This window comes from Neoarius graeffei, chromosome 20 (assembly GCF_027579695.1).
Source record: "Neoarius graeffei isolate fNeoGra1 chromosome 20, fNeoGra1.pri, whole genome shotgun sequence".
NCBI lineage: Eukaryota > Metazoa > Chordata > Actinopteri > Siluriformes > Ariidae > Neoarius > Neoarius graeffei.
In genome coordinates, this window is record NC_083588.1 from 44,495,570 (window position 1) to 44,639,748 (window position 144,179).

General features: G+C 40.0%; 4 protein-coding genes across 10 annotated transcripts; all 4 read left to right on the plus strand.

Annotated features, from left to right (window-relative positions):
* The first annotated feature begins 2,042 nt into the window (after positions 1-2,042).
* On the plus strand, positions 2,043-32,003 carry hoxb3a (homeobox B3a). 6 transcript variants are annotated; one of them, XM_060901770.1, is made up of 5 exons: positions 2,043-2,154; positions 9,696-9,904; positions 22,831-22,894; positions 28,571-29,168; positions 29,752-32,003. In XM_060901770.1, exons 4-5 carry the CDS (start codon positions 28,679-28,681, stop codon positions 30,510-30,512), a joined length of 1,251 nt encoding a protein of 416 aa, XP_060757753.1. In that variant the 5' UTR covers positions 2,043-2,154; positions 9,696-9,904; positions 22,831-22,894; positions 28,571-28,678; the 3' UTR covers positions 30,513-32,003. The 6 variants fall into 6 exon arrangements, with proteins under 6 accessions (XP_060757753.1, XP_060757750.1, XP_060757754.1 ...); XM_060901767.1 differs by lacking the exons at positions 2,043-2,154; positions 9,696-9,904 and adding an exon at positions 17,975-18,732; XM_060901771.1 differs by lacking the exons at positions 2,043-2,154; positions 9,696-9,904 and adding an exon at positions 21,244-21,746.
* Positions 5,136-7,997, plus strand: hoxb4a (homeobox B4a). Its single transcript, XM_060901773.1, has 2 exons — positions 5,136-5,664; positions 6,574-7,997. Exons 1-2 carry the CDS (start codon positions 5,241-5,243, stop codon positions 6,888-6,890), a joined length of 741 nt encoding a protein of 246 aa, XP_060757756.1. The 5' UTR covers positions 5,136-5,240; the 3' UTR covers positions 6,891-7,997.
* Positions 32,004-33,735: 1,732 nt separating the features above from the next.
* hoxb2a (homeobox B2a) lies at positions 33,736-36,959 on the plus strand. Its single transcript, XM_060901779.1, has 2 exons — positions 33,736-34,919; positions 35,717-36,959. Exons 1-2 carry the CDS (start codon positions 34,418-34,420, stop codon positions 36,463-36,465), a joined length of 1,251 nt encoding a protein of 416 aa, XP_060757762.1. The 5' UTR covers positions 33,736-34,417; the 3' UTR covers positions 36,466-36,959.
* hoxb1a (homeobox B1a) lies at positions 36,634-58,882 on the plus strand. 2 transcript variants are annotated; one of them, XM_060901780.1, is made up of 6 exons: positions 36,634-36,718; positions 38,451-38,504; positions 50,730-50,807; positions 53,880-53,990; positions 56,738-57,587; positions 58,217-58,882. In XM_060901780.1, the coding sequence occupies exons 5-6, from the start codon at positions 56,966-56,968 to the stop codon at positions 58,531-58,533; spliced, it is 939 nt and encodes a 312-aa protein (XP_060757763.1). In that variant the 5' UTR covers positions 36,634-36,718; positions 38,451-38,504; positions 50,730-50,807; positions 53,880-53,990; positions 56,738-56,965; the 3' UTR covers positions 58,534-58,882. The 2 variants fall into 2 exon arrangements, with proteins under 2 accessions (XP_060757763.1, XP_060757764.1); XM_060901781.1 differs by lacking the exons at positions 36,634-36,718; positions 38,451-38,504; positions 50,730-50,807 and having other exon boundaries at positions 53,870-53,990.
* Positions 58,883-144,179: the final 85,297 nt, after the last annotated feature.

A 144,179-nucleotide genomic window follows, 5' to 3' on the forward strand; every position in this document is an offset into this window, starting at 1 on the left:
TCTTTGTTTCATGTGCAAAAAATGGGAGAAATGATAACAGGAGCAGCGCGGATTCAGAGCCTGACATGAGTTTTGTAACAAAGCGAACTCCCCAGACAAAAGCAAGAAAGAGCAAAACGAAAAAAGTTATATATAATAATAATTTAAAAAATTAAAATAAACCCTGTTCGCTTCTTCTTCTTCTTCTTCTTCTTCTTCTTCTTATTATTATTATTATTATTATTATTGGTGGTGATGTTATTGATGATTATGATGATAAAAATAATGCATAATATTATTTGAGTATGTCTGTAAAATAACAAAGTTTCACGCTAGAAACAACTTACAGTTATTAAATTAATGAAGGGCTCATATATTTTAAGTAGGAATCAAACGCGAAAATATTGTCCACTTGCATACAATTTCTTAAACGTCGTTGTTCCCACTTAGGATTCGTGTAAATAAAAATATTTGAAAAGGCGGAGAAACAACAGTATCACATATAGTCTGAATTCATATGCCATCAATATGGTAGGCCTAAAGCGAAAAAAAATTATAATCCCAGAACAATTATACACTTGAGTTCAAACTGAAAGCAACGGATATACAGAACCAATTCGAATAGCAACGCAGCTATAGCCTATTTGAATCGTCAAAGTAGTTTTGGCCAAATGTAAACGCACAAAAGAATCGCTAATCGAAACATAGCGAGCGTGTGAGAGTGTTATCTTGATGTATCATTAATAACTGAACCATTTTCAAATGAGCGACGGGAAGAATTAAAAAATTGAACATGGAAAATATATAATTTAGTAAATACGTAATACTGTTATTGCTATAAATATACCGACAAACTAGGCTATCCAATGATAACAGTTTTAAACGACCCGCTGTTTTGAAAAATACAGTGCATAAGTGGTGAATAATTGTATTAGAATACGCGTCCCCTTTGGAGTTCACGCAGAGTTCATCGAATTAATTTCCATTCCACCGTAGCATGTGCCGTTGCCTGGCAGAGATGTGGCGTGCATTGTGATTTTTCTGAGTTTATACCATTATTCATGATCATTTCTGACATTCTCAAGGCTTTTGCTTTTTTTACGGAGCATAAGTGTAATGTTTACATGATCCCTAAAGATAAGACGACCCACGATATTTTAGAATCCCATTTCTTGTTACTAAATGGTTTGCTTTTGAGTTGTCACAATGATTAAAATATCTTATTTCATTACAGCATAATGCGTTACATGGTGGGATATGTGTTCAAATGGACACTACTAGAATGCTTTGTTTGACAGTTGTGCTTTGTTTGTTAAGATCGAGGATACTTGGTTTTTAGAAATTAAAAAAAAAATCTCTGTGGTTGAACTGATTTGTAGATTTCAAAAGGCATTTAGAATGACACCCCCCACCACCACTCACCCCAAGTCATTTTTCTTCAAAGTACTGACCTGGGCACAATTCAATATGAGCACGCAAACTGTGCATGCATTACTATAGAACTTGCAAGTGGGAGAGACCCAGAGAAGGGGTGAACCGCAGGTCAGCGCGTCTAACAAATATTAAAATGTACTGGGACTTGTGACACGCCTCGCTGTTTAACAAAGACTGCCAAAGTGCGAGATTAATACGAAAACCTGAGAGTCCACAACAAAATGCCTTAAAGCGTCCAATGATATTGTAGTCTAATGCTCACGACGGAGCAAGTCTAACATGCATTTTATTTTTAGCACTTCTGAGAGGCAGCAGGCTACATTGTGAGAGGAAACCCCCTTCTTCTCGCCAAGAAAGGTTAAAGAGACAACGGGAACCGGACTGAGCGAGCCTTTTAGCGTATTATTATTATTATTATTATTATTATTATTATTATTATTATTATTATTATTGTTTTTTATGGGTCAGGTCTTGCGTTGTTTACAATTTTCGTGATCGAATCGCGGAAACGAGTGGGAGTTGCACGGACAAAGGTATCACGGCGAGGTCACGGGCTAAACCTGTGGCGTTAGAAAAAAGAGGGCGGGGGTGGCGGTGGGGCTCGCGGTACCGTCGTGACAGAAAGAAAGGCTTCGGAATAGCGACGGGGTCCCGTCCTGTTTGCGTCCAGCATATGGAGAAGGCGACATTTTGTGGACAGCGACCTCGGAGAAACGAGACACGACGTGCGAAGGCAAAAAAGTAAGTAAAGAAATTGGCCCTTCATTTACATATTGCCGCGCTCTCTTCTGCAGGTGTTTTGCCTGAGCGGACCACGTGTTTTAGTGCAGTGTGCCGAGCATGCCCCCCCCCCCCTTTCATAACGGAGTTATGAGTTTGATTTTCAGTTCTACAAAGTCGGGTAGCTGAGCGTGTGGGTTTTATATGGTGAATATTTATACCTTGGCTGAAGTCACTGATTCTGTGTTTCGAACGCCTGTGGGTGTACGCATTAACCCTATAATGAGGCAGATGGCTCGAGGTCCCAAAGCCTTTTAGAGGGAGATGGAGATGGGGTGAAGGCGAGGTCGGGGACTTCGGGAGGTGAAAGGGTTGAAGTAGACAGAAAGGACGAACTTTCTCCTTTTTCCCCCCATAATGGTATCCTAAATTTATCCATATAGCTTATTGTTATTGTAATTAACACATTGCTTTCGTACAACAAAAAATGCCTGCACAATAAAGGAAAATCTTGTTAAAAAATCTTACTCAAAAGCTAATATTAGCCCCAATGCTGGCCTTGCCATTTTAAAAATACAATAAAACTAACCTGAGCATGAAATTATGAGATTCAGATTAGAGGAAAAAGAGATGACCAAGAGAGAGAGGCTCTTTTTTAATTGCCAATCAGTAATAGCCAAAAGATGCGGATGCTGTAGAATAAGTATGAGATAGCTGCATTTTTTTGTATAACAAATACACAGTTGCAAGCACATACATGATAATAAATTTTAGTTTTAATGAATGAACGAATATTTCGATTTTTAAACATTTGACTTTATTTTAAGGAATTTACCCAACAATAAATTTAACTTTCACAATTTAAATTAAGAACGAAATTAGAATAGGTTAAGGTTAAGTTGAAAATGATGTCTATATATATAGGCATATTTATGGTTTCAGGTGTATTTTATTGTTAATAGTCTAAGTACCAAAATTATAACACTCTGTCATTTATGCCACGATGCACTGTATACTTTTAGCACGCGTTTCCAGAACTTTATAATATTAACAGAACACACACACACACACACACACACACACACACACACACACACATATATATATATATATATATATATATATATATATATATATATATATATATATATATATATATATATGAGAGAGAGAGAGAGAGAGAGAGAGAGAGAGAGAGAGAGAGAGAGTTGAGTTAAGACAGACAATAAGACAAAATTTTAGCAGTAAAATAAATTTTTTGCTCGGGTGTTTTTGTTTCCCTTTAAGTTCACAGTTCACAGCCTGTAAGCTAAACAGGGCTGACCTAAAACAAGAATTGGTGTTTTATTTTTCTGATTGCCTTTCATATTTACACTTTTTCCGGTCCGTGTATTGTGTTTTAGTTCCAATCTGCGGCATCCGATTGAAAAAATATATATATTTTTAGCACACAATGGCTGCAACTTGGGCATTGGATTTTATATATATATATATATATATATATATATATATATATATATATATATATATATATATATATATATATACGTGTGTACACACGTGTGTGTGTGTGTGTGTGTGTGTGTGTGTGTGTGTGTGTGTACGTATGCATGTATAAAATACAAGCCTATCGGTTGAAATGGTGCATATATACGTTCAAATTAATCCAAATGAACAATATACAGCGCTAATTCAACTCCAGGAGTTAATGAAAGGCTGGAAATTTACAGTGATTTGTTTGCTCCTGTATTTATTTTGCCAGATGTTCAGAGACTTGTAGCGTTGTTCTTCATTAACTGTACCATTAACGAGTAGCCTAAAAGTCTTGTTTTGTTTTTCTGTCGCATTAGCATTGTGTGTAAAGAAAGGGCCATTCTTAGTTATTCCTATTCCTTTAGTCGATCAATGATACAATAAAGGCAGATTACTCCAGGTGTAACACCTTGACATGGAGGAGGAGCAGTCAAGGTGAGTAACTCCATTCGATATCTGTCAAGAGGACACCTGTCATCTATATATACCCTGTAGATCCGGATTTGTGTGAACAGACACACAGTCACAAATTCGTATCTAGGGGAGTATGTAGTTGATATATAGACCGCAATGCAACATCGACGGAAAAAGAAGACATCAGTGTATAGCTTTAGGGTTTTTTCTTTTCTTTTTTTATTTAAAACAATACAAGTCTATCCGCACAAGGATGTCGTCAACGAAAATTTCAGTTTTTGTTTTATTTGAAGCACTTTTCAGTTTCGTGGAGTTGAAGACCAGTGATAATCACTCTGACATGTTCCTAGAAGCGTAAGAATCAAGGCAACGGCAAAGTATAAGCAATAGCAACGGTTAATGGTCAATTATGCTTGGGGTGTAACTCAAAATGCAGAATAAACGCGCTCTTTGTATGGGGAATGACTGCAGAGTGTGCTTCAATGCAAAAGACCTGAGTTTTGATTTAGGAGGCTTTGTAACCTGAATTAGTTGATGAATTTTCTATCGATCCTAAACAAGCCCAGATTTATCTCTGACACACAGATCACGCCACCTCCATTCTATCACCATTATTAGCAAGTGCATTTAAGAGCTTCGTCAGAGGGAGCAGTCTGCCCTTTCACTTGGTCTCGCTTTTCATGAGTACTGGAGAAAAATAAAGGAGTATTCAAGTTCAAAACATCTGAAGCACATTTTGGAGAGGAGTATGCATGTTCTCATTAAACTGAGGTACTCAAGACGAAAGAGAGGGGGAGTCGCTTAGTCTCGGAGGTCTCTGCTTATGTAAAAGTCCAGGCTGGCTTTATCGGCATGTCAGCTTTCGCTAATGAGTGTTTTGTTTCAACTGCCATTTTGTTAAACTGAAACCAACGCGTTAAAGTATGAAACGTGGTCGTACTGTCCCAAACTGTGCGTTGATATTGAGCACAATTTAAACTGCTTTTTTCCTCGTTTCCTAATCCGGGAATTGGAAGGATGCACGCCATTGGCTACTGCTGTCACGTGGACTCTTAACTTTGTTCACTTGACAGAAAGTAGGAGGGTTTTAGGAAACAGGAAAACGAGTAAAGGGATAGATATAAATTTTAGTATATTTTGTGTGCAATTCAAAGAAATTAATGGCCATGAGTTCCTATTTGATCAACTCCAACTATGTGGACCCCAAGTTTCCACCGTGTGAGGAGTACTCCCAAAGCGACTACCTACCCAGCCACTCTCCGGACTACTATAGCGCCCAGAGGCAAGAGCCATCGTTCCAGCATGAGTCGATCTACCATCAGCGGTCGGGCTGCGCCGATCCACCCTACTCGTCGTGTCAGGGTCCAGGGCAGCCCGCTGTGGTGATGTCTCCTCGGGGTCACGTACTAAACTCAGCTACACTCTCGACCCCTCTCCCAGAACCAAGCCACCACTGCGACTCGGTAACTCCAAGCCCTCCGCCTGCTTGCGGTCAGACCCCCATTAACCAAAGCACTCCTTCGGCTACTTCTCGAAAGGATCCCGTGGTGTACCCCTGGATGAAAAAAGTCCACGTAAATATCGGTAAGTGCAACTTAACTTCTTCGTCTCCGCGCGCAAACATTTCACACACTCTAGAACTCCTAATGTCGAGTGTTAAATCTATTGGTCCCCTTGTGAAGTAGCCTTTGGTCGAGATTTACGATCGGCTGTTTGCAGGGCAATATAATTACACCCCCCATAAATTTTTATTGCACTTCTTCTCAAAGTACCTTTAAAGTCTGTGCGACCTGCTCGTTCTAATTTCATCCCGGGAAGGTTTTATGAGTCCTCTAGTAACCCATAAGTTACAGTTTATGTTTTGGTAATTTGATTTTAAGTGGCTTAATGTAAAAACGCATATTTTGCTCTGTCACCTCTATATTATCCGTGAAAAGCTTTATGACAGATAAGATATTGACATTTATAAAGACACTAATGGCAAAGAAAACAAACCTGTTTAGGCCTAAACTATTATTCTGTAGTAATTACCAAGTTTTTCAAACCTATCACAGAGTGTACTGAAATAAGGCGATTGAGCCCTCAGTGTACTTGTTTAAAATTACCATCCAATACTAACTGAGTTAAGACATTAATGCAGTATTGTTGTTAAAACAGACTGCTGACATGGATGTTAATACGCTTTTCCACATGGAAAATAGGATATTTAATAGGTTGTGGATAAAGTTGACTTCTCTTAATTTTTGACTGTGCAAACATTAATTAGCTTTGACCTCACAGCATAGGCAATAATTGTCATTGTTTTTGGCTTTTTATATTTGGGAATTACATAAATCTCACACTGAATTACGCATTCAGATTGGTAACGTGTACAGGGTATACTTTTTTACGCGGGTAATAGTTTCTTCTGCGTATAATGAATGTGATTTAGTTGCGTGTCTTAAGTAACATATTGTGTGACATTTGTTAACGTGTCGCTCTGTTTTCCCGCAGTGAGCCCGAACTATTCGGGGGGAGAACCCAAGCGCTCGCGCACGGCTTACACACGACAGCAAGTTCTTGAGCTGGAGAAAGAGTTCCACTACAATCGCTACCTAACTCGCCGGCGAAGGGTGGAAATTGCTCATACCCTTTGCCTCTCCGAACGACAGATAAAGATCTGGTTTCAAAACCGGCGTATGAAGTGGAAGAAAGACCATAAGCTGCCCAACACGAAGATCCGCTCCAGCAGCTCAGCCAACTCGAGTTTAAACGGCGGCCCCTTGTGCAGTAATCAGAACCGTGCTAGCGGACCTCCACAGACTCTATAGCTTGCTTGAGCTCATCAGAAAGACACACATTTTAAGACCTCAGTTTTAGGAGTGAGGCCCTAGCAATTCTCAACCCTCTCATCGCTTGTAAACGACATGGATATAACACGAGGTTGGGTAATGATAAGGTGCACAGGGAAAAATATTTTAAAACACAAATGGGGTGAAGACTCGAACTCAAACACTTCCACATTTGTGCTCACTTCCAGTTCAGTTCTATCCTGTGCCCTTCTTGGTTCCTGCTCCCTCGACCCCTCCATAACAACAGAAGGCAGCAGACAGTTTTCAGATTTGGTGAAGATGGATCCCTGCTTCATCTTTAATCATGCCAAACTCAGTCCCATTTGTCATGTTTACTCTGTGGCACAAAGGATGAACCGTAGGCCTGCCCATTACCTCGACGTCTAGAATTGTGCCTAATAAATGAGTCTCCTTGTTTTGTCAAGAGCCATTTTCAAAACCCCCTTTCTTTGCTGGCTTGTAGCCTACAAAAGTAGCCGAACATTGTTCTCTTAATATGAAGCTATTCTTTCTCTCTAACGTTACTCTTACATTTAATACTTTGTTTTGCCAGTGGGGTTGATTAAGATTGTATGAGATCTAGATGTCCTTCCTTGGATATACGAGAGCCTTACTGGTCACGTTTGTGTCTAGTTATTTAGCGCATTTCAAATTTAAAACAGGGAAATCAGACGGTGTGTACGAAAATATTTGATTTAGGTATTATTCATATTCAGTTGAAAGTAAGAACAGTTGAATCAAACTGGGCATATAGATAACCAAAACAATACAATGCAAAACTATTTAAAATGAGCACTGCTAAATACTATTTGAATTACCTCAGTTGATAGTTTTTTATATATATGTATATGTTTTTGTTGTCTAGTTTTATGAAGTGACAAGTTTGAAGTCATTTGGTCAGAATGCAATTTTCTGCAAAAATATCAGCATTTATTTGTACGTTGCAATGTAATTTAAATATTCGTGTCGCCAGGGCTGTGTAGAGAAAATGCGTATATTGCATGAATGAATGAGCTACACTATTTTTCGTTTTTTCTATTACCTCGTCTTTAAGTTTCTGTTTTTATTCTACGTCAAATAAACATATGCACATATGTCTTTCTTTCTTTCTTTCTTTCTTTCTTTCTTTCTTTCTTTCTTTCTTTCTTTCTTTCTTTCTTTCTTTCTTTCTTTCTTTCTTTCCTTTTGATGTGTTCTGATGTGTTTTATCGTTTATAAGATTATTTTTTACATTCCAAAGAACGGTCTTCCTGGTGATGATGTATTTTCCTTTTTCACATTCCTATGTCTCTTCTTTTCTGCTTAGGCCTTTCACTGTACACCTTTGTTATTTGTAAATAGCCATAGAAATTTAATAAATAAAAAAATAATAATCACTGTATTTTTCTCGTGTCCTGTCCTCTTGTGGAGTTTGATAGCAGATGTGTTACGTGGAGGCGGTGATTGCCATTAATCGTAATATCAGCTGATAAATAACAAACATTTTTCATTCAATGTGGGTCAATTACAGCCAATATTTGTAAAACCATTGGCAGTGTCCTGTCCTAAATATCACTGTATAATTGATATTGTCGGTCTCCGAGTAATCCTAATACATTAGGCATTGTAATCTAGTTCTAAATCACAAAACACGTCCCTTCAGTTTTCTCGTTAATTTAATGTTGCACACCCATCTGCTCCTCGAAGCAGAACAGGATCACTGAAATGTGTTGCTCCGTTTGAAAATAAGGCAGGAAGGTTCGTAGGGTTTTTAAAGGATTTAATGAGTATAATTTTTGCACAGAGGTGTTGGGTGTTTTGCCAGCGCAAGCTGTGTTTTTATTGCAAAGGAGCGGGCCAGTGCCATAGCTCAAACGCTGACAACCAAATAGATAATCAAGAAGACAAATGGCTTCTTTAGGATTGCACAGCCTTCGTATTAATTTTCATTTTCTTTTCTTACAGTAGGTATCGAAAATATAGAGCCGGAGAAAATAGCATTCCGTAAGCCGGAGTTGAACAAAGTGTGGCCTTAAATTGGCCTGCTAGCATTTTGTGCCATCCAGAAAATTTTCTATTACTTGCTTGTTGACATCAGCGTGTCCTCTCGCCACATATCCCGCTTCAGCCATTTGTCTGATTTTCACCCTTTATTTGTGAAATGTTCTCTTTAAATTACTAACCCCATAAACTTCAGCCTGCTCAAATGTAAGCAGTCAATGAAAAGCACAATATATATTTAATGTACGTACCATGTGCAGGTTATTTACATTATAAAAACTGAAGTTTGTTAGGATTACTTTTTTATTTAATTAATTAATCAACCCCCCCCCCCCCCCCCCCCCCCCCCCCCGGGCTAAAAATAACACCGAATATAGAAAAAAAAAACCCTAAACTCTAACATCACGTATAGCTAAAGCGATAAACATATATGAAGCCTACATCACGATTTAAATTAAAGATGTTATGCCTGAATATGATGTTAAAATTACAGAATGAATAGTCTGCATACACCTCCAGCACATTTCCCCACAGAAAAGCCTGTTTAGAACGGAATATATTCGTGTGTGGTATCTAATATAATGTCACCTTGGAATTCTATTCTCGTGCGAGAGCCTGCCATAATTTAGAGAAAAGGCCTAGGCCATGGAGGTCTGAATAGGGTGAGCAGATTTCTTTTAAGGGTTTCAAAAGTTCATCGCCATTATTTGTAGACAGATGCCCGAAGAAAAATGTGAGAATTATACAAAAAAATCATTAATCACAGCTTCTCTTTAAACAAGTCCTCTCTCTATTGTTATTCAGCAGCACAACTGCACAGACCTTCTGCTAGGAGGGCAGTAAGATCTTGGAGGACACTTGAAGACACCCCCTCCTTTCCCCACCACCAATTTACCAAGTCATGCCACAAGAAAACTTTTTTTTTTGGCAAAGAATGCCGCATGAACAAGATTATTGAAGAAATGATTGCACAAGTGAATATCTTCACCGGACAAGAGATGACAGCAATTAAGGTAAAAGGCTTTATTTTGTTTGCAAGTTTTATTGCCTTATGTCTCTGTCCTCACAGTCGGATAGCATCAGCACAAATGTTGTAGTGTCGTTCCTGACTGCTTTGATAGGAAACGTGACTTGTGGGAAGCATCCGTTGTGACTTTGTGGTTACGTTGTGTTTTTATGTTTCACTGAAGGATGGTCCAAATGTTTTTGTCCTGACACCTTTGTAATGAGACCAAGAATTGTCTTTATGTTACTGTCCCTGAAAGGGTGAAAGGGTGAGATTTGCTTCGAGACAGAAGAGACAGAGGAGATTGGGGAGGGGGGGGGTGGGGGGGTGGTGAGGGTGGAGGTAGAGTGTGGGTTAATATTAAAGAATTCAAATATGCATGTGGGGTCAACGATTGGTATATATTGGAGCTTCAGATTTGCTTCAGATTTGTTTTCTTTGTTTCAAAAGATGTTGGTAATGTGTTGGTTATTCAATCGCTCGCATAAACTCTGGTTTATGGCTGTTTATTTCTTTTGCAAGTCATATTGCTTTTTGCACTACGTTGCAGTTCTGTTCTACCAAAGCGCTTGGGTGGCACACAGGTGCAAAAACGGCCGGCTTCTAGAATGAATTGTTTAATGCTCTATTGGCCAGAAAAGAATTAAAAGGACGGTAGAGAATGTTTCGAAAGCAGAAACAATTTGCCTAAAACAAACGGCATGTAGCAAATTGCTTCAATGCTTTTGCTTGTCGCTGTGTGCTTAGATGAGCACCACTGCATCTGATAACACACTCACCACCATTTAACCCCTGCGAATCAATCGCTACCGTATATTGAAAAAGGTCGGCAGTTCTGGCTCACGGCATTTACATCCCCTGTGGACCTGCGTGGCATGAAGCGTGGTCAACAGAAACAAATTGTAAAAATATAGGAATTCGTATCGGGATAAGGAATGAGGGGAAAAAAATCAATTCTTGGGCACAATGACTGCGATGGGTTCAAACAGAGGACACGTTTTTCTGACCGATTAGGTCTGTTGCGAAGACACAGACTGACCCTTTGAAACCCTTGACCCGGCACAGGCTGGACTGCGCTCTGTGTTCCATGGCCAGCAAAGGCCCAGGGCGAGTTTGTCATAACAGCGCGGTCGGGGCACTGTAACCTGAGGGCAATATGCTATCTCTTTCCTCAGACAGTCGTGTAAACCAACGGGGCCCTTAAAACAACAGGAGTCGCGGCCTTGCCAAGACCTTTTCTTCCACGTGTCTTTCTTGTTTCGGGTTTCAAACCCCTTAGACTACACGTTCACCACATATATCATGCTTTGCAGGACGCTCTTCTCAACATCTCCCAACTAGCTCCCCAGGTCCTTAGTGAAGCCGTATATTTCGGAAATAGTTTATGTGCAAGAGAAATCAAGAGGACCCTTTACCACCAAAATATAACGGCTTTTTCGTGTGACAACTCTTCATATTGTATCATCCATACCCCTCCCTCTGGTTCTTCTGATATTGGTCTATACTCCCATCCGTAAAGCCCTCCAAGATTTGTTGGAAGGTTGAGCCACTTGGCCCTGTAGCACTGTTGTGGTGGTGTGGTGCCTGCTTTAACTCACGCCACTAATTGCGAAACAAATAGCCTTCGCGCATTGCTGAATTATTATTCTGAAAAGCCGCAGAGCGGAGGTCAGCACTGCGTAGTCACAGAGATATATAGCCCGCGCGCGCCAGCTTTGTGTCCTGTACAGACAGTCTCTCTCTCTCTCTCTCTCTCTCTCTCTTTGTGTGTGTGTGTGTGTGTGTGTGTGTGTGTGTGTGTGTGTGTGTGTGTGTGTGTGTGTGTGTGTGGACACATATTAAGAAAGGCAAATCGCCATTGTTAACAGTTCCAGCAAAATGATTACCCTTTTACCTGCTTTTGTAATCTCAGATAGCAGCAATATGACTGTAACATTTATCCTCTGTAAACAAAGCTTACAAGGTCTATTTAGAAAATATGTATATTTTTTTATTTTGAGAGTCACAGCTCAATACTCAATTACTTTCCTTTAACCTTCTATCTTCCCAACTGGGTGCTCGTCTTTTGATATTAATATTTAACTAACTCAGTGGTTGCTGTGATAGAGATACCATTATGGCCACAGACAGCCAAGACTAATGAGTGTGCTCACTGAAGAGGAATATTCTGGATTTCGAGGAACCTTTACATTTAATCCAAAGTTTTTGAAAACATAGCCACGTAAATATATGAATGATATATGAATGTACAGATAATAAAAATTAGGTATAAAATGAGAAGAGAGTTTTGTCTACTAACCTAATTTGAGTGCAAATTACTTAAACTAACAATGTGTTTAATAATAATAATAATAATAATAATAATAATAATAATAATAATAATAACCTCGCAGCCTAACCTCAGCTCATTGCATTTATCAATGCTACTGGTTGTGGTCTGAATTATACAATGAACCTGTTCGTTAAAACAAATTTTACCTGACTTTAAGACGCAATTTTTCACCGTTTGCTGAAACAAATGTTAAATAAATGAAGATTTTCGCCATTCGCTGATATCCCGCGGTGTTGCGCACAGAAAGGCGTTTTAATGGGGTTGACAGATTTACGGTACACAATAAAAGAAGGGTTACGGTGCGCCGTAAATCAATCTGCTCTCTACAAACCTAACCTTTATAGACATTTTCTGTTTACATATGAACAGTTCAGCTTTATTTGACATTTAAATTCTTAGTATAATAATAATAATAATAATAATAATAATAATAATAATAATAATAATAATAGTTTCCTCTTCTGCTTCTGCTTCTTCTTGGCACGTTGTACCTAGTCATAAATTCAGGTCATTTTATATTTTCTACGTCTAATCAGATCGACAAGTCAGTTGGACGTGAATTAACTCAATATGTATTTGTATTTGAATTATTTCCTCATTTACTCTGTCCTACGAAGGTATGACAATAAAATCTCATTCGTTTCACTATTAGAAGAATACACTTGCCTTTTAAAATTTCTCAGCATATAAAAAGAAACAGTTCCTTACAAAATCCACGAAATCATATATATATATATATATATATATATATATATATATATATCAGTGCCAGCGTTTTGAGTCATTCAGTTGCTCCTTTAGATTATTTGAGGCGGGATTTCCACCTTTGGTGGACTATAATTAATAATCAGTAGTGTTTACGTTACACATTCTGGCATTCGCATATCTTAAGCTCTCATATTTTTAACAAATGTTCCTGAACCACGGTTTTAGTTACACATGGCACATTCTTGTTGGATTTGCATTTCTTATCAAATTGTATTAGCTAATTGAGTGTGAGATAGCTCACTTTCCCTCAAAGGAGTACACGCGGCACGTTCCGCACTTTGCATTTCTTTTATCAATGCTCTGAGCTGTTTTGACTGCTTGTAGTGAAAGGAAAAGTGTAAGTGGTTTGACGGTAGACTTTTCGATGCACACAGCAATTATTGCTATTGTTTGACCTTCAAGAGTCTCCGAACGACTAAAGCCTCATGTCTATTGTTTCGGTGTAGCTCTAAGGAGAATAAGTGCCATTGTTTCCTCGAGCTGAGCGCCTCTTTGAGGCATGCTACCTGTCTTTAATTCGCATAAATGTTATAGCTAAACATACGAGTATTTAAAATAAATTTTAATATTAAATATGGCCTTGCAAACCACAAATTTACCCAACGACACATGGATTTGTATTCTAAAGTCGTTTCCATATCAATTATCACATAACACTGGATTGCTGTCTTAAATTTTATAGCATGGTCGTAATAGTGAGAACTGGGAATGTGATATCAGTTGTAATTCCAACAATCATTCGTCAGAGGGCTTGTTATCATAAATATTTTCTTGGGAGACACATCTAAGATTGTATATATTTTATCATTTTGTGCAGAATATAGTTTCTCTATAGACATATTATTCTGGCAACAAAAAGGGAGGACATTGAATTTTACAAGTTTAAAAGAAACAAAAATGCACACATTCGTATGACAAATCATGAGAAAATCTAACATAACATCTTCATAGTTGTCAAGAGGAGATAAAAACCTAAAAAAATAAAAAGACTACAAATGTATCGTGATAAACACACAAGTCGAAGATGAAAGACGATTATATAATTTCAGGTTTCACGTTACATCCGTCTTTCTCTCATATTTAGTAGGCTGTATCACATTTACTTACCGTCTAATCTTTGAAACATAAGAAATGTGTATATAACATTGATATTTTTCTGTGCCAGAAACAAAAGCAACTTAGAGTATAGCTGTGGAGTGTTGGGTCATAGTGGTCCCGCAAGCGTGAAAGCCGAGGTACCCCATCCCCCCTCCTGGTCACGTGATTCATTAAATAATTAATGCAGTGGTTGCAGAATAGATATGTATTCCTCAGGAATATCGCAGACATGGTCTCCTAGTGTCTGACGTGAAATTCAACTGCCCTTTTAAAAACAAGCCCTATAGCAGAGCGAAAAAAAACGAAGGTAGAGACCCTCACGGAGGCTGCAATAAAACAAATTTGGACGGGGAGCATCTCACCGTCTGGAGCTTGTGAGTATACCATAAATCGGGGAACCACGCGAGTACCACCGCCGCCATTCTTCCAGGCTTGCCCATCTCCCTGCATTTATTTGATTTTTTTTTTTTTGGTGTTGTGGTAAATATCATCCAGAAATACTCATCCTGATCATTACTTGTCATCCTGCATGTCTCAAAAGCCCATTCCATCGTTCGAATTTTACTGACAAGAAGATGTCACTGCATCGCACTGTACACAGTTCATATCAAAGTTTATATATATATATATATATATATATATATATATATATATATATATATATATATATATATATATATATATATATATATATATATATATTTGTGGCTTCTTGTTCTTTGGCTTACTGTTACCATAACCCTTTCTCTAGATCTGCATGTCCCACTCTCTCTCTCTCCCTCTCTCCCTCTCTCTCTCCCTCTCCCTCTCCCATATTTTCAGCCAGCTACTTTGCTTGATTTATAGTGAGGTGTGTGTCAGCGGCAGCGGGGCTGCCATTGTGTATTTGTGAGAGAGTTACGTTGTTTATGGCGGTCTTCGCAATAAATCATCTCTCTTGGAATATGATGGGCGAGCGGTGATACGCGGAAGTGAAAACAACATTCAAGGATTCACGTTTAGCTGACTAGTTTTTCGTTTTCAAACGGTATTATGCAGTTCTAGCTTTGCCCGTATCATGCATGCTAAGGTGATTACGGCGGGCGAGATACGGCAATGGATCAGGGTTAATATGAAAGTTATGTAGCTCTAGGTCTTGAGTTATTGCATATGCGTACCAATTAAGGGAAGATGTGTTTAAATTTGGCAGTGCGGGAACCACCTCGTAGGTATGTAAATCTCATAAAAGCCCTCGCGACCGCCTGCAAATTTATAGCCAGAGGTCTTACACTTGGGCTTCAGTCGGCTTTCGCCAGAACATTAAAACTTAACTTGGATACAGACTTAGTACAGGTGACCTGTAACGGTTTGAGTGGGAAAAAAACACCCAAAAACCCAGGCCACAGAATAGGATAAGGTCACCCACAAACTAGCTAATAATTCCGAATTACATACATATGTGTAACCTGTAATCTTTTCAGTAAATGCTTCCTCTTCATCATATCCATTGAAGCATAAAAATATGACACTGGGACGTGCTTTAGTCACCATTGTGTGAGTAAGCACAAGATGAAAGAATAGTATCTTCTACAGTGGTTATCGTGCTGAAAAAAATAGAGTAGGTCTGTAGCTAGCATACACAGATGAGGGGGTTTGTTTATACTACCCATAACATCGTTTATGACGTGTCCCTTTTCGTTGAGAGTGTAATATTTGTGCGGTGCACGTGTAATATTTGTACTGAGGTGCAGGTCTTCAAACAAAACGAGTCATTTTATTAAAAAAAATTTTATTCATATTTTATCAATGATAAATATATAATATAATGTAATGCAAACTTCACACGTTTATACAACACTTTGCACATACGAGTATCATAAATATATACTGTTGGTAACAGTCTACCAGCAAAATTAACAATAATTCATCTATTCATGTGTCATAATCACCTCATCCTAATCAGGGTGGATCCGGAGCTTTGTTGTTAATACACAGTGATTAGGTGTCCATTCGAACACATTGGTAATAATAATAATAATAATAATAATAATAATAATAATAATAGAAGCAATGTAGCAATACTTAATTGCTATTATTGTTACCTGTGCTTGTCTGTTTGTTTCTCCACTTCATCCTGGTCGTAGATACCTTTTATAGCAAAATTAGAAGAGTATGTGGCTGTTATCAAATATTAATGAGTGCAGTTGCATTGGGTGAACACTTTCATATTTTTAATTCCGGTAGCATTTCTTGTTGCCGGGCCGAATGTCAAAAATAATTTCCAATCTCATTTTGGAGGATGCTTATGGGGCCCTTCGGACATCTTTCTTTCAGGAGCTCAACAAGCACATCTTGTCTCTGATGTCCTTTGTAACAAACGAGTAGTTGAGTTCAGGATTCAAAATAACGTTGAGTATGGAGCAGCTATATTTATGCAAATATCCTATATCTAAATAACATATATATTACTATAAAGCTATGATAGATTATTATTATTATTATTATTATTATTATTATTATTATTATTATTGGTATTGTTGTTGATGATATTCTATGGTTTTGCTTTGATCACGGACAAACAGGTCCCCCCCCCCCCAAGGTTAAAAAACCCCCACAAAAAACAAGTAAACAAAGCTTCAGGAATTATTACTGTGAAAACCTAAACCAAACGAAAGCATTTGGCTACTCTGTGATTATAAGTGCATATGCATATTTACAAAGTTGCCATACTGGGGATAAGATTCTCGAGACCTCAAACAAGAAGAGTAAGAAAACATTTAGGTTACAATTTATCAAAACAAGAACAGCTGTTTGGTTGTTATTAATTGCAATGGAATAATACGTTGTGATATAAAATTATTTTGGCTAAACCTAGTCCTATGTATAGCCAGTTAAGTGTCAAAAAAATGTGACAACAAATATGTACCCGAATATATATATATATATATATATATATATATATATATATATATATATATAGTTATTTTGTGTATTTTTCCTCGAGACATCTTTGTCCATGTATTTCTCTGAAATTAGTCTATGGGAAAATGTTCAAACAACGTGCAAAAAAAAAAAAAAATCTACTATGCAATAAAAACGAGCACATTTAGTGAAATAGAGACGCTTTTGGCTTATATGTGCTTTTAAAGCAGGTATTTACTTAGCATAGTGGTAATAGCCAATCATCGTTTTATTTTCTAATATTTTTTGTTTGGAAAGAAGAGATTTTTTTATTAACTTTGTGGTAAATCTAATACTATCAAACTTTCTGAGTTTTGACTCATTTGAGCATTTTCAGGTGTTTCCCTGACCTCGTTTGAAAATAAATCAATATCAAATCTCGCGCCAATTCATAAAGGTCTGAGCAGAGGAGCAATTAAAAACGCATGAGGAATGACATGAAGTGAAGAAATGAAAGAAATGAGCGAAAGATATCCAGAGCCAGTGCGGAGGGTTTTCACAAAGTTCTAGCTTGGGGTCAGAGAGCTAAGAAAACATTACCTGGAATGTTCGGAGGAATTAATACTTTTTATTTGCGTCTCCATAGAATAGGATAGGCACGTTTACTGTCCTCACACTTTTAAGGAGATAGGTGAGCTTTCTTCTTTGTTTCCTTTCTCACATTCAATTATTCGTGTGTGTGTGTGTGTGTGTGTGTGTGTGTGTGTGTGTGTGTGTGTGTGTGTGTGTGTGTGTGTGTGTGTGAGAGAGAGAGAGAGAGAGAGAGAGAGAGAGAGAGAGATATTTCACATGGGTGTTTTTTTCTATTCTCTCTGGGTATTGTACAACCCAGTACACAAAGCATTCAAGGAACAAGGCCAAGTGCATTTGCTTACCTTCTGAATATTTTACATGTCATTTGATACAATTTGTAAAAATGCTAAATTTAAAAACTTACAAAACGCAGTAAACAAACCAGTGTTTGCCAAGTATTAGCATATCTCAAAAGACAATTGTCCTATTTCTTAACATGCAGTTAGAACTCAGCTTCTATCAGAATGTCGGTTGTCTTCGGAAAATCGACCAGCAATGAGACTTGTGCTCGCCTTGTTGAAGCCCCCAGGTTGCAATGACCATATGTCCCGTGTGTTGGCCCAGGAGCCGTGCAGTTCCCTATTGGGCAGAGGATGTCTTCTCCACCCTATGTGTTCTGTCAGTCCACTGGTTCACTAGTTCACCGTGTCAATCCACGCTGCTTCGCGCAGGCAGCGAGAAGCAGAAAGGCATCTAGACGGTAGAGGTGGAAGCTTTCGCCTGCTGGTTACTGCTGACTCTGACGAGCCACACGCCGAGAAGTGGAGTCCGAAATTCTGCAGATTGTGGAAAAACGGTGCACTAAAGACCATTCATTTAAGGACGTCTAAGTAGCTTGCGCGTTCTAGTAACGTCTCTGGCCAAACACGCGCGATTTCCCCCTATACAAATTGTCGAATTTATATACATTTCTTTTTTTAATTACTTGTTTTAAAATATTTGATCGTAAGACCTTTAGTACACCAAGAAGTCTAAGTTTTCGTTCTCGTCGTCCTAAACCCTCAGAAACTGTTGCGGAAAAATACATTCCGTGACTTGTTCGTCTGTTCCATGGGCGTCTTGAACAAATATTCCAAAACCAGGGCCATTTTCGTTGAAGAGACTGAAGGAATGCTGGAAGTCAGGTAAGGTCTGCAAGCTCCAACTGACACCACATGCCTGGATTCTTCCTAGTGTCCTGAGCTCCTCTGCCGACAAGTCATTAATTATCCGTTGTGTGTCTCAGGCTGGAGCCATCCCTGGGTGTGCCCAGGCTAGAAAACCTTTTGTTTTCAAACAACTGACGATAGATGCCTTCAAATAGGTAACTGAACAGGGCTTAAGGTTGCCGTTCCGTACTCTAAACGTCTTATTTGCCCTTACTTGTATCTAGCCTTTCAATTAAGTTTCCCTAGGCTTTACACCACCTTATAAAAGTTTCGAAGAAGAGGCATGCTTTAGTGATTTATGACCCGAAGAAAGGACTGCTTACTCAAGCAGCTCCCAGTTTAGATTCATGCTCCAGCCCTTATTTATGGTACAGGAATCCAAAAATGCACACCTTATGATCACTATTTGTTCTCTTTTTTGAAATTAGGATTCTACATTGCTATATGTGAAACAACTGGCGTCCCTGAAACTTCCAGCAGCCTGACTTAACGAAGCAGTGTCTAATAATTCAAGTATGGCCTCTAGGTGGATGATTATAGTGAAACCTAAGGTCTCCTTTTAATTTTCCCACACCTTATATGTGAACGTGGGTTTTATAAGGAAATAAAATGATATGTCTTTGAGTTGTCTTGACATCAAGTGCTCATCAGTAGGATTGTAAGGTTGTGTATTTCATGCTTTCACAGTTGTCCATAATGTCGTAGCGTTCTTTCTGAGGACATGACAGTACCCCTCTCGAATTCCTGGACACATGTTGCTCCTTCATATAGCTGAATACAAGGAATTTGATACAAAGAGTTTATTAGCAATTTGTACCATTTTTAGTCTTTAACGTGCAGAACATTTCTTTGGGTATCTAAAACATTATGGTGTTTTAATCCAGTCAGAGTGGAAAGCCTACTTCAACTTACTTTAACTGTGGAATTATTTATTTAGTTCAGTACTAATCAGGTTTATGGAATAAGTACATCAAGTCGTATGCCTCCTATACACATTCAACTTAATTTTGATTGACTTCCTCATCATTTTCACTTTTAATAACGTTATTCTGGGGGAAACATGCTAGATATTTTAGGTTATCTTTACACCCCAAACTCCACGCAATGTTCTGCTAATCAGAGTTGGCGAGACAGGAAAATTATATTGTGATCTAACGGTTTATGCTTTGTAAATAACGTGTACAGTAAAACCGCAAAACTGTATGTCCCTATGATTTAATTGATTTTACCATAAATCACTGACAGAGGACCAGAAACAGAGAGAATGTTAGGTTAGTGCAATATCTGTCATGTTTCGTAATGCCACAAATTTATACTTGGTGTAGCAAAGAAGTAGTAGATACTTTTTCCCCCACAATTCTGACTGCTTACGGGAAGCAGTTTTTGTTTGCAGTGGCACAAAATCTTGATGTTCATTCAACAGCTGCCACTTGCATGTTTATTCAAATATATAGTTGAGTTTATTTAACATGGGCAAATTAATTTCAGTGCCTTTCATTGCCTTATTTTACTCTCAATAATTTAAGGTGGTATTGGAGAAAAGCTAGGTGTCAATACGACAACTAGCACATGAAGAAGTCTTGGCCTCCTGAGTCGTTTGTCATATTTCGTGGACCTGGCACTTTTTGAGCCCAGAGGCCATGAGACTCCGTTGACCCAGATTCCTCCAATCGTCCTCTTTGTGCTTTTCTATTGAGACCAAGTTAAATATTAGCCATCATGAGCCTTGTTGGTCTTTAAAAATTAACTTCTTCCACAAAAAAGCCATGGATTTTAGTGGTATCGCAAACTAAGTAAAGCACTTGTAAACGAGGTTATCATAGGCCATCTCTATACTAATTATATTCCAAACATGAATATGTACCATAGGCCTACATACAGGGTATTTATAATATGTAGTATATAATATCAAAATTAAGTTAATGTAATACGAGGAAGTGAAACTTCTCTATGAAGAAATATGTTATATAAGTTAAATTATAATTATAAAAAACCCATAGCATATCTAACGAATACTCATGTTTATAGCTTACGTTTCTTGAAGTTCCGTGGGGATCGAGTCGAGCATTTTGGGAAGGTCAGTGCTCGAATGGGAGTTAATTATAATTCGGGCATGTATACTATATGAGGATATACGTGGGTGTCAGAAACCAAGCCCACTGCTCACTCACTCTCCGAGCACTTGCCGAAACCTCCATTAACGTTTAAGATTGGACGTTTGCAAGTTTGGAGTGTTGAAAGCTCCATGTCATCCGTCAGAATGCAAAAGAAAAGAAGATATATAGCGACCATTTTTTCAGCTTAAACCAAAGTTGTCACATTTGGTTAAACGAATTAGACAAATGGACTCTAGAGTACATAGCTTATATATTTTTTTCAGCTTTGCTGTATTTTTTTTTTCCAGTTTTGCTATGTTTAAGTGTGTTGTAGGCAAGTCTGGGTAAGCTAAAGTCATATGAGAGAGAGAGAGAGAGAGAGAGAGAGAGAGAGAGAGAGAGAGAGAGAGAGAGAGAGATTGCCAATAAAGTTGGACATTTAAATGTTTACTACGTGAGCTGCTCTGAGAGTGTATTATGTCTGTAATATGGGGTTTCAACAAAGCATTGGTTTTATTGAAAATCTGTGTCTGGTGAAGAGACCTCAGCTCCCAAAAGCCAGGGCATCCACTTAATATGCATTTTGATAAATTATGCAGGAGTCCTTTGTTGCAAAGGCTGCAGAAATGAATCAAAGGCGAGCCCCGCAGTTGTTACCGTCCGTTTTTTCGATACCCTTCGCAATAATCGAAACCTTCTGGAGGCTTTCATTCTGTAGATTTGAGTCTGGTTCTGTTTCGAGTAAAATATCGTTGATGTCTTGCTTCTTTCCTGGCCAATTCCCCCACTAAAAATTGGCTCATCAGCTCTTCTGGCTGGAAGCTGCCTCCTCCCTTTGTTCTGAGCGCAGCAGCGTTCGTGCTTGCGGGGGAAGGATCACCCTTCACTTTCTAGGTAACTTTAGGTTAGTCCAGCAAGACTGCGAGTTGTTGGCGTGTTAGCGGGGACAAAAACCACCCAAAACTGCCCGTTTAGTGTTTGAAAGGGCGCCGGGGATGGACGCGAGCCAACGGCGTGCGTGAGTGCGGGGATGCAATAAATAACTTTATAGCGCTATAGGCCGCAGAGTCGGGGAGGTCGGGGGAATCCTCGTTTTGATTTATGTGTTTGGGGTAGCTGTCAGGAGCCGGCGAACGGGAGCGTCCAACGTTTTTATTCCACTTTTAATAAGCGCTACTATGCAGACAAGCAAGGCCATTTCATTCCATTTCTACTTAGGCCCTCGCCTAATGTATATCAATTTTCGATTCTCTAAGGCTCTCGTTTGGATTAGAAACTGGTTTAAGGGAGGATTTTTGACCAGAATGGTGGGGCTCATGTTTTATGGTCGTCGAAAAACGCTTGATGTTTTTTTTTGTTTGTTTGTTTCTTGCACTACTGCTACAAATTATTATTATTATTATTATTATTATTATTATTATTATTATTATTATTATTATTATTATTATTGCTGCTGCTACTGCTGCTGCTGCTGTTGCTGTTGCTGTTGTGGTTGTTGTCTTTGTGACTAACAGAACAATTTGACATGTTAGACTGGTTGTTCGTTAGCCTAATATTCAGAGCATATTTTGTTTAGCGTTATTTTAAAGAAGATATGCATATACACATATGTAATTTAGAAGTAAATGCCATTAAATTAATATCTGTTTCTTTCATAATTGCTATTTCTATTTCTTAAGTTTTGTTTTGATGATTAAGGACAGACTCTGAAAAGAAATTATGACAGCCTATACAAAATAAGAACGCAGTTATAAATGACAAAATATGGTTCCTTGTTGATGCAATGTTTATATTTGTCCGCGATGGCCTTGAAATATATCCACACATAATTTGAAGTTAACGGTACAGTAACGGCAGCTCTTAAATTGCTTCAAAGGACTATGTATGTACGGTTTGAAAATATTTTTTGGCGACCGTTTTGATGGCATCTTTTGTGTTTTTTTCCCTTTTTTCTTTTTTCCCTTTTTTAAATCTTTAGTTCCTTCGAGTTATCTGGAGGCTGTATCCTTGCATAAAATCTAGACGTGACAGACGTTATCTCGGTAAGTGATCCAGTTTTTTTTAAACTGTAACATGTGACCGTAATTCATTTCTTTCCGATTACATGCTTGACGAAACACATTCCCGCTTATGCCCGAGTCATTGCATTGATAGTCTATTATGGGAATTATTGATTTGAATTTTGTAACCAATATGAACTGATTTGAAATAATGCTGACCAGGAAATAAACAAGAATTATGCCTGCTTTTACTTATGTACATTTTTGTCTTAAATCTGTTTTATTTTAATTGCACGAAGACCAAAAGAGGACTAGCATTTAAATAGCGCACGCAACCTTTACAATATACACTAAGCTTTCTACGATATTAAATGGAGGCACTCATAATGAAGTTGCGACTACATCTCCTCAATCTTTATGATCTGTATAGAACGATTAATCAATGTAAATCCGTTGTGTGCTTGTCCTTAGTGCTGCTGCTGCAATGGCCATATGGCTAAAGACATTTACTTTTCTGGTGTGTAACTTTGGTGTATATATATAATTGCTTATAGCATTCCACTAATACTAAGAAAAAGCTTTGAAATAAATAGCATGAACGCCTATAACTAAAATGTAGACGAGGGTTATATCCCTATAAACTGAGTAAATTTGAGGATTCAAAAGCCAAATAGTCGCGTAGCAAAAGGTGGATAATCAAGACTTGGCACAATCAGTCACTCCACGTTGTAATAACATTCTTGTCCTGTTTTCTTACGTGTAAATAAACACACAAAGACAACAATATCAACCACAGCTCAGTAATTATTTTTCCATTTGCTGAGGCTCCAATGACATGGAAATTTACAATACCATAAAACAGGATTTTATTTCACTCAAGGTTACCCCCCCCCCCCCCCCCCCCCCGATTATGCCATATTATGCAGGCATGCACACACACACACACACACACACACACACACACACACACACATACATATATATATATATATATATATATATATATATATATATATATATATATATATATATATATATATATATATATATATATATATATATATGGAATTCATTAAAAGTTTCGTTCTTTAAATATCAATAGTTTATAACCAAATGACATCATTCCAGGTTACATAACAAACACTGCATCTAAAAACATGCTACAGATATCTTAATCTTTTCGTTAGTTTTTGAATATGCATTTTAGACCTGTTTAGACATGAAGAGATTAATTCAGTTGTGTTTTTGTATTCCATTATATATATATATATATATATATATATATATATATATATATATATATATATATAAAACAAAAAAAAAAACCCAACCCTCAAATTTCAAACAAAACCACTTAAACAGACCTTCCAGTAACTGGGAAAACATCTGGCCTGGAATAATTCGCACAAACCACACTATGTAACGACATATTACCCTAGAATTTTTTAAAAACTTTTTTTAATTTAAAAATAGTGTTGTTAGAAATATTTTTTTCTTTCCTTTCTTCAGCCCAGGTCTTGGTTAATTATTGATCTTTTGAGTGGATCCCTGTCACACATTTAGTGGTAGTTGCAAAGTTGGGAACAATGCCGTTAACGAAAAGAGTTGCAGACACCTACATTTTTGCCTCCTGCCTTCCTCCCACATCGTTGCTGATGTTCTCTATTCAAGTACCTATTTGCAAATCACCTTTTAACAATTGACTGTTTACAGCTGTCGGCGAGTGGTAGAAGTCATAAATCTTAGCCATGGGGGTGTCCAGAATAATAAAAATACGGAGAGAGAGAGAGAGAGAGAGAGAGAGAGAGAGAGAGAGAGAGAGAGAGAGAGATTTTAAAACATTATGCTTCCATTTTCCTCTCTGACTTTTCGCCATTTTTGCCTTGCATATTCCCCTTGTTGATTTACTAAAAGAATCTTCCAAGTCCACTTAGGGTATATAAAAATGAGTCAAGCAGTACTGGTGCATATTATCATGTGCTCCTTAGCCGAGTTACAATTGTGTGATCAGGACTCGTCGGGTGCAGTTAAATACGTAAAAAACAAATCATCTAGCATCTATTTGGATGCTTTGTTTTCACACTCCTCCCTTGCGTACAAGTCCGCCTGCTGTCTGTTCTCTTGTTCTCCTACCCCCTCCCAACCTGTTTTCATATTTTGCGCATAAGTTGTACAAGTTGGTTGTGTTGAAAAATATATGGTACAAAACAGTCAGAATTCGGGTTCTGTCCAAATCTAACAGGAGACCAACACTGCAAAAGCTCGGTCTTGTCATTTATTATGCACCGATGGATTAAGTAAGGAAAACAAATGACTTTTGTCCCTCATGTCCTTTTTTTTTATATTAACTAACTACACATGATCATAGCCGGCTATCTCAACTAGTGAGAAGTGGGATGAAAAGAGGTGGATTTCCGCTTGTAGGTCCTCCTGTCCTACTCGCCTGCAATTAGCATAATTTTTCACTGGTGACGCTGTTTGATGGGGATTAACACTCGCGCCTGGCACATTCAAAGCCACCCCCGTTATTTCCAAACAGCCGGAGAGGCCTGTGATGACAATACAATAACCCACCAAATGGGGAGTAAAGGGCGAAAATAACACGCACAAATGCCAGCACCCGAAAATCAGCGGGGAAATGTGGCGGCGGGGAGTCGAGAGCCCCGTTCGGATCATGATGTTCGGTTTTGCACGGTGAGTGAGGGGAGAGAGGGTAAAGGAAGCGAAATCTGAGGCCATTGTTATCAGCGAGCAGGGCGTACCAGTCGACAGGGCGGCCAGGAGCAGCGCTGCCTGTCCATTTGCCGTTCTCCTCGCATACCTCAGACCTTTCATGCTTAAACCGTCTTCCCCCTTAAGCCAGTCGAGGGGATCAAACCAGGAGCGCCCGCACTGTGGCGCGGGCCAGCAGTGCTCGCCATACCCGCCCGTATGACTCTCGCTTACTGGTTGAAAATATTAAAACGAGGACGAGCTTTCGGCTTTTCCCTCTTTGATTGCAGACTGACCGAATGTGAAAAAAACATGGTGCCTGCTCGAACGTCGCTCGTCAGAGGCTAAGGTAAGATGGTTTGAAATAGGCTATCAGTTTGTGAATGGCGGTATGTGTGTCCTAGTGATTTATGACCATACGACTGCAAACGCGGTTCAAGAAGAGTTCACAACGCTTTAAGCTTCCAGGCAGCAGTCCTCTCTTTTACCCCTCTAGATCGTTTCATAGCCTAACAAATTCATTTTTTTCCAGGCTCATATTTTGTTCAGTATCAGCGAATTACTCGGTGCTGTATATTGACCCACTGCCTTTGGTGCAAATGTACGTGTTTGATTTCAATGCATTTTGGAAGAGATATGCTATATGCGATTAAATGTTGCATAGCTAAGCGACAATCGCAAAGTGTCGCCAGTTTCCGAGATTTCAATAAACAGTCTCGAGTGACACTGGTGCTATTTTATTTGGTATAGAAATGGTTTATTCCCGACCCCTTTTCTGCATCAATGTAGACTCTGGGAAAACTAATATTGAGGCTCTTTCTGCATTATATTCTTATTGGTTTACATACAAAGAAACACTGTTCTGTTATTGTATTATTTCGATATACTCTGTATAGAAATTTCCGTGTTCGATAGCTAAGGGGCGCCCAAGCGATGTTCACCCTTGTTGTTTTGTTGACGTTTCACGGGTTAGCCCCTTTCTTCCAACCACATCCTCTCTTGACTCCATAATCGTGTTAAGGCTGAATCTAGAGAAAAGTTGGTTATTGTGTTACCGTAACAAGACGGCCAGGACATTACGTGTTCCATTAAATGGAACTACGATATGATTTGATATTTACGGGCCTGGTACTTTTTCCCCTCCCTCTCCCTGTCCGTCTCTCTCTCTCTCTCTCTCTCTCTCTCTCTCTTCCTTGAACAATTCCATGGATTCCGTCCGTCCTCATCGAAGATGAATGAGCTACATTTGTGACGTGTTGAGAGTTGATGTCCAAAAGCTGTAGTTCAGGTTCTCAGTTATATAAACACTGATCCAAATCTTGCCTCGTTTTATATGTAACATTTCACCGTTGAAAATATTGCAATACCATTGTGGCTACTTAAATTCGTTTCACAGACAGCCACAACTGCATGTTCTTAGATTTTTTTCGTTTTCAGGAAGCTATTTTGGCCTGTTACATTGGTTGTAGATAATTCAGAATAGTATTAAATTAAATTCAAATAGTTAATAACAGTATATTTGACAAATAATAGATCGTGTCTTCAATATTAATTTTCATTATTATTTGCATTGAATTTAAGCAATTCGTCTTCTGTTTTTAAAACATGGAAGATGGCTATCCTATGCAATTAGCTAATATAACATAAGGATATATGGTTACTGTAATTATTTAGGGTAAACAACATATAATCCTGGCAACGTGGATTTAAATATAAATCTATGTGAGGTTTTAAATAATATTAATGATTTTGTTTAATTTTAAGGTAAGTGACACTGATGTTACATGTATTAATTATTAACACAAACCCTATATAAATTACTGGACAACAATTTAATTTTTAAATATCTTATGATTGTCTCTTAACTAGTAACTTTAAATGAATGGCAGGGACTTGTAAGTGTTTGATCGAATACCTTCTCCTTGTCCTTTCAACCACCCCAACACCAGGAGAGGAGGTCTTTGACCATTTCCGGGATTAGATTAGTCTATTTTGGTTCAGCGAGCATCATGAATCATATTTAGAGAGGGCTTCCGGGGACGTCTTTCCACGCCATGTTTAAGGAGTCCACTCCTTCACAATGCCGGTTTTTCAGGGTTTTAATGTTGACCAAATACATTTGTGTGTAACTCGAGAAAGCCCTCTGGAAATGGCTTCTATGCATGAGACATATTCATTGATTTGTCTGGGCTGTTAAACATTTTGTATAACCCAGGTCTTTTATGAGCCTTTATGCTTTTCTAGAAGGAAGAAAACGTTTCTGTTTTGGTTAGCCTCGGTTAGCCTTTAAAACAAACAAGCAACAACAACAACAACAACAACAACAACAACAACAACAACAAAACAAACCAACAAATAAGACCCAAACTATATTAAGTACCAGGTCAACTGAAATAAATAAATAAATAAATAAATAAATAACTAGCCAGCCAACCAATCCCAATGTTTTATTAAATGTGTGCTTTACTGTTGGGTTATTGAACTCAGAGTAACTAAGAGCATGATAAAAAAACAGAGTATTTGAATTATCACTTTATTAACTAGTCAAAAACAAAATATAGGCCTATCAGGTGACCTTTAGAAATGAATTGTACAGTCGTTATTACTTGTCAGATCCATTTATGGAAACAAAAAAGAAACAGTGAGATATATATTTTATTAACAACAACAATATGACAATTATTATTATTATATTATTACATATGTTTTCAATGTTGACAATCTTTCACGTTAAAAGATGGATAAGTAATTTAACCGTTTGATCAGAAAATTAGTTGACACATCAAAAGCCAAAATATACTTCAAAATATCTGAACAGTTGTTTTCTTGTTGATAAGGGCATGCAAAAAAGAGACATGTAGAGAAAGATTGCAGGCCAGTGTTGGCCGACGTAGCATCTGCAAGCCGCATTGTGGGAAGGAGCTATTCATGTCATGGCGCTTTTCAGCGCAGTAAGATGGATTTACCTTGCACCCCTCTTATTATGTGCCTCTTATAACCTTTCAGGTCAGCTTCCAAGAGGCCGTTGGAAAAAGACCGTCACGTGACATCGGGTGCCAATGTTCTTCCAGAAGGTCGTCAGGACCCTGGTAGCCGGTAACGTGAATTTTGGAAATGCAGAAAACCACCTACTACGACAACTCAACACTATTCGGAGGTTACTCGTATCAGGGGGCCAATGGCTTCAGTTATGAGGCCCAGCCTGCGGCTTTCCCGAGCTCGGCACACCTCGATGGTGATTATCAGAGGTCTGCCTGCTCACTGCAGTCGCTAGGCACCAGCGCACCCACACAATCACAGCACGCCAAGACAAAAGAGCTCAATGGCAGCTGTATGCGTCCAAGTCTTCCATCTGAACACCACCAACCTCCCCAGGTTTCTCCTCCTCAAAATCCTGTGAACCCAACTGGATCTAGTGCCTCCCAGCAGCCAGGTGGTAGTGGCAGTGGTGGGGCTGGCGGAGGAGGTACCACCAAATCCTCCACCAAATCGTCCACACTTGCCCAAAATCCAACCATCACCAAGCAAATCTTCCCCTGGATGAAAGAGTCACGTCAGAACACCAAGCAAAAAAACAGCTCCCCCAGCGCAAGCTCAGCTAATGGTGTGTGTGCCAACCGCTCCTTACACTTTAATGATTACTCCCTTCCCAACCCCACCTGCTCCTCTCGCCTGGGACAGATGTTGACCAGCATATAGGTGTTATGTCAAAGCAGCATTAGCCTGGGGGGAGGGGTTATGGGCTGAGAAGGGGGTAATAAAATATCAATAATTTTGCAAATGTTTTGCTATATAAATGTTTATATAACATTGTTTATATAACATGTTGAAAAAGATTTTTAAAATGTAGATAATTATTAGTGTTATTTATCAGGCCCTGTAGTGCACAGATTACGGAAAATGTATTTTGCACAAGTTCTTCACAAGGCAAGCGTGACGGACTGCACCACAGTCACCAAATATGATCTAGCTTACTGCACGGTACGACTGGCCGTGGGCTTTTGGTCATAATACAATTTACATATACCCGGTCAGTGTTAGGACACGCATCTATTAATAAATGCCATTTATGAAGTGTTGACAACCAGTATCAAGGGGTAAATTTTTTCGTGGCCTGTTTTATTAAGGGGAACGATGCATTCAATTGCCGCTTGTAGTAATTATGTTTTATTTCATTCCCAACCCAGCGGAGAGCAGTGGCGGCGAGAAAAGCCCTCCGGGTTCCGCAGCTTCCAAAAGAGCGCGCACAGCCTACACGAGCGCACAGCTTGTGGAACTTGAGAAGGAGTTCCATTTCAATCGGTACCTGTGTCGGCCTCGACGCGTAGAGATGGCTAATCTTCTCAACCTTAGCGAAAGGCAGATCAAGATCTGGTTCCAAAACCGGCGCATGAAGTATAAGAAGGATCAAAAGTCGAAAGGCATGGGCTCCTCCTCAGGGGGGCCATCCCCAACCGGAAGCCCACCGCTGCCAATGCAGTCCTCAGCCGGTTTTATGAACTCCATGCACTCAATGGGGAGCTATGATGCACCGTCACCGCCATCTTTCAACAAGCCTCATCAAAACGCGTATGCCATGTCATCATCCTATCAAAATTCCATGAAAGGTTGTCCCTCGCAACAGAAATATGGCAACACAGGACCAGATTATGACCCACATGGGCTACAGGGTAGCAGTGGCAACTATGGGACCCCTAATATGCAGGGTAGCCCCGTGTACGTAGGAGGGAACTATGTGGATGCCATGCCGGCCACTGGGCCCTCTATGTACAGCCTCAACCACCTGCCACACCACCAACCTGCCAGCATGGACTACAACGGTGCCACACAGATGTCGGCTAACCAGCACCATGGACCGTGCGATACACACCCGACATACACAGATCTGTCAGCGCACCATCCTTCTCAGGGTAGAATTCAAGAAGCACCCAAGTTGACACATCTGTAACAGGTTTGGGAAAAAAAACAGAAATTAAAATAGAAGAAGAAAACAAACAAGCAAACACGAACCCAGGGGACGATGCAATGGGGTTGAAAAAGATGATCCAGTGGTTTCTTGCCATTTCAGTCACAGCAGTTGGTGTTGATGTTGTCCTTACATTCGCCCGTGATCACCTTCATTTGTTCAGACATCTTACAATCAGTTCTGTATGCATAGCTCTGAAAGCCCTACTAAAAACAAAAATTATGAATAGTGGGTAAGTGTGGATAGTGTATGCCAATTAATAGATAATTTTTCTGTATGACCTTGTGTGACTCCCTTTTACGGCATCCTTGGCATGTGTGTATTATGTCAGCCTACCGCCGGGTTCTTTACTGTAAAAACTGCTTGAGGGTGGAGCGTAGAAAACTCTTGAAACCGGCGTTAGGAAACCACTGGATTGTTTTTGTTCGCTTCCCTTTTTCCACATCCCTCTTTTTGTTTAACCGATTCGCTAAACTGTCATTTCCCCCCCCAATCATCTGCCTCAAGCCATCAACATGAAAGCGTGTACGTAATAACTTTACGTATAATAATGCTTCAATATACACTTTTTTTCGGATTGATAAGTTAAATATTGTTTTCGCACTCAGCCGCATAGGGCCTCCTCCCGTAAACCGACGATAATTGGGCAATACTTATCAAATTGATACAGGGTAAAGAAAGGCCATTTGAGAATTTAGTCAATACAATATGCTCCTACATTTCTCAAAATGGTTGTGCCCCTCCCTCGTCCTCGTCCATTCCTTGCTTTCCTCTCTCTCTCTCTCTCTCTCTCTCTCTCTCTTTCTCCATTGAGTTTGCTTGCATTAGCCTTCACTAATGAGAAAGGCAGACATTTTCTCATGTCTTGACTTAACGTGGAAACAGGGTATAAATGAACAAAATGCATGTCCGAGATACCAAGCAGTGGTGTAGACGTTTCTGTTTACGCCTAATGCTGTCTCGGCTGGGCATCATTGTTGCACTTAGAGTTTACATTTTGATGGGTAAGGAAAAAAGTAAATCTTATTTTGAAGCGAAAGACCTTCAATCAGCGTCTTTCGGTATGTGTTCAAACGAACATTCATAAATATATATTTATTTGTTATAGCCAGTTTAAATACTTTCTTTTTTATTATTTATCCCTCATGTATTTATATCGAGAAAGTGTACTTTTTTAGTATTTACCTGTTATAAGGAAAAGACATTGTGTTCTTGTCATTGTAACTAATTTTGGTTATTGTATTTTTAGAGACACCTAGGTTTACGTTACCCTTGTACATAAACGACTTGACTTGTACAGGGTGCGAGGCAAGGGAATCAAACTGTTTCAGCATAGTCGGAAATTAGACAGTATAGCGAAACTTTTTTTCTTTTTTAAGAAGAAACCTTCATTTGTTCTTTGTAGTTACATTGATTTTCTTGTTAAGAGTTGGCTGTTGAACAATTCTTTAATAAAATATTATGTTAATCATTTTCATTCTAGTCCTGCACTTCATTAGTATAGTGATCTGTCCCCCCCCCGCCGCGTGTAACACACACACACACACACACACACACACACACACACACACACACACACACACACACACAAACAAAGGTGTGTGTCTCCTCGTGGCTTCTAAAAGTATCCACCAGGCCGTGTCACGTGAGCAGAGGTCAACCCAGTCCTTACTCTCGGTTTATTTTCTGAGTTTAAAAGGAACGAGTTTCTCTGTGAATTATAAAGTACATAAAAAGAAGTAGGATAAAGAAAACCTGGATTAAAAAAAATATTTATTGAACATTAACAGAAACAGAATTAAATTAAGTCAGAACTTACAAATGGGCAAATATTGCTTTTGCTTAATCATTATTAAATCAGGAAAGCATTGCAATGCATAACAACAAGGTCAGTCTAAAAACGGATTCACAAAATTAAAATAATGGGTATACAAGAAATAAATCCCATTAAAAATGACTAGTCTACTGGGTGATCGCATAAATATGTCCCTTGCAATGAAGCTTACATTCTGTATTAAGTTCCTGTTTAAAAGAAGGTATAGTGGTTATTTACTGTTTATAGTTAAAATCACTTTATTACACCTTGTAAGATAAAGACGGAAAGATCACGCTAAATGAGACCAAATACTCACTAAGATAGATAGATAGATAGATAGATAGATAGATAGATAGATAGATAGATAGATAGATAGATAGATAGATAGATAGATAGATAGATAGATAGATATTATGAGACCTCAGTGAAATTGTAACCTTTAAAACATTGTCCAAATTATCCTTTTGGAAGAAAACGCACAAATAATGGTTTTCGTAAATTAGATCCTTTTTCTGTTTAAAAAATTAAAAGACACCTCGATATAATCTGCAGTAAACTCCATTCTGGTATCGTGGACCTCTTGAACTGACCCGCTCTATGTATTCACTGCCCACAGCATGCTTTGTATCCCCCTTTAATACTCAAACACCCACACACATTTTACGTTTTCCTCTGCTTCCTCCCAACAAAGAAGGATAACAGCGAAAAGCCAGACAACTGCATGCAATTCGAGACATTTTCAGACCTCTGGATAAACATGCGAGCTCTTTGGCGTCCCTGATTTTATTACCGGAAACAATTCTATACGTAAGCCGTCCATAAATCGATGAATTAATTTTTAGGTGAATTAATTTAGACATAAATTGCGAAAGTCTACACGGGAATAGAGGCGCTTTCTTTGTTGTAGCCGTGGAGGGAAGAGGCGAATTCTTGAGGGTGGTTCCTGTCAAGCGCTTTGCCGGCGAAAAGATTGATCACCCCTGCTTCTTCAGTGCTATGGAATATATCTAGCCCATGTGTTATTATTTTTTTTAAACATTATTGTTCTTAATTTCATGAACAAAATTGTTTTATCGAACCATTCTTCCAGTCTGAAAAAATTTTACAAATGTTTCTATTTTAAGTAAAACGTACCTATTGTTTTTTTTCCCCCCTCACGCGTGATGGTTTGACAAAGAATTGACATTTCATAAGCGACCTCTCAGTGAACCTATGGAGGCCTATGTTGTAATTTGCCCTATTATATGTTGCATATGCTTTAAAGTTTTTTTTTTTTTACAGAACGACTGTAATCTTGTCACAAAACAAAATCTGTGCAATCTAGCAATATCATCAAAATAATTGCATGCGTGTTTTTTTTTATTTATTTTAACCGAAATTTAGCTGCAAACTTACATGCACAAAGGTCCCCAGTTTTAGAAGTCTCATAGTAGATCGAAAGCTGTAAATTAATCAACCACACTGGCTACAGCAGTCTCATTCACGACGTTCTCTTTAGTGATGTCCAAGCCCTAAAATCTCTCCGATGTATCCCTGTTTGTTTAAACTCCACACGATAATACACACACATACACATATATATTGACAACATATCGTTACATTTCTTGTCTGTTAATCTTGTCAAAACTTTTATGATTAATGAGCCCTGCTAAAATACGCAGTTAACCATATTGTGGATGTGCGTTTAACAGGCATTTAAGGCCTCAGGCTCATATCACCCAAAGCTCTTTATTCATATGACCATTGTCTAAATGGAGACTGTACTTATCCACCCACACCTAAAAGCACTCAAGCACATGGCAAACGGACAGATTTTGATTATATACTCTGTTAACGCGCGAATTCTGTGATCTTGAATATTTGATCAATATAGAAAATAATGCTTTCTTTTGCCACCAGGCCCCGTATTTCCATTGGTTGCGACTAGTCATGTGACCAGGAATTGGCTGCAAATTCGCCCATAGTCCTCAGTTTAGTAGACCCTGGTCCCCATACGCTAGTAATATCACCAATTATTAAAGCCCGCAAAAACAGTCGTGGTGGGAGCGCAAAATAAAACCGCGCCTTTTGGATGTTATTTTTGTGCATTTTTTATGTCGCTGGCCGCCCATTTTGCTTAGGCAAAGCGATGAATTTTGAATTTGAGAGGGAGATTGGGTTCATCAACAGCCAGCCTTCCCTTGCTGAGTGCCTGACGTCTTTCCCCGCTGTCCTGGAGTCATTTCAAACTTCATCAATCAAGGACTCGACAGTAATTCCACCTCCTTTCGAGCACACTATCCCCAGCCTGAGCCCTTGCACAGGCAACCAGGCGCGACCGAGGAGCCATAAGCGAACCGCCTCTAATGGCCTCCAGCTCCGGACGCAAACCACACTACCAACGCAGCAGAAGCAGGGCCCGGCTCCAGCCACGGCTGGCGGCCCCCTTGCCCACGAGTTCCCATGGATGAAGGAAAAGAAGTCGTCGAAGAAATGCCCAAAGCCTGGAGCAGCACCCACTGCAGCCACTGCAGCTGCCTCTCCCTCTCCAGCATCCTCTGGTTTCACCACCGCAGGACTCGAGTCCCCCACAGGTCAGTGCACCATCTTTTCTTTTCTTTTCTTTTCTTTTCTTTTCTTTTCTTTTCTTTTCTTTTCTTTTCTTTTCTCTTTTTATGTGAAGATAGGACTGTTTGTTGAACCTACATGGAACAACTTGATGACAATCCTATTCGATAAACATGAATTATAGACCGTATCCTGCTTACAGACATATTATTTTTTCAGATATTACTATCAATCAAAATATTTGATGCATATTAAAGCAGTATATGCGCTAGATTTAATGACACGGATTAACATGCTCCCTTGCTTGAGCCACATTAATCAGAGTGCTAATACTTTATCTATTGGCAAATCCCTGCGAACTGCATAGTCGTTTTCTTTTTTACATCGTTATGAAAGCTGCGATTATAGTGTAGTCCATAGTGTCTATAGATTATTATTATTATTATTATTATTATTATTATTATTATTATTATTATCAACACCCATCCCCCAATTCTTGGTGTTAAATCTGGAAACATTGTGTTTATAAAACGTCCTTTAGAGTTGTCCGCAGCTGAGAGCAGCGCAGTCTTTAAGACATTTATTCATAACCATGTCTCATGGCTTGGGGTAGCCATTTTGGTTATAGCTATCAGTATGCAACACGAAAGCAATGGAACAAAAATAAGGCGCTTGCTTGCGTAACGCATGCACATTGGCATATCCGGTGGTCATGAAGGAATATCTGTCACTGAAATTAAAACTGAAAGAGGACAAATACACTTCTTAAAGAATGTTTCTATGAAATGATGAATATTGAGTGCATGTATTTCTCTCTTCCCAGAAGTGCAAGTCGGGTTGGACAATGGCAACGGTTCTCGGCGTCTGAGGACAGCCTACACCAACACACAGCTACTCGAACTGGAGAAGGAGTTCCATTTCAACAAATATCTCTGTCGACCCAGAAGGGTCGAAATTGCAGCCCTTTTGGATCTAACCGAGCGCCAGGTCAAAGTCTGGTTCCAAAATCGGCGCATGAAGCACAAGCGACAAACCACGCACCACCGAGACGGACAAGAAGGCGAGTCGAGCGGTTTCGAGCCACTCGAAGGCTCAGATGCAGCCTCACCTTTCCCGAACCCGCCACCGGAGCCGTCCGGTCCGACAACATCCAGTTCTAGTTCGGCTAGTGCATCCGAGAGTGAGCCGTGCCTTTCGGCTTCCTGCTACAGCAACAGTGCTGACAATACCCAGCCCACGCCTGAGGAAAGCCAGCCAGTACAGACAGAGTCGGCAGATGGTCCTGAAACAGCCGTTCACTCGCCCCCGTACCCGACACCCACTACCGATAACCCCGGTACAATGCCGGAGTCGCGTGAGGAATTGTCAGAGAACGCCTTCACACAGCCGCAGGACGCCAACTCACTAGCGGATCTCAATTTCTTTTCCGCCGACTCCTGCCTACAGATTTCGGACGCTTTATCGCCCAGTCTACAAAGTTCTCTGGATAGCCCCGTGGACTTCTCCGAAGAGGATTTTGACTTGTTTACAAGTACTCTTTGTACAATAGATTTACAACATTTACAGTTTTGACAGACTTAAAACAACAATCGAAATGCATCGCACATCACACTAGCCTATTATAAATGCTTTTAACCACAACATTTTCGGAAGAGAAAAGGAGAATATTTTTAGGTTATATTCACACACACACACACACACACACACACACACACACACACACACACACAGCTGCGAGACAGAGCTGTAGAGAATAATAAATCATTACAGTATTACGATGTTGTTTAAGCGAATCCACACCGGGATTGCTAATGTCCAGTTTCAGGTATTTTCTCTTTTGTTTATCTGGAATTTACTTCATCCTGAATTATGGATAAATATGCGGGGACTTTTTTTTTTCCTTTTTCCAGTGAAACTCAATCGTTGAATTCTCAGGAAAGTCAAACATAATGTTAGCTGAATTGATTTTAGAATTTTTTTTCCAGAGACGGGCGTTGTGCCTGCTGATGAATTTTAGAACTAGTTTATTTATTGAGATTCTTTAATAGTAAATTACAAATTATTTATTGTACATTATTTTCATAGTTGAAAATAAAACATTTATAAGTGTCATAGGTGTGAATGATTTACAAGGGTCTAGTATAAATTGTCGCAATGCTCTGATTTTCATAATTCCAAAAAAAAATCATCAAAATTTTATCTTAATGATTTAGGACACTAACTAAATAATATATATAAAACAATCACACATAATCATCATCATCATCATCATCATCATCATCATCATCAATAATAATAATAATAATAATAATAATAATAATAATAATAATGTTTTAGAATCCAAAACAGTGTGGATCTTTTCTTTTCTGTTCTTTTCTTTGTCAGTTTATTCAGACTCTGGATTGTGTAAGTTTGCTGGGAGACTCTGTTCTGCCTGTATGAGCTGAGCTGCTCAAAATGGCGTTGTGAGCACAATGAAGGATATGAACAATAAAGGGGCGGCCATTATTGAACGCTTTCGTTCATGCAGAGCGAAAGAATTGGTCAGTCCTCAGTTGTGAGTCACGAATTTAAGTGAACATTTTAACACAAACGACGGTCTTGTCAAATCATACTGATTCTTTATGACATTATAATCAATACTAGACACCTTATGCAATAGTTGGACCTGTTCCAATTCAACATATTGTTATACAACGAGTAAGCTATACTGATATCATACGAACAATGATATAGAGCAATAATAATAATAATAATAATAATAATAATAATAATAATAATGTATTTTCATAGTCTAATTGTCTTTGAATGTTTTGCTGTATTGTGCAGCATAAGTGGACTAAATTTGTTCAAAAACATAATCAATTAAAACAACCCATAAAAGTCGGTATTTATTGAATGGATCAACACCATATGAAACTAAAAGGTGCAAGTTTATGTTTGGGTGTTTGTGCAGGAGTGGTCTGTAAAATATTGAATTCAGGATATCAGCAATATGGCCATTCCACACTTGGGAAGCTTGTGTGTGTGTGTGTGTGTGTGTGTGTGTGTGTGTGTGTGTGTGTGTGTGTGTGTGTGAAACATCATCAATACAGATCTTGTACATTTGTCTTATATGTACGACTAAAAACAAATGAAGGGACAAATTGTTGCCAGATAAAACAATGAGATATTAAGAGAATATGAAATAAATGTCTCTTGTGTTTCAAATGGTTTGATGAAGAAGAGGAGATTAACAGACAAATACATCAACAAAGGTAGACAGAGACAGACAGACCTACAGGAAAAACTGACAGACAGACAGACAGACAGGCAGAGAGAGTGATAGATAGATAGATAGATAGATAGATAGATAGATAGATAGATAGATAGATAGATAGATGTTAACAGGACATGTTTTATTCCACTTACATGATCATTTGCGTTATATTGCTATGACGTTTATAGCTGTCTGAACTTTGTTAGGTGTGCTGCCAATTTTCCCAGGTTTGTGAGTGGCAGGCATTTTCTGTTGCACTTTCCCATAATCTGTTTAAACTTGTTTATTTATTTTCAAGTGGACAGGTTTTCACAGTGCTTCCTCTTCTGGAAAGAGTCTAAGCTAAGTAGAGGTGAGTGGGAAGAAGATTTCCTCATTAAGGGAAAATAATTTGCAGTGCAAAATTACACACAATTGATAAAATATGCATATTTTTTATGGGAAATATTCAAGATATTCTATTATTTTAAAAGAAAATGGTCAATACTAATACCAGTGTTTAAACATTTCCATCGACATAATACCTTTGATTGAATCTATATATCTTATGAAATGTTAATATGATTGATGGTCAATTATTAAAAATAACAAAACATATTTGAAAGATTTAACAGAAATTGTGAACATACACTGTCAGAAATAGGGGTACAGTAAGAGTCCATTTCTGTCCCCCAAGGTACAGTCTACACTAATGTACCCCCTACGGCTCATTATTTGACCTCAAGGTAACTTTGTGTACCTTTTTGGGGCCAAAAAGGTACATATATGGTCCCAAGCAGTATATAAAGGGTACAAATAAGTACCTTAGAAGGTACTACTCCAGTGACAAGCCATTGTACCCCTAAAGGTACAATAATGTACTTTATTTTCTGAGAGTGCATAGGCAAGTTTGATATATTCCAACACTTTGTCAATTTAAATACAGATTAAAACTCTGGAGCTTCATCGCAATGCCTTATACTCTAAATCAGTCAGACAGCAGTTGGTCTACTATGGTTCTGATAGATATCACCAGTAAGGGAAACTCGCTGTGCCACACCAGGGCTCTGCTTCCACCCTCCTACAAATGAAAGACTCAAATACCTATAATTCCAAAACTGTTGAAAAGACAGAGCAATAGTCACATCAGTCTTTACAGTGTACTCTCCTATGGTGAAACTGGTATCACATATGATATCACATATCATGACACTCTCAGTAAGCACAACATGCCTAAATTTGGTGTCTTGTTATATTGTTCGGCAACTATTATGAAACTAATAAGAAAGATATTTTGTTGTATGACTGATGAATGTAATCCAGTGGCTTTAAAAGGTAACATGTCTTTGCAATACCTTAATGGGTAAAAGGGTTAGAGTCTTCCAAAAAAAACGTAGCCATGCCTATTATAAACATTCTTATGAAATTCCAGCTGCTTTGTCGTTAGTGCTGTGTACTTATCGATGAATGGACCTGGTAAAATAATACTGCACAGTATTTTTGCTTATATGCACTTATCTGTCTGCCCATTTAGAATTTTAGAAGGGAAGTTATGCCAATAGGGTGAAAGCAATTTTCCACCCACTAAAAAGAAAAAAAGGATAATCTAATTTGAAAGAGCCTATCTAATTCCACTTTCCTGTAAAACAGCACCTGTATATGGTAAAATCGTTATTAATGGCATACAGTCAATCACATGATCCTCTAAAAGCTTGAAACTGAGTCAGCATTGAAACCCAGTGTATTAAAAATAAATAAATAAAAAATCCAGGACCTGTGAGATACGTCCTTAAAAAAATACAGCTTAGTGTGAGTTCTACTGGTATAGCTGTCTTTCTATAGTTTTCGGGTAAGGATTTTTGCACATTTGTGGTGACAAAATGTAACTAATATTTACATTATTCTTACTGTAATGTTTCTTTACACTAACGGCAAATTGTGCAAAAAACACCACTAAATATTGATAACAGTAGGTTTATATTACAGTAAAAAAGAAAAAAAGCTCCACTATGAGTTAATAGTGATCATGCTGTTTTAACTCTTGAAAGAGTTAAAATCCTAACAAATCTATTTACAATGTTTTACGAAAGGATTTCAGTCCTCACAAACAATGTAAATGTATCAAATATTGCAACAAGAAATTGTTAAAATTCAAGAATGAAGGTAATACTAAACTGCTAAATAAAAGACTACACAATAAGGAACTGATAAAATGAACTTTGAGAACAACAATGACACAATCAGTGTGTCAGGGGGAAAAAACAGGAAGAACAAAAGCTACCTGGGTTATCTATGGAAAAAAAAAAGAAACAGGATAGCTAGCAAATGTTAGCTCCCTAGCTATGCTAAAACGACCATAGCATTTTCTAGCTTCAATTTGTTGCACTTACCATGCGTCACATAAATAATGTAGGATAAAAAAAGCAATGTTAGAAATAATAATAATAATAATAATAATAATAATAATAATAATAATTTTCTGTTACAGGTAAATGCTTTGGCAACTAGTTTTACAGTAATGGTATAATACTGTTTTAATGTTTTATTGTTATCACAATATAATCACAATAGTGTTACTATAAGCTCTTGTGATACAGTATAATCTTCCTGTGTTCACAAATTTTTTCATAAAAGCTAAGTATGAGTTTTTCATCCCATAAAATTTATAAAAAATACTGCTTACTTTTCTTTAACAACAACAACAACAACAACAACAACAACAACAACAACAACAACACTCAGAGACATTTTCCCCGGTTGGATCTCCAGTTAAAACTTAAACAATTTAAAATAATAACAAGGTATGATCATTGTTTATGTACTATAGTTGTACTTTATATTTTAAAAACTTTGGACTCTTTATAGTCACTTCCTTACACCACTACATTCTTGATTCATTTTTGGCTACATAATAGCTTGTACATATAAACCATCAAGCCTAAGCAAATAAGGTCTGTAATACAAAACTCTATTATAGAGCCAATCACAACAACTCCACTATGAAATAGAAGCATAGAAAATAAGAATATGAAATGGAAATATGGTAAATAAGATGTGTGATAGTAGAAGAGCTTATTTGCCATATGTTTTGCATGCTCTTTTTTTTTAAACCTTAGTTCTAATCTAATTGAAAACCAAAACCAAACACACTCCTTATGTGCATGTTTCTGTTCAAAGGTTTGATACTTTTCCTGAATCTGAGCTGATAACAATATAAACTTTCTGTGCTAGTAGCACTAGGTAATAGTGCTGAAAAAATGAGGACTTTTCGACCAAATATGGAAGAAAACACAGGATGTATTCTAGGTCCCTGTTGATTTTGGCTGCCTTAAAAAGGTCTGCTCGTATGGAAATGTTGGTGTCCATATCTGGCTAAAGCACTCCAGATTCAGTCACACATGACCCACCACCACTTTGCTGTTCACCCACCTGAAACGACAACACCTCACAGTGTTTGCATCTCATTTGTATATAGGTGAATGGGGGACTTAAACCTGTACAGGTGAATAGGTGAGCTGAGGGCAAGACTGCTTAGTTTCCAGCAGTAGAAATCACACAAAGCATTTGAAAGGCATGTCCTGAGATATAGCACATCTCTTTGCATATATTTTATGAAGACATTTTGTGGATGTTGAATCATATTACGACATTATACATAAAATATGCATTATAATAGCAAAGCTAATCTTATTTTAAAACCAGTGAGAGATCTTTAGAACAGAAGCTGAGTAAATATGATGTATAACCAGAACCTACAGAAGTGTTTCAATATAACTTGCCAAAATTCTTGAGATCTGTGGTAAAGAATATTTGTATGTGCTGTACTTACAATACGATAAAGGAACAAGTTGCCATCATGCAAGGTTCAGTTTATTTTAGCCTTGTTTTCATGTTTTGCTGTGTCAAGCTAAAACAACATTTGTACAAATGGTTCAGGGTTTGATGAAAAGTTTATGCTGTCAGGGCAGCTTAGAGCAAGTTGGATGAATTACAATAAATCAGGATTTGTCAGTCATGTGTGTTGTCACTTGGGCACCATTTTGGAGGTATTGTTATAGTGAGTGGTATAACAAGTACCAGCAAAGAACTTTCATTATTTTGTATTCTTTGGCAGCAGTGAAAGGAGTAAAATTGGAGCAGCAGAAGCAAAATGGTAGAGAATACCCTACTGAGACAAACTCAGCAAGGATGCCAAGGATGGTGATTTGGATAAATTGTCATCTATGAACAACACTGATTCATACAACCTGACCACAAAGTTCTTGTTTACATTGTAAGTGCATATACCTGTGAACAGTTCAGTAACTATAAATCCACTGAACCCAATGGACATTTCACCAATGGTTGGGTGCAGGATTTATTTACATTTCAACTGAAGGACTGCAACAACACAGTGCTAACAGCAAAGATAAGATGGCTGTAATCAAGCTTAGCTACATAACATAGAAAGACTGCATGACATTTTACAGTCATAACAAGACCAGATTAATCTGTTTTTGCTGCCATGTCTGGGTGTCTGTTGTTTACTATTGTGGCTAACCCAAAACAATGCATGGATATAATGTTAATGTTAGCTACTTCAGAAAACAGAAAAACAACACATTCAGTAATGTTACTTAAACAACAAACATGTCGTACTTTAATGAAAATGTCGACAGTCAACATTCCATGAATGGCAATATCCTGGGAAAAGTGATGTTTTTGTGTCTCACTGTCTTCTTGCCCCATGGTTAACTTTTCTACCTTTTCCATCATGGTACTTACTATTGCAGGCTTTCACATAACATGATTGCAGCATTTCAGAAATTAAAAGAAGTGAACAAAAAGAAGATGCTCAGAGTTGATTACAGGTTGGAAACCTAAAAATGCTTTATTTTAATTTAGCCTTGATTACAGAATACCTCCAGAATGGTACTTAACCCAATGTGTAGTTCAGTTTTATGCCATCTGTCAAAGAAGCACTATAAATGAGGTAGAATATATTGTAAAGAAATCTATTGTAAAGGGACCTACACTCTCAGAAAATAAAGTACATTATTGTACCTTTAGGGGTACAATGGCTTGTCACTGGGACAGTACCCTCTAAGGTACTTATTTGTACCCTTTAGATACTGCTTGAGACCATATATGTAGCTTTTTAGCCCTAGAAAGGTCCACATAGTTACCTTGAGGTGTAATAATGAGCCATAAGGGGTATGTTAGTGTAGATTGTACCTTGGGGGACAGAAATGGACTCCTACTGTACCCCTATTTCTCACAGTGTATGGTCTTTTCTACATTTAACATACGATAAAAGAAAGTGCTGCTGTTGTTCGCAAAACTGCAGGGTTTGTGCTTTCCACCTTTGATTTGATGTATTGGTGTGGCAAGAGGAAGGTTCCTCTAAACTGAGGTAAACTGATGAAGGGAATGTGCATTTTTCAGGATAATGACTATAACCTGATTGACCTGGTTGACCGAGTGGGATAATGCCGGATAAATAACATACATTTAAATAAATAATCACTAAACCAACACAAAACTAAAATTGCCATACAATTGTCCTAGTTTGTTCCAATCAAAATCAAGAAATGACAAATTATGCTGTTAGAAACCTTGACAGTTGTGCTAGAATAAATAAACAAACTATACTTAAAGGAGATATGCAGAACCTTTATTTTTAAATTCATTTCTGGGTGGATAGTATCTCCATCCTTGACTTTTGTATGCTGCATAATTGGGAATAAAAAAAAAATATATATATATATATTTTTTTTTTGAGAGTTAAAATTGACCACAAAGTTGGCATTCAAGCTGCCCTGCTGAGCCAGCCAGCCCTGGGTGGATGACATCAGAGTGGGAACCAGTGCTATTGACCAAAGCCAGACTTGGCAGGTGAGAATGGTTGCAATGGCCTCTTCATTCGGATTTATTGGCGATTCTTCAAATTCTTCAGATAGTAATACATCTGACTGTGATAGTCCTGAAATTGGAATGTGTGTACACGTTACTGCTATACACGTAGAACTGTATCAGTTTGAAACATTGGAAAGTGAATCCGATAGTAACACGTCGGCCATGGAGGCCCCCACCTTACGAAATAAAGCCAGAGAACAAAGCCGTCTAGAGAACTGGATGGAATTGAACTGACAGTCTCATGTGACTCTCATTAAAACAGGATAGGCATTATAACTTGTGCAACATACAGTGGTGCTTGAAAGTTTGTGAACCCTTTAGAATTTTCTATATTTCTGCATAAATATGACCTAAAACATCATCAGATTTTCACACAAGTCCTAAAAGTAGACAAAGAGAACCCAGTTAAACAAATGAGACAAAAAATATTATACTTGGTCATTCATTTATTGAGGAAAATTATCCAGTATTACATATTTGTGAGTGGCAAAAGTATGTGAACCCTTGCTTTCAGTATCTGGTGTGACCCCCTTTTGCAGCAATAACTGCAACTAAACATTTCCGGTAACTGTTGATCAGTCCTGCACACTGGCTTGGAGGAATTTTAGCCCATTCCTCTGTACAGAACAGCTTCAACTCTGCGATGTTGGTGGGTTTCCTCACATGAACTGCTCGCTTCAGGTCCTTCCACAACATTTCGATTGGATTAAGGTCAGGACTTTGACTTGGCCATTCCAAAACATTAACTTGTTATTCTTCTTTAACCATTCTTTGGTAGAATGACTTGTGTGCTTAGGGTCATTATCTTGCTGCATGACCCACCTTCTCTTGAGATTCAGTTCATGGACAGATGTCCTGACATGTTCCTTTAGAATTTGCTGGTATAATTCAGAATTCATTGTTCCATCAATGATGGCAAGCTGTCCTGGCTCAGATGCAGCAAAACAGGCCCAAACCATGATACTACCACCACCATGTTTCACAGATGGGATAAGGTTCTTATGCTGGAATGCAGTGTTTTCCTTCCTCCAAACATAACGCTTCTCATTTAAACCAAAAAAGTTCTATTTTGATCTCATCCATCCACAAAACATTTTTCCAGTAGGCTTCTGGCTTGTCCATGTGATCTTTAGCAAACTGCAGATGAGCAGCAATGTTGTTTTTGGAGAGCAGTGGCTTTCTCCTTGCAACCCTGCTATGCACACCATTGTTGTTCAGTGTTTTCCTGATGGTGGACTCATGAACATTAACATTAGCCAATGTGAGAGAGGCCTTCAGTTGCTTAGAAGTTACCCTGGGGTCCTTTGTGACCTTGCTGACTATTACACACCTTGCTCTTGGAGTGATCTTTGTCAGTCGACCACTCCTAGGAAGGGTAATAATGGTCTTGCATTTCCTCCATTGGTATGCAGTCTGTCTTACTGTGGATTGGTGGAGTCCCAACTCTTTAGAGATGGTTTTGTAACCTTTTCCAGCCTGATGAGCATCAACAATGCTTTTTCTGAGGTCCTCAGAAATCTCCTTTGTTTGTGCCATGATACACTTCCACAAACATGTGTTGTGAAGATCAGACTTTGATAGATCCCTGTTCTTTCAATAAAACAGGGTGCCCACTCACACCTGATTGCCATCCCATTGATTGAAAATACCTGACTCTAATTTCACTTTCAAATTAACTGCTAATCCTAGAGGTTCACATACTTTTGCCACTTGCAGATATGTAATATTGGATCATTTTCCTCAATAAATAAATGACCAAGTATGATATTTTTGTCTCATTTGTTTAACTTGGTTCTCTTTATCTACTTTTAGGACTTGTGTGAAAATCTGATGATGTTTTAGGTCATATTTATGCAGGAATATAGAAAATTCTAAAGGGTTCACAAACTTTCAAGCACCACTGTACATGTACATGCATGCATTTTCACTGAGAAAATGTAAAAGGCTAATTAAATAATCCAATGAACTGAGACAATCACATTCTGAAGCAAATTAAATAATTTTATACCGGTAACTTAAATACACAATACAAGTTACATGTATTAATCTAATTGCAGGTAAACAACGAGTGTTGTTGTTTTTATTATGTAACCAAATGAGAGTCACATCTTACCTGTCTGTGTTCTTGCTTCCTGAAGGCCGAGCTTGTGGCCAATAGTTTTGAAACAATCTGACTTTCAGTTCTTCGTTCATTCGCTTCTTCCACTTAAGGGCAATATATTACTGCTGAAGCAAGCATATCCAGCAGGGGGAGGGGAGAGGCATATCCAGCGGAGAAATCTGACGATTGGTCTACTCATTCTCCATTTTCTCCATACTGAGTACTACGCCATTACTGCTCGGCTCACACTCCAGGAGAACTGGTGCAGCTGAACTGACTTTCCTTTTCTTGTAGTTTTCTTTTCCTTTAATTGTTGGTACTGCACCCTCTTTCAATACGGGCTTATAGCCAACGCTCCTCAACAGATCAGAGGTTTTGTACAAGTCATCAGTAAAATGTGCCCATGAATTTCTTGCAAAACACTTCCAAATCTTTGCAGTTTGATCATTCTTGGGCCATGAATGCAACATAAATCCACCTTCTGTCATGTTGCTGCACCCGCCAGCAACACATCTATGTGGCATGGTGATAAATTAGCTCAAAACGGAGGATCGAAGTTGCAGTTAGTTCTGTGTTTTAGTATAACGAAAATGGCAATGAGACCGATAGCCTTCCTGCTGTGATGTCATAGATGTCAAAATCATTCACTTAGACTGCTACCTATATGAATCATTTTAATCATAAAAATTACTATATTAGATTTATTGTTAATGCTTAAAACTATTCCTATGCCATTCTTGAGGTCTCAAGGCATTTATAAACAAAAAGTGAGGCCATGGTTCTGTGTATCTCCTTTAAGAGGTGACAATTAATTTATATTTTTAGTTTGTTGCCAAGGAATTATTTTAGAATATTCTAACAATGTTTTTAGCATAAATAACAACATTTGATGCACAGTTTAAGCTGATATTTCAGTATTAAATTTCCCAAGTGAAACTGTTAAGTATATTTTAGGGTGTCTGTGCACTCTGCATTGAAAATCACTTACTGGCCCAAATGTGAACAATGGAACTTGACTTTTTCAGTAATACAGAGGACAGGTAACAGCATCATCACTTCAATATTTATCCTTATTGTCTCAGGACATCTGTAAAAAATCCTCAGTCTATTGAAATGTTCTTTTCTTTCATACCCAGTTCCTCCTGTCCACCAGCCAGCTCACCTCTATCAAAAAACAACTACCAACTTGAGAGAATGAAAGCCAGCAAGTGCTTCTTCCAATACTCATGAAGCCAGCCAGCAGTATCTTTAAGAATTCTGCTGTTCATGTCACAGGGTAGCACAATACACTCATGAGGAAGTGCTTCTGCCCTCTTCCAGATACCTAAGCTTGCAGACACCCACTATTGGCTAGTGTTGTTGAGATTGAGATGGGAGAAGGAGTATTTCCTTCTACCCAGAAAATCCCTTCCACAAATAGCACTGCCGATTTTGTTCCCTTGGCTCTTAGCCACTGATGACTGTGATGTTGGGAACTGAAATTGCAATCACCTGATAACAGGGCAAAAGCTTTTCTGTTGCACCACATGACAGCCTTGAAATATTCTTTAAAAAAGGTTATGCAGTATGCATAACCAATCAGCAACAAATTACACTGCTAAACCAAACCCCAAGTACCATTAATTTTTGTTGGTGTCACTTATGAGCAAGTATGCAAAACCATACATCTGTCACTGGACTCGTGGATAAAAGCACAGTTACAGTTTCTAGTCCCATCTAAAAAGGATTCTTCAAGGGTTCTTTTGACAATTTATTTTTTTTTAACATCATAAAGTATTCTCACTGGAGCCTTGTCTGATGGGAAAAACTCAGTTGTAAGGCATCAAATACTTGATTTTCTCACTAGGTTTGCAATGCTAGTCCAGTGTACATAGACTGATTCCCCCCAGTCAAAACAATGGACAGTTTCAAAGGTAGATCAGTAAGAATAGAGGCTTTGCACCATCATGTGACCCCATAGCAATGGTAACTACACCACCATGACAGGGGGCATGCTTGTAGTGCTTCATTCAGCTGAGTTAGTTGTTATTGACCAGTATGGGAAGGTTTTGCTGCATTTTTGGATGTGCAAATTATTTTGAACAAAACAAAGACATCAGATTTTTTAATTTACCAAAAGTACCTCATCATCAGGAGAAAAAACTAGAGATTTCTAAACATATAAGGGAAAAATGGGGAAAAAAAATTCAGCGGGACTCTGTGTTGACTGGAGAGGTCAAAAACTCTATGGTATGCTCACTTCATTTCCGCGAATGTCTCATTATCTCTCTAGCCGCTTTATCCTTCTACAGGGTCGCAGGCAAGCTGGAGCCTATCCCAGCTGACTATGGGCGAAAGGCGGGGTACACCCTGGACAAGTCGCCAGGTCATCACAGGGCTGACACATAGACACAGACAACCATTCACACTCACATTCACACCTACGGTCAATTTAGAGTCACCAGTTAACCTAACCTGCATGTCTTTGGACTGTGGGGGAAACCGGAGCACCCGGAGGAAACCCACGCGGACACGGGGAGAATATGCAAACTCCGCACAGAAAGGCCCTCGCCGGCCCCGGGGCTCGAACCCAGGACCTTCTTGCTGTGAGGTGACAGCGCTAACCACTACACCACCGTGCCGCCCATTCCGCGAATGTAAGAATAAAAAATAATAATAATAATATTAAAAAGCGCATTTACATTCAGGGAGCCTTCAGAGCGCATTGTGCATGCGCTTGAGCCCCAGTCATTATGGGAAACACTTGTTGCTGATCTGAGCGCAATAAGCAAGTGCTGTAAGGATACTATTTTCACAGAGACTTTGCAAGTATTCTGTCAAGTATGGTGCAGTAGACAGATCTAAGTGCAGGAAGAGTGTTTATTGGCAGGTGTGATATTTACCAAAAACAACAACAACAACAAAACACACACAAACACAAACGAAACCAAAACCAGAGCCATAAATGTGGCTAGAAACAAACATGACGGTGATAATGATAATATTTCAAAATGCCTCTGTGTCCTTACAGCACATGCTGATTGCGCTCAAATCAGCATCAGGTGTTTCCCATAATGACTGGGTCCCAAGCGCACGCACAACGTGTGCCGAAGGATCCCCGAATGCAAGTGCACTTTTTAATATTAATTAATTTTTTGAGTAAATTAATGTTATTTGTAATAATATTCGTGGAAATGAAGTGAGCCTACCATCAGGTTTTTGACCTCTCCATTCGACACTGAGTCCTGCCGAATGATATTGTTTTTTTTTCATTTTTCCCTTCTACGATTAGAAAGCTCTTTAGTTTTTTCCCCAATGATGAATTAATTTTGGTAAATTAAAAATTCTGATGTCTTTGTTTTGTTCAGCGTGATTTTCACATCCAAAAATGCAGCAAAACCTTCCCATACCGGTCCAGCTGAATGAAGTGCTGGGGCAGCACGGTGGTGTAGTGGTTAGCACTGTCGCCTCACAGCAAGAAGGTCCAGTTCGAGCCTCGTGGCCGGCGAGGGCCTTTCTGTGTGGAGTTTGCATGTTCTCCCCGTGTCCGCGTGGGTTTCCTCCGGGTGCTCCGGTTTCCCCCACAGTCCAAAGACATGTAGGTTAGGTTAACTGGTGACTCTAAATTGACCGTGAGTGTGAATGGTTGTCTGTGTCTATGTGTCAGCCCTGTGATGACCTGGTGACTTGTCCAGGGTGTACCCCACCTTTCGCCCGTAGTCAGCTGGGACAGGCTCCAGCTTGCCTGCGGCCCTGTAGAACAGGATAAAGTGGCTAGAGATAATGAGATGAGATGAGATGAATGAAGTGCTACATGTGTGTCCCCTGTCATGGCGGCATAGTTACCATTGCTGTGGGGGTCACATGATGGTGCAAAGCCTCTATTGCTAATTGTCACATGGGTTTCACTAGTGCAGGGCTAATGTGTGAGTGGTGATTGGTTAGATTTGGACAGAAATAGTATATTTGTAGTTTCTATAAATATAACGCAAACCCATTCTGAATGGCACAAGTGTGTGTATAACATGCTATTTGTATAATGTATAGTAGATTACATTATGGAATAATCAATGAGTCTCTCATAGACACCAAGCTATGCTGAGAGAAAAGAGGGTAATCATATCATATATGGCACTTAATGGAGTGGCTACAACTCAGAACCACTGAGGCAATATTTAAACAGTGACTAGTTTTGTCATATTCAGCAGGTTTCCAATATACCATTCAGTGCCAAGTTTCCCAAAAGCATCGTAGCACAAAGATCATCGTTAAATGGTAGCGCGAGCAGCACAATAAATGTTTTCTCTCCTAAATAAGACACTCTTAGGGTTAAGAGGCTTTTGGGAAACCTAAGGCAGATCAGGTAAAGTTTTAGTTTCGTGAACATAAAAAATGCAAACTAAACAAAAACAACATCCAAGAGCTAACTCATTTAATGCAGTCTTATGGGTAAACAAAGCCAATATCTAAACAAACCCATAGTAAGCATTAGCCATGTTACACTAAATAGCAATAAGTTTTTGTAATGATTAGAATATATGTGCTAAGATGTACAGACTAACAGCTGGATGATGAAACTCCTAATAATTTCAATTGATTAAATTCTTTTCGAATTATATTCAGCAGGGCATTCTGGGGAAACTACAGCCTGTTAAAGGTAGCATGGTCTGCTCCAAGCAGAGAGTTTTCAACACCTGTAAGGTAAGCCAGTTTTTTCCCCCCATGAAATTGTACTTTGTGCAGTAGTAATGCTTTATTCTTGCATTAGTCAGATAGATATTTTCTGTCTAGATTTTAAAAACATACTCATTTGCTTTGGTTCTTTTTAATTCTCATAATAATTTAATGATTCTTCATGAATTTTTCATACATTTGTTTTATATAGTTTTTCTTTTAAACAATATGACAATGGAATAACTGCTGTAAAATAAATAGCATTCATTCCTTGGGGATCCAATGTTCAGAGAGTGTAGATGAGTTCCTTCTCCTTACATTTTCTCACTTCATTGCTTGTGGCAATGTACACAGAGATGTCATAAATGGTATGTCCATTGCTGTTGAAGTGTCTTGCCACTGGAAAGAAAAAATCCTTCATTCTAATAGTGTGATGGTGCTCAACAAAAACAATCAGCGAGTCTCCTCTTGGTTTCTCCAAAGTATTGCTGATTACATTTCTTACAGGAAAGACAATAAACAACTCCTATGGTGATAAATGAGGAGTGATGGGTAATAAAAAAATGATCCTTTAGGGCCTGTGATTATGCTGTGTTAATGAATTTGCATGTGGAATATCTAGAATGGTTGCATGCAAAAGTGCCAGAGGATCTCTTAGCCTGATCATTACTGCACTCCTGACAAGCAGGTCTTTCATGTTTCTATCCCTTCTGTAGGAGAATATGAGTGAAGGTTCCTTCAAAAGGGCAGCTGTCTCAGGACCGTTATGGAGGATTTTTACATTTTTGAGTATAATATCGTCACTCTTTGTTAGTGGGACAATAAATAAGCACCAAAGCAATTCGCACTGTCCTAGCAAAGGAATGTGTGGAGGACAAAAAAAGATCTAAGTTGACAAAAATACTATGCATTGTGTATTGTACTTGACTCGCCCAATGCTTTTTATTGACACCAAAAAGATGCTTTACATTGCAGGAACTCTGAACTGGCACTTTAGGAGTGAAATATTACAATTAGCTAACTTTAAAGCTATTTGTAGCCATCATAATTTCTGGATGGTTATGAAGACTCAAAAGAATAAATTCCTATGAAAAAGACAAAATGTATATTAAAACTGCAAAAATAAAGTGGTTCATAAGTTCTTAAAACTTCTTATAACTTCAGATATGCTGCCAAATTTAAAAACAACCCTCAAGCAATAGCAACAGTAGTAAGACTACCCAACTTCCTGTCCTGCCTTATGCCTAAGTAAACTAAGTGGCTTCACAACAAACTGGGGCTTCACACCAAATTTCCAAAATCATTGACAAATGATTACACCAAATTGACATCTTGTCAGTTAGATAGCTAGTATTACAGGCATTAAAATATCAGCTTTTTTTCATTCATTACCAAGAGTAGTGACATGAGCAAAGCAATGAAGCTGTCAGCACTAAGCATATCAGATTGTCTGTTTGGAGGAATAACATTTTGAAATGAATTGCAGTTAATTATGAAAGTTGACTACTCATAGCTTGGAATAACATAAGCAACCACACTTTCATGTTAGGAATTTTTTCAATTTGTTTAACACATCCATCCATCCATTATCTGTAGCCACTTATCCTGTACAGGGTCGCAGGCAAGCTGGAGCCCATCCCAGCTGACTATGGGCGAGGGGCAGGGTGCAAGTAGGATGACCTGGTGGACAAGCCACCAGGTCATCGCAGGGTTGACACATAGAGACAAACAGCAATTCACACTCACACCTACGGTCAATTTAGAGCCACCAATTAGCCTAACCTGCACGTTTTTTGGACTGTGGGAAAAACCAGAGCACCCGGAGGAAACCCATGCAGACACACGGAGAACATGCAAACTCCACACAGAAAGGCCCTTGTCGGCAGCTGGGTTCAAACCCAGGACCTTCTTGCTGTGAGGCGACAGTGCGAAACCACTGCACCACCGTGCAGCCCCCATGTTTAACACATTTGTTTTTAATTTTTTTTGACATGTATGTATATCGTATTGTATATATAGAGTATGCATATATATTCTTTACTTATACATGCATACCCTAATAATAAAATGATAGCCAGACTTAAGGTAAATGCCTACTTCAGGTCTAGGTTTTGATTGCCACAAAATATGTTTTAACTGACTCAGATCTCAGTTTTAGAAGTCATATTAAAGTTAGCCTTCTTCCAATTCAGAAATGGTGAAATTCAGAGGCTTTGAGTCCACACAAGTCCTAGAAACACTTATCTATGAACTGGTGTATCCCCCCTCCCCCCACCGATCCCCCCCCCCCAAAAAAAAAAATAGTGCACCAAACAGCTGTAGCTCATTCAGAACACTGCTGCTTGAACAATAAGTGAACATATTACTCCAGTACTCAGATCCTCACTGTGGCTCCCATTCAGCTACAGAATTAACTTCAAAGTGTTCATTCTTGTTTATAAAGCACTAAAAGTTCTTGGCTGTTAATACAACTGTAAAATGTTGGAAATATCTAACCCTAATTGGTAACTCAGATAAGCAGGGTCTTGTCAGCAAAGTATAACAGAAAAAAGGGGCCCAGAATAGGACAAAAAAAATGGTGAAGCAGCTTTTAACTACTCTTCTGCGCTTATCTGGGATAAACTCCCAGATGATGTCAAATAAACACACACCTGCACCTTTTTCAGAATTTATATTTATTTTAATCTTTATTTTACTCTTATCCATCATAGATAGATAGATAGATAGATAGATAGATAGATAGATAGATAGATAGATAGATAGATAGATAGATAGATAGATAGATAGATAGAACTGGATTGTATGAAGTTTGGCTACACAAATAAATTTGCCCGGTTTGCCTTGCCTTTTTAGGAACATTGTTGAAATATCAACGTATTATAAAACCATCTAATTATGTACTGGTACATAATAGATCATGTCATTACTGCATCATATATCAGAGAGGTGCAAAATAAGCTGCTGATAAAATACTCAAATTGTTCAGACTGTAACCTTGTTCTTGTTTTGGCTCGCTAGGGTGTAAAATTTGAATTGATTATTGTTAGTAGGCTATAATATTTTATTGGCTTTGAGGCAAAATATGTTTATTACTTCCAGGTAGCATGTTTCTTCTAACAACGCCAACCTATCAAAATCACACCTAAAATGGCTCATTTGGAAAGGCAAAGAAAGCATTAACATTCGAGTTGAGAAAGAAATGACATGCAGGTAATATTCTCATTTTTTCTCCTTTCTCTCAATGTGCCACTAAAATAAAAACCTCGTTTTAACAGCCCTACCTCGCCTGTTTCTCTTATTCTACACCACTAGGTGGATCATTATGTAACCAAATACACTGTAGCTAGCAGCCAGGTCCAGCTATCTCGCCACAGTTCCTCTTGCATTAGTCAGATGAATAATTTTCCCCCGAGATTTTAAAAGCATACTCAGTTTGGTCCTTAAAAAAAAAATCTACTTCGCCTACTTAGCCTTAGTCTCGTATGGAAAAGCCAAATATTTATGTTAGGTTAGCTATATATAGAGTACTACAAATAGCTTTTTGATACGCTTTAAAAAAAAAAAAAAAAAAAAAAATATATATATATATATATATATATATATATATATATATATATATATATATATATATATATATATATATATATATAAATAACGGCTAAGTTCTGTCTTTCTTTAATTCATCATAAAATGAAATGCTGGGAATGAAATGCACTTCAACCCGACCAAACTGACCTATCTAAACTTGAATGAAAAAAGAAAAAAAAAGCTCATTGTAGCCTAAATGTTTCGATTGACTATTGTAATTAGGAAAAGTCAGCGTTAGCGTCACAGAACAGAGGCGTGGCTAAGGGGGTGGGGTGTCTTAGTGGGGAGGGATTGAGGGAGGGGTTAACACTGCACACATACAGCGCATCTGATTGCATCCGTGTCCAATAACATTGTTCTGCGCTGTAAAGATGTTCATAAAAAGTCAACGAAATTGCGACTCCATAATTAACCCCACCAAACGAACTCGTCCCTTCGTTTGTTCAATCACATTTTATTAGCTAAAAGGTGTTATAGAGAGAAGCAGTATATAGCCAATAAAAATAATCCATTTTCATCATTTATGTTTGAAAGCTACGAGCCAACTAGCTACACTCTAGGAACAAGGATATGGAGTGACAGCCGATTAAGTGAAGGAGGAGGACAAAAAGAAGTGTAGATCTCCTTTTAGAATAAAAGAAGTAATTTCACCCGTTCTACGAACATTTTATTTAAATTATTTTCGTTGGAAGGGCCATAAAGGCATACTATTTCCTCCCCCTATTGTTATTAATATGAAAAGATCTGTAGACATTAGGCTAGATCATGCCTTCAGTGATTTAATGACAAATTCTGAACACCACCACCGTTTCTACGGTCTGACATCCACCCCAAACTCATTATCAATTATTAATAAATTCCTGGCTACGTCACTGGCAAAGAATCATATGAATGGACATCTGCTGACAACGTCACCAAGGTCTTAACTGTAAGAGGAATAAAATCATTATAAAACTTTAGTGCGATGTTTAAAATAGCAGCAAACGGAAATGAGAAACCAGTTGATTAGAATAACTACTCACGAATATGTATCACATAAGAAAAGCCAGGGCGTTCACTTTTTATTGAACAAAAATATACAAAAAATGTTCACTAAAATACAAAATAAAATAAATTAAAAGTTGTTTGTTTGTTTGTTCTCTGAGTTGATCAGAGCTTGTTGGGCAGTTCTGTTGAAGAGAATTAAAAAGAGAACCTTACTGTCAGCTAATAAAAACAGTAAAATCAGTCATAATAGTGCATAGTGTTCCATAACAACATTAGAGAGAGGAAGAGCAATGTGTAATGTAAAATATTTACGTCAGTATTTGCTGAGACACAAACTGGCTTGTTGGGATACCTATACCTATGCGTAAAACTGAGGGGAGGTGACTGAAGCATTCAAGGCACATTTGAAATAGCTGGCTAACAAGCTCTGAACTTTTGCCCGCCTAACTATCCCTTCTCCAGAAATGCGACACCATAGTAAACATACTGACAAGTAACAAATTACTGTGGGCGTCATATTGTTAGTTGCTCTTGTCTTTCCATGTACTAGTGAATGAACACCCAATATTCGAGATCCTTCTACCACCTCCTTTGTGCGTGGGTTTTTATGAAGAGGGGCTTTGCGAAACTATTGTCATCCATTAATGATTAGCTGTAGCTTTTCTTTCCTCCGCCAACGCTTGTCAAGTGTGGACCAAATCAGCGAGGTGTAACAGACTCAGAGATGGCATATTTGGTGTAAAATATGGACCAGCAAGTAAAATAATTGGTGGTTGGATAATTTACCAGACACAGTCATCTATACAGATGTAAAAATACAAATTTGCATATTTTATTTTTACACAAATTTGCATGTGTGGGGACTACGTGGAAGCTCTTTTCCTGCTGTTCCGGACTCAGCCCAAGGCTTGATGTCCGCCTAACTTAGTTTTGGTAACAGATCCGTCCAATGATTCAATTAAACTGCCCCAAAGTCGACCCGGGACCAAACTGCAAAGATGGCGTCACTTCCAATTCGAGTGTTAAACTGATTTCATCTCTGAGCAGAGATACTAGACTCTGCATAAATCTTACAGTATCTGAGATCAGAGGAAATGAGACGCTGGAATTTAGCTTTCCAGAGTAAGGATTGGAGAATAATTCCATAAAATATACATCATAACATCTTAAGTAGCCTAGCCAAAGAGTACATCTGCAGTGGTATGAAGGCCTATGAGGAAAGAGAGGAAGACGGGTTAAAATCTCAAAAGGACATTTGTCCCTTTCTTCGTTTCTCTTTCTCTCTTTCGGGAGAGCCTTTCACGCGGGGCTTGACATATTCGTGCTGTTATCAGATTGATGGGCCAGTTTGATTGAAGTGGCTTTGTCATGCAAATGTCAAGCGCGTGATGGATGGTCACCGTGTGCTGACAAACTTCTGGAGGTCCCCACACCATTGGCGCCGTGACGACTCACGTGACCAGCAGCTGAGGTATAGATGTGTATAGGGAAGCAGGAGCAAATACTCTGGAGGTAATCATTTTCTTTTTTTTTTTTTCCTCAAGACATACTGCTGCGAGGTTGTAGCTCGAGCAATTTCAAATTCGCGTCTTTCTCCTCTTCACCATCAGATGCGCATGGACAATTCTAGAATGAACTCATTTTTGGAGTACACAATCTGCAACCGGGGAACAAGCACTTACCCCCCAAAGTCTGGATACCATCATTTGGATCAGGCTTACTCCAGTCCCTTTCAGTCCGGTGACAGCTATAACACTGATGGACGACTTTACGTAGGGGGCAGTGCGCCGGCGGCCACGGCACAACATCAGCACCAGAGTGGAGGCTACGCGCATCACCAGCACCAAAATCAAACCAGTGCTATGGGCCTTTCATCTTACAGTAGCACAAGCTATGGAGCGCACGCCTCTGCCACCCCGGACTACGGTCATCAGCAGTATTTCATGAACCACGAACAGGATGGAATGTATTATCAATCTTCTGGGTTTGTTGCTCCAAGTGTCGGTCCTAATTACGGGTCCTTGGCCGGTGCGTACTGTAGCACGCAGGGAGCAGTTCCGGTGGCGCCATATCAACACATGAACGGCTGCGAAGGCCAGGACCACCAACTCCTCTACGGCCAGGGTACATACGCCGACCTATCATCCTGCCAGCAGAAGGAGACAGGCTCGGATCAAATGCCAGGGAAGACCTTTGACTGGATGAAAGTTAAAAGGAACCCTCCGAAAACTGGTGGGTTGTTTCTAATATGTTTCAACGACACCTAAGCTCGTATATTAGTAGCAGACATAAATCATTGTTTAGTTTTTATCTAGTTGTATGACTTTTTATTACGTTTCTTTCTTTATCTTTGATCCACAGTGGGTATATGGACCAGTCAGTGTTGGAGTGTAAGGCTAGACTTGCATGTCCCTATTTCTCTGCTCGTGTTAATATGTGGAACAGATATGCTTTCTTACCCCTTAAAAGGGCCCAGCTTTGTTGCCTTTAGGTTGCACTGGCCCTCTGCGTTAGTTTTCGCTGGCCTCTCCCCCTATTTTCCTTCTTTACTCTCGCCAAGTCTATCTGTCAAGTATATAAAACACTACCCCTTACGCACAGGGACTATTTTGACTTATTGTACAAACAGAGAGTCATATAGTACCTTTGGGGGACACCGAATTATAGCATACGGAATGCGAACTGCTGTGAATTCGCTCACACTCACACTGGTATGTAAACTTTGCATATATGTAAAAGAAAAAAAAGCACTATTGTGAGTTTATGGATACATGGTTAGAATGTTTTATTCTTGACAATCTGGCATTTAATGTGTACCGTTTATTATTATTTTAACTCTTTTTTTTATATCTTTCACACAGCAAAAGTGACAGAGTACGGCCTGGGTCCACAAAACACAATCCGTACAAACTTCACCACAAAACAGCTTACAGAGCTCGAGAAAGAGTTTCACTTTAGCAAATATCTGACACGAGCTCGCCGGGTGGAAATCGCTGCCACGCTTGAACTGAACGAGACACAGGTGAAGATTTGGTTCCAGAACCGACGAATGAAGCAGAAGAAACGTGAAAAGGAAGGACTCGCTCCTACATCCTCCACCACATCTAAGGACTTTGACGAAAACTCGGATCATTCGACAACAACATCTCCAGGCACATCTCCAAGTCCTGAGACCTAGGGAACTGAGAGGAACTTAAGGTCCTAATATGAACTATACAGGCTTTTATAAGATAAAATATTTCCTGAAATATTCCAAATCATGTCGAACAGACCTTCATTTTGAAACAGGACACAGGCTATAGGCTACATTTTACCTTATCTTTGATCTGAAGGGGAGCTAACAGTTTGTCCTACAGCAACATATGTGGAGTAAATTTAAACAAGATGAACTCCCATTTCTAATTTCTGGGCTAATTCAGGGTACCTGTTCCGGCTTTCATCCAAAAGTCAGGAATGCACTTTTAGCATGTTTACAAGTCTCTAAATGGACCTTTCATTTACAGGGAGTCTATAAGGGCAAATAATATCTTTTGTATAGTTCTTTCTTTCTTTCTTTCTTTCTTTCTTTCTTTCTTTCTTTCTTTCTTTCTTTCTTTCTTTCTTTTGTCAAGTATGTAGATATACGTTAGTGAATTGTTTGTTGAAAGTAGGCAATGTCCTAAGGTTTAATCGGACCGTTTGCACTATGCGGTTACAGGGTAGGCCTTCACGCCACTGATGCACCTCACACTGTTATTACTGTAATCCCAACTACGACTGAATGAATTATATTATTTTTACTCTTTGGTGATTAATTTTAAAACGTAAGCCAGAACACAAAGTGCTATATATTTAACTATTCAGGATTTTTGTAACATGGGATATATTGGATGTATACTGTAGCCTTATTTCAATTTTATGCCACGGACAAAAGTTTTTGAGACTTAGAATGCAGTTGTTTAGGGTAAATACAGGGTTATAACGTACTTTTCGTTATCCAAAACCTTTAGATAATGATTTATATTTTGTGGTGGAAACACAGACTGGCTGAGTTTTATTAGTTTGTCTGGATGTTTTAACGAAAGTCTTATTTCAAATATGTGTCTACCTCAAATAATAATAATAATTAATAATAAAAGTATTTTTTACTGATTTACCTGGCTCAACAAATATTTTTTTCTAGGTCTGCAAAATGTATTATTCATTCATCCATCCAGTCATTTTCAATAACAGTTTTATCCTGTTCATGGGCCGCAGTAAATTAGGAGCTAATCGTGAAAACACTGGGAACAGTACAAGGACAAGATACTTACAGTGCACTGAGAACGTTTCCTTTAAATAATCCTGTAATAATAATTTAGCATCACACACACACACACACACACACACACACACACACACACACACACACACACACACACACACACACACCACTTTACTGAGACAGTGATAAAGTGAGAAACAGTCACTGTGCTGTTCTGCAGGATCGCGCTGACCTTTTTACCTCTGTGCGCCTCTGGGAGCTCTAAACAAGTAAACAGACTCGACAACACACTGTTTCAGTGCTATTAGCTGCGGCACAAGCTTTTTTAATTTTTTTTTATTTAAATCAAAGTATATTAAGTGTTCTAAACATAGTTGATGATAGATTCATTAATTGGTTGCGTTTTAAAGTCTTTAATGAAGGATTAATTAAAATATCCTTGCTAGCATATTGTCCACCTAAACCTAAATAAATAAATAAATAAATAAATAAATCGCAGTTCTCATGCGCACACCGTTAAAACACACACACACACACACACACACACACACACACACACACACACACACACACACACACACACACACACACACACACACACACTAAATGTTACCTACCCCAAGTGAGATTCTGACACCTGGCTCAATAAAAAAAAAAAGTCACACAAATAGGCTAACTGTTATTTTACTACTCGATTTAAAATGTAGATATTTAATGTCAAATGTTGCGTTAAATATTTTGTTGCACGTAAACAAAACACTTACATTCGCAAACATCTTAACTGCATTCATGGCTGAGAGAAATGCCAAAACCATATCTATAGATCTTAAACACATACGGGCCTGTACATGTGCCCTACTACAATATTACTCAAGTTGTTAAAGCTTCTAATTTGTTTTATATTGTGTCAAATTGTAGAGAGTGCGGTGGTCTCCTCCACAACACAAGACGAGTGGCCTCAATCGCAGAGAGCATTATCCTCGACGGTGATGGTCTTTTCTGGCCATCTGCTTGCGCAGTTGGTGTGGATTTCAGTCACGCTGTTCGGGGCGTTTGTCCTGCAACCCCCCCAAAACGAGCTTTGATCACATTGCCGTTCCCTGCGGTCAACATCCCGAGTCTGCATTGAAACCCAAAGAGGCCAAAGCAAACGGACTTGGGTTTACTCAGAGGTCACCGTTAAATTCAGGTGAACTCACACGAAGTTGTCCAGACCAACCAATTAATTTACTTTATCTCTTGAAATTTAAAACACAAAAATACTTCAGCATCAGCCTCCTTTCACTGCGCATGATACCTATTTGTACACGTTTCTGGCCAGGAGCTTCAGACTCTTGAAGGTTGCATACTTTATGCGCACTTACATTTACTGGCTGCCAACCAGTACACAAACTTTTAAACACTCAATCAATTCTTCAGAAAAAGACAGCTATAGTTACTGAATAATTATAGATATTGAGTAATGTCCAGGCCATTGCATGTTATTAAAAATTTCAAAGTTTTACTGCAAAAGTTATTGGCCAAGCCTTGTTACTTTCACTATTTAATTTGAGATATTATTAGAACAGCGACAATGTAAACTTTGTCCTAGTGGATAAAGTGCTGAAGACGGTTAGGAGTAAAAAGCCGACCCATGCATCGTTATTAAAAAGTGCATTTTAACGGCCCCCAGATAGCCGACTCATTTATTTTCGGTACTGAAGCCACAGAGAAATGAGGTCTAATCTTCTTTCATTAAAACCCGTGTTTGTTCCGAGGTTGGTTATGTTTATTTGTTGAAATATCAAATTCACAAGGAACAGCATGCGCTGTGGCATCAGTTAAAATGCAAACTTCATGAAAGTTCTGAATATGGGGTGAAAATCTCATTGCATTAAAAAAAACCCCACCCTTGTGTGATCATATACGGAAATATGCATGTTTTGAATAATCTGATCACCAATATAGAATATTTTTTCACATTATACAGTACTGTATTTTTAAACCCAGTGCAAGGACGCACATAAATTAACGCACATAATCCAACGTCCGCATATTTGACACACTCACGTGTGCAGTGTCCAAAGGTGTATCGGACAGATAAAGAATCTTTTTAAGTTCGTTTGAATTAATTATCATGGACCATGTTACGTTTATTATCTAAGACAAAGCCCTAGAGACTCCAAGACGCACTAAAACTGAACCTGTTTAGCGTCATGGATTCAGTGCGAGTTTTGAGAAACAGGCTCCATCAAAATGGATGTTGCAAAGCAGAATATCAATCTGCAACACTTGATGATAAACTCTGATAAATTTAGCCCGACAGGTGAAATGGCTAATATTAACACAAACAGGATATCTATTAATTTATTTAGTATCCTATATGCAATTATATTGCCTATTATTTTTGAACAGTGTACACAGGCTGTCATATGAACAACACTTTTGTCATGTTAGTGATGATGTTTAGTTGCTTTATACAAGATCGTAGCTATATTTAGTTAATTGATAGAAGCTACTCATGATTTGATTTGACGTTTGCTGTCATGCTGCCAAGTCAGAATTCTCCATCAGCACAAAAACGGCCACAACAATTTCAGCTTGAGCTTGAGTGTGAGTAAAAACAGAAGTCTTGCTCTTAGCCGATGAATTCAGCCTAGAAGAATCTCATGCTATGAGAACACCCATCCACCCCCACACGCATTTGCCCTCTTGAGAGATCCTTAAAATTAGACATCAAATTCAAGCTTCACCGCCTGTTGTATCACGTCACATCCGAAACACAATACATGTGGTGCGTGGCAGGTGAAAGATTCGTGCATCAAGTTCAGAAGGTGCTGACAAGAGGTGCTGCAGAAAGAGCGCAGAGGGGTCAGGAACGTTTTGGGATCATTTTTTCCCCCCACGAACATTCGAGGAAACGAGTTTGCCAAATTCTTTCCCTTCTCCCACTCGTGGCCTCCCTTCTTCCCCCAAAGTTTACGCGCGCTTGACAGTTCGATTTCATCTCCGAGTCCTCTGACGGACTGCCTCAATATTTACACAGGCGGATCGGTTTGCCCCGAGCCTTTCCTCAAACAGCCCAGGCCTGCCAGCTCTCCCCCGGATTTGGTTCACGAAGAGTTCAGGCCCAAATGAATTCTCGCGAGCAGTGGGTCATCATGTCAGGAGCTTCACAGCTTCCATCTCACAGGGGTCAAACGTAGGTTTCTGCCATCAGTTCGCGCCCCAAGCACCACTCCGGGCCTTCACTTCGTCCTGCTCACCCTCGGAGGCCACTCACCTTTGTTATCTTTTTCTGTTGCCCTCGCCGTGCCCTTTGGGCTCCTTTTTCTTCTAGTCGTTTTGCAAATATCAATGTTTTAGGAGTTCATTAGCACTGATGAAAGACTGGAACAAACACTATCCATTGGATTTTCATTGGTACTATTTGTATTTTTAACCCATAAATCATCCCTAGGTAATGTTAAGAAAGGTATTTATAGTGAAAAATATATTTTACAAATCTCTCACAGCAAAATAAAGTCTGTAAATTCGTTATAATGTATTAGTCAATTCATAGACAAATAAACCAATGAATACCGTGCAGCATGTTAAAAAAATCTCACCATTAAGCAAAAGGACATAACCATCTATGGTCCAACTTGTCGAAGGACAGACATTTCAGTCCTGTGATGTTAATCAGTAACAGGTTTAAATATTTAAAGCGCACTGAAACTCGCACTTGAATTGAAAGGTCAGTTTTGGCTGTAAGACAGTGGGTCAGTTCCCTTCACACATCAGGGCACATGAGAGTGTTGTACAAACGGACTGATGCACATTACACGAGTTCATTTTGGGAGATGTGAATTTGCTTTTTCATCCATTATAATGAATATACATGATATCATGATATAAGCTATGCAAGTAAAAAAAAAAAAACAGTTGTATAGCTTTCAAATTATTTGTCTGATGCAAAATTCAGTTTCAGAGGGGAAAAATGCACAAGTTGCAGAAGTGTAATAAGAACACGGATTCGTTTTGTTTTGCTCGGAAATGTATTCATATATGTACTTACATAAAATAATTCGTTCTAGTTAGATCAAGTATATGAGTAAAAATACATTTCCCAGCTACAAATTACGTCAAGCTAACCTACAGAATCTGACAAATCCTTTGGTAAATTATTTATACTTTTATACAACACACAGGCTATGAACAATACTATAAGTGGTTCATGTCAAAAGATTTTGGTTTGAGAAATTCATTTTCCACGATAATACTAAACAAAGTTAGCCTTGTGCTATGAATTAAGGATTAAAAAAAGTGCTGACATTCAATAATAAAAGTTAAAACATAATAATAATAATAATAATAATAATAATAATAATAATAATAATAATAATAGGAACTAGAATAAAAAGAAGTTCTGAAAGAGAGAGAGAGAGAGAGAGAGATTCACAAGAGCACTCACACTCAGTAGGCTGTGGGGTTCATCCAACTGAGTGTGAAAAAAAAAATGTCGCTGAACTCCTGTTAACCCCTCTCAGGAACACAGCTACAAACATCCTGCACACACACACACACACACACACACACACACACACACACACACACACACACACACGAATTTCTAAATTTGACCGAAAATAATTAACATAATACAGTATTTATGTTAGTAATTATTCCAAATGGATGTCGTTTATATTTTACAATATTTAATTACTGAATTTTGGATGTTAAAATGTATAGTTAGTGATATTGGAGTTTTCCAATTTTATCACTTCTATCTACAACTTTGCTTACTCCTGCATTTTCTCACATTCTTGGGTAAATTCAGAGCAAAAGGTTATCTGCCAAAAACATTCCTTCATTCTTTATGGCATAAGAGACAGGAAAAAAAACCCTCACTGACAAAGAAATGAATAATTATAGAAATATAAAGCTGTTAAATAGTTACACTGCAGAGTACTAAAAAGTCACATCTCTCTTTTCGTGTGACTCTTAGGAGGGCAGTTGTTGCTGCTATTATTTCAGGTCTTATTATGTCTTATTTATCAGTAGCTTCAACAAGCTTTGTTACTTTCCATACATACATTTTAACTCTTGAAATAATCCAGATTTTTAAAGCACAATTTTATGTATGAATGCTACCACTGGTTAGTTATTTTACAGTTTGACGTTCATTTGTATACCATGCCATGCAAGGTTTCATTCAAGGCCACCCACTTTACCTTTTCTTATACACTTTCAATTATAACCACTCCACCCCACTTGAAGATTCCCAAGGCAGAGAAACTGGTTAGTAACTGCAGGAAATCCCTTACAGGCAGCATTATATTAATCATGCCTATTATGACCACACTAATGACTGTCTTATTATCCAATTGGCCTGTGGAATGTAAAGGCTAATCAAGTACAATCTCTTTAATTGTAGAGAGAATCCAGATCATAAACAAAGGATCTCAATATTTCCAACTCTTCTGTTAACTTAGATAGCACTCTTGATTCAAAAGCCGAATGACTGAGCAGTTTGTGGAAATTCTATAAAATTAAGAATAATTTTAAACCTCTAAAACCAAACAAATCCACTCACATATGAAACAACATCAATGTCCTTAAAAAAACACTCAGTAAAGTGTCTAAAACACATCTTCACACATTAGGAACAGTTTACATCATTATCCAGATTCTTGCAACTCATGTCCATATAAAGAAAATAGATTAATTAGACCTTATTAATTGCTATCCAATAAACTCTCCTGTAAGGAAACAAAACAAACAAACAAAAACAAATCAAATCTGATCCAACAGTATCCATACCATCAAGAACTCTCTGTTACTCTTAGTTCTCACTACAGAAACCAAACTTTGAAGAACACATTCTACTTGACCAACAAAACAGTCCTGCATTATACAACAAGAAGAATAATCACCACTGAGCAAAATATATTCAGAATAGGTTTATAAAACACCATAGACAACTATATTCGTCACAGTGCTGCACACCAGTTACACATTTTGGCAATAAGTTACTAATCATTCATCTCTCTTGATGAATGAGCCATCTCACTTATCCTATCACTCTGTCTATTAGGAGACAAATCAGCAATTAATAATACTAAGAAAAGCACCCAAGTATGTCACTATAAATATACAGATGGGTGACAAATTAAAGGAAGAACTGGTAGCTTTGCTAGGTTCTGGAGGCCGTTTTGTTGGCATGGTTTAAGCCCATTTCTCTCTTGTGTTACTGCAAATCAATAAAAATAGTTAATCTGAATGAATATCTTTATCCCATGGAAAAAAAATATTCCTATCCATAACAGCCATGGTCGCTTCTAAAATGACTCCGCCCCCATCCACAGGACATGACGGGCACTTAATAGTTTGCTGAATATGAAAAATATGTAAAATGCTTTGACCTTCAGAGTCACCATATCTCAAAACACCTTTCTAGACCTTGTAAACTGGTACACTGATGAGAATAAAGACAGAAAAAGAAAGGTAAGAGGTTAAAATATGAAAGAAAAAGACAGATGTGGAAACAGCAAAGAGTTGGCCACAACTGGGGGGAGAATTTGCTTTTGGAGGCACTTCACATTGTTGCTTAGAATCAATCAAAATAAAATGTGTGCAAATCCACAACTTTAAGCTGCTTTAACTATTACAAATTCCGAGTGTAATACAAAAATTATAATTATAATGTGAATGTAATATCATGTAAGAATGATACAGAGGAGTAAATCTGCTATAGTCCTGCCTAAGGTTTTACATTTAACATATATATATATATATATATATATATATATATATATATATATATATATATATATATATATATATATATATAAAACTTCAATTTCAACTGTGTGTTTTAGGGATATACTCAATGCTGAGAGGAGGCTGAATTTACAGCACTCTTATCACTCTGCTTATAGATTCTGCACACAGAAGAGAGGTTGGTTTACTTTACACTTCAGCTACAAGATGCAAAGATAAAATTTACTTTGCAGTTGTATTTCTATCTTCACTGTAAAGAATTGCAGAGAATAAAAATACTGTGTTTAAAGCAGAATGATGCTATAAAAATTTACAGTGTGAAACTCTAACCAACCTGCTATTCTCATCTCATCTCATTATCTCTAGCTGCTTTATCCTGTTCTACAGGGTCGCAGGCAAGCTGGAGCCTATCCCAGCCGACTACGGGCGAAAGGCGGGGTACACCCTGGACAAGTCGCCAGGTCATCGGCATGACACATAGACACAGACAACCATTCACACTCACATTCACACCTATGATCAATTTAGAGTCACCAGTTAACCTAACCTGCATGTCTTTGGACTGTGGGGGAAACCGGAGCACCCGGAGGAAACCCACGTGGACACAGGGAGAACATGCAAACTCCGCACAGAAAGGCCCTCGTCGGCCATGGGGCTTGAACCCAGACCTTCTTGCTGTGAGGCAACAGCGCTAACCACTACACCACCGTGCCGCCCACCTGCTATTCTAATTACATTAAAAAAAATTATTATAAAAGCTGGGCGGCACGGTGGTGTAGTGGTTAGCACTGTCGCTTCACAGCAAGAAGGTCCTGGGTTCAAGCCCAGTGGACGACAGGGGCCTCTCAGTGTGGAGTTTGCATGTTCTCCCCGTGTCTGTGTGGGTTTCCTCTGGGTGCTCTGGTTTCCTCCAAAGACATGCAGGTTAGGCTAATTCGTGGCTCTAAATTGACCGTAGGTGTGAATGGTTGTTTGTGTCTATGTGTCAGCCCTGCGATGATCTGTCCAGGGTGTACCTTGCCTCTCGCTCATAGTCAGCTGGGATAGGCTCCAGCTTGCCTGCAACCCTGTACAGGATAAGCGGCTATAGATAACGGATGGATTATTAAAGCTACAAAAAATCCTACTTTGTGCTTGATCAGATCCGATTGCATAATGATTGACAGTGGTGTCTCCCTGGCAAAACAACTTGTCAAGTGCTAATGCTGGAAAAGTGTAGGAATAACAGTTATTATTTTTTTCATGAGTCAACAGTAATGTTGTGTGGTGTGCTGGTGTACTTTATACACATTTCCAGTTGCCTGGTGCTTGTGTATGCAGGACCGCTACTTCTCCCTTCCAGCAAGTTTAAAAGGCTACACTGATCAACAGAGCATGGCACTGCATTATGCAGAAGCAATGTACTTATCACATCTGGTTTAACAAACTAGATAAAAATGAGCTTTACTGTCCTATAATTTAATTGCTTAACATCACACACCCAGCTAGCCGCTTATTAACCACTAATACCGCTTTTCCACTACCAACGCGGCTGAGTTGGGCTGAGCCGTGCCGTGCTGAGTTGGGCTGAGTCGAGCTGAGTGGGGCTGTTGGAGTTGCATTTTGACTACAATCGCGCTGAACCATGCTGGCTGGAAGTGGGTGGACAAATTGGGTGGAGTTAGCGAAAGTGGGTGGACGTCACGTGATGTCGTTAGGCGGCGCAAACAGTGACATCAGTGACCTTGCGGTAGTCTCACAACCTGGAGAGTAAATAATAAACATGGAGGACATGGAGTCGTTAGTGTTGCTGGTCTTGGTGCTGTGGCTTGTTGTCACCGACAACGCCAACAGATACTGGCAAGAGCGTATAGATGAGGCGAGGCGCATAAGGCTTCAGAAATTCTCGTAATTCGTAATTCTTCTTCTTCCGGGTTTATGGTGTTTACAGATCCCAGCGTGCTCGTGGGGCATGTGTGGGCATGTGAGGACACTCCTCCTCACCAATCAGTGCACAGGGGAGTGTCTGCTCATGCCCCTAGCCCCACTCGGCTCGGTTTGGCTCGCTTCAGCCCCACTCCAAAACCGTGCGAGTTTTGGGGGCTGAGCAGGGCTGAAGCGAGCTGAGTCGTGCTGTTCTTAGATAGTCGAAACGCGAGCCGTGTCGGGCTAAAGTGAGCTGAAGCGAGCTGAAGTGAGCTGAAAAAGGGTAGTGGAAAAGGGCCATTAGTCTTGAGAACGCTCATGTGTAAGTAATGAGTATTATATACAAAAAAAAAAGCTTAACAGAGACAAACACAGCTTTCCTACCTTTTTTTAACAAGTCCTAGTTGTAAATCATGATTATCTTAATTGTACTGTGGCCATGTTGTAAAATCACAGTAAAAACAAAATAGTATCAAATAACATAACTGTAAATATAGACAGTTTTTCTGAGAAACAAAAAGTTGCAGTGAGCAGGTATAAGTTTGTTCAGTTTCTGTGGTTGGGGTAAAGAGGGAGCTGATGTAAGAAGATGATTAATTCTGGTATTTTGGTAATGTTGACATCACTTGTACCAAATATATGCGTCATCATGTCCATGTCAAATCAGCCAGAAGAAAACAGCAGAACAAATACATTCAGAAATTTCTGAACTGAAAAAATAACCTCTCTTTTGTTTTGCGGTCGATGGTAAATTTCACATCAGCACCACTACAGTCAGGAGCTAATTATGAAGATGAGTTGACAGGCTTTAAATATGTCACTTGCTTACTTTTTTCCGCTGCATTTAGGATTGTAACCTACTGATTCTGTGACTGTTATTCATTTTAGCAGTTTTTAACAAATTCCTAGTGTGTAATTTGATGTGTTCTTACAGTAAGTGAATTGAAGTGAAATGATGTTTTTATTTGCTCAAATTTATTTAAGATTATTTAAAGCACTAGAATAATTAAACACAATGCTATAAGAATAAAATCATAGCTGTGTCTTTTACCGTAATATATTGCTGCAAATCCAGTACGTAATCCTGTAAAATACAGTTTTGCCTGTTTAAAAATACAGAACAATGTGCCAGTAAACAAGCACTGTCCTAAGAATGATGTAAATACCTCTGTTGCCAATTAGTTACCCTACATTTACAAGGTAATATTACATGAATTAATTTTTAGCATTCTATTCAGACTCTATGAGCTCTGATGGATGGCTGAAGAGGCTGGTTATGATTATGAAATTGTGACTGATGATTAATTATCCTAGATGTTATTATGATTAACAATTTCTTTCCTGTTTACTTTAATAGTAAAGTAATAATGTATATTCAGAATTGTTTTTCAACATGAGTAAAGCAATTAGTACCTTTTAGTCTCTAAACTTTTGAAGGGAAGGTATAGCACAAATAACACCCCAACACCCCTATATATATATATATTGGGGTGTTTTACACACACACACACACACACACACACACACACACACACACACACACACACACACACACACACACACACTTGTGGTCAGAAGTTTACATACAGTGTCATGAATGTCATCTTGGATATAAATGTCATGGCAATATTTGGGCTTTCAGTAATTTCTTTGAACTGTTCTTTTACTGTGGCAGAATGATTGTACAGCATACAGCTTTAATAAAAAAACACTAGAATTTGGTGCACAAGTTTTAATTTTCTTTGGATTTTTTGAAATGAACACAGGGTCAACATCATACATACAGGGTCAAAAATATACATACAGCACACCTAATATTTGGATAAAATGTCTCTTAGCAAGATTCACCTTGACCAAACATTTTTTTTTACCATGAAGAAGCTTCTGGCAGAATTCTGGTTGGATATTTCATGACTCTTCATGGTAGAATTGGTAGAGTTCAATTATTTTTTTTTTCTTGGCATGGACTCAACTTATAAGCACGGTCCATATATTTTCAATTGGGTTGAAGTCAGGACTTGTTTTAAGCTTAATGTTAGCCTGCTTTATCCTCCACAACCAGCTCTGATGCATGTTTGGGTTCATTGTCCTGTTGTAATTCCCAAGTACCAAGTCATGTTCAAGTTTCTGATGGTTTATGTTGAAGAATTCTGAGGTAGTCCTCCTTCATTATTCCATCCACTTTGTGCAATGAACCAGTTCCACTGGCAGCAAAACAGCCCTAGAGCATGATGATCCTACCACCACCACCAGCTGGTACAGTGTCCCTCTGTACATGGTGGTCATTGTGGCCAAGCAGCTCAATCTTTGTCTCATCTGACCATACAGCTATCCTCCAGAAGGCTTCTTCTTTGTCCATGTGGTCAGCTTCAAACTTTGGTTAAGCTTGAAGGTGTCAATTTTGGAGCAGAGAGTTATTTCTTGGATAGCAGCCTCTTAGTCCATGGGGATCTGAATTGTAGACAGTTATCCATCAGCTTCCAGTTCATGGCATGGCCATGGTTGTTCCCAGGTTGTTCCTGACCATCCAAACCAATTTCCTTTCAGTTGAGGGTGACAGTTTGGGGTTTTTTTTTAAGCAAAGTGGCTTAGCAAAATGACTACACCTCACAATAACTTGGATACAATTATTTGAACTGATCTTGGAATTTGCAGTTGTTTAGAAATGGCTCCAAGAGACATTCAGGAGTTGTGTACATCTGCGATCCTCTTTCTCAGATCTGCACTGAGCTCCTTGGACTTTCCCATTGTATTTTGTGTTGGTCAATCCAATGAGTGCTGTAAACAAACCCTTTTTATGAAGGCACAGAGAAGCTACCAGCTGTAGTCAATCATGGCCACTATCAGGAAGTTAAGAGACCTCGGCCTTGGCAAGATAAGAGATATTTTGGAAGTTTCAGCACCTCTGAATTAATCATCTAAGTGAGTGTATGTAAATTTTTGACCCTGTATGTATACCCTGTGTTGATTTCAGAAAATCCAAAGAAAATGAAAACTTGTGCACCAAACTGTAGTTTTTTTTAAATTAAAGATGTACGCTGTGCAATCATTCCACCACAGTAAAAGAACAGTTCAAAGAAATTACTGAAAGCCCAAATATTGCTATGACATCCATATCCAAGATGACATTCATGTCACTGTATGTAAACTTCTGCCCACAAATATATATATATATATATATATATATATATATATATATATATATATATATATATATATATATATATATATACACACACACACACACACACACACACACACACACACACACACACACAATCACTAACGGCTTACTGAGTTACTATACAATAAACAATGTACTACTGGAAAAAAATATTAAAACAAATAATGGGCTATTATATATTATCTTTTAATTTTGTCACCTACAGTATGTTTTGTGGGACTATGAAACAACATAGCATTGTTGGGTTTTTTTTTAAAGAAAAAATAATAATAAAAGAAAGATATAATATAAAGTTCCAATATTTCCAGTTCCCAGAAAAGTTTCTATATTAATGCCCTCTTTAGTTAAAAAAAAAAAAAAATTGAGTGTAGTAATCCTGATGTCAGTCCAGGTTTCACTTCAGCAATGCTGGTGGTGTCTCTCTATAAGCCATGAGGATAAATGAAAAATGTTGATGATAAATATATTTTACAACTTAGCATGATATAGTGATGAAATTATGAGGTCCTGGAGTTTTTTTTTTTTTTGCAGATGCAGTTCTAAGTTGTAGCAGAATGGCATTTACTGCATACACGTAGTGCTGTAACGTCTGAAACACAAGTCCTGGCTAGTGTTTGAGCAGTTAACCTAGTCTAAAATTAAGCTCTCTCATGCTTTAATCATAGCTGGAAGAGTGGTGGGAAGATGGCTTTTGCATTCTGTCTTCTGACATATGAAATATATATTGACCTGTGATCAAACCAGACTCCTGCAGAAAATGAGTTCACATACATAGAAATGTCTTCAATGTTAGCTTGAGATAATAAGGGTATTGTTTTTCTGTCCATTAGCATGTTTTACTGTATATATATATATATATATATATATATATATATATATATATATATATATATATATATATATATTTCGCCATTGCCAATATACTATTTGTAGCTGTCCCATGAGTTCATCCCATGTGTCATCCTATGCCATTGTTTTACTGGTGTTACTTAGAAGAGGGTCATAGTAGTGGACCAAAAAAAAAAACATTAAATGCCCATCCTTGGGCACATTATGTGTTTTCAGATTGCTGATGTCAACTAATAACCAAAGAATTAATTTACAACGTGCAATATTTGCCTGCATCAACAAAATTGGCCAGAAAACTAAATTAAATATATGTAAGCACTCACAGTGTACTAAGAAGCTTTTTCTTCTTCTTTTTTTTGAAGAGGGAGTTGGAAGCAGTTGTGATGTGATACTTTGTTTATAGAACTTGGACTCTCCACCACTGCTGAAGAATGATGGACTAATCATGAAATCTGACTCCTAGCAAACAAACAAGATCATTCAGTGAGGCACTGATCAAAGGATCCTATGTAATAAATTCATAATCAATGTAATTTAGGCTGTTAAATTAGATTTTACCCAGTTTTCTATGTCATCAATTAAGGGTTCTAGCAAGTGAATGCAAGTGTGTGTATGTGACTGTCGGCTGGTTCCCAGATGTTGCCTGGTTATGAAAAAAAAATGGTATGTGTAATAATAGGAGATAAACCAGATCTGCTACTCAACTCCAGCTGTACACACACAGAGAGAGAGAGAGAGAGAGAGAGAGAGAGAGCGCATTGGAATCATTAACATTTTTTAGTGATTCATATTTGTGCAAATCATTGGGATTATCCAATTTAATACTCTCTGTAATCACATATGTCCTGCCCCTGGAGGTAGAGCTTGCTCTACAGAACTTGTTCACAGCATACATGGTTCATCAATGTATGACCATCACTTGGTTGGAAAAAAAATGCTTGGAGTTACTTCAGTTCACTTGAAGGGTGTGTGATTTGTGTGATTTGTATGATGTTGTGGTTATGTGACACACTTTTAGAGTTTATGAGGTGTTTTACCAACTTGGGGCTCTTCATTGCTGGAAGATGTTACTTCTTCAATTCCATCTTCATGCATATTCCAGACTTTTCCAGCAGTGAGAATAAGTAAAACTCACTAATCTCTTTGCTGTTCTCCATATTTAACTATCTTACTAAGTGATTGTCAGGTTTGTTTAAGATTCAGTGGGGGTAGGGAGTATCTTAGTCAAGCATTTCAGCATGATGTCACTCTGCCTTCCTGAAATATGTCAATAAATTGAATCAATTCACAGCTACGAATGCATTTCATGGGGACTAAGATAGTGGGAATTCAGAATATTGCTGTTATGAGAGTACATTGGCATGATAACATACTTGTGTCACATGAGTACAAATGCATAAAATAGACCTTTTGAATGTAAAGGTAACACAAATTAGGCCAGGTATTTTATTTTATTTTTTTGTCTCTGGCATTATCTAATGTCGTCACTATGGTCAGACATCCTACTTCCTGAAAAATAAAATTGAAAATGCTCCTGTGTTTTGTTTGAAGTGATTAAGTGATAAAGGCTTTGAGTTTGGTGCAGTTGTCTAGGCTTGGGGGCCTTGTGGCTTGACACAGTGAACAGGCCTGCTGTGTGTGTGTGTCAGTGCACAAGCCTCAGGCCAGAGGGATTGTCCCCTGCTTCCCCCTCTGGACCACTTCGTTGTCAGATTGGGGTTATTGATGGGACAGGCAGGCATTGGAGACCCTCTCCATTTCTAAACCAATGAATACAACACAGCTGGAAAGATTGTCCAGTGCTGGGCAAAGAGCAAATGATGTATATGTGTCAGGGTATGGCGTGTGTGTGTGTTATCTATTCTGGGTGCCTGAGGTGTGACAAGCCGTGTACAGTATTTTAGATATGTTTTCAAGATGACAGAATTAAAGCATTTCAAGGCTTTTTTCTTGACATTATCAATAGCTTTTGAAACTCCCATCAATCCCTGTAAGCTAGGTAAAAAATAATCACACATATTAAAAAAAATAGCGGCAAAAAGGGACATTTGTGGCTGGGAATGTGTTGGAATAGACTCACATTGTCCTGTAACATGAGGCAATTATGGAAAAATTAACACAAGTGGTACTAGTTTATATAGAAAGATGATGTTTCTGTACTCCCTCTGAGAAGAGGTTCTTTCTTGTTTAAGCATTATATACTACATAAATAAATAAAGCACATAGGCCCTGGAAAGGAGATCAACACAGTGTTACAAACGTGCCGGACAGGGGAGGACAACTGGAGAAATTGCAAGTCCAAAAGGACTAGGCCAACTAAAGACGTTCGAATTTCACAGGTATAACAGTTGAAATTAAACAGGACCACATACTTGAAGTCAATTATATTTCATTAATGCATCAAAGAAGCCACTTTATCCTAGTCAGGTTTACAGTGGATCCAGAGCCTATCTTGGGAGCACTGGGTGTGAGGTGGGAATGCACCCTGGGTATACGAGGTGGGAATGCACACCAGGTCATTGCAGGGCACTATATTTGATTGTTTTGCAACAATCAAAGCTGTTCCTTTAAGTTTTTCAACAGATTGGAGGGCTTTGCAGTTTCTCTGTAACATGACAAGCAGCATTTTTCATTTCTTCATCTTCAGTAACTGCTTTATCCTGCTCTGGGATATGGGTCATTTGGAGCCTATCCAGGGAACATTGAGTGCGAGGCAGCAATACACCCAGGAAAGGATGCCAGTCTGTTATAGGGCACAATGTACACACAGAATCACAAGCTGCATTTTTTTATCTTCTTGTCCTCAAGACAAAAAAAAGAAAGAAAGAAAATCTAGTCAGGGAAGAATGTGTATAGCTGCCATAATGTAAGTGATAAGAGGAATATTATCTATTTATTCTATCCACATTCACTGGATATGAGCAATTGTGGGCTCTGATTGGTGACTCTACTACTAGGATATCAGCTCATATACTGTAAGTAAAGAAAAACAAAATGACGGAGAGGGTTGCTGAACCAACCGAGGGAAAAAAAAAAACTCGACTCAAAAACAAAACCCCCCAAAATACAAAAAAAAAACTCCCCAGCAAAATATGGAATGAAAGTATTTGATGGTAAGAACTTCATCTCATCTCATTATCTCTAGCCCCTTTATCCTGTTCTACAGGGTCGCAGGCAAGCTGGAGCCTATCCCAGCTGACTACGGGCGAAAGGTGGGGTACACCCTGGACAAGTCGCCAGGTCATCACAGGGCCGACACATAGACACAGACAACCATTCACACTCACATTCACACCTACGGTCAATTTAGAGTCACCAGTTAACCTAACCTGCATGTCTTTGGACTGTGGGGGAAACCGGAGCACCCCGAGGAAACCCACGCGGACACGGGGAGAAAATGCAAACTCCGCACAGAAAGGCCCTGGTAAGAACTTATCTTTTTAAAAAGAATTATTATTATAGCACTTTTCACAAATTGCTACTGTCATTTTGTCAGTTTGTTTACATTCTAAGCAGAAATTATTTTGTTGGATGTTTTGTATAAAGTTTTCATTTATCAAATTTGCAAAAAATAAAAATAAAAAATGCTCTGTTTCTCAAACTCCAGTGAATGTGAATAAAATAAAACAGTTATTTCACTCAATATCGTCATACATGGCTTATAGCTGAATTGGCGCTATGCACCTCGTTGGCTATCAGCTCCTGTATGACTTGATTTTTCTTGAAACAACTGTGTGTGTGTGTGTGTGTGTGTGTGTGTGTGTGTGTGTGTGTGTGTGTGATCAGCCATAACTAATCAGCCATAACGTGATGACCACTGATGGCAGGTGAAGTGAATAACATTGATTATCTCATTACAATGGCACCTCTCAAAGGGTGGGATCTATTAGGTAGCAAGAGAACAGTCAGTTCTTGAAGTTGATTTGTTGGAAGCAGGAAAAATGGGCAAGAGTAAGGATCTGAGCGACTTTGACAAGGGCCAAATTGTGATGCTAGATGACTGGGTCTGAGCATCTCCAAAATGGCACATCTTGTGGGGTGATCCCAGTATACAGTGATTAATTCCTACCAAAAGTGATCCAAGGAAGGACAAGCAGTGAACCGGTAACAGGATTATAGGTGTCGAAGGCTCACTGATTCGCATGAGGCACGATGGCTAGCCCATATGGTCCAATCCCACAGAAACGCTACTGTAGCAAAAAACTGCTGAAAAAGTTAACTGACACCTTTCTGTTTTAGACAGGTGTCATTGTAAAGAGATAATGTTATTCACTTCACCTGTTAGTATATAACTATCAGTATATACAAACATATAATATCAACCTACATATAAAGCTATTATTATTATTATTATTATTATTATTTCCGGTTAACTAACCAGCAGGAGCTTATCTCTCCTTGCATGTTCCCTTCAGATGCTTGGAAAAATTGGACCTTGAAAATTTTGTTGAAAAACTGGACCTTTAAATATGGTATAAAATGAAAGTGACTCAAATATTATTTTCTGCTTTAATGTGATGCAGATCTGATGTTTTCAGGGCTGTATGGACACAGAAATCCAAGTTTTTCAAATCAGATTCGAGTTACTTTCATATGTGGTCCTGGATTGGATAACTATCTTATTTGTGGCCATGTGACATGAATGAGAATGATCAGATCAGAAGTCATGCAGTAACAATAGAGGAGAGCTACAATAGCTGCAAAACAGCAAACTCTAACCATGTGTTTTTTCTTTCACCTTCGTGAACTGATCATGTACAGCTGATGAACTGTTTGCCATCTTCCAGAGCAAAATGCGATGCATGCATTTCTTACTAGCATGTCCATTTTGCCAGTTTTAATACCATGAGTTGTCTCACAGATATGACGTTTTTTCTTGGTGATGCAGATGAGTTGTGCAAAACTGTGTCTATCTGCGCATGCGTGCTGTTTCACACTATAGTTAGATACAGGTCACTTGTAATAATGAATGTGAACCGTCAGGATAGGCAAATCCGATCTGAGCAAAAAAAAGCTTAATTGAACAATGAGGCTTGTCATGTAAACATTTGCTGCCATTGTACACTGAGTGGCATGAAAGTGCACATCAAGTTAATGTTATGTTATTCAGAATCAAATGTGTTCACTGAATACTGAATTAAAGTTGCACTGCTGATTTTTCTGCATTATTTACAGCCAGGTTTACATTGTATGATATTCTGCCAGATTTTGCTGTTGCAGACACAATCATACATTGTGAAGTCATAAAATCTTTGGCTGTGAGTAGAGATTGGTGGTCTTACAACATATAACGTGATAAGTTCACCAGTGGATTTCGTGCCACTGCGACCAAAGACAGCTGATGAAAAACATCTGGTAGTGTAAGAAAATTTAGCTTAAAATCTCAAAGTGTGACTACTGCTATGATACTCGTTGAAAATGATTACACAAAACATATGAGACAGCTACATGGTAGTGGCAATGGTGAGGACCCCCCCCCCCCCCAAAAAAAAAAAAAAAGATACAGTAGTAGTGGTTTGTTGAATTGCAGCAGACAGAATGTCTCTATAATGTCTCATCACAGCTGAAAATGCACAGTTCATAGAGTTTATTTCCACAACACCAAAAGTTGTAGATGAAAAAGTTGGGATGGTATAGAAAATGCAAATAAAAAGAAAGCAGTGATTCTCAATTTACTTTATTTCATTGTATTTCATTGCAGACAGTATGAACCCAAGATATTTCATGTTTTGTCTTGTTAACTTAATTTCATTTGTTAATATACATCCTTTCCTGCATTTCAGGCCTGTAACGCATTCCAAAAAAATTGGGACAGGAGAAATTTAGGGCTAGTAATGAGCTAAAACAATTTAATAATGATGTGATTTGAAACTGGTGATGTCAATAGGTGATTGTAATCATGATTTGGTCCAAAATCAGTATCCAGGAAAGTCCTCACGCTTGAGGAGCAAAGATGGGCCGAGGATCTCAAGTTTGTCAACAAATGCGTGAGAAAATTATTTAAATGTTTAAAAACAATGTTCCCCAAAGAAAGATATGAAAAGATTTGGATATTTCACCCTGTATGGTGCATAATATCATTAAATGCTTCAAGGAATCTGGAGGAATTTCGGTGCATAAAAAGCAAGGACACAAACCGAAGCTCAACACCCGTGATCTCTGATCCCTGAGATGGCACTGCATCAAGAACCATCATTTATCTGTAGCTGATATAACCACATGTGCTTGGGATTCCTTTGGCAAATCTTTGTCAAGCTCTACAATACAGAGTTACATCTTTACATTTTAGAGACATTTGCAAAAAGGAAGCCTTATGTTAACTATGTCCAGAAGCACCGGTGACTTCTCTGGGCTCTGAGGTATCTGGGATGGCCCATCACACAGTAGAAATGTGTATTATGGTCAGACGAATTAGCATTCCAGGTCATTTTTGGAAGAAATGGACACCGTGTGGTCTGGACCAAAGATGAAAAGGACCACCCAGCCTGTTACTAGCAACAAGTCCAAAATCCAGGGTCTGTCAGAGGTAAAGGTAACTTATACTTCTGTGATGGCAGCATTAATTCTGAAAAGTTAAATGAGATTTTGGAGCAATACATCCTGCCTTCAAGACAACATCTTTTCCAGGGATATTTCAACAAGACAATGCAAAACCACATTCTGCACACATTACAAAGGCATACAGTAGCTGTGGAAGAAGAGGGTGTCTGTCCCCTCTGTCCCCAATAGAGAATGTGTGGTAAATTTTGAAATGAAAAATGCAACAACGGTGACCCTGTACTACTGCACAGCTTCAGACCTGTTTGCAGGAAGAATGGGACAAAATAACATTTGAAACATTTCATCACTTGGTGTCTTCAGTCCCTAAACATTTAAGTGCTGTGAGAAGGAATGGCGACCTTATAAAGTGGTAAATCCTTCACTGTCCCAACTTTTTTGAAATGTGTTGCAAGAATCAAAATTGAAATAAGTGTTTATTTAAAAAAAACAAAACAAAAAAACCCAATAAATTTTGTGAGCTAAAACCTCAAATAATGTGCTGCTGTGTTGTTTTCAGTTCTATACAAGTCAAAGATTATTTACAAATCATTGTTTTCAGTTTTAATTTCAACATACTGTCCCAAATTTTATTTTTTTGTAATTTTTGATTTGGGTTTGTATTATGAAAATGTGAAAGTATTTTTATGCTTTGCAGTTGAAGAGCTATAAATCTATGTTGTACCCAGTATGGTAGAACATAGCAGCTATTTTCATTGTTTAATCTGACATGAAGAGCACTCATTATCACACAGTGTGTTGCAGTATTCTTCTTGGGATCATCTCGGAAAGTGTGACAAGTAATAAAAGACCAATGGAATCACACATCATAAAACCAGTTTATGACCAGATTTTATATTAAACTTGTAAGGAGCTATATTACTGTCACTTTAATATCTTATGAGTCATATTAAATAACCATGAGAGTAATGAGTGGGTGGCACAATGGTGAAGTGGTTAGCACTGTCACCTCACAGCAAGAAGGTTCTGGGTTTGAACCTGCCAGATGACTGGGGTCTTTCTGTATGGAGTTTGCATGTTCTCCCCATGCCTGCGTGGGTTTTCTCCAGGTGCTCCAGTTTCCTCCCACAGTCCAAAGGCTGCAGATTAGGTCAACTGCCTACTCTAAATTGCCCATAGCTGTGAATGTGAGTGTGAATGACTGTCTGTCTTTCTATGTTAGTCCCATGATAGACTGTCGATCTGTCTAGGGTGTACCCCGCCTCTCACTGAAAGTCAGCTGGGATTGGCTCCAGCTTCCCCTGTGACTTGCAATGGATAAGTGAATAAATAAGAAAATAAATGAATGAATAATAATAAGTGCAGGATTCAGATTCTACAACATTAGGATATAAATCCTGAACATCCTTGCTGATGATATTTGAAGGTCATACACACTGAATGCTATGTGCACTTTATGCAAGTCAGGTAAATATCTCAGATTGTTTCGTCATAGGAACTGTTGACCCAGATGAGTGCTAAGAAACAACAGTCTGTCCAATAAGGGATGATTTTTGCCATTTCAGCTGTGTTATAAGAAGAGCACATCAATATGCATTCAACCAGCACCTGCATCCTTCCATCCCATTTTTCCATAACTTCCTTCTTGTTGTCTGGGCCACCAGGTCTTGAACATAAGCCTGTGATCTGCTGATGTGATCTGACAGATCTGTCAGAGACCAGGTGGCATCCCCACCCTCCTCCCTTATTCCAAATTTGGAGATGATGCACAGAGAATCTCTCCATCTCTGTCTCTTATGTTTTTTTCCTCTTCTCTTGTTCTTCCTTCACTGCAAGGGAGTGTTGTGGAGTGTCTTAATTTCCCTGTGCGCGTTTGCTCACTGTTCGCAGCATGACAGTGAAAAATGGTTCGTCAGCTTGGATCTCTTTGCTGGGCGACACAAGGCCAAACGACACAACATCTGGCGGCAAAGCACTGTCTCCAGGGTTTCTTGGCATGTGCTCCTGGCTGCTGTCTCTGCTCTGCCTCTCGTTTTATCTCTGCCCTTCCCCCTTCCTTTTTCTCCCTTCTTGACTTGTACGCTCGCTCTTCTCATCCCCCCAGAGGTGCTGGGAAGCAACAGCAGGTCCAGGTGGGGTTTTTTTGGCTGTCTGATTCTTCAGTAATGTTGCCTTGGCAACCTAAATAGGATGTCACAAGTCTGAACTGTGTCCTTTAGGCCTGTGACTACACGGTGTTCAGTACTGTAGAGGAAATACCTCCACGCATTCTGTACACAACCCTAGTGAGTACATGTACAAACACGGACAAGCACTCAAGTAATTAAATGATGATGCAAAGCTTGCATAGCTTCACATAACCTCATGGCTTGTGTATCATTTGAAAAATGACCCTTGGCAGGGAACGTACCCATATCCTCTCTTAAGAGCCCACATGTCGTGGTTTTTCAGAGCACCTTCTATAATTCATTAAGCAATACCTAATCACTGCACTTTTCATCAGTGCTGAACAGTAGAGCTGGTTCACATTAATGTGCAACACATTTTGGCCCCGTGCCTAATTCGGGTGCAGTGGGTTCATCAGTATACTTTCTCCATTTCATTACATGCAGGTTCTGTGAAGAACTTGTGGAGTTTTGTGCCTGTGCCCATGCTGAAAAGGAAATCTGGTTGCAACTACACCCCTATTAATCATTCCTTAGGATTTTTCATACATCATGTACAGTACAATATCCTGTGTTTCTGCAACACTTTTCCTGTTTAACCCAAATAACCCTAATGCGATCCTAAAGCACGCTGATAATTTAAGGAGAAACACAGGAAAGGGTGGGGACAAGGATCAGCTTGTTCAGCTTGTTAAAGTGCAAGAGAGACAGGAAGCAACCGTGCTGGCTTCATGATCAGAGGAGTTACACCACAGAGCCTCTAGGGTGGTTGAGTGGCAGCTTTAAAAAAAAAAAGAAACACTTCACATGGATCCTCTATTCATTTTGAATACTGCTGTATATTAAATACAGACATGGATCGTCATTTATCAAACTGGATATGAACAAAGTTATTTGTAATTTGTTTGCAGGAGCATTTACACAAGAAATGTGGTATTCATGAAAATCGAGTTAGTTGGGAAAAATGTTTGTATCGTACTAGAGCTCATGCATGTGCAAATTTATGTTTAATGAAAATTTAGCAAAACTCAGTTGCTTCATATTAATCATTTGAAAGAAAGCAATCCAAAACAAATCCATTAGGACTAATTAGACTAACCATTCAATTAGGACAAAAGAAATGGTACCCTTTAAAAGAAAGAAGTTAGTGTATGCTTATGGGAGTCAACGTGCTGCAATGGCTGAGCTGCATTACTGGAAGATTTAGTGCACACTGTGCTTAGGAGATGCATGTTCACTGTTTAGTTATTATTATTGTTGTTGCTTTCATCTCTCTGTGAGCTTTGCCTTTTATGAGGTTTTGTGAACATCACTAAAAGTAAATCAGCTGCATCATGAACATGCTTGATAATTTATGGTTTATTGGCATTTAGTAATATGTGCATGTGAGTATGAAGAAAATCAGCAAACTTTTGGTGGGGATTAGTTCATTTTGGCCTCCAAAAACACTGAAACACAACTTTGCTAAAGGATTGATTAATTGAGACCGAATGACTGTGGTGTTATTAAAAAGCCAAATGAACCACATACATTAAATCCAACAATAATTTCAGATCATAGTCACAAATTCTTTTCAGTTAGGCCTACTCTATTTAACAGTGGCCTTTATGGAATACATACTGAACCGATCTCTCCCCCCCACTACCACCACCCCCCATACATTTTATGTCTGCTCTTGTGGAAAGAGACAGTGAAAAAGAGATAAATCAAGTTTGTGGTCTTCTTTCACTGTGCTGCTCTTATAACTCAAGGAATAATGGCTTTATAAGCACCTAGCCAACACAGGGCAGGGTTTGCTTAGCCCCATAAACGTTTAGCGTTTTATGAGGCAGCACTGGAAGGATGTGATTGTTCCACTGAGACACAACACTCAAATTGGAGAAACAGAGCAGTGCAGTCAGACTATCCCAGACAGCGATGTAGTAAACTTCACATCTACACACTATACACACAATTCCACACACTCATATTCAGGAAAAGAAATGTGCAAGCAAATCTAGTTTCAAAACATAGGGAAAATTTTTTTATATATACATACTGTATATATACCGTATATATATATATATATATATACGGTATATATACAGCTGATAGCTGATGAGGCACATAGCACTGAGTTGGCTATAAGCCAGGTATGACAAGATTGAGTGGAATAGCTTTTATTACATTCACATTCACTGGATTTTGAGAAACAGAGCATTTTTATTCTTATTTTTTGCAAATTCGATAAATAAAAACTTTATACAAAATGTCAGGCAAAATGATTTCCACTTAGAATGTAAACAAACTGGCAAAAAGACAGTCACAATTTATGAAAAATGCTATAATAATATCCATTCATTATCTGTAGCCACTTATCCTGTTCTACAGGGTCGCAGGCAAGCTGGAGCCTATCTCAGCTGACTATGGGTGAGAGGCAGGGTACACCCTGGACAAGTTGCCAGGTCATTGCAGGGCTGACACATATGGCCCTTTTCCACTACCCTTTTTCAGCTCACTTCAGCTCGCTTCAGCTCACTTCAGCCCGACACGGCTCGCGTTTCGACTATCTCAAAACAGCACGACTCAGCTCACTTCAGCCCTGCTTAGCACCCAAAACTCGCACGGTTTTGGAGTGGGGCTGAAGCGAGCCAAACCGAGCTGAGTGAGGCTGGGGGCGTGAGCAGACACTCCCCTGTGCACTGATTGGTGAGGAGGAGTGTCCTCACATGCCCACACACGCCCCGCGAGCATGCTGGGATCTGTAAATACCGTAAACCCGGAAGAAGAAGAATTACGAATTACGAGAATTTCTGGAGCCTTATGCGCCTCGCCTCATCTATACGCTCTTGCCAGTATCTGTTGGCGTTGTCGGTGACAACAAGCCACAGCACCAAGACCAGCAACACTAATGACTCCATGTCCTCCATGTTTATTGTTTACTATCCGGGTCGTGAGACTACCGCTTAAAAGCTCACTGATGTCACTGTTTGCGCCGCTTAACGCCATCACGTGACGTCCACCCACTTTCGCTAACTCCACCCAATGTGTCCACCCACTTCCAGCCAGCATGGTTCAGCGCGGTTGTAGTCGAAATGCAACTCCAACAGCCCCGCTCAGCTCGACTCAGCCCGACTCAGCACGGCACGGCTCAGCCCAACTCAGCCGCGTTGGTAGTGGAAAAGCGGCAATAGAGACAAACAACCATTCACACCTACGGTCAATTTAGAGCCACCAATTAGCCTAACTTGCATGTCTTTGGATTGTGGGGGAAACTGGAGCACCCAGAGGAAACCCATGCAGACATGGAAAGAACATGCAAACTCCACACTGAAAGGCCCTTGTCGGCTGCTGGACTCGAACCCAGGACACTGCTGTGAGGCGACAGTGCTAACCACTACACCATCGGGGCCGCCCCATGATAATAATAATTCTTGAAAAATAAAATGAGATACATTCTTCTCATCAAATACTTTTATTCCATGTTTTGTTGTGTTTTTTTTTCTTTTTTGGGGTTTTGTTTTTGAGTAGAGTTTTTATTTTGTCCTTGGTGGGTTCAGCAACACGCTCCGCCATTTTGTTTTTCTCTACTCATGGTATATGAGCTGATAGCCTAGCCAATCAGAGCACACGATTGCTCATATCCAGTGAATTTGGATAGAATATATAGATCAGTGTTCTCACCAGGATTAAAATAAAGCCCTAACATTTGGGTGACTGCAGGCCACCCTGCGCGGCCTGTAGGGTGGAGAGTACATAGGCATGTGGGGGAAGAGTACAAGAGAGGAGGTGAAGGGGTCCGGGGGGCCTCCCCTAGAAAATTTTGAAAAAGGGGAGCCCATTTGGTGGCATCTGGTGACTTTTAGGAGCATTTTATGGTGCTGTGGTTTGCAGCATGGGGTTCACATGAGCAATAAATAAAGTCATCATCTGACAACAATGTATTATATAATAATGCTGTTTTATTACCTGAACCACTGCCAGAACACCACGAACCAAAAGTTTAACTGAGTTCTGTTGCAGGTAGAAAGAAATAATAATACCCATGCAGACCACATTTACTGCATAAAATACCCTTTATATTTAGGCCTACTGAATACTTCAAACACCAAAAGCGCCTTAGAATAAACAACATGTTTGAGCAATAATACTACTACTAGTACATGTAATTATTGTATTAATTAATAATGTAATTATAGTACCATCCACTATTAGATAAAATCAAAATAAAATCTTACAATATTGTTTGAAAGTCTAGAGCAAGATATTTTGTTATTTTACAAAATAATAACCCTTCAGGTATTGTTTTAACAATAATAAGCATCACTGTATAAATAACAGAGTGCAAATAGCTGTGTAACTAGATGTCCGTGGGGTTGTTGAGACATGGAGGGCCTGGAATAGCTTACCATCCAGCCCACAGTTCAAGGAGGAGCCCTTTGAGAGTAAATGCTTTGGCTTTCACAACATTCTGTTCCCAAAAGCTGATGCGGGGAAAGTCTTTAGAAAGTAGTTTTTTTAACTGTTCTTCCATGTCAGGACTCTTCGGGAAGAAGAAGGTATATTCTAACATGTATAATGCTAGGCCACAAATCTGTACCATCACTTCAGTTGTTTCGAGGAATTTTGTATGGATCATAACTGCTAATAAACTCTAATTTCTGCATATATCTATCCTTCACTTCTTTCTGACTAAGATGATCCAAGTAATCTGGTAGCAGAGCTTTTTTAGCTGTAGTTTTCTTCAGGCAACAGATGCTGGACATGTTTGCTTGGCTTCAGTATGTGAACAGTATGTAAACAAAGTTCGATTGTCCCCCAGGTGATGGTTGCTAAGCTAAATATGACGTCAGTGCAAGGGTGCTCACCTGTGCACTGAAGTGTTGTGGTACCAGTGCAGCAGCAAAGTGATTGAGGGTGTTTGTTGTGATTGGGGATTTCCCAGGGGTATTTCTGGTCTGCCTGAGTGCATCATGGCAGCAAACCGGCCCAAAACACTGATTTTCCTCCAAAATATGCCCCAAATATCGCAAGGTAGAAATCTGACATGATTTTTCAGCAAGTGTCGGAGCAAAAAAATAGTGTGTGTGTGTGTGTGTGTGTGTGTGTGTGTGTGTGTGTGTGTGAGACATATACAGTGCCTTGCAAAAGTATTCATCCCTCTTGGTGTTTGTCCTGTTTTGCTGCATTACAAGCTGGAATTAAAAGGGATTTTTGGGGGGTTAGCACCATTTGATTTACACAACGTGCCTACCACTTTAAAGGTGCACATTGTGTCACAATAAAAAACAAACAAACAAACAATCATTAAGATGTTAAACAGAAATCTGGAGTGTGCATAAGTATTCACCCACCAAAGTCAATCCTTTATAGAGCCACCTTTTGCTACAATTACAGCTGCAAGTCTCTTGAGGTATGTCTCTATTAGCTTAGCACATCTAGCCACTGGGATTTTTGCCCATTCCTTAAGACAAAACTGCTCCAACTCCTTCAAGTTAGGTGGGTTGCGTTGGTGTACAGCAATCTTCAAGTTATGCCACAGATTCTCAATTGGATTGAGGTCAGGGCTTTGACTAGGTCATTCCAAGACATTTAAATGTTTCCCTTTAAACCACTCCGGTGTAGCTTTAGCAGTATGTTTAGGGTCATTGTCCTGCTAGACCATGAACCTTCATCCCAGTTTGAAACCTCTGGCTGACTCAAACAAGTTTTCCTCCAGAATTGCCCTGTATTTAGTGCCATCCATCTTTCCTTCAGTCCTGACCAGCTTTCCTGTCCATGCAGATGAAAAACATCCCCACAGCATGATGCTGCCACCGCCATGCTTCATTGTAGGGATGGTGTTCTCAGGGTGTTGGGTTTGCACCACACATGGCATTTCCCATGATGGCCAAAAAGTTAAATTTTTGTCTCATTTGACCAGAGAATCTTCCTCCATGTGTTTGGGGAGTCTGCCACATGCTGTTGGGCAAAGTCCAAATGTGTTTGTTTTTTTTTTAAACAATGACTTTTTTCTGGCCACTCTTCCATAAAGCCCCACTCTGTGGAGTGTATGGCTTAAAGTGATCCTATGGACAGATACTCCCATCTCCACTGTGGATCTTTGCAGCTCCCTCAGCATTACTGTTGATGTCTTTGTTGCATCTCTGATTAATGCCCTCCTTGCCTGGTATGTGAGTTTTGGTGGGTGGCCTTCTCTTGTCAGGTTTGTAGTGGTGCCATATTCTTTCCATTTTGCTATAATGGATTTAATGATGCTTCCTGGGATATTCAAAGTTTGGGATATTTTTTACCACCCAGCCCTGATCTATGCTTCTCCACAACTTTGTCTTTGACCTGTTTGGAGTGCTCCTTGGTTTTCATGTTGCTTGCTTAGTAGTGTTGCAGAGTCAGTGTTCTTCCAGAACAAGTTGATTCATACAGACATCATGTGACAGATCATGTGACACTTTGATTGCACACAGATGGATCTTAATCAACTAATTATGTGACTTATAAAGTGAAGTGGTTGGATCAGCTCTTATTTAGGGGTTTCATACAAAAGGAGGTGAATACTTATGCACACTCCAGATTTCTGTTTTTTCATCTTACTCATTGTTTGTGTCACAATAAAAAAAACAATGTACACCTTTAAAATTGTAGGCATGCTGTGTAAATCAAATGGTGCTAACCCTCCAAAAATCCATTTTAATTCCAGCTTGTAATGCAACAAAACAGGACAAACACGAAGGGTGATGAATACTTTTGCAAGGTACTGTGTGTGTGTGTGTGTGTGTGTGTGTGTGTGTGTGTGTGTGTGTGTGTGTGTGTCACAGACTACAACACTCACAGTATTGTACATTTAAAAATGCAGCAGTGTTAGATTTATGCATACATAAATACAAACAGCTAAAAAATAAAAAATATTAAAAATCAGGCCCCCCACAACAACCCCCCCCCCCCAAAAAAAAAATACCCAACAACAACAACAAAATACCTCATACATGCACATGTACACAAGCACACAGAAGAGTAAGCAGAGTATCAAGTGGGAAACAAGCTTTGATCTCTCTCACACACACACACACACACACACGGTACAGTACAGTAGCTAGAAAGCAGCTGAGACAGCACAAAGAGTTGAGAGGAGAAAGAGAGGATGTTTTAAACACAATAGACTCCATGCTGGGTGCAGTTGTCACACAGCCCTTTATCAAACACACTCTTTCGGTTTACTTCCTGGCTCAAGTGTTGGAACAACCCTTTAAAAGACATTGCAGTGGCTAGAGAATAACAACTTTAATTTCAGTGAAGAGAGTTCAGCATTCAGTGTTTGTACACTGTGCCTTTTCAGGTAACCCTAACAGAGGCATGAAACATCAGATGTAAGAGTGAAGTATGTACACTTTAATTATTTAATCTCCTAAATAACTATTTTATTTATATCAATATATTATAATACATAACAACTTGTATATGCTAAACAAGTGACGACAGCTTACAACATTTAGGCGTGATTTAGGTGTAGAAACGCCACAGTGTAAACTCCACCTGAATCTCTCACTATGATGAAAGCAAACCAGCAGCACCGACTTCATTCAAGAAGGAAATTCACTAGGTGAAAAGGTATATATTTTCTGCTAACAAATGAACTAGCACATCGCAAACATAAAATTAAATTACAGCATTACAAACAAAAAATAATTGTGTTAAATAACCAATTTGCCACTCATAATAGTGTAAACCAAGGTTAAACATTTTCTATTAAAGTTTTATGCATTGTTTTTAACGTGTTAAATTGTCTTTGAAATTAGAGTGGAAACAGATTAGGCTACAAGAACCCTACAAAATGGTAATGGAATAAATATACATAGCAATGCCAGGTTACAACAGAAGGGCTACATTTCACGGTGGATAAAAGGAGGTGAACAACACAATCCCAGTAGAAACTAAATGTAAATGCTATGAAGATGTATAGCCTAACTCTCAAAGAAATGCTACCAACACAGTAGCATCTAATTTCACATAATAATAAATCGCACTTGGTCTGTGACTCAAGATTAACCACAGCCAGCTAAATATATAGCATTAATTTTCAAAGTGTATTATTATTATTATTAAGAACTAAACATTTTAACATACACACGTGAGCATTCAGACCAGGGTTTGACATTGTGATGAGCAATATGCTAATCCCATTATAATGCATAATGCCATTTTTAACTGCTTATATATATTGTTATATCTATTAGCTGACTTGTTATCTGATGAGCAATACCAATTTGTTTATTTACAAGAAAGTGTCTTAGTGATGGGCGACAAAGGGAATTTACAAATGTTAAACCTCATATTTGGTCCGAGTCATCAGTAGCGCTAATCAAAGGTACTTTTTTTTTTTGTTCGATGTGTCAATACTGTTGTTAGCTTCTGAGAGAAATGCTACTGTTAAAAAGTTCTCATGATTATTGTTGCTAGATTAAAAGTACAGTATTTCTCCAGTTGAGTAGAAAAAAGTAATGACTCGGCCTATGTAAGATTTTGTGCAATCCTTTTGCCCATTCTTCTGAAATGTGCCTATAATACTATATATTAAAAACTAGCGATTTTGACTTTCCAAAATAATTTACAAGCTTTTCTCCAAAGTTGCAACAAATCCATTCTTGCACAAGAACTATCCTAAGATACTGTAGCCTTGCCATAATAAAATGTATTCTAACATAACCAAATACACACAAACCAATCCCCTCCCCCTTTAGGTGTAAGGAGATCCATACTGAAACACTGACTGTGAGACTGGTGGGAGAATATGCCGGGATGTGTTGATGTGTGTGTGTGCGTACACATGTGAAAGAACGAGACAGCGGAACTCAATCAGGGCTGGGTCGTGCAGGTTCAGGGTGGCAATACAGCAGCGGTGCAGTGCTGAAAAATCTGAGGTGACAGTTCATTTTCGCTGCTGACAGTATTTGTCGCTCTCACTCGCCTGTTCCCTTGCTGCTCGCCCTGCCAACAGTAACTGCACCAGCAACCATTACTGTGACAGCAGAGTGGAGGCGGGACCTTATCTAGTGACAGCACTCTTCAGGGACCAATTGCTTGAGCGGCACTCATATGTGTCAGACAGGATTTAGGATTTGGAGTCATGCCAAAAATATTTAATTGTTTGTAAAAGGATAAATTTGAAATGCCTACACACACACACACACACACACACACACACACGCACGCAGTGCCCTCTACAGTTATTGGTACCCCTTGTATTTTCAACAAAAACACGTATATCACAATTATTGGCACCCCTGAATTTAATACTTTGTACAACCTCCCTTTTCCAGCAAAACTCAGTGCTGTTTTCTCCTATAACATTTTATAAGGTTGGAGATACAGAGCAGGGCATCTTAGTCCATTCCTCTTTACACAATCTCTCCAGATCATCCAGGGTCTGAGGCCCTCTCTTGTGCTGTCTCCTCTTCAGTTCACCCCACAGGTTTTCTATGGGGTTCAGGTCAGGGGACTAAAGGCCAATTTATGCTGACAACCCAGTCCTTGCTGATGGCGTCGCAGATGGCGTCTGCGTAGCCCCCCCACCTTCGCAGACGCTCTGCGCGCACCTCCCAAAAATTGTGACCACCGCAGAAGCCTCGCAGACAGCGTCGCAGACAAAAGGGCTCTGATTGGTCCACTCTACTATACATCCGCTGTACACGCACTTCCGCTTCCCTACTTTCCCAGTTTGTTTTGTTTTCACGACCGCCATTTTTAAAAACACGAGCGAAGATGGAGCAGCACGAAGAGCAGTTGATCGAGGAAGTGAGGAAGTACGTACATCTATACGACTCCAGTTCTAGTCATTATAAGTAACCGGAGGATAAACACTCCACTAACCACACCCACCAACTACTCCTAGCGATTTCGCAACTTCGCGCCCCCTTGCGTTGTGGCGGTGAATAACATCGCGCACGCCTATTACTCCCTGCTCAATGATAAATTACAACTGTCTGTGAAAAGCTATCTGCGAAAGCCTTGTCGCAAGAGCATGCAGAGGCCTTAAGAGGGCCATGGCAGAAGTTTGATTCTGTCTTCTACTTCTTCTTCTTCTTCTTCTTTCAGCTGCTCCTGTCCACAGTGGATCTGTTCCGCATAGGTTTTACACCGGATGCCCTTCCTGACACAGCCCTCCCCAATCTATCCGGGTTTGGGACAAGCACTATGTATGCACTGGCTTGTGCAATCTCAGTGGCTGGGTATCTTACCTAATCTGCATGTCTTTGAGCTGTGGAGGAAACTGGAACACCAGGAGGAATCCCATGCAGACATGAGGAGAACACGCAAACTCCACATAGAAAGGCTCCTGTCAGCCATGAGGTTCGAATCCAGAACCATCTTGCTGTGACATGACAGTGATAACCACTGCACCACTATGCCCCCCTCACAGTGGCAATGTCTCCAGATCATCTCTCCAGATCATCCAGGATCCTAGACCCTTTCTTGTGCACTCCTGTCTTCAGCTCACCCCACAGGTTTTCAATGAGGTCCAGGACAGAGGACTGAGATGGCCATGACAGAAGCTTGATTCTGTGGTCAGTGAAGTGTGTTGATTTGGACACATGCTTCGGATCGTTGTTCTGCTGGAAGATCCAATGATGACCCAGTTTTATTTTTCTGGCAGAGGAAATGTCTTGGTATTTCATGGAGTTCATGATGCCATGTACTCTAAAAAGGTTTTCAGGGCCTTTGGGGGGAAAAACAGCCCAAAACATCACAGAACTTCCACCATATTTTACAGTTGGGATCGGGTTCTTTTCATCATAACCATTCTTCTTTTTACACCAAATCCACCGTGAGTGTTTATTGCCAAAAAAATTGTTACATCAGACCACAGAACATGGTTCTAGTCAAAGTTGTAATATCATTTTGCAAAATTCAGGCACTTACGTTTGTGGCTAACTGACAGAAAAGGCTTTATTTAAGGCAAATCTTACAAAATAATCTGTTGGCATGGAAGTACCATCTGATGGTGATTTTGGAGACTTGGAAACCTAAAGATTTTACTTTTTCTTGTAATTCACCAACCGTGATGCATGGGAATTTTCCCCCTCTCTTACCATCCTCCTCACTGTACATAGGGCAAAATAAACATGGGTCCTCTTCCAGGCAAGTTTGTAACAGTTCCCGTTGGTGTCCACTTTTTTTTTTTGCCCTAACAGTAGAAATGGACATTTTCAGACGAGTAGCTATTTTTTTATAACCATTCCCTGACTTAGGAAAGTCAACACACTTCTCCCTCATTTGCTTTGTATGTTCTCTTGTCTGTCCCATTTTGATGGATGACTAAGGCAATTTGGCCTCTGTGTTACCTCAAATTTGTACCCCAGTTAATCAGGAAGTCATGGATTACAGCTTGAAAGTTCTTACACATTCCAATCAACTTAAATATGTACAATTTAAATGGGAAACATGTTTCAGTTACATTGTGTTCACTATAATTTCCAGGGGTGCCAATAATATTGGTACATGTGGTTTTGCTGAAAATAATTATTTCTTGATGAGAGATTTGTTTTTCTCTGAATAAATTTATTTCAATTAAAGGTTGGCTTTTTCTCATTTTTTTCAGAGTGAGATGAAACTACTTCACCAAAAGGTAGATTTTTTTCCCTAACCCTTTCAAGAGCTGCCAATAATAGTGGAGGGCACTGTTTTATATATAACATTTATTATATAAAGTACAGATTCAGTCAACTTTAGAATTATTGGCACCATTGGGAATGATGGGCAAAAAAAAAAGGTTTTCAACATTTAAATATAACAGACATCTAACCTTACTGAAGTAAATTTATGTTAAGAAACAATCATTCATGGTGGCACGGTGGTGTAGTGGTTAGCGCTGTCGCCTCACAGCAAGAAGGTCCGGGTTCGAGCCCCGTGGCCGGCGAGGGCCTTTCTGTGCGGAGTTTGCATGTTCTCCCCGTGTCCGCGTGGGTTTCCTCCGGGTGCTCCGGTTTCCCCCACAGTCCAAAGACATGCAGGTTAGGTTAACTGGTGGCTCTAAATTGACCGTAGGTGTGAATGTGAGTGTGAATGGTTGTCTGTGTCTATGTGTCAGCCCTGTGATGACCTGGCGACTTGTCCAGAGTGTACCCCGCCTTTCGCCCGTAGTCAGCTGGGATAGGCTCCAGCTTGCCTGCGACCCTGTAGAACAGGATAAAGCGGCTAGAGATAATGAGATGAGATGAGAATGAGACAATCATTCATTCACTTTTGATGCTGCTTATCCATTGCAGGTTGCAGGTGAGCTGGAGTCAATCCCAACTAACATTGGGTGTGAGACGGGATACACCTTGGACAGGTTCCCAGTCTATTGTGTGGCTAACCCAGAGGGAGAGAGAGAGAGACTGCCATTCAAACTCACTTTCACACCTATGGGCAGAGTGATCAGCTGACCTAATCCTCATGTGGGAGGAAACCAGAACACCTGGAGGAGACCCATGCAGGCACGAAGAGAACATGCAAACTCCACACATAAAGGCCCCAGTTGACCAGCAGTTTCAAACTCAGAACCTGTCTGCTTTGAGGAGACAGGCTAACCACTGCTCCAGTCAATGTACTAAAAAATATCTCCTCTCAACTCATTGCAGTGCATAAAACCATGCAAAGAACTTCAGTTAATGTTCATATCAAACATCATAATGGGGAAAAATTTAATCACAGTGACTTTGACTGTGGCATGATTGTTGGTGCCAGACAAGCTGCTTTGAAATTTTTAGAAACTGCTGATCTCCATGGATTTTTATTCACAACAGAATCTAGGGTTTATTTGTTCAAGCTGACAGAAAAACTCAGTAACTGAAATAACCACTTTTTTATCATGGTGATTAGCAAAAAAAAAAAAAAAAAACATTGCAGAACTCACAGTACACCAAACCATCAGATGGATGGACTACAATTGCAGAATCCCACACTGGGTTCCACTCTTGTTAGCCAAGAACAGGAATCTGAGGCTGCAGTGCATGGGCACAGGTTCACCAAAACTGGACAAGTGAAGATTGGAAAAACATCACCTGGTGTGATGACTCATGATTTCTACTGTGTCATGCAAATGGTAGGTTCAGAATTTGCCATCAACTGCATGAATCCATAGACACAACCTGTCTTATGTCAACAGTTCAGGTTGTTGTTGGCAGTGTATTGGTGTGGATAATGTAATCTTGACACACTTTGGGCCCCATAATACTAAACAAGCATTATTTGAATGCCACAGGGTATTGCTGCTGACCATTCATGTCCCTTTATGACAAGTTAACCATCTTATAAACAGATATGCATGATAATGTACCATGCCACAAAGCACAAGTCATCTCAAACTGTATGTTCATGACAGTGATCTCCGTCAACTTCAATGGCCTCCCCAGTCACCATATCTGTATCCAATAGAGCATCTTTGGGATGTGTTAGAATGACAGATTCATAGCATGAATGTCCAACTGACAAATCTGCAACAATTATGTGGTGCAGTCATGTCAATATGGACCAGAATTTTAAAAACGTTTCCAGCACCTTGTGGTTTCCATGAAGCAAAAATTGAGGCTGTTCTGAGAGCAAAACTGGGTACCCAGTATTAGTACAGCATTTTGAATAAAGTGGTCATTACGTGTATATTTAACAAACTATTTGCACCTCTAGAACTTCTTATGAACAAAACAAAACTGAAGCATGTTCAAATGCATTTTACTTTTTAAGATTCACTTCAGGAGGATTTCTTAAATTGCAATCTATGGCTTCCTGTTGTTTTACTGGGCTATAAACATGAGATAATCGAGGCCAAATTCCCTTATTCATTAACATAGGGAAGATTTGAGAACACACAAATGAAATGAGTCAAAAGTGGGTTAACTTTCTTAAACAAGGCAATATATATAAAAAGTGGTGTAGTAATGAACCTGCCAGGAAGAGGACAAGTGTGTTTTGTCTCCAAGCTCAGTGAAGAAGGAAGAAAGGTAAAAAACACAGTTGAAGACGTGTAGAACATGGTAGTATTTTTTTCACAATTTAATTTAAATTTCCTTCAATTAACGGTTATATATCTCTTATATTTTCAGTCTGAAATTAAGTTCATGAACTAAAAATCATTTTTATTTACTTATCTTCATCTAGGGTGCCAATAATTCTGGAGCTGACTGTATATAGGTCTAAAAAGTCAGTTATGTGGGTTTCCACTAGATGATGAATAGGCCTCTGCTATTAACAGCAATTAAGCTTTAACAGGAAATTTGTGATGAAAGCAGACTTGGACTCCATTCTTTCAAAATCACTGATGGCACTGAGCAGCAGTCTTATGAATAACAAAACAAAAAGGCACAGAATGGAGATCACTTGCTCTCCCACTCATACACTCTCTATTTCAATATCACTCTCATTGGCTGCATGGCTGGTCCGCTGGAGTGACATCTCAGTAAACAAGAGTGGACTGGCGTCGGCGTGGCAACGAATGGCCCTTAATTTGCATGCTAATTGTGCAATGTGTGTTGGATGATTGTTTTGGGCTGGATCAATGCAAAGAACCTCAGGACTGCACCCAATTATATGAAACATACCCCCAAAGAAACTTGCCTGCCAGGAGGGTTGATTATTTGGGTATGTGTAGAGAAAATTAGGTACATGCAAAACATGTACATGGTTTGCCATCAAAATAAGCAGAACGCTGACTGCAAGAAGTTGCACAGCATGAAATCATACAAACACATCATGACAATTTAAGACTTCCATCTGTATATAGGACAAATTGTCTGCTTCCAGTAATGGAAAATCATGCAAATCTGAAGTGTTGCTCTACAGTATCAAGCCATTTTCAATTTCCTTTGCTGCAAATATCTTTTTGTGATTGCACAACAGAGAGTGAGCATCTGAAATTGATCTGCCTTTTCTCTGAGTCTGATGTCAGACTCGGAGCTCCTCGCTTGCCTAGGTGTCATACGCATGAATACATTTTCTTCCATGCACTAGTTCCTGAATTGGAGACGCATGGTCAGTCTTGAAGATCATCAAGCTGTGTCTAACTAAGGCATCCCATTCATTTGTAATGGGACTCAATAGCCAAAGCATCCATCCATATTGGTCAATGCTTCATTAGCTGTGTCCTCTAAAGCAGTGACTGAACTCTACAGAAAAACAGGGCACAGTCATGCACCACAATATCATTGCTGATCACTGATCAGTGGTTCTAATAGATAAAGCCCAGGCTTGATGCAACGGACAGTTTTTAAAATTTACCCAATGTCTACAAGTATAGGTAAAGCCTATATATTTTCCAGCAGACCCCAGATGCTTGGTAACATATAGGTCAGTACTGCATAGCTCCCAATAACACATCAACTCAAAGGTGGATTGATGGAGTCAGTTAAAGGTTTTGATTCGGATTCACATCCTTCTTCATGTGGCTAGCTCTGATCATTCCCCTCTCCCCCATTTCAGTCATCGATTTTAAACCGAAACAATGCCTGTGTGGCCTTAACTGCAAAAGGTATCTGCTGGTTTTTGCAGAGTAGGTTGGAAATCTGAATTTAGAAGCTGAAGGGATGAGTGGGTTTAGTGTAAAATCTATATGTTATCTGAAGGTGAATATTCTAACCTTGTTTCTCTTTTTTCCTTTGGTTTGTCATTTCTTTTCTCTCTCTCTCTCTCTCTCTCTCTCTCTCTCTCACACACACACACACAGACACACACACTTTGCAGGTCAGGCCCTGCTGTATTGTTGCCATGGAAACGCCTGTAATGTGGAGAAAGAGCCTTTTCAAAGTCCCTTCACCCTGTCTCCTCCATTTCCTCTTCTTACTCTTCATCTCTTCATCTCTCATTCCCATTTTCGATTTCTTCTACTTTCACATGATAGATAGAGATTAGTCTCATAGATATGAGACACATTACATATGTGTTCCTGCTCAAAAACCGCTCTGAACTTGTAAATGATTTAAATAGTTGAAATATGTATTTGTGAACACCTGGATTTCCCAATATACAAACCTTATGAAAATCATGTACCTTAATAATATGCACTGCCTGGCCAAAAAAAGGTTGCACACACGAATATCTTGTTGGACCAGCTTTATCTTTGATTAAGAGGCGCATTCACCGTGGCATTGTTTTGACAAACATTTATTTCCATCCAGAGTTGCATTAGGTTTTTAGCGATATCTTGTTGTGATGACAGGACAGTCAAACCACTCCATAAAGTCTTCTCCTACACATCCCAAAGACTTTCACTGGGGTTAAGGTCAGGACTCTGTGGTGGCCAATTCATGTATGAAAATGATTTCTCATGCTTCCTGAACCACTCTTACACAATTTGAGCCCAGTGAATTCTGGCATTGTTGTCCTGGAATATGCCCGTACCATCAGGGAAGAAAAAAAAATCTATTGATGGAATAACTTGGTCTTTCAGTACATTCAGGTTGTCGGCTGACTTCATTTTATTGCCACATAACGTTGCTGAGCCTCAACCTGACCAACTGAAGCAACCCCAGACCATAACACTGTACTATGCATGATGGGTGCATCTCTTCATGTGCTACCCTTCGTAGGGCCTCTGCATGCTCTTGCGACAAGGCTTTCGCAGATAGCTTTTCGCAGACAGTTGTAATTTATCGTTGCGCGGGGAGTAATAGGCGTGTGCGACGTAATTCACTGCCACAACGCGTCTGCAAAGGTGGGGGGGGCTATGCAGACGCCATCTGCGACACCATCTGCGAGGACTGCGTTGTCAGCATAAATTGGCCTTTACACTCAGTGCGTTTACATGCACATAGAGAAAATCGAATTTCTGCCATTGCTCGACTGAAATCGAAGTTCTAAATGCCATGGAAACACCTTAGCTTGGCTGAAATCGAACCGAACTTGATTTCTCGTAATCGAGCTACACGACCTAGATTATGCGATTGTAGCCGAGCTACTTAGTGCATGTAAACCCTATCGAGCTACGTAGTCAAGCTACTTACTTCAGCACTGCCCCTTCCGGAAGTGACGAGTGAAGAGACCACAAGCGGGAAACACAACAGCCTCGGTCGGCATGACAACGAATCATGACAACGGCATGAATCTTTTCTTTTTGTGGCATTGTTTGCACTGTTAAAATTTAGCTCACTTACTGTATCACCAAATACATCTGTACAGCTGTTGCATAGCTGTGAATTGTGTACATAAACAAGTTACTGTATTTGTGTGTATATATATATATATATATATATATATATATATATATATATATATATATATATATGTCCAACATCTGAAGACTGTCAATAAAAACAAAACAATTGAACTTTTTGTGTGTTTATTAAGACATAAGTTAAATTGTAAGCAAAAAAAATATTTTTTTGTAAGCAAAAAATGGACTTTAGAAAAATATACAATTGTGCAAACTAAGTTGTCTTAAAAAACAGTGGTCTGTACAGGACAGTTTGTAGCCATACAGTCTGTTAGAGCAAGCCTAACAGCTTGAGCACGGAACTTGTGAACACGGAACTGCAAGTGTTGCCAGATTGGGCGGTTTTAAGTGCATTTTGGCGGATTTGAACATGTTTTGGGCTGGAAAACGTCAGCAGTATCTGGCAACACTGCACTTTGTTTATACTCTTGAATAGCTCTTCTTCATGACGACAACCGGAAGTGTACCAACACGATGGGGCGTGTAGCGCCACCTGTGGCTCGGGTGCACAATGTACCTCACACAATAGCTCGATTTCCTTGTGTGCATGTAGGATTGGATTTCTCTGGCACCCCTGCTGGGACCCTTAGCTCAATTACCGACAGCAGCTCGATTTGGATGTGCATGTAAGCACTGAGTGACAAACCCATTGCTCTGGAATCAGGGTAATCTGGGCCCTTCAGACCACATCAGCTTTTTCCCATTGTTCCAGAGTCCCATCTTTATGCACCATAGCAAATTGAAGCCTTTTCTTCCAATTAGCATCACTAATAAGTGGTTTTCTTTTGGCCACACCATTGTTTAGTCCCAATTATATGAGTTCCCATTGCACTATACACATGGAAATGCTCTTACATTCACTATTAAACATAGTTGTGAGTTCTGACTTTAAGTGTGTAAGTGATCTCTGATTATAGTCAGACAAGATTTTTTTCCGATCACATTTCTTCTGCAAAGTTGACAATTCACCACTATCCTTTCAGGTTTTAATAATGCATTGAACAGTTCTTAATTCAATTCCAGTCATTTCAGCAATCTTCTGACATGGTTGTTAAAGAAATGAGAAGCTACTCACTGCATCAGTTAAGGTTAAAATAATTGTCACCAGCTGAAATATAATAATCACTGCAGTAATTATCCAATCAAAGGATCTTGCGTATTTGCTTATTTCAATCCAAATGGTGACTTTTCTTCTTTGACTGGGCAGTGTACCAATGCATATGCTTTTTTTTTTTTTTTACAATAAGGCATTCTCAAACATAAAATTAGTTAATGAGGCCTTGAACCTGCATTAGTCTGTTGATTTACACACCTGCATTCATTAACATAAAGACTTTCCTCTTTTATTATTTTGTTATTTTGACTTTCCTTTGGCTGTTCCAATGTGCAACTGATCCATTCAGAGGTTTCATATCAATCCCTCAAACACAGCCAATTGGATAATGGCATCATAAATTAGCATCACTCACAAACCATGATATAAACATTACAAGTAGGAAGTAAAGCTTGGCAAGGTACTGTAGAAGATATTCATTGATAGGGTGCTATGATGCCACTTTAATGGAAAGTGGAGTTTCCTATAAATGCATGACCAGAAGTGCTTTCCTCCATTACACTACTTGTTAAGAAAAAAAAGGGGGGGGGGACATGGATTTTTTATTACCACTTATTGTTAATTAAGTTAATATTGTGAAACAAATTTGCCGATGTGATCACTTACATTACAGGAGCCATAAAACAGTTGATGAAATCCCATCATACACCAAAGGAACAGCATTATATTTGAGTTTTACAAATGTCACTTGGTCTATACATTTCAATTTATAAAAAGATACTACACTGTCTAGGACTGTCAAGGACATTAAAACTGTCTATTGTCTATTACCTATTACCTATTTGGCTACCTTGAATGATGCTGAGTATCTGCCACACAAGTTCCTGTCAGTGAGTTACTACAGAGATTACAACTTACTAATAAGACTAAGCATTTTAATATAAACCTGTGATTTGCCTTGTAGCTGGCATCAGTTATGAGAGCCATACTGTAATAGAACATCAATCAGCAACTGTATTCAACTAATGACCAATCAGAAATGTACTCAACTAATCAGAACCCCCCCCCCCCCCCCCCCCCCAAAAAAAAAAAAAACTCTGTGATGCATTGTTAGAATTACAGGGTGTTTCAAAAAAGTTGATATCATTTCATAATCTAATAACTTTGCCAATTCCTGTTCAATTGATCTCAAATTTTAACAGCATGTGTGGAAACAGATCAAAATTTTATGTTTAACGTTTTTTGTTTTTATCTTTTTAGGCATAGAAATGCCATTCACTGGAAAAGAAAAGGCGTTTTGTGTGTTAGAGTACGATCGAACACAGTCGAACAAGACTGTGCAGCGTGCATTTATGAGAAAATTATCTAAAAATGCACTAACTGCAATGCAGATTTGGACATGACACAAAACGTTCACAGAGGAAGGCTGTCTCTGTGTGTGTGTGTGTGTGTGTGTGTGTCTCAGGCAGTGCGCATATTAAAAAGTTGTGAAATTGTTCGTGGAATCCACATACCTTTGAATTTCTCATTCAAATTTTGAGGAATAAATCTTATATTGCTCAACATTAAGCCTGCTCAATTTCATTTGTCTAAACTATGTAGTTTCTGGGATATTTACATCTCAAATAATATCACATTTTTGAAACACCCTGCATTATGTATTTACAAATGTGATTGGGGGCAGCCATGGCCTGAAGGTTAGAGAAGCAACCTTTGGGCCACAAGGGTTTGATTCCTGGGACTGGTAGGAAAATGTGAGGGGAGTTGAGTGAATGAGCAGCACTTTCCCCTCACTTTATATCATGACTGAAATGCCCTTGAGCAAGGTATCTAACCCCCAACTGCGCCCTGGGCACTATAGTGTAGCTGCCCACTGCTTTGGGTATGTGTGTGCGTGCATGTGAACATTCACTGCTTCAGATGGGTTAAATGCAGAGAAGGAATTTTGCTATGCTTATGTACATGTGACAAGGCTTCTACTCTACTTCTTTTACATTCAATCAAGTTGCGATTTATGTTCAGATATAAATTTAGTTTTGTAATGTTACGCCACAGCGTAGGGGAAACCTGAGCATAGCATTGGAAAAAAAAAAGACTTCTCCTTTCCCCACTTCCAAGGACAACCACTGTCACAGTTGATTGCAGTCCAACACACAACTTGTTTATTTCAACAGAGATGAATTAGCATCAGGGTGAGCATAGCCCAAAATAACAAACAAAACAATCTATTTTAAATATCCACAAAATTACTGTAGCGCGGACAATGCGTGGGTGGAGCACAGAGGACGGCAGGACAACGTTTGGAGGTAGTAACAGCTTATTTTATTAATAAACTTTTCAGTTTAAAAAGAACTCACAGCACACAGACACACTCTCAGCCTCCACTCCCGGGTCGCGCTCCCTCTGCTCTCTCTCAGCCTCTTAAAATAGGGAGCGGTTTACTGGGAAAACACACACAAAACACAGGTTAATTACCGTCAGGTGTAGCGAATCTGCCACTCACCTTCCCCGGCTCCACCCTCCTGTCACAGACCGATGCTTGACCACGCCCCCGCTGCCACATACCCCCACCGCCCGACTCAGGCCGGGCGCCCGTCCGGCCCACAGCCGACTCCCCCCCCCCCTTGACGGGAGAGGAAGTCCGCCACGACCATCTGCGCCCCCGGCCTGTGGACCACCTTGAAGTTGAAGGGTTGGAGTGCCAGATACCAACGGGTGATCCGCGCGTTGGCATCCTTCATGCGGTGGAGCCACTGGAGGGGCGCGTGGTCCGAACAGAGGGTGAAAGAGCGCCCCAGCAGGTAGTAACGGAGGGCGAGGACCGCCCACTTGATCGCCAGGCACTCCTTCTCAATGGTGCTGTAGCGCCCCTCACGCACTGACAGCTTGCGGCTGATGTATAGGACTGGGCGGTCCTCCCCCTCCACCTGCTGGGACAAAACGGCCCCCAGCCCTCTGTCCGACGCATCCGTCTGCAACAAAAAAGGGAGAGAGAAGTCAGGGGAGTGTAAGAGTGGCCCCCCACACAGTGCAGCCTTTACCTCAGAGAAAGCCCGCTGGCACTGCTCCGTCCACTGGACCGGATCTGGTGCCCCCTTTTTAGTGAGGTCAGTCAGCGGGCTGGTGACGTCCGAATAATTAGGTATAAACCTACGATAGTAGCCAGCCAGCCCCAGGAACTGCCTCACCCCCTTTTTGGTCTTGGGCCTCGGGCAGGCCGCAATCGCTGCAGTCTTATTAATTTGGGGACGCACCTGCCCGTTGCCCAAGTGGAAGCCCAGATACCGTACTTCCACCCGCCCAATCGCACACTTCTTCGGGTTGGCAGTGAGTCCCGCCCGCCTCAGCGACCTAAGGACGGCCCTCAGGTGTTGCAGGTGCCGCTGCCAGTCATTGCTATAAATGATGATGTCGTCTAGGTACGCGGCCGCATAGGTGGTGTGCGGCCGGAGGACCCGGTCCATCAGCCGCTGAAACGTAGCGGGCGCCCCAAACAGCCCAAACGGAAGTGTGACGAACTGGTGTAAGCCGAACGGTGTGGAAAAGGCTGTTTTCTCTCGGGATAATGGAGTCAAGGGGATCTGCCAATATCCCTTCGTCAAATCCAGTGTCGAGTAAAAGCGAGCCGTGCCTAGTCGATCGAGCAGCTCATCAATACGAGGCATTGGGTATGCGTCGAATTTAGACACCGCGTTGACTTTTCTATAGTCCACACAGAACCGGACCGACCCGTCGGCCTTGGGAACCAAGACCACTGGGCTGCTCCAGTCACTGTGGGACTCCTCGACGATGCCCATTTCGAGCATGGCCTGAAGTTCTTCCCGAACCACCTTTTTTTTGTGTTCGGGTAGTCTATAAGGGCGGCTACGCACTACCACCCCCGGGGGCGTCTCTATGTGGTGTTCTATGAGGTTCGTGCGACCGGGCAGGGGCGAGAACACATCCGAAAACTCGGCCTGCAACTGGGCGACCTCCGCGAGTTGGGTCGGGGAGAGGTGGTCTCCACAGGGGACCGGAGAGGTACGTGATGCCAATGACCCTTTGGGGACCTCCGGCCCCAGCTCCGCCTTCTCCGGAACTACCGACACCAACGCCACGGGGACCTCCTCATTCCAGAGTTTCAGCAGATTGAGGTGGTAGATCTGTAGCGCCCCCTCCCTGTCCGTTCGCCTAACCTCGTAGTCGACGTCCCCGACTCGCCGTGTGACCTCAAAGGGTCCTTGCCACTTGGCGATTAATTTGGAGCTCGACGTGGGCAACAGGACGAGTACCTTCTCTCCCGGAGTGAACTCTCTAAGGCGCGTGCCCTTGTTGTACAGGCGGACTTGCCGTTCCTGGGCCTGCCGCAAATTCTCCTGAGTTAGGTGGGTGAGCGTGTGGAGTTTTGCGCGCAGATCCATAACGTACTGAATTTCGTTTTTGCTCTGTGAAGGTCCCTCCTCCCAATTTTCCCGCAGTACATCTAAGATGCCGCGCGGCTTACGCCCGTATAATAATTCAAACAGGGAAAACCCCGTGGAGGCTTGGGGGACCTCTCGCACTGCAAACAACAAGGGTTCGAGCCACTTATCCCAGTTACGTGCGTCCTCACTTATGAATTTTTTAATAATATTCTTGAGGGTGCGATTGAACCGTTCAACTAAACCGTCCGTCTGTGGGTGATAAACGCTGGTGCGGATCGGCTTAATACCTAGTAGCCCATACAGTTCGCTCAGTGTTCGTGACATAAACGAGGTGCCTTGGTCAGTCAGAATCTCTTTCGGGATTCCAACCCGGGAGATGACGTGGAAGAGGGCCTCTGCAATACTGCGTGCTGAGATATTGCGAAGAGGCACCGCTTCCGGGTATCGCGTTGCATAGTCCACCAGGACTAATATAAAGCGGTACCCTCGTGTTGACCGATCTAATGGCCCAACGAGATCCATCCCAATTCTTTCGAACGGGGTCTCGATTAATGGTAGGGGGCGCAAGGGCGCTTTTGGAATGGCCGCTGGATTTACTAACTGGCATTCGCGGCACGCCGTACACCACTTACGGACGTCGCCGCGAATCCCCGGCCAATAGAATCGGGCCATTATCCGGGCGAGTGTCTTATCCTGCCCGAGGTGTCCAGCCATGGGATTAAAGTGGGCCGCCTGGAATACCAATTCCCGGCGGCTCTTTGGAATTAATAACTGGGTGACTCGCTCTTTCGTCTGAGTGTCCTGCGTCACTCGATATAATCTATCCTTCAAAATGGAAAAATAGGGGAAGGACGGGGTGGCGTTCGGCTGGAGCGTTTGACCATCGATTACTCTCACTTGGTCAAACGCGTGTCGCAGAGTCTCGTCTCGCGATTGTTCCAGTGGGAAATCCACGAGGGATTCCCCAATAGAAAGAGGAGGGGCCGGCGGCTCCTCCCCCTGTCGCGGAGGTGACGTAGACGGCTCTGCAACCGCCGCTCCAGCCAAAGCAACACCGGGACCCTCCCCCGTCAACCGGCAGGACCCACTCTTTACTAGGCGTGCCATTAAACCCCGAAATCCCGGCCAATCGGTCCCCAAGATCAAAGAGTGGGTAAGGCGAGGATTAACCGCCGCCTTCACTATAGATTTTTCCCCTCTAAAATATATGTGGACTGACACCAACGGGTAGCTGTGAATATCCCCGTGCACACACAACACCTTCACCCCTTGTGCTCCCCCCAATGCCTCGTCTTGCACCAGGCTTTGGCGGATCGAGGTCTGATTGCAGCCTGAATCCACCAACGCCTGATATGTAGCCCCTTGTACACTTACCGGTATGCGATACGCTCCGGCCCGATCGAGGGCAGCCTCTGGCGCGTCGGGGATCCGCACCACCGCCCCCACCTCCATCGCTGCACATTGTTGCTGCAGGTGGCCCGGTTCCCCGCAGCGCCAGCAAACCGACCCGGGCCTCCCCTCTGCAACTGTGTTCTGGGGCTCACTCACCTGAGGGGGGGGAGAGACAGACACAGAAGGGAGAAACGGGAGGGCACCACGGGTGCGGCGGGCCGGCTGGGGTGGGGCCGGCCCCCGCCTCCGTGGTGGGGGAATGGGGCGAGGACGGGACACGGGAGGAGGGGGGGAAGACAGAGAGAGAGAAGAGGAGACAGAAGATGATGTCATCCGTTGTCCTGCCGCCGGTACAGCCGCCAGATGATCCTCCGCCAGTCCTACGGCCTGATCCAGCGACGCCGGGCGGTGGCACTGGACCCACTCCGCGGTTCCGGCTGGTAAGCGGGCAACGAACTGTTCCAGCGCCACCTGGTCGATGATTCCCTCGGCGTCGCGATCTTCGGCCCTCAGCCACCGCCAGCAGGCGTCCCGGAGCTGCTGGCCAAACGCGAACGGGCTGCCGGCTTCCTCCATCCGCAGCGCGCGGAAGCGCTGGCGCTGCTGCTCCGGCGTGCGCCCCACGCGCTGGAGGACGGCCCGGCGAAGGTCGGCGTAGGCCAGCCGGCGGTCGGCGGGGAGCTGTAATGCGGCCAGCTGCGCCTCTCCAGTCAGGAGGGGGAGGAGGCGCGCCGCGCGCTGCTCCATCGGCCACCCCGAGGCTTCGGCGACCTGCTCGAACAAGGTGATGAAAGCCTCGGGGTCGTCCTGCGGGCCCATCTTGGTCACAGTGAGGGGAGACGGGCCCGCGGCCGGGGCGCTGGTGGACCCCGCCGACGCGAGGAGCCGCCGGAACGCCTCTCGATCTTCCTGTTGAGCCAGCACCAGGGCTTCGAAGCGGCGCTCCTGCTCCGTTCGGAGCGTGACGAGTGCCTGGTGCTGGCTCTGCTGAGCCGTGGCGAGGGCGTGGACCAAGTCCGCGAACGGGGAGGATTCCATGGAGCTGTAGCACTGGTGCTCCACCTTTTCCCGGGTTTCGGCACCACTGTAGCGCGGACAATGCGTGGGTGGAGCACAGAGGACGGCAGGACAACGTTTGGAGGTAGTAACAGCTTATTTTATTAATAAACTTTTCAGTTTAAAAAGAACTCGCAGCACACAGACACACTCTCAGCCTCCACTCCCGGGTCGCGCTCCCTCTGCTCTCTCTCAGCCTCTTAAAATAGGGAGCGGTTTACTGGGAAAACACACACAAAACACAGGTTAATTACCGTCAGGTGTAGCGAATCTGCCACTCACCTTCCCCGGCTCCACCCTCCTGTCACAGACCGATGTTTGACCACGCCCCCGCTGCCACAATTACCTGGACAGGGTGGCACGGTGGTGTAGTGGTTAGCGCTGTCGCCTCACAGCAAGAAGGTCCGGGTTCGAGCCCCATGGCCGGCGAGGGCCTTTCTGTGTGGAGTTTGCATGTTCTCCCCGTGTCTGCGTGGGTTTCCTCCGGGTGCTCCGGTTTCCCCCACAGTCCAAAGACATGCAGGTTAGGTTAACTGGTGACTCTAAATTGACCGTAGGTGTGAATGTGAGTGTGAATGGTTGTCTGTGTCTATGAGTCAGCCCTGTGATGACCTGGCGACTTGTCCAGGGTGTACCCCGCCTTTCACCCGTAGTCAGCTGGGATAGGCTCCAGCTTGCCTGCGACCCTGTAGAGCAGGATAAAGTGGCTAGAGATAATGAGATGAGATGAGATTACCTGGACACCAAAAGAAAATACAGGGATTTTATCTAACTCCCTAACATAAACAGGAGAAAAATACAGTGCAACAGGACTGCTTTAGGGGCGTATTTACAACTTCAAGCACCTTAATCAGTTGCCAACACAAGGCACAGTCCTGTTAGGAATCAGGAGAAAGTGAAGCATATCCAGCTTCTCCAAGGAGCATTTTAAAGGAACAGTCCACCGTATTTCCATAATGAAATATGCTCTTATCTGAATTGAGACGAGCTGCTCCGTACCTCTCCGAGCTTTGCGCAACCTCCCAGTAAGTCAGACGCAGTCAGACGCGCTGTCACTCCTGTTAGCAATGTAGCTAGGCTCAGTATGGCCAACGGTATTTTTTGGGGCTGTAGTTAGATGCGACCAAACTCTTCCGCGTTTTTCCTGTTTACATAGGTTTATATGACCAGTGACATGAAACAAGTTCAGTTACACAAATTGAAACGTAGCGATTTTCTATGCTATGGAAAGTCCGCACTATAATGACAGGCGTACTAACACCTTCTGCGCGCTTCGGCAGCGCATTGATATCTGAGCTCCGTATCAATGCGCTGCCGAAGTGCGCAGAAGGTGTTAGTACGCCTGTCATTATAGTGCGGACTTTCCATAGCATAGAAAATCGCTACGTTTCAATTTGTGTAACTGAACTTGTTTCATGTCACTGGTCATATAAACCTATGTAAACAGGAAAAACGCGGAAGAGTTTGGTCGCATCTAACTACAGCCCCAAAAAATACCGTTGGCCATACTGAGCCTAGCTACATTGCTAACAGGAGTGACAGCGCGTCTGACTGCGTCTGACTGACTGGGAGGTCGCGCAAAGCTCGGATAGGTACGGAGCAGCTCGTCTCAATTCAGATAAGAGCATATTTCATTATGGAAATACGGTGGACTGTTCCTTTAAAGCCGGTGCAATCAGCCATGGTCCAATCAGTTGCCACCAGCTACAACTGAAAACCCTTAAAGAAAAATCACAGGAACATTTGAAAGGCACCCCCCTCAGGCAGGGAGGGAAAACAGCAACAACAAAAAGAAATCAAATAATAGTACCCATTATGACCCAGGGTCTCATCTCATTATCTCTAGCCGCTTTATCCTTCTACAGGGTCGCAGGCAAGCTGGAGCCTATCCCAGCCTTTGGACCTATCCCCATGTCTTTGGACTGTGGGGGAAACCGGAGCACCCGGAGGAAACCCACACGGACACGGGGAGAACATGCAATCTCCGCACAGAAAGGCCCTCACCAGCCACGGGGCTCGAACCCGGACCTTCTTGCTGTGAGGCGACAGCGCTAACCACTACACCACCATGCCACCTGACCCAGGGTCATAACAGTAAATAGAGAAGCACAACATGTTTTATATACCATGATAATCTCATCTCATCTCATCTCATTATCTCTAGCCGCTTTATCCTTCTACAGGGTCGCAGGCAAGCTGGAGCCTATTTCAGCTGACTACGGGCGAAAGGCAGGGTACACCCTGGACAAGTCGCCAGGTCATCACAGGGCTGACACATAGACACAGACAACCATTCATACTCACACCTACGGTCAATTTAGAGTCACCAGTTAACCTAACCTGCATGTCTTTGGACTGTGGGGGAAACCGGAGCACCCGGAGGAAACCAACGCGGACACGGGGAGAACATGCAAACTCCACATAGAAAGGCCCTCACCGGCCACGGGGCTCGAACCCAGACCTTCTTGCTGTGAGGCGACAGCGTTAACCACTACACCACCGTGCCACCCTATACCATGATAATGACCTGAATATTCTCTTTCCACACCACACTTCTAGATACCTCATATTTCCAAATAATATCCTCCTGTATCCAGATTCATAGTGCCTTCAAGGAAACAGATAAGGTCTTCTTCATTGTAACAGGAACAGTCAGCCATTTTGGCTCCTGCTTATCCTTTTGCTGTGTGAGTACTTATCACTCCACCATCTTGGCTCAGCACTTCCCTCTTCCCAGTCTGTTACAGGGCCTCTGTCCCCCATGATGTCACAGTCAGTGACAGCACTCCACAGCTTAGGGTGCTGAACTGAGACTGATGAGTGAGAGAGAGAGAGAGAGAGAGAGAGAGAGAGAGAGAGAGAGAGAGAGAGCACAGTCAAGCAGTGTGGTCCAGGCAGCCTTTGAAACACCACAGTTACTCAATGCTTCAGTGTTGCTGCTTCTAACAGCTGATTTGGAGTCAGTTCTCATCATCCTGTATCCAAGCTTACAATCTGGCCATCACCAGCTTCACACTGACGGCTCGACACAAAGCAATTTCACTCTACATTATAGTGAAGTTGATTGGTCACTGGAAGCTCTCGCAGCAGGAAAAGACTGAAGGACAGCCTTCCAGTCAAATGTCTTTCAGCTGATTCTGGGTCACCTCAACACCGTTAGATGTCTCGAGTGATAAAAATGACAGAATTGTAATATGAAATAGCCTTTCACCTACAGTGCCAACAAACAGTGATCCAACCACACTGGTAAAGCTGCAAGTGCAGACAATACAACTGGCTGCAAAATGAGGCCAGCACCAGCCCTCCTGTTGACTGCTTCTTTGTACTCCATCAGTGCAAACTGTTACTAGAGGGCAAAACACAAGATGACTGTAGATCACTCTTAAACAATCTCAAGAGTCGGCACATATGCTCATTTTGGACAGTCTTAAAGATTAACCACTAGTCTCTAACTGGTTTGGCAGACCATGCCGATGATGAAAAATACAAATCCAATGGATAAGACAGGGAGAGACAAAACAAGAGAGATATGTCAAAAGACAAGAGAGTAAATGTTAAAGGAATATTGGAGCAAGAAAGATGGAAACTAAAAAGTAGCAAGAGCATGTGGAAAGGAGAGAGAGAGAATGAATGAGCCAGAGTGGCTGGCTTGTAATGTCTTGCATCTCTTCGCAATCGAATTCTTGCTGCTCTGTCGCACAGGGAGTGCTAATTGACAGGCAACCACTTAAGTCTTAATTTTCTTTTAAGATTGCCAAGTGAAAAGAAAGAGAGAGGGGAAAAGAAAGAAGCTACAGACAGGGAATTCTAATGAGAGAGGCATCGTGACTGAGCAGGCCCATTACATGTGATCTCAATTCCGTTCTCTTCTACAGACACCAGAGGCATGGTGTTTTAATGGCTTAGCCACCGGACAGAGAGAGCATGTCACAGCTAACTGCCCTGCCTGGGGACGATTGGATTGAACAGGAGACTAGATACAATGAGTCAGGCTTAGCACAGGTCTCATCAAAGCCCCTGAAGAGTCAAAAGCAGTTTGTGGGTAAAATTCAACAAGGGCTCTGGAGGAAGCAGACATCTTTAGCAGGATGAATTAGGTTCACGATGAGGGGTAACCATTACTCGAGGTTTTAACAACACCACATCTATACCCATAGTCAGGTACATAGACAGGTCAGAATTAAGAGGAAAAGCATTAGTTTAAATGTGTAACATACCTGGGACTAAAAAGCAAGGCCATATGTCTTGTTCAGAAATGTGTCTATGATATATACTGAAATCACTGAAGAGTCAAAAAAGCATGTATTGATTTATTATGCATCACCCAATACCCTGTGCAATTTCACACAGGAAGGGAACATTATAATTAATTCCATCCATCCATTATCCATAACCGCTTATCCTGTTCGACAGGGTCGTGGGCAAGCTGGAGCCTATCCCAGCTGACGATGGGTGAGAGGTGGGGTACACCCTGGACAAGTCACCAGGTCATCGCAGGGTTGATACATAGAGACAAACAACCATTCACACTCATGGTCAATTTAGAGCCACCAATTAGTCTAACCTGCATGTTTTTGGACTGTGGGGGAAACCAGAGTACCCGGAGGAAACCCACACAGACACGGGGAGAACAAGCAAACGCCATACAGAAAGGCCCCTGTCAGCCACTGGGCTTGAACCCAGAACCTTCTTACTGTGAGGTGACAGTGCTAACCACTACACCACCGTGCCACCCTATAATTAATTAGTTTTCAATTATCCAAAGAAGCCCTGTGATGACCTGGCGACTTGTCCAGGGTGTACCACGCCTTTCGCCCATAGTCAGCTGGGATAGGCTCCAGCTTGCCTGCGACCCTGTAGAACAGGATAAAGTGGCTAGAGATAATGAGATGAGATGAGATGAGATGAGATGAGATGAGATGAGATGACAAGATTTAGTGGAATAACTGTTTTATTCTAGCCACATTCACTGGATTTTGAGAAACAGACCATTTTTATTTTTTGCAAATTCGGTAAATAAAAACTTTATACAAAACATCTGACAAAATCATTTCCACTTAGAAGGTAAACAGACTGGTGAAATGACAGGAGCAACTTATGAAAAATGTGATAATAATAATTCTTGAAAAAAAGATACGTTTTTACCATCAAATACTTTTATACTATATTTTGTTGCTTTTTTGTATTTTTTTACTTTGCCCAGGACAAAGTCCACGAGGGGGAAAGGTATTGTTTTTGGTCGGGTTTCTTTGTTTGTTTCTTTTTTTTTTGTTAACGATATTACGGGAAAACGGCTGGATCAATCTTCATGAAACTTTCAGGATAGAGGGGCATTGGTCTCAAATAGAACCTCCAACATTTTGAGGGTCATCTGGTCAAGGTCACAAAAACGATTAAAATCGTTTTTGTTGTGTCTACTGCCTCATATAGAGGCACTAGCCACTATGTCATCATGCTATAAGAATATAAGTGTAACAATCGCGCACTGCACATGTGCATTCATGTGTTCTGATTAAAATGGCCTATGAGTGTATACAATTTGGCTCACCATTCGAAATAAATGGACTAGACTAAAGAAATTGCTTTCAGACATGTTTATGCTTATTACAGAGGGAAAGTGTGTTCTACTGAGCTCTAGCGCTGGGCCATTTCTGGGAAATAAGAGTTTCGGTCATGGCCACAGCGTGTGTATGTCAGCCTCAGTTCAGAGGTTTCAGTTTTGCAAACTGTAAGAGGTAAGAGTAGAATAATATAAAGTACAGACACTTGGTATATTTTACTTTTGTGATTTTTAAATTGTTAATTTTTGGATTACGCTTCATTTTTGTGGCTACTGCCTCACAGATTATATATATATATATATATATATATATATATATATATATATACAGTATTTTATATATATATATATATATATATATATATATATATATATATATATATACACACAGTATTATATATATATATATATATATATATATATATATATATATATATATATATATATATATATATGCATGCTATATTTACTATATGGACATGGTATCAGAAAACAAGTTTATTTATAAGCAGTAGCCACATGTACCCATAGGGTACCGAATTTTTTTTACGATATCTTCCTTCATATTCATCATAAGTGCTACTGGATGAGGTTTGTTTTGCCTGGCAACACTTGCTGGGGTTTCATTTTCTAGTAGAGTTTTTATTTCATCCTCAGTTGATTCAGCAACACGCTCCACCATTTTGTTTTTCTCTACTCACAGTATATGAGCTGATAGCCTAGTAATAGAGTAGCCAATCAGAGCATGCGATTGTTCATATTCAGTGAATGTGGATAGAATAATTATCATTAGACGCATTACAGTCACAACATTAGCTGCAAATATTAGTGTCTGAAGGTGCCAATTTTGACTATTTCCTCCAATATTTATTTTCTGATGCCAAAATCAATCACATAAAAGCATGGCATAATGTATCTGACTATTTGCTTGTTTTTTGTAATGCTATCTGATTTGTGGATAATATTTGGACAAGTCAAAAGTGTGCACCCTCAGTGCATATGATCATTTAAGCTCAACAATGTGCGTGTTACATATTATAATCAGTAGCTGTGGCATTGCAATGCAAGGAGAAATATTGCAAAGCTCTCAGTAATGACGTGCTTCAGTGGTTGAGTGTTGGCTGAATTATTGCTATGTCCCCTTTAAATTGGATTTCGCTCTCTCTCTCTCTCTCTCTCTCTCTCTCTCTCTCTCTCTCTCTCACACACACACACACACACACACGGGAGTAAAATCCTGGACAGCACCCTCCATATTTTTTTTCCTCTCAAGCCAAACCTTGGACAGTACCTTTTGCCCCCTAGAGGTAACAACCTGAATTTCACAACTTTAAGGAAAGACATTTCAAGTTAAATGAAGTATATGAATGATATACTGGTGCTGCGAGCATTATGGGACTGTGGAAAACTGGGTAACATTTAAAAAAATATTTACTCAAAAACAATAATTCATTCTTCCAGCAAAGAATTATTAGCGTCAAAGCACATTAATGGACACTGAATTCACAGCCTTCATTTCAATCATCCAGAGAGATGATGCCGCAAGAGAAAGTCAATTTTAGTAAATTAGTAAATAGAAATGTCCTCTAACTTGCATCATGGGCAATAGCTTTCAAATCAACGGAATGTAATCAGTCTAATGAACTGCATTTAGAGTTCTGGCTGCAATAATGTCTGAAATACAACATTTCTTAATATGTGGAAAGAATAAAGGGAAAGCTGGCTTTTTGTTTGACTACATCCTGTCTGTGTTACTCTCTGTGTGAGATATTGAGTGTGGCTTGAAGGAGTATTTGCTCTCATATCTTATCAGAGATGCCTGTAAAGAGCCAAGCGGTTGGCTTGTGTTTCCATTATCTCTCCTGTGCCACTCCTGCTCCCTCGTCACCAAGATATCATATCATAGTCATATCTTCTTCTTCTTCTCTCTCTCTCTCTCTCTCTCTCTCTCTCTCTCTCTCCTTACACACACACACACACACACACACACACACACACACACACACACACACACACACACACACAACTGTTATGACAGTCTTGAGACTGCTTCAGAGGTGGAAAACAGAGAACTTCAGGGGTCAGAAGGTTATCAGCTTCACCTTTGGCCCTGGGTTTCCCAGAGTCCATCCCCTGGTAACCATGGAGACCCTTTCCCTTATCAGACAAGAGCCGAAGTTCTAGCATGAAATACTAAACACTGGAGGTTGACAGATTTAGCAGTGTTTCAATTTTGTTTGGACTCAGAGTCCTGGTAAATAACACAGCTCTGCCCATGGGGAGTGGAGATATTTAGCACACAAGTTTCTTTTGCATTCTTAACAGTGTACTCAACAAACAAAACTTAACAGTGTAGCTTTGAGGCAAGAGAATGAATTTACAGAATTTGGGCTGGGTGATATGGTGGTGTTATATTTAGCGCTGTCGCCTCACAGCAAGAAGGTTCCGGGTTTGAGCCCAGTGGCCAACAGGGGTCTTTCTGTATGGATTTTGCATGTTCTCCTCATGTCTACATGGATTTCATCCAGGTACTCCGGTTTCCCCCACAGTCCAAAAACATGCTGTTAGATTAAGGCCAAGTTTACATTAGACCGTATCTGTCTCGTTTTCTTCGCGGATGCACTGTCCGTTTACATTAAAACGCCTGGAAATGCCGGGAAACGGGAATCCGCCAGGGTCCACATATTCCATCCAGATCGTGTCTGGTCCGGTGCTGTGTAAACATTGAGAATACGCGGATACGCTGTGCTGAGCTCTAGCTGGCGTCGTCATTGGACAACGTCACTGTGACATCCACCTTCCTGATTCGCTGGCGTTGGTCATGTGACGCGACTGCTGAAAAACGGCGTGGACTTCCGCCTTGTATCACCTTTCATTAAAGAGTATAAAAGTATGAAAATACTGCAAATACTGATGCAAATACTGCCCATTGTGTAGTTATGATTGTCTTTAGGCTTGCCATCCTTCCACTTGCAAGTGGTAAGTGACGCGCATGCCCGACATGCACTGGGATCACACACACAGCGGCTCAGTCCCGAATCACTGCTCGTGCGCTTCACTCGCACGCTCTGTGAGCTGCGCAGGGCCGGAGTGCGCACCCTCCAGAGGGCACTCGCTGTTCAGGGCGGAGTGATTTGAAGCGCAGGATGCCTGCGGAGCCGAGCGTATCCGTATTGGCGTTGCTGTGTGCACGCGAATCGTGTATTGGCGTTGCTGTGTGCACGCTAATCGTTTTAAAAACGTTAATCTGATGATCCGCTGATACGGTCTAATGTAAACACCACCTAACATGGAGTGGCCTTGGTCTGAAGTGCCTTTGAGCAAGGTACCTAACCCCAACTGCTCCCCGGGCACTGTAGCATAGCTGCCCATTGCTCTGGGTATGTGTGTGTGCTCATTGCTCACTTATGTATGTGCTTCAGATGGGCTAAATGCAGAGGACGAATTTCACTGTGCTTAAGTGTGCATGTGACAAATAAAGGCTTCTTCTTCTTCTTCTTCTTCTTCTTCTTCTTGAATGATACAGCTCCTGCTCCAGTTTTCCCTCAAAGCTATAAGTGATGTTGGTGTGAGGTAGAGATAAAATAAAAAGGGTCAGTGAATTCTGAATTGTCATCACAGCTGACTCCTGATATTCATGGTGAAGTATTTTGTCTAGTCAATTAGCAAAAAATAAATAAAATGCACAATTTCCTGTGCATTTTCTAGCTAGAAGTCAGGCTCAGAGGAGTTCAACAAACATTTACTCCCAGTTTATTTGGCAAGTTATCCATATGAATTTCTACAATTGTCTCAGCAAGCAAACATAACTATCAATAGAGTTAACCAGATCAATAGCATTATCACTCACTGAGGTCTGGGCTATCTTTGGCTAGATAGAAGAGTCAATTTGCCAAGCGTTCATCTGCCTGTTTTATCAGAATGTTCAGGTAAATGTTAACCAGCAGCCGCAAAGTGTGATAATCTTGTTTACTCATAAATGTTTCAAAAGCTCATAATCCTTGTTGAAGCAGATTTGATCAAAGGCAAAGCAATTTACCCACTGATAGGTAGCTGATAGCTGATGCTCTAGACACGTGGTAGGTTCATAAATTTTACTTGAAGAGATTTGTATTGTCAGCAACTGTGCACTTTTGGCAGAGCCAGCAAAAATATCTGAATGAAGAGCTGAGGATAAGCAAGAGATTTATACAAACAGACATGATAACAGTTCATATTGTGTACAGTAATGAAAAATAAATGTTTTTGGCTGAGATAGCAGTGCAAACTTACTACTGTATTTCATGTTCACTGGTCAAAGCAGGTCTAAGCCGAGCTGCTGAAATTTTAACTTGGCAATTTCACTGCAGCCTGTTTATGTTTCATCATGGCTTCCACAAAAGACAATCATTAGCCTTGACTCTGACTTCTCCAGTCACGTGACTGTCTAAAGAGGTTCCTTTTCCTCTTCATTCATCTGTCTGCTCTCTGTATCACCCACAAATATGCAGAAGAAAACGAGTGCAGAGTGAGGGCTCATTTACAACACTTTACCCCAAGGCGAGGGAGAGAAGGCATTAGCTACTGTTAAACACTTCCTCACTATGTCAACGTTTGCCCTCATAAAGTTCCAATGCTGCCACAGTCAAACACTAAAGTAGTCTACACCTCAAGTTAAGGGTGGAGTGCTCAAGGAGAGGTTTTTCCCCTCTCTTCTTTTCTCTGTGTCTTGTTTGCTCTCTCATGTATCAGTCATCGCTCGTCAAATCGGCATCAAGTTAGAGTGTTATCTCTCCTCGTGCTGAGTGGCAGCTCCTTGGAGCGACGCCTTAGATGCTGTCGGTTATCGCTGATGAGTGTTTATGTGTGGGTGGTGGCCCTCGAAGCAGAACCGTGGTCACTTGAAACAAATCAAATCAAAGAAACTGGATGGCAAATGATAGGTTTATGTGCTTGTGTGGAACATTAAAGGGAATTCAAATGTGCAGTGCAGTGAAAGCACGTATAAAAGTGTATGTGTTCATGTGTGTGTGTGTGTGTGTGTGTGTGCACAAATCCACAGGTTTCTCTCAACTCCTGCTCATTAGACCCCCCTCCCACTCCCCACCCACCAGACTCCTTTTCTTAATGTTGCCAGAAGGGCAGAGGGCTGATTACATTACAATTGTTTTCTCAGTGTCTGGACTTGTAGTTTATCCAGGCCAAGTCCAAAATGAAACTATCCAACACACACACACACACACACACACACACACACACACACACACACACACACACACACAACAATGTATGGCACACTTCTAAAAGATATAAACATACCTCATACAAACATCGTTTATAAAACAGCATGTATAAAACAGCATTTAAGACGTTTACTCGGTTATTCATTGAACTGCTCAAAACCTGAAAGCTCACACATGCAGAGGTAAAATAAAAGGCTGTTTGTGAAATACTTTAGAATGTTAGCTGTGTCAACTACTTCTCAGTTAACCTGTCATTGACTGTCGACAGCTCAGCACCCGCCACATTTTTCCCCTCAAGCCAAAAAGTATGAGAAATGTTCGGTTTTATCATACTCTTCTCCTCTGTTTTTGAAGCTAACTGAAAACAGGGGAAATGGTAATCATCAGAAGACATGTGGAGCGATGTGCAACTGAACTTTTCCACCGGATTGCACCACGATGTGAAGGCCAGGCGGCCCCCTTTGTCCTGGCAGGGAATGATGGAGTGAGTGTGGCCCTAATGGAAGGGTCATAGAGAGTTCAGAGAGGGAGCGATGGATGATGTGGAGCATGCGCACCAGCTTGGCTTTCCACTACAAGCTCGTCCAGCTGCCACAGCTTGAGTGATGAGCCTCGGCGAGCTCTCATGCACTCTTCGCACTGATCCCACCGGCTCTACTAAGGCCCTCTGGCAGGAAGCCAGGAGTGTGAGAACCCTTCTCCAAAATGGCCTCTGCATGACAACTCTGCAAAAAAAAAAAAAAAATCGATAACCGGCACTTTGGGTCCAATGTTGCCAGTCAAATGCACATACTCAGATTGTTCACTTTGTATGCATTCTTCATTGTTTACTTTCAGTCTGGCTGTATACTTTCATACCATATAAACTTTTAACATTTTAGATTGTACATTTTTAAAAGGGAAACAATATTATTGCAAGGCATTGAACTACACATTTTGAAAACTCTAGCTAATATGTATTGTTAAAAGTGCCTAGCCTGTCCTGCTCCATCAAAGCCAGTCCCTCTAAGATATATATTTAGCAGTTATTCCACGAAATCGAGTCATACATGAGCTGATAGCCGAAGAGGCACGTAGCACTGAGTTGGCTATAAGCCATGTTATGACGAGATTGACTGGAATAACTCTTTTATTTTATCCACATTCAGTGAATTTTGAGAAACAGAGCATTTTTATTTTTATTTTTTGCAAATTCGACAAATAAAACCTTTACACAAAACATCTCATCTCATTATCTCTAGCTGCTTTATCCTGTTCTACAGGGTCGCAGGCAAGCTGGAGCCTATCCCAGCTGACTACGGGCGAAAGGCGGGGTACACCCTGGACAAGTCGCCAGGTCATCACAGGGCTGACACATAGACACAGACAACCATTCACACTCACACCTACGGTCAATTTAGAGTCACCAGTTAACCTAACCTGCATGTCTTTGGACTGTGGGGGAAACCGGAGCACCCGGAGGAAACCCACGCGGACACGGGGAGAACATGCAAACTCCGCACAGAAAGGCCCTCGCCAGCCATGGGGCTCGAACCCAGGACCTTCTTGCTGTGAGGCGACAGCGCTAACCACTACACCACCATGCCGCCCCTATACAAAACATCCAACAAAATAATTTCTGCTTAGAATGTAAACAAACCAGTGAAATGACCATAGCAATTTGTGAAATATGCGATAATAATAATTCTTGTAAAATAAGAAAGATACATTCTTATTATCAAATACTTTCATTCCATATTTTGTTGCTTTTCCTTTTTTTTGTATTTTCTGGGGTTTTGTTTTTGAGTCGAGTTTTTATTTCGTCCTCGGTTGGTTCAGCAACATGCTCCGCCATTTTGTTTTTCTCTACTCACAGTATATGAGCTGATATCCTAGTAGTAGAGTAGCCAATCAGAGTGCATGATTGCTTGTATCCAGTGAATGTGGATAGAATAATCAGGTATATACAGACCCAGCCTAGTCCTACACACACATACAAAGGAACCAGGTGATAACATTTCTCTTTAGTCCTTTATTTATTTCTTTTTTGAAAACTAGTTTCAAATACATACAGTATGCTGTGTAGTTACATTCATCTCAGGTCTCCAGTGTTAATTCACACGCTGTCGGTTTTATCGGTTAGTATTAGGGCATCAATTCAGACACCAATTCATGTAGTTTATGATGACTCAAATTGATGGCTTAGGAAAAAAATAAACGTACAGAAATTTTCTACTCAAATGTTTTCAATCAGCCAAGACATGTTTGGCGACCACATTTGCTCCTCTATGTTGTTCTGCAGCCTAATGTTGGTTATGAGTCTAACATTGCTAACAACTAATGAAAACACCATGCAAACTGCATGCAAAAGCTGTATCGCTTCAGTGCAAAACCAAAGAAGCTGAAGAAAATTTGGACGGCAAACATGTCTTGGCTGATGGACGGCGTTTGAGGGAAGGGGAGAATTTGTATAAATTTGATTTGCCCTGAACCGTTCCTTTAAAGCTCTATTACTGAGCCACCACATTTCAGTGGCATTTAGGTTGTAATTTGAATGAGTTCAGCCTGACAAACCACTTCTTTCTCGTGTCGTTTGGCGACTTGCCAGGTGATGTCAATCTGCAGGCAACCTGAAGGGATGTAACAGCAGTAGAGGGAGCACAAGCCTCTAACATTACAGCTTTACAGTCATCCACTGATATGACATTCTCCCAGCTGAACACATGATGCACAGGACAGGACATAGAGCGCAAACTGGTGTGCGTGTGTGTGTGGGTGTACTGTAAGTGAGAACAAGGAAAGAGGATCACTGGTGTGAGAAACACCGGTGCCCGTTTAAGTGTTCGAATTGTTTATAGGAATGATACTATAATCCATTTGAGTAAGAGAACATTGTGAGTCACGCAGTCTTCCATATATTATAAGCATGCTTAGATCTGTGTGTGTGTGTGTGTGTGTGTGTGTGTGTGTGTGTGTGTGTGTGAGAGAGTGTGTGTGTGTGTGTGTTATTAACTCAACCTGAAGGGAGGCCTCCAACTGTTTTATGGGACACTATTCATCATTTACACACACCTCTCCCAGACTCCAAACCTCACAGCACTGAGCAGTTACTGGAGTATGGTTTATTATATGAGTGTTAATGTGCTATATTTATGAGTTGGTCAGGCCCTGGACTGTAAATCTAGCACCTTTTACAACCTGGATCACATAATAGGATATAATCACTGTGAGAATATCCCTAATAATTGCTAGGATAATGTTTGTAGCTTTAGTAATACCAATATCAGTAAAATATATAGGCCAATAATAAAGCACAATAAAATAAAAATTATACAGCATTAAAATCATGTACAATGCCACTGATAGGGACACGTCTCTCAATGTAAATGGAAAAATGTCTCATCCGGGAGTGTTTGTACAGTGCGCAAGTGACACATTAATGGCACAGTCATTGCCCCCATTTTTTTCCATTAATCTTCCCAATCGCTTTGACTTGTAAATTATGATCCATTACATATCTCTCTACCTTTTTTCCCCACATTACCCACCAGTTAGGCATGAGAAACATGAGAAGAAGAAGAAGAAGAAGAAGAAGAAGAAGAAGAAGAAGAAGAAGGAGTGCTAATCAAGGCTTAGACTGTAGCTCCACAGAATCCATCGGGGAATGTCAAGGCTGAACCAAATGATGAATATCTTTTTTCAGTCATCTTTTTTTTGTCACCAGCAAAAGAAATATCAACTACAGTGTAAAACTGTCAGAATCTAATAAAGGTTTCAGCCAAGATGAAATCAGCCATCTGACATGTTGGCCCTTTGGACAGAAGAAGAAGACTTTATTTGTCACATGCACACTCAACACAGTGAAATTCGTCCTCTGCATTTAACCCAATTCGAACACACGTATGCATACACATAAGTAAGCAATGAGCGCGCGCGCGCGCACACACACACACACACACACACACACACACACACAGAGAGAGCAGTTGGGGGTTAGGTGCCTTGATCAAGGGCACTTCAGCCCAAGGCCACCCCATGCTAACCTAACTGCATGTCTTTGAACTGTAGGGGAAACCAGAGCACCCGGAGGAAACCCACACAGACACGGGGAGAACATACAAACTCCACACAGAAAGGCCCCCGTCAGCCGCTGGGCTCAAACCCAGAACCTTCTTGCTGTGAGGCAACAGCGCTAAATACTATACCACCATACCGCAGCCTACACCTGCCCAGGCATGAGCACAGATTTCCGAAGAGTTGGCACTAAGATGGTAGGTTTTGGATAGGAACATGACATGATTTGGTATTACTCTTGGTTAAAAAGCTCAGTTTAGCACGACAAACATTATCTTTAGTGGTCACTGTTTATCCAGGAAGCCACATTTCATTTTTCATCGTAAACCCATACACTACAGGCTAAACCAAGAAAAGAAAACTCTATGTATTTTAATTTTCACCATCTGGATCTGTATCCCAACAAACATTGACGGAAATTGCAAGGCAGAGTCCAAGAAATGCCAAGAGAGTCAATTAAAAAGAAATAGGTTCAGGTCTTGCTAATACTGGAGTCAGCACAGATTCAGACAGACAACTAACCAGTCTGGGATTTAAATGGAGAAGAGAATGGGATTGATTTCAGATGAGTTAAGCCTTGTCAGTCGTAATATGTACTGTAAACAGATGCTCACTCATTGCTTCATCAGTGGATCTCATTGACATTACATAAACTACATAAATAAATGCTTTTGTAAGCTCCAGACTTTACGCTTACAGTTCACACATGAATGCTACTCTACAGTATATGCAATACACACACAAAGCATTTTTTACTTACATTGTCAAGTGAGTTAGCTTTGCATGGCAGGTGAGCATTTTGCATGAGCGACTGTTTGATATATGACAGATTGCAAATGATAATGTGCATTAATGCATTGTTGGTGTCTGTCTGTTTTCATCACATAGTACGTTTCCATTTCCTCTTGTCTAGTGTATGCAGCTGTGTCCATCGTTTTATGTGATCACATGTAAATGTCACTGCTTGTGTGTGCATACTCTGCATGTACAGAAAATGTTCTGCAAATACTATGCATGCCCCCAACCCACCCACCCACCCACCCACACTTTTGTACATTTATTCACAGTCACCACTCATGTACGCTATGTTTTTTGATTTGAGTCAGCGCTGTTTTACATCACACTAATTTTAGCTCAACTAGGTCAGTGGAGTCATTCCTCCTTCCAGCTTCTCTATTCCACTCAGAGAGGGAGATGGGGGGGGGGGAATGAGAGAGAATGAGTTATTTTGCAACTACTCATCTGGGGCTGTTTTGTGGAATCATTTCTGCCTCCGCATCAACCTCATACAAGCTGCATACATGGCAGTCTTTAAATCCAGAAGGGCCGTCCTCATTCTATCTCCTCATTTCCAGAGAAGGGCATGGTTCCTTTTCATTCACTACTATCTCTCTCTTTCTCTCTCTATCCTCTTACTTCCATCCCTCATGTTTCTCTTTCTCTCTCCCTCCTTCTCAGCAGTCGTTTTAACGATGATCTTTAACCTCCAGCCTGTGAGAGCCAGACATGAGAAGTACTTTGTCATTCTTTCTCTTCGTTTACATTTCTTCATCTTCTGCAATCTATCTTTCTCTGACTCTGCAATTCATCTCTCTTGCTCTTCTCTCTGTCCGTAAGACTATAGCGAGTCCACAGTAAGCTTTTATTGTCTAAACAATGCTCACGACCAGTATTTGCTTCCAGTACATACATTAAACCTGATTGTAATTTAGTAAAGACAGAAGCCCAGTTACTTTCTGTCATTGTTAAACTGGACAATCAGGCCCACTGTAGGCTCATTAACTAACCTTTATGGCTTCAGCGTATAGTTCAACCTGGTTTCTTTTATAGACATATAGACACAAAGCTTTTTGTTCCATTTTGTTTTTCACTGTCATTTGTTTGTCAATGGCACAAATCCTTGCAAAAGTACTGCATTTGTTTAAGGATACATTGCTAACTTTTTTTCGTCACATATACTGACAGGCTAATTAACAAAATAGTTCAGGCAAAAAAATGGAATTTCCCTTTAAATGTTCCCTTTAAAACAAATGTTAGTTAATTAACCAAGGTATTTTTCATCAGTAACGTGCACTTTTTAGTTACTTTTTCTTTATGAGCCTTAAAGTTGTTAACAATAAGTGATGCTTACAGCTCCCATAGTTCAAACTACTTCTAAACTAAATCATGACTTAAAAATCTTTAAAAAAAGACTTGCTTATCAGGTTTCTGGCACGACATGACATACTGATGTTTGTAACAATGGAGAAAAATATGCTGCATAGCTAAAACAGAAGCAGCAACCATCTTGAAGCTGGTTTCACCTTCTTCCCACTTAGCATATCGTTTAGATCTGGGCAGGACACGTAGCCTGATATATAATGTTTGTTGCATGACAGATGGTGAATGTTAATGTTCACTAATGCATTTTTGGTGTCTGTAGCATGTTTCCACCCCCACCACCGTTTCACCCGCAGACTGTCTACTGTTTGCATCTATGCCTGTCATTTTAGCAGAGCACATTTACATGTGGGTGTTTCTCTGCACATAGTCTGCACGCTTTAAAATGGTCCTGCTAACACTAGCCACTAGCAGCTAATATCCATTTATTCTGCTCTCTTAACTAACTATTTATCTACTAAGACTGTTTAGCCAAAATATTCCTTCCAACAAAAGTGTGGAAAGAGTGTGATTTAGGTTTGCAGGTTGCACCAAAAGCTTCTATAATTTGCTAGCATTATGGTTTTAGCTCAAAACTTTGGACAGGAAATAAATGCTGGTTGATGAACTATGTTTATATAGAGCCCCTCAAGAGACATGGGTCATTTTTTTTTTTTATTTCTTGTGCTCCATACATTAACGCAAAGAGGAAAATACTACACATTTAATTTTTAGGTGAACTATCCCTTTAAGACTGATTGCAATCGTTCCTGAAGCTTGTGAGAAATTGTTCACATTCTCAATACTTCTGGAGGTTTCCTGTGTGCAACTTAGTGCTACATAAATGGCTTAAAGAAAAAGATGTAACTGAAACCTACAAAGAAATTTAATAATCATCCATTTTCTTCCAATGTTGTTGGATAATACAAGTAACCGTTTTGAGAATTTGAGGAAGGTTACAAGGTGAAAATCCACTAGAAATAAAGAAAAATGCTGATAAGTAGGCAACATTTGGCTCACATTTGTTTTTTGTTTTTTTTGTTTAATAATTATTATTATTAAAGGAGAACTGAAGTCATTTTTAAACTTGCTTTATTTCTTAATTAACGTGTTATTCAATTACGTTTTCAGTTTTAGTAACCTTATATCGTGACTCGTATCGGCAACTTATTGCAATTAAATATTATACTTATCGGCTTATTCAGTTTTTAGCCATGTTGAATTTAGTTCATTTGGTCCACGGCAGGCGTCACTTATCCGTGCGATCTTCACGAGACTTGTGCGAGACTTCAAAACGTGAAGTGTCGGCCAGGTGTCAGTGCCGCCATTTTGAAAACTGTTTTCCAAACGAAATATTGCACAAAAACGAGTTTAAATGATGATTACTGCCTACTTTCTTCAAACTTTCCTGATTGCTATCCAAACAAACAAAACTTCTGGCTTGATTGCATCAGCATTCGAAAGAGAGCACATGCGTCTTTTGACAACGTTGGCAGATGTTGGTCACTTTGATTTCCACTGTACGTTTTACTTCTGTCCTACGATGTCTCGCACAGGTCTCAACGAATCTCGTTTACAGCCATTGCTTTGACATATGGACTGATATATTACAGAGCATATTTCAAACACTCATAACTTGTTATAGCAGTGACAAAATAGCTATCAGAAATGCATTCCTATATTTAATAAAATGAGATAAATAGAATTTTGATAAAAAAAATTTGCCTTCAGTTCTCCTTTAACCCTTATGTAACACTAGATAAAGCTGGTCTCGTAGGTTACTAACTTAAACGGGCTGTGGGCAAGAAAAGAAAGCATGGAGAATCAGGAATACTTCATTACTCAACTTTATTCCACTCAATCTCCTGAACACCCCCTTTTTATAGAGCTATCTCCCCTCTACATATCCTTCCGCCCTTAACTATAGTTCCCTCACATCACTTCACGCAAATCATTCTTAATCAATCTGATCTAACACTTAACATTAATAACCAACCTCCTCTTACATTCGTCCTCCTCATTAAAAGGAATGTCCCCATTCCAGAACTAACAGACAACATTAATAACCAACCTCCTCTTACACTTATATGCCATTCAGTAAAAAAGCTGAGGTTACAGGTACCTGTTACATCCAAATGATTGCGCTACAGCCATTAGCCCATCTATCTCACTGTTATGCTGTAACTCCACTGAGGTAAAATGGGTTCTGGGCTGCTGTACAGTCTCGAAAACCTACAACCAGAGAAAATACACAAGAGAAACATTGTGTAGTGTTTAGCTATTTACTGACAAACTCAACATCATACATCTTACAGTTATTCTCACCAGCAAATATGAAAAGTGCTATGACTATTACTATAAGATAAATATACACAAAAGCTCAGCCATAAAGAGGACACAGTTGTTATAACAACTACTATGTAGCTAACTACACTTGCTGTTAGACTCTGTACGGTATGTATGTACACTCTGAACCCTCTGTTTGTTTCAGTATCAATGTTGTGTTACATTACATTCTCAACTCACTTTAGCCTGAAGGTCTTTACATATAAAGCGGAAATTGTCATTATGATTTTTACATCCAGAAATATTTTTTTGAACGACTATCCTGTAAATGGGTGGTACGGTGGTGCAGTGGTTAGCACTGTCGCCTCACAGCAAGAAGGTTGCAGGTTCAAGTCCAGGGCCTTTCAGTGTGGAGTTTGTATGTTCTCCCTGTGTCTGTGTGGGTTTCCTCTGGGTGCTTTGGTTTCCCCCACAGTCCAAAGACATGTAGTTAGGTTAGCTGGCTACTCTAAATTGCCCGTGTGTGTGTGTGTGTGCAGAAAGGAACTGGCCACCCTACTGCTGCAATTCTGGCCAAGTCAACCAGACATAGTTCGCCTCACCCTGGATTGGGTTCGGCAGTGACAATAACAATCCCATAAATAAACACTTTCACATCAAAGCTGAAAGTTCATGTGTGAAAAGTAATGTTTATTTTTTTCATAGCAGATTCCATCCATCCAGCCATTATCTGTAACCACTTATCCTGTGCAGGGTTGTGGGCAAGCTGGAGCCTATCCCAGTTGACTATGGGTGAGAGGCGGGGTACACCCTGGACAAGTTGCCAGGTCATCGCAGGGCTGACACAGAGACAAACAACCATTCACACTCACATTCACACCTACAGTCAATTTAGAGCCACCAGTTAACCTAACCTGCATGTCTTTGGACTGTGGGGGAAACTGGAGCGCCTGGAGGAAACCCACGCGGACACGGGGAGAACATGCAAACTCCACACAGAAAGGCCCTCAGTGGCCACTGGACTTGAACCCAGGACCTTCTTGCTGTGAGGTGACAGTGCTAACCACTACACCACCGTGCCGCCCATAGCAGATTCAATTTTCCTATTATTTCATCCAGAAAAGGAACACATTCAACCAATCAGGGTACAGGTTATGGAAACGTGATCACACTGCTGCAGGCTTGGTGAAGTCTCACATTCAGTTTGTGTCTCAAAACCAGGGCTTTGAACCGGTTCAAGGAACGAAAACGAAAACCGGGAACTTTTTCTATTTCACATGGAACAGAAACGAAACAGAAACTTTATTATTTTTTATGTTCCGGAACAGAAACGCTTATTAAAAATAATGGTAACCGGTTAATACCGGTTTTTATTTCGTTCCTCAAAGTTTCCGTAGCCTACAAATAAAAAAGCCATTCTCCTCCTGCGCAAGTTTCTATGACCCGCTGGGGTTCACTTCCTGTGTGACGTTCGCTGACTGAATGGAGAGAGCGGGAAGGTGGACTACTATCACGTCTCCACGTGATAATAAGTGCATTACTGAGTGTCTGAGCAAAGAAGAGCCTGAACGTTGCAACCTCCCTATTGGCTGTTTGTAAAAATGTATCAGTTGTTGCCCTTCCCACGGGAATCATCGCGGACTCGAGAGACGAGACCTGACGAGTTAGTTCGTTGGTAGCAGAACAAAATGTCTGGACACAAATCGGGTTTTCAGAAAAGGAAAGAAAATAAACGGAGGGTTGAAAATACAAAAAAGAAAGCAGAAAATGCAAAACGAGTTTTAAGGTAGGACAAATGGTTACTTTTTAAGGCAGCCTTACTTTTCTGAGGCAGCCCGCCGTGGCTGCCTGCAGGCTTATTTATTATAGCCCATTTAGTTAAAATAGTTGATATAAAATGTTTATAGTTATGTGATGGTTGTCCTGATTTAGACTGTTTTTTTTTTTTTTGGGGGTGGGGTGGGGGGGGGGGGGTTGCGCGATGTTGCACCCGGGTCCAGATTAGGGCAGAACCGGCCCTGGCTACATTTCAGGTGTAGTTTTTTTTATGAATGTATGTACTTGCATAGATGTGTACTTGGTCTTCCAATATGGCGCTTAACAAAATCTCGCGGCACGGTGATGTCATGCGGTAGCCCTCTATAGGGCCTGACTAGCCTTTGGTAACACACTAAACGAATTATCTTTCATTTTTGGCACTTTTTCTGTTTGTGTAGATGGGAAGACATACTGAGAATCCAAATCGCCAACATTTGAAATAATAATTGTTTTGAATTATTTCTTGTCTTATTTAATGAAGGTTGTAATAGAATTAGCCTACATTTGGCTTAAGCTGGATGAGACAGAGACATAATTTTATAGCCATTTGTTAAACAGCTGACAGGGAACGTAATTAACCGTTCCGGGAACGAAATTTTTTTGTTCTAACCGGTTCGGGAACGTCTATTTAATGGTGGAACCCAAAACCGGAAACGTTAAAATTCCGTTTCTGTTCAGAACGAACCAAGAGGAAAAAAATTCTGGTTCAAAGCCCTGCTCAAAACCCAGTGTTGTTTGACAAGGGCAACAAGAATTATACAGATAACGACTTTAAAAACAATGTCAGTGTAAAAAAAAAACAAAAAGAAGAGCTTGGCAATGAAAATGGTGGGTGTACAGTTCATGATCCATAGCCTACTTTGTGATGTGATGAAGCTTGTTATCAGTCTCAGCAACTCCTGAACCAAACCATGAAACTCCCCGTGTTCTCACCTAATTCTCAGTATAGGATGTACCCCAAATTTTCTCTTTCCCTTTTTTGTAAAAGAATAAGCACCAGCTCATCATCACTCATTGACTCCATTGTCACATGATTGTTTTGTGGAATGCTTGCAAGATCGCATCACGTTTACTGTGAATATTAATGCTGCATTAAAGTTGACAATTATGTTTTCACACTTTCATATTGTGTAATCATGTTGTCCTATGTGTGTAAAGGCCTTTAGTCAACCCTAGCCCCCCACTGTAACCCTAGCTATGTAATATAGGCAAGAGGCCGAGGGCTACGATACGGAGATTGGCGCCACCAAACGCGCCATGAATGGTGCGGGAAGGACTTTGACTTTTAGTCAACCCTGTTTTTACCTTGCTAATATATAGACCAATGCCAGTGTCAGAGGTGGACAGTAACAAAGTACATTTACTCGAGTGCTGTACTTAGGTACACTTTTTGAGTATCTGTACTTTACTTGAGTATTTTTTTTTGGAAACTTATGACTTTAACTTCACTACATTTGAAAGACAAATATTGTACTTTTCACTCCACTACATTTCTGTCAAGGTCCTCGTTACTTGTTACTATGAAGCAGCTTTGAAAGTGGAAGTTTTTTTCTTTTCTTTTCTAAAACATGATTGTTTTTTTCAAAAGTGACACTGAGAGCCTATCGGTAATCACTAGGGTCACATCACGTCCATAGATTGTATAAAATCAAGTTCAATGATTTCTCCGCAGCATTATTTGAACACAATCAGTTGATGGCAGAATGGAAGGAGGCGGTTCTTCTGGGGAATGCACACACCCATGACCATACCTAGAACCCATGTTTCAGTTTTCTGAAAGGATTAAAGATTTGTTTTGTTTTAAATGTTTGCTTTCTTTGCAGAAAACGAACCACATCACAGCCTACAAAAACTTGCCGTCCAACCTGCGGAAGCATATTGAGGTATATAAACGTTTTATTCCAAGAGAATGCTTGCAACGAAGTTGTCTGTGCTTTTAGAGCTAGTGATAATGTTGCAATAGCTGTGCAGTTTGGTTAGTCAAATGACTTTCTATGGATTTGCCCGCCAAGTTGCCGTAGCCCTGTCCACAGCTAACATTAACACATAGCTAGTTAACTTGGACACTGTTAGTTAGCATGTAAAAACAGAGTTACGCTAACATGAATAACATTAACTTATCTGAAGTCCTTTCAGAAATATGTTTTAGCATAATCTTGCCAAATAAATAAAATGTAGAAATATTTCTTTTCTAGTAGCATTAATATGAATTCGAGTTTGAAAAGAGTTTGCTAGCATGTCAGGTGGAGCTTCACTGACTAGCTAGCTTAACGTTAAACCACCAAGATGGCACAGCATGTGTTCATTTTGTGAATTCACATTTCTGTCTTTGGTAATAGTGTAAGGTTTTGTAAGTGTTGTGGCAATAATACAATGATGCATTGACAGAAAATTTACTTTTAATACTTAAGTATTTTTAAAAGCAAGTACTTCAGTACTTTAACTTAAGTAAAAATTTGACTGGACAACTTTCACTTGTATCGGAGTAACATTTGACCAGTGGGATCTGTACTTTGACTTAAGTAATGAAGTTGGGTACTTTGTCCACCTCTAGTCAATGGTAGCACCAAATACTTACAAAAACACTGCTTGCTAATACAATGCTAATGTTAAATAACCTTACACTATTCTTGAAGTTACCATATAATAATATTCACCAAAAATTGATATTGTCCAGTCTGGTATTTAAAAAGTTGACCTTAGTCACACTCTGATATACTGTCTCATCTCATCTCATTATCTCTAGCCGCTTTATCCTGTTCTACAGGGTCGCAGGCAAGCTGGAGCCTATCCCAGCTGACTACGGGCGAAAGGCAGGGTACACCCTGGACAAGTCGCCAGGTCATCACAGGGCTGACACATAGACACAGACAACCATTCACACTCACACCTACAGTCAATTTAGAGTCACCAGTTAACCTAACCTGCATGTCTTTGGACTGTGGGGGAAACCGGAGCACCCGGAGGAAACCCACGCGGACACGGGAAGAACATGCAAACTCCGCATAGAAAGGCCCTCGCCGGCCACGGGGCTTGAACCCAGACCTTCTTGCTGTAAGGCGACAGCGCTAACCACTACACCACCGTGCCGCCCTGACATACAGTACAACTGTGAAATTACAAGCTTTGGAAAACAATTGTGCTGCTATATGCTGTGTTTTGTTGCCTTAGTGAGCACATACAGAAAATATTTAAACCATTCCAGTACTTACAGATTAATGGACACTTTGGAAGAGTCTTTAAAAATGTATTTGTCTTCACAGGGAGGCTGTTAGAAGGACAATGAAATTCAATCAAAATTGTTCAATCCCACAGGCTGATTAAATGGACTATTATAATGACAGCCTTGCTTTATATTTGTATAGGCCACAATATCATGACCACATAGTAATATGATCATTACTGTACAAACATCATGGTTCAGAGGAACAGAAATCTAGAAATTCACTCACTCATTTATTTCTAGACCATCTGAGTGTAGAGATTTTTATCTCTGTGAAGACACATAGATATGTTATTAGAGATACCACCTTAAGAAACTAACAGCATTCAAAAAGGGTTTAATGATGGGACTGGTAAAATGTAGTGGAGATAAAAAAAAAAAAGAGGTCATTTCATGACCACAGCATCTATGACAGTTTCAGCTATAAACAGAAGAAGAAGAAGAAGAAGAAGAAGAAGAAGAAGAAGAAACCTTTATTTGTCACATGCACACTCAAGCACAGTGAAATCTGTCCTCTGCATTTAACCCATCTGAAGCAGTGAACATACACATGCACATACAGGTGAGCAGTGAGCACACACACACATCCAGAGCAATATTTGAAATAGTTAATTTCCCTCAGGTCAATCTGACTTGAATATAATCATTGTATGGTGTTTATTCATTGATTCATTCAGTTTCAGTAACCACTTTATCCTGATCAATCTGGATCCAGAGTTGGGTTACGCGATTGTGATTGGGTTACGCGTCCATCAAAGGACACTGTGCACACATATTCACACACTCATCAATACCGAGAAATTTCCATCACCATCCACTTACTGTTGTTTTAGGAGCTGGAAGGAAACCCAAAAACCCGGAGGAAACCCACAGAGACATGTTACATTACAGGCATTTAGCAGACACTCTTATCCAGAGCGACGTACAACAGGACACTGACTCAAGAAGGCACAGGGAGAACATGTGAAACTCTGCACACACATACGGTAAACTGACCTCTGGAGCTGTGAGGTGGAAATGCTGCATGCTGTACCATTGGAAATGATATTTATTTTCATTAAAAAAAGACACAACCATAAAATGTCATGTTTATAAAGGACACGCATATGATAATGAGATATGAGGACACAGATATGATGATGCTTCACTTTTTAGCAAAGGAAATCATCCCAAAATTGTCACAGGAATTTTTAATTACAGTGCAGAATAGAGAACGCACGGAGAACTGGAGCAGATAGTCAATGCGATGCCAATCACGCCCTCACCAGCAGAGCAATGACAGCGTTACTATCTCAAACACTAGAACCAGAGAGTCTGACAGGGTTACTCATATCCTGTATAGCTCTTTATCACATTAGACACTGACACAATGCAAAATAATCACAAATTATACTCAGTGCAGATATCAGCCATATTATTTGGTATTTACTATATGTATTCCTACTGGAGGTACAAATGGAGGTAAAAGTCTGAAATTGTTCAGTCTTACTTACACTAGACATCCTCTCATTACATTACATTACATAAATGCAGAACACTTTACAAATGAGACGGTGTCTGAGAGAGTCTCATTGCTCTCAACCCTAAGCAATTGCCACAACGTGTAACTAAAGCTCCACAAAAAGGTTGCCATTACAGCAAAAGCCCATTTCACTCCCCACAGAGAGTTCCTAAAGTCCAGCCATAAAGCTAAGCTAAAAAGCCTACATTAAACACGGACATAAAGGAGGGGGGGAAAAAAACGGAAGAGGGTTTCCTTCCGCTTCCAAACCCACTGCGGGAAAAACATGAAGCTTGCAGCAGACTCTTGACTGATGACGCCAAGCTAAATCACACCACTTCCTGTCATGGCCCTGGCTGTGATTCTGGGGTTGTGAATTATTATGATGCATTATTAAACTCTAGCTCTACATGACATCACGTTGTCTGCCAAATTACGCCTGAGTGATTGTTTTATCTCGTTAATTAATCTTGGTAATTCATATGTCAGGACTCTGTTTTTTAGCCATGCTGAAGCTGTAAGTGCTGTTACACACAGATGCTGGGTTGTCCAGGCTTTTGCATTTGGGTTCTGCAGTTGCTTTGATAAATTATGGAGTCTGGTGTTTTACAGTTCCCAAGTTTAAGATCTATTATTTTATTCCACCAGTTAAAGGCAACAGATGGGCTGTCTTGAGTGCGAGTATTGTAATAACTGTGTGTGATGTGTATATATGTGTGTTTGTGTGTGTGTCAAACTCTCCATCAGGAGTCATATTTGTGCTTTGCTTTCATGGAGCTGTTATTGTAATCTGATATGGCAGAGGATTCATTGCCAGTTCATGGCCTTGGCTAAAGAAACTTAGCACACTGCACTGGCCCCTAATGGAGAGTAAGTGTAACAGCAACACAAATCTCCCATCCCCCTCCTGGCTCCCAATGGTGGGTACCCAGCATGAGGTTTGAGTGATCATACAGGGTTATTATCTATGTGCAATACACAAAAAGAAACAAATGCACACTGTGTCTGTAATAATCAAACATAATGATACACAATTCACCTCATGCACAAATGAATGCATTAAAAAAAGTCTTCACTTTTCTACTCCTTACATTTACAACTAAAACCCATGCACACTGGTGTTATTTTTGCTCAGTCGAACATACACACCTAGGGATGTTTAGCGAAACATATTTTCATCATGTACTGCATTTTCATTCTTGTCAATCATATTTTCTATCGCTCAAAAAGTATTTCCATATTCGGTCATTTTTCCAACTCAGAGACTAATACTCTCACCAACACAGAACATGGAATTGGGCTACATTTGCATGGCATGGCTGTTTTGCATGATAAAGTCATTAATCCTCATGTGTAAAGGAATAAGGGACAAAGATTTTATACCCCGGCTATATTACATGTAGTGTTTTAGTTGGGACACACTGAGACTCTTTAAGAATCATACTTATCATAGTATGTGTCATATTTATCCAAGTGGAGATGCTGGAGTAACTGGGTCACCTATGATTGGGTCATGTGTGTGCTTGAGGAGTAATACAAACCCAGTTTTAATACATATTCAACTATAACAATTTCTGGTACTGGAAGCATCTCACTGAATATTCTGTGATTTCAGAAATAAATAAAAAAAAAACCACCATACATTATTTACATACATTATAAGTAGCTGTCTGTGAAATGGCCAATGACTACACAGCGAGAGCTTTAAAATACACTTGTGATACGAAGCATTAAATTACAAATGCAAAAGAATTAATAAGATATATCAGATAATAACATGAATAGACATACAGATTGGGAAATCATTAAAACAATCACGTTCAATCAGTGTTTAGAGACCATCTAGTTTGTTTAAAAGTGGTTTCTCGATAACTTTAATCACAAGGTCTAGGTGGGTTTTTTTTTAAACACTTTTCATCAGATCGGCAATATAATGGAGAGCATTAATAAGCCCAGTGACAGATAAACTGCCAAGTCATTTTTATTACACAAGAATAATTAACACTACATGTTTGATCCAGTTTATGAAAGAAGAGCTGTAACGTAGGGAAGAGCAAGCTGAGACAAGAGGAGTAGAGATGTACGGTTTGGTCATTTTGATTTTGAGCTTTGAGGACTGAAAATGTGTGGTAGAAAGTCTTTGCATAACAGGTTAGTTATTAGCGATGCTTGTTACAGCTGCATGTTTACCTTACAGTGACCCTAAGAATATTTTTACTGAACATGGCTTGAATGCTAATATAACAACTCACACTGTAATGTATTTTGTGTCGTTTCAGTTGGTTATATTGAGTCTTTCTCCAGGTTTCTGTACTTTTAAGAAACAATGGTTAGAAAGCTAGCTCTACTACTTTGTCGCTAACCTACAAAAAAAAAGTTAATTCCAGCAATCTGGTCATCATCGTCTCGTCTTCAGTCTCATCTCATCTCATTATCTCTAGCCGCTTTATCCTTCTACAGGGTCGCAGGCAAGCTGGAGCCTATCCCAGCTGACTACGGGCGAAAGGCGGGGTACACCCTGGACAAGTCGCCAGGTCATCACAGGGCTGACACATAGACACAGACAACCATTCACATCTACGGTCAATTTAGAGTCACCAGTTAACCTAACCTGCATGTCTTTGGACTGTGGGGGAAACCGGAGCACCCGGAGGAAACCCACGCGGACACGGGGAGAACATGCAAACTCCACACAGAAAGGCCCTCGCCGGCCCCGGGGCTCGAACCCAGGACCTTCTTGCTGTGAGGCGACAGCGCTAACCACTACACCACCGTGCCGCCCTCGTCTTCAGTGGATTTATTTATTTCAATTAACTGGCAGAGTGCTCTAATCTGTGACTCTGAAATGAGGGTCTAGTCGATACAATCTCACCCCAATACCACTGTTACGGTATCACAAAATTTTATGAATTTTACTGCTTCATTTGTGTAAAATTGTACAAACTAGCATAAAAAGCAGTTAATAATGATCAGATTTTCCCAAATTATACTAAGCTGAGTAAATGAAGCCCAGTAGTACTAAGTAGTAGCATGACTGTAGTAACACACACACACACACACACACACACACACACACACAAAGTATAATGATGCATTAAAAAAAAAACACAGCGAGCTAGATTCAAAAATGTAAACTTACCTTCCCACTTTGACTTCTTCTGAGCCTGAGAGAGCAAGGAACTTGTCCCTGATATATAAATTGTCTTGAATATACATACAAACAAAGTTTCCCTCAGAATTGTCCTTGTTGGATATTTTAATGAGTCTATTTTCAGATCTCTTCTTAAAAACAGTAAAACTCTTTTGTTTTTCTTTTTTTAACACCTTTAATCTATGTGTTGTATTTACAACATAATCAACAGGCATTGTCTTACTGAATATTTGATAAAGAAAAAAATGTATATTGTTCTGTGACACGTTATTTTTTTTCCCATCTGTACTCCTACATATCCTGTTTCCTGCCCTTTGATTGGTGAGTACTTCTTACTTGAAAAACACTGGTAAATATCCGCAATGTCTATCTTACATATTTGCTAAGGCATGCTGGATATTTGAGTGTCAGAATATTGATGGATGTATCCATGACTATGATACAAAATCATAAATACTACCAAAATGCTAAGGCTAATGCAATGCTACACCACAGAATGCTACAAAACATGCTGAATAACATATTACATGCTTGTTTTTATGCTACAATGCCTCATTAAACTTGAAGCTAGCCTGGAGCAAGAACACAATCAGCATTTAATAACTCATCAGAATGACAGAATGACTTGTTTGAAGTCGAGGTTATTTAAGGAGAGTGGCAGTCATTAGCTTACCCTAACATCTTGTCAAGTAAATGTTTGCCCCCCCCAAAAAAGTACAGTACAGTACAAACCTTATTATGACGATCAAGCATTTTAGCCAAATACTCAAATATGAGCAGTGCCATGGTCTTAACATGAGACAGAATGGATTGATTCAACTGAGAATGAAAATAATTCATAAAAAGTTTAGTATATTATATTGTCCTTTAAATAAAACTGGCTGGCACTGCCACCCTGACACTAATTAAACCTTCAGTCAACACCAGATCTGTATGTGAAACCTTTTCCATCTGACCGCCACACAATGTGCATGCAAAAAAATGGGTGCAAGCTTGTCACTCACAAAGTGAAAAACACATACTGCTTTGACAACTTGCCCAAGCGAGTTCTGCAAGCAGCCCTCCTATAAACAGGCCTTTGGCCGGCTTTGTGCCTCCCCTGTCATGCCTACAGGTTGCTGTTGACTTTTCTCCAAACCCCAATCCCTGTATTTATCCAGGGCGTCTCATTTGTCGGTGTTTTTCTATTTCACCTCTGAGTCTGTCTTTTGCTTTCATCATGTGTCTTTAATGAGAGGGTACAAGTGCTTGTTGACCTCCCTAAATGAATCATGCCAAACCACACAACTCGAAAAAAAAAATGATCAGAATAGGCCTACAATCACTATCGTCCACTGCATTGTGTCGAATTAATTACCACTCAAAAGTCAGTTTAACTTTCCAAAGAATGGTGTGGTTCACTTGTAGCTACTACAGGTTTCGACATGAAAACGTGCAGATCAAAAGATAAGAGTGTCATCTCTCTTCCCCCCCTCCAGACACAGTGAAAAATGTTGAAGCCTAATTTTTTTCTCATTAGTTATCTATAAAATCCATCACTCACATGCTTCCATAAATCCTTCAAGAGTTTCAAGGTGTACAAAACCTATTATTTATCTGATATATAGTTGCAGTGTGCGCTCATTATACACTTAGGCAAACAGCATTTTACAAATAAAGATATGCATGTAATTATAGACCTACTGTCAATCAATGAAACTGTAAACCTTGTTGCTCGAGTTAATAAAGTTGTACTGCAGGAACGGCTACGATCCCAGTCAGAAGAGCTTATTCACCCTTGTCATATAGAATATGCTTTATGACAGGTTAACGAACCTTTATAATAAATGATGGCTGTTAAACGATAAAATATCTGTGTATTTTAGCAAAATGTGTATTCTGTTTTCCTCATACATCCTAGCATCTCAGTACTTTAAAGCATATTTCTGTTTTTGATTACAAAACCCTTCCACATATTTGGCAGCATTCTTCTGCCCCTAGTGGAAAGCCTGAGAGACCAAAAATACTAAAAGCTTGTAAAATTCTCCAAATGAATCCAATGTTTTAGTTTTGCACATCTGTAACATGCAAAATGTCACGAATGCACATTAAATATCAACCTGAGGATGTTTGTCTTACATCAGATGAGGAATATTTGTAGAATAGTTGTAGAAGAATGTTCAAGGATCTATTTTAAATCCAGTAGGGTACTATTTCATACCTGCTCAGCTGCTTTTGATCAAATATAACACCTCATCATCTCTATAACATCTAACAAAGCTCTGAGGACATCCTGCTGGACCACCCAATGTCCGTCCATAGCTTGGACATATTTGACTCTTTCACTGCCTTTTCTTCTGTCCCTTTCATTTTGTCTCTTTTTTTCAAATCTGTAACATCTCTCAGGATGAGCATGAGCATGCCTTGCTGAAATGTGGAAAAGCCTTGATGTTTTCATTTAAGATTTTTTTTTTTGAGAGCTTTCAGTGGGATCATACCCCAGGGAGGATGCAAGATTCCCAGCTTAGCATGCGCGTGAGCCACATCATTAATCATTAGCATTGGAGCATACTCATCCTCACTCCAGTTTTACACACAGTAGTCACTTTTTAATTCCCCAGGAAAGGTGACCCGAATTTATCTACCAGAGGGATGGAGTGCCTCAGTAGAGAAATGAAAGCGGGAGAAGAGGGAAATAGAGGGAGTTTCTGAAAAAGGAAAAAAAAAAAAACATGGGAAAGTCCTGTTCTGGTCCCAAAGCTAAATATAACTCGCTGTCTCAGATTCTTGGTCTGCTTTTATCTTCCTCATGTGTTTTATTGGAACTTTGGGGCCATAACTTTTCACCAGGCTGACATGTATACTACCAGGTTGGAAGATGTTCAAGTCACAGTCATGCCCACTAACCACAGGTATCAAAACAGCCTTAGGCCAGGGACTACAGCAAGGAAAAGCTTAAGTGGAAAAGGCGAATCTGATCTGCGGTCAGTTCTAAGTGCCTACACAGTCCCTAAAGTGCTGTTATAATGTACTCTGGCTGTCCCACACTGCCCCTACAGGTCACTATGCACACTTCATCACACTTCATGCAGTGCATACTGCAAACTTCAGCCAGTGCCAGGATCAAATGTTATCCTTTACTGATACTGTTCTCACAAAAAAAAGTCCTTACAAATAGCCACCTTTTGATCTTTGATTTACCCTTTAGCAAAAATAGTGCACCAGAGGTCCTGATATAATAAGAATGCTGATTGGGCTAACACATTATACTCCAAACACAGCCACGGGCCTGGATGTTCTCCAAGGCCAAAGACAGATTTACTGCATATTGCTATAAACATTTGGTCCAAGGCAAGTTTTACCTCCATTTCATTCATAGCTATTAGGTTTACTGAAGTGATCCTAAATCATGAACCTAGCTGCTGTATCTAGGCTTAATGCTAGATCTCCCATGCTGTTCGCCAAGATAATAAAATTCTTTATGGTGGCTTACCATTATATAGACCTGTCGCAGGTTATGAGTGACTTATTTACAGTTTTATGAGGTAAAGATCAAGAAGCAAACACATGTAAATCTAAGAAATGGCTTCATAAGATGGCAATGAATGTGTACAGCGGGCAATTAGCTTTATATTCTGCACTTCCTAAGATGAACATCAAGTAAATATTTGGAAAACTAGTGTTTACTGCTGTTTATATCAATACGCATACATTTATTTTGCTACAATGTGCATATTTACCCTGAATTGGCTTTATTTTTCATGTAAAGAGGCATGAGTGAATGTTTTCTTTGGTTATTACAATAGCTAATTACTTTGTCTTTTGAATCTTAGTCTTTAATACTATTATATAAATAACAGGAAACTGAAAATGTAATTAAAATGCCAGCTTGGGTTATTATTTATTTTTTTTCAGACAGGTTCTTTTCCTAGGATAAAGCGGCCAAAGATAATGAGATGAGATGAGATGAGATGAATGAGGTTCTTTTCCCCAGCACCTTCCTTTACACTATGACCTCCTATGAGCTTTTATTTTGGAGTTTGCTGTTCAGCCTGAGCTTGCTGACAATTTTGGGAATTTGTGGACAGTCATTTATTCAGAAAAGCCACAATTAATATCTCAGTCAATCATAAGTGAGATAACAGTTGAATAATGGTCAGAAAATACTGATGATATCTCGAATGCTGTTAGAAAAGAAAATGGAGGAGGCAGGATTCTGCATATCAGTTTGTATATGCCCCAGACCTAACAAATACAAAATAAACACTCAGAAGGCTATTAATGTTTTACTGTAATGGGTATTAAGGAGGTAACGTTATGTCCGGCATATAATTCTTCAGGTACACCTGCAGTTCAAGCATGCTTAATGTAATAAATGGTTCCATTTGTTAGTATTCGTGGGCTTTCAGAACGTGAAAGGGAACAGTTTCAAGTGTCTGAAAGGTTTTGTTTTCATAAAGAGTACAAAGGCCATTATCCAGGTATATTTTGGAGGTAAGTAGGCCTACTGTAATATTTATCCAACATACAGCCAGAATTAGATATTTGTACTGACTAGCTTTACTTTGGATTACCACTCAGAGTAGGCATGCATCATAAGCAGTAACACACACACACACACACACACACACACACACACACACACACACACACACACACACACACACACACTTATCTCACCTCTGCCAGGCTGCTGCTCAAAGACCCCAAAACACCATTAGAATTCAGTGTGCCCTTCTGTCCCCTGGCACACATCCCTATTTAAGATTAAAAGGAGCTGAACCTAAAGCTCTTAATTAACGACAGCCATTACTTTAGTCCACTGAAAAGAAAATCACTCTAATTTAGGGGAAAAAATCTCCAGAAAGTTGAATGATGTCTTTAACACTGAATGACAAGGCAGAACACAGTTCCAGCAATGTAAATGATGAAAGCACTCAGGAATAATAAAGATGAACTTATATCACACAGACACATTCTCATTTGCTGCAAATAAAAATGACCTGAAAAAGCAAAACAGATCTAAAATTCTGGGTGACAGGGCAAGTGATGCCCTAAACGATGCCTTATCAGTGTAAATGAACAAGTTAATCCTTTGAGCTTTGTTTTGTTGTAGCACACTTAAGATAACATGACGTAACAGTAGTGGAATGAGGCTGGATTGTTTAAGGTTGAGGATTAAGTCTAGATTAACCAGCTTCTGTTTTTTGACCTTACTCTTTCTTTCATCTTTGTGGCTCCTCGCACACATCTGTGATGACTTATAACACTCCGATAAGGTCCTGTCAAATAAGCGTTCTCACTCTGAGAGACAACAGGTCATTTAAATTGTAATTAGAGAGATGAATTTTTTCCACTTAAAAAAAACAAACAACATATAATCCAGTATAAACAAGGCAGCATATATTAATCACACATATTAATGACATATTTATGATATGAAAAAGGTAAACTTGAGGGTTTTTTTAATTCTAAGGAATGAAAGAGATAGAAACTTGGCCTATTCTACTGAAAATAATATTTCCTGTTCCCTGATTCACTCCTTGAAGGCACTGAAAGTGTTAAATCAAATCAGTTAGCAGACTTGTTTACTGCACTGCCCCCCACTGGTCTCCTACAAGAACCTCAAGCCCTTCAGACCACAGTGAAGGTTTTCTGTCTGATAAATGGCCTGCAGAAGGTCCAATGATCAGTGTTCCTGTTAGCAATGTAATGACATATTCATGGATGCTTTTTTTTTTTTAATTGATTGAAGAATTTTCCTTTGGGCTCATGTGCTTTTAAACATGCACAAGGCGGATATGGAAGTACTTCTATTCTGTCCATGCAAACACACATTTGCCATACAAATTTGAAGTTTTGTATGTTTGATCTGCATCTCAATACCCACAGAAATCAGAGCTTTTTGATTTATCTTCACGGAACATTAAACACTTGCTTGCACAGGTTGTTTGCAGAATATATACAGGGTAGTGTGTATATTCCTGGCTCTGTTTACAAGTGCTACTCACATACACTACACTCAAATCAATTTCTGGGTCTGAGTTCAGATCAAAATTTAAGAAATGACACCTAAGATGCATGTGCACTGGAACAAGTGATACTGTGTCTTGACCAGAATCAGAACAGAAAGGTGTGGGTAGATGGGTATGTGCTTGCATGTGTACGTGTGTATGTGTGTGTGTGTGTGTGTGTGTATGAGAGAGCATGAGTGAGTAAGTAGCCCGATGACTCAGAGCTCTGGAACTGGGCAGAATGGAGGCGTTTGAATAACCCTCCTGCTCTCCAGTCAATGTCACTCCCTTATTTGCTTTCCTCTTTCTCTCCCTCCATCCTCTGTGTGGATCCTACTGAGCAAACATGCAAAACACACACACAATCTTAGAAAAATCAACGCACACAAATTTTAAGTGCATTGCACACAGGTGTGCACATACTCCCAAGTAAAGGAAGCATCCACATTTGCACACGGAAACACACACACACACACACACACACACACACACACACACACACACACACACACACACACACACACACACACACACACACACACAGGTGCATGGCCACAAATGAGAACAAAAGCAAATGCACCAACAAAGGAGAGGACAGAGGTTTGACCGTTCCCAGGTAAACAGTTAACACAATGGCCAGGAGTGTCTATGCATAAATTTGGGCCGCATGAAGTGTTACAATCTGCAGCAAGGTCATAATAAAAGAATGTTCTACTCACCCATATGTAATGACTTTGGTGTTGCTTACACCAAATCCTCCAGTTTAGAAGCCACTGCAGTTAATTACATCTACCAAGTGGTTAATTTTCGATTTAAATAAGACACATGGCCCAAATTCAGTCAGGCCAGGAGACAGGAGAGTGTGTATCTGCTCTGTATACATGACTGTCAGCGAACATGAAAGTAAATCTAAAAAGGAGTGTCTCGGCTATAATAGAAGCCTCTTAAATCACACTGAGCCGAATATAAACCAAACTTCAAACCTGACTTTGCAGTGAGAGGCCTGTGAAAGGATGTCATTGTCCTTGTTTCAGCTTCCGCATGCTTTTTTCATTTCAACATGTTCTCGATCACTTGCATCAAATAAAAACAACAAGCTAAAAAAAGACAGCAAAGAAGAAACCCGATGATAAAGTATTCATCTTAACAGCTAAGCATCTCTTTCTCTCCCACTTCATTCCTTGCTTCATTCCTTCCCTCCCTACATTCCCGGCTCATTTCTACATACATTTATAAATGCCTGGGATTGAGGTTTATGGATTGGAAGCAAAGTTTCACCTCTCAGAAACGAGCCTGTTTGTTTTAAAAACATGCCGTGTGTGCTTCCAGTGGCTGAAAGTCTGAATGGTGTCATTGAAATGGTGGCCGATGAGAGTGACTGGGCCGACTCATCATGCTCACACTCAGGATGGAAGGCTCGTTTATTCCAACGATTAATTTTAATTGCATAGTTAATGTTGTTTACAACATGGCTGAGTGGGGTAAAAAATAATACAGCCTTTAGATGTAAACGAGTATGCTGAAAACCCTGAAACCTTTGATGGATATTGACTAGCACAAGTTGCCAAACATGCTGTAAAACCTTGCCATTAAAAAGGCAAAAAGCAAAAATAAATAAAGAAATCAAAATATATCAAATAAAATTAAATAAAACAGGGGAAAGTGGGGTTATAAGAACACTAATATTTGATAAAATGTAAAAATGTAGTTTAGTTAGCAAAGCTAAACTCTTTTTTTTTCCAACGCACTTCTCACATGCATTTATTCTCTCATTTTTGCTTGTGTAGGGTTTTTTTTAGTAGGGAGAAAAACACATAGGAATCAGTGTTGACTCTGACAGGGGAAAATAGCTCCCACGAGCTGCTGTCAGTTGCAGTTGGAGCTCAAATCCTTTTACAGACCTCACAAATGTCAACAGCACATAAACTGCAAAGCAGCTGATCCGATCCTGGTCAACACAGGTCAAGGAATCCATGTATTAGACCTCATGTTTATAATACACTACTGTTTTGCTGGAACACAGTTACTTTTCTGTCTTATTTCATCTGCAGATTCAGAAATCATTTCTATGTTGGTTTAGCTGACTTCCGAAATCAGGAATTTGATGATCTGCTGCCCCTAGAGGCCAGCTATGGTAAAAGCAACCTCAACCATTTTGAAGGTCCTTTTGTGCCCCTGTGAAGGGTTTATCAGCACAGAAACGGCCTTATATATACATATATATATACACCCAGACAATTTTGTGTTTTCCATGAAAAGTCACACTTTTATTTACCACCATAAGTTGTAAAATTAATAGAAAATATAGTCAAGACATTTTTCTGGCCATTTTGAGCATTTAATCGACCCCACAAATGTGATGCTCCAGAAACTCAATCTGCTCAATGGAAGGTCAGTTTTATAGCTTCTCTAAAGAGCTAAACTGTTTTCAGCTGTGCTAACATGATTGTACAAGGGTTTTCTAATCATCCATTAGCCTTCTGAGGCAATGAGCAAACACATTGTACCATTAGAACACTGGAGTGATAGTTGCTGGAAATGGGCCTCTATACACCTATGTAGATATTGCACCAAAAACCAGACATTTGCAGCTAGAATAGTCATTTACCACATTAGCAATGTATAGAGTGTATTTCTGATTAGTTTAAAGTGATCTTCATTGAAAAGAACAGTGCTTTTCTTTCAAAAATAAGGAAATTTCAAAGTGACCCCAAACTTTTGAATGGTAGTATATATATATATATATATATATATATATATATATATATATATATATATATATATATATATATATATATTCCCTGATTTTCCAGAACAGTACATGTTCAGGGTTTTTTTTTTCCTTATTCGCACACTCACATAAATTATACCCACACATATAGATGTTTTATGTGTTTCCGAGTCTAGACAGCATAAGTATATCTTCCCTCTATACTTCGAAGCTAGACAAGCGTGGGTGGTTACAAGCTGCATATGTCAGCACAACAATACAAAACTGCATAGCCACCTAGTGCTCCAAGTCAATGAGGCCATAACAATGTGGCTTATTCAGCATTTAGCAATAATAGGCATAAAATCTCAAAATGTTTTCTTTTGTATAACTTTTTGGATGCACCAAATCCAGACGAAAATGAACAGGTAACAGAGGATTCAACCTTGTCCCAATTGAAATAAAGTCGATAGTTCGAATGAGGTTTCAATTTATCAGATCATATTAAAAGTCACTGCGTGTC

What these genes read in the sequence shown, in the direction of transcription:
- hoxb4a (XM_060901773.1), top strand. Translation starts at nt 5,241, where the DNA reads ATGGCCATGAGTTCCTATTTGATCAACTCCAACTATGTGGACCCCAAG. An exon ending in AAAAGTCCACGTAAATATCG is followed by an intron (nt 5,665 to 6,573) that starts GTAAGTGCAACT and finishes GTTTTCCCGCAG; the next exon opens with TGAGCCCGAACTATTCGGGG.
- hoxb2a (XM_060901779.1), top strand. Translation starts at nt 34,418, where the DNA reads ATGTTATTTTTGTGCATTTTTTATGTCGCTGGCCGCCCATTTTGCTTA. An exon ending in AGGACTCGAGTCCCCCACAG is followed by an intron (nt 34,920 to 35,716) that starts GTCAGTGCACCA and finishes CTCTCTTCCCAG; the next exon opens with AAGTGCAAGTCGGGTTGGAC.
- hoxb1a (XM_060901780.1), top strand. Translation starts at nt 56,966, where the DNA reads ATGCGCATGGACAATTCTAGAATGAACTCATTTTTGGAGTACACAATC. An exon ending in AAGGAACCCTCCGAAAACTG is followed by an intron (nt 57,588 to 58,216) that starts GTGGGTTGTTTC and finishes TCTTTCACACAG; the next exon opens with CAAAAGTGACAGAGTACGGC.
- hoxb3a (XM_060901770.1), top strand. Translation starts at nt 28,679, where the DNA reads ATGCAGAAAACCACCTACTACGACAACTCAACACTATTCGGAGGTTAC. An exon ending in CAGCGCAAGCTCAGCTAATG is followed by an intron (nt 29,169 to 29,751) that starts GTGTGTGTGCCA and finishes TTCCCAACCCAG; the next exon opens with CGGAGAGCAGTGGCGGCGAG.